Consider the following 144,179-nt stretch of genomic DNA (forward strand, 5'->3'; position numbering starts at 1 on the left):
TATAATCTTATGTAACCAGTATAAATCTTTCCTTTTCTTGTAATACATTCTTTAAAGGCATTATTGGGAATCACCTTTAACGTTTAGTTAATTCACATTGTAAATAACAAAAAGAAAAATTATTAAAAACTTACCCCCCACTATACATACCCTTAAAACTAATTGACATAAACCCTCTTTTCCCTCAAATGTAGTCAACCAGCACAGATGTTTTGTGTTTTTCACAAAGCAAGTAATGATAATGCTATTTTTTCCTACTGGAAGTATGAAGTCCTACTGCTGACTTCCCTTTTCTCTTTGTCGCTAGCATAAGGGCATGTTGTAAAATCCATGAGGGCATGAGTTTTTAATGATCAAACCTATTGTTCTGACAAAGATGCTTTTTCCTATTTTAATTAGTTTTCCGCTGCATATGAGGATGGTATATTTGCATGACACACGCTCTTTGTGACGTGTGCGCAGTCCATTGACCCCTTCTTATTCGGTCTTGCTCATGAAGAGTCATGCACTGATCTTTGTGTTCCTCCACTTCTGTACAGGCGCCTCGAGCTACTAACCAGCATTAAAACCCCAACCTGTTTTTTAGTCCAGTCCTTTCCCACCCAGTAGACTAATGACCAATTTTGTCAGCAGCAAGCACTGCCAACCGAGCCAAGCCAACAGGTAGCAGAGCTGAGACTCGAACTTGGAGACTTCAGAATCCCAGCACTGGTATGCCAGCAAAATATCCCGCTGCACCTGCTTGATTAGTTTTCTTGGTTCCAGTTTGTTTATCCTTGTGTGGATTTAATATGACTATGTGCACTGAAGCTAAAATAAATAAGACACATACAACAGTGATGATGCTGCTTTAGTTGCAATGTGCTGAATGACTGATTGAACTTACTTCTAGAACTCACAATGTGTTTACTGCAAACATTTTAGACTACTGTACCCTGGTCTTGGTCCCTTGTCTAACAATTGTAATAATTTCCAATACAGGTTATGTTTATTGTCATAATTCTAATAGTTTCCATTACATGTTATGTTTATTGTCAACCAATAAAAATAAAAATATCTTTGGAGTCTGTCTGTGGTTGTTTTTATGTATTTTTTATGTCAATTTCCAATAGAACCAAGAAAAAAACACCAAGAAAACCAATAAAAAAGCTGTGGCTGTCTAAGGTCATACTATTTCACTATAGTTATGGTCAAAAATAGGATCAATATTGTAATTAAAATATTGTAGGAATCAGTGGAACATATAGTTGTGATTATTGACAAGATGTGATAATCCAGAGTTATCTATTAAACTACATTAGTTTGGGATAACATGCATGCATGTACAGTAGGGTTAGAAAAAGTTCAGTGCTGTGCTCCTCACCCAATTTTCCCTACTTTCACTAATTTTGCACGTTTAACTGTTTCAGGTATTCCAACCAATTTTTACATAATATAAAGACAAGCAAATACAAAATGCAGCTTTTATATGATCATTCCATTTATTAAAGATTAATATTTACTTAAAACCTCTATCACCCTAATAACTGGTTATGCCGGCCTTGGCAGTAACAACTGCAATCAAACGTCTTTTACAGTCTTTAACATCGCTTGTGCAAGAAGGAATTCTGGCCCACTTTTTATTGCATAATTGTTTTCATTCGGCTACACTGAAAAGCCTTCAAGCATAAACTGCTTGTATAAGGTCTTCTCACAGCAACTCAATGGGAGTCAAGTCGGGACAACTCGGCTGCTCCAAAAACCGGAATTTTCTTTGTTAAGTCATTTAGAGGTGGACCTGCTCGAGTGCTTTTCTGCTTAATCATGGTCCTTCTATCTAATCCAACTTTGATTGAGTTTTAGATCACTAACTGACAGGCAGACAGGATTTTCTGAATCAGAATTTATGGTTTCACTATTAATGACAAGTCATCCAGGTCCTGTGGAAGCAAAGCAGCCCTAGACCATCACACCACCACCACCATGTTTGACTGTTTGTACGATGTTCTAATGGTGGATTGTGGTGTTAGCTTTAAGCCAGATGTAATGACTCATCAGTTAGAACATTATCCCAAAAGTCTTGGGGGTCATGTAGATGCTTTTTGACAAATGCGAGATGAGAATTATTTTTGATCAGCAGTGGTTTGCCTCTTGCATCACTTCAATGGATGACATTTTTGCTCAGTGTCTTTCTTATGGTGGATTCATGTACATTGACCTTAACTGAGGCAAATGTGGCCTGATGTTCTTTAAATGTTACAGACAAAGTAAAACAAAGCCATTGAAATCTACCAGTGTGGAAAGGGTTACACAGCCATTGCCAAGACTTTAGGACTTCACTGAACCACAGCTAGAGCCACTATCTACAAATGGAAAAAACTAGGAACAGTGTGGTAAACCTTCCCCAGAGGGGCCAGTCTATTAAAATATTACCAAGAACATATTGACAACTCTACCGTTAGGTCGCATTAGAAACCAGATGAACATTTAAAAAACCGCCGGCTTCACATTCCACAATAAAGGTACAGGGTTCAACAATAAGAAAGACACTAAGCAAAAGTGGCATCCATTGAAGAGTTGCAAGGCACAAACCCATTGATACAGTGAATATCGTAATACACATTTGTGTTTGTATACTTTCACATCATAACATCATCAGCTCTGTGATAGTTAAAAAATGTCCCTGTGTGATTTGGATATTGTGTGATATTTGGAGCTATTGATTCATATCATCTTCACACTCGCCAATAGTTTGAGGGGGTAAAAGCTTTCAATCTTATTATTACTGCACATAGTGAAGATTCCCCCAGAACACCATTAGCAAACTAGCACAACTGTGAGCCAGAACTCTCACACAATAACCATCTAAAATAACTTAAATAATACATATGTTTGTAAAATGTAACAACTGCAGTAACAGCTGCTCTTAGAACTGCATTAAAATGAGTTTTGACTATACAGGTTTATCATTATTTTCTCAGTATTTGAGTAAATGAATAAAAGTTGGTACTATTACCGTGTGCTTGCTGTCATTTGGCTTCAGTGGATCAGTAAATAGTGTATTACTCAGTAGGAATTGCTGCCTAATTTCTGTATAATCAAGAAGTAAACTGTTGATTATAACTGTTACTTGTGCCAATTCTGACACGAATGCTGACAGTAATGTTATAGCTTAATAAATAAATAAAAGTTATTGTCTATTGTATACTTAAATCTATACCCAGATAGCGTGTGTGTATAAGAAAGAAGTACACCTAACTTGTAGAGGCAGGTAAGACAGTGACAGTAAAAGCAAAGTCTGCATTCCAGTGGCCTTAATCTTTTAATGTCACCAAATTCCCAGGGTCACTGCAGCGGAATTAGTTTATAACGTGGAGTGAAGTTTTTGGCTGAGTTTTTGGATGAGTGCAGAAAGTTCCTCTGTGGCATGGGATTTGTCTTCCAACAGCTCATAGCGCAGACTAGAAATGTCCTGCTTTATCTCCTTTAATTCACCTGTTGAAACAAAACACACATAAACACATTATCACTCACTCAAGGGTCGCGGGGGCAGGTGCTGGAGCCTATCCCAGCTTTTCAATGGGCGCAATGCACACAGTAACACCCTGGACTGGGCGCCAGTCCATCGCAGGGCAGACACACACACACACACACACATACACACACCCATTCACCTATAGGGCAATTCAGTGTCTCAAATTAACCTAACTGCATGTTTTTGGACTGTGGAAGGAAACCCACACAGACACGGGGAGAACATGCAAACTCCGCACAGAAAGGACCCGGACTGCCCCAGCTGGGGATCAAACCCAGGATCTTCTTGCTGTGAGGCGACAGTGCTACCCACTTAGCCACTGTGCTGCCCTATAGAAGTGTGTAAACTTTCACATTTACTGTGTTAAGTAGATGCTTTTCACTGAAGTGACTTACAATTACAATGCAAGCAATTGAGCGTTAAGGGCCTTGGCAACTTGATGGTGGTGGGGTTTGAACCAGCAACCTATCCTTAGTCTGGTGCTTTTAGTACTGATCCACCACTGCCTAGATGACTCAAATACAAATCTAAGACAGAGATTTGAACCTCTTTGTCAAGGCCCACCAATTAATTCATACATGCATAAGAGTCCGTATGCAAAAAAAGCAAGCAAATATTGTACAGCATAGTCCCTACTTGGGAAATATGGTCTAAACAATAGCAAAAGCCTTGTTTAAAAAAAACAACAGACAATTTATAACATTTTAAAGAGATTTGCTGACATGAGAATAGTCTTTGATAGAGAATAGAACACACATATTTCATTAGTACAATATTTTAATGACAAAAAATTGATAATTTATGCCAAGTTCACACTACACGACTTTCAAGTTGTTCAAATCCCTGTACAGTTCACACTACACAACTTCATCTCTCGTAATCTGGAGTCTTTTAAGTCGTTGTGGTTTTCACACTACACGACTGATTAGCGATAGATGGTTATACACAACATGATCCATCACCATGAGAAATCTCATACGAGTCTGTCTGGTCCCCCAAAACTATGTTTTGTCACGAAAGCACACAAGAGAAGTGACAATGGGTGTAACGATACCATGTCCAAAAATGCACGTCAGAATAAAGATAGCAATCAAAGTTGTTTATGCGCTGATGTGTAGCGTAAAGTCAAGTAGGAAAAATAAATTAATCAGAGTGGATTTGGCTATGTGGCCAGCAGGAATCATCTGTTCTGCAGAGAGTTGGACATCAAATAAAATTTTTTGCAATGCAGTGTTGGTATTATGCTTTGGCGTGGACGCTAAGTCACAAAAGCTTGTATGTGTGCCGACGTATTCTTTAAAAAAAATTTTTTTATGCATTTTCTCCCAATTTTGCTCCCGATTTAGCACACTCAATTTTGTCTTCCGCTGCTACCAGAGATACCAGATTGCATCCGAGGAGAGCACGTCGCTGTACACACCTCTTCCCGACATGTACACAGCCCTCCTCTTCTCACCCAGGCATTCTGCACAGGCGTCGCACACGCTGCGCCCGTGCTGACATATTCTGAAAGAAACTATGTTATGCCCCTGCCCCACACAATTACACTCCTCCCCCAGGTTTTACATCACTGTGTATCTTGTGTTCGCAACAATTACAACCTGGTCACAACACCTTTTACATTACATGAATTTGAGTCGCCAACATGTTAGATATCTGTGTCCTGTCGGCGAACAAGAATCAGGGCAAAAATCGTGTAGTTTGAACTAGGCATAAGCCCAGTTGGGCTATTAATTTCTGTTTAGTATGGATTTGAACCACTAGAGGACGCTACTAGACTGAGCTTTCCTATCAGATCAGCAGTTAAGAAACTCTGATGTAATTTGTTGCAGGGCCCAGCAACAGCAGCCTGGCAGTGGTGGGGCTCAAACCATAAACCTTTTAATTACTAGTCTAGTACCTTAATAACTAGGCTTTAATGTCCCTAAAGGCATAAATTAATAATATGTGTCGTTATTTGTTATGAATGTTGAATGGAGGTACAGTGTAACCAATGTTTAAATGTGACATGACAAGGAGCAGGGCAAGGTTCACAGTGATCAATACCCAATATAAAGTGGATAATAATTTATGCCCTTTAATAACCTTCTTGTCTGGTGTCAGAATTGAATGAAGGGGTGAAATATTTACTAAATGAAGCATACCTTTGTTCTGCTGTTATAAAAGCATTTGTTGTTTGTTAGAAAAGAGCTTTTAAAAGAGGTATTTTACCTTCATTGACTTCATCATTCTCTTTGTCCACTTGTGCTTTCAGAACATAGCGCTTAATTAGCCGCTTCATAATTTGCTGTGGAAAGATGAACCATGTTTAATCAAATATAAACAAGAAAATCTGATAATGATGTAAATCGTTTAAAAATGACATGCAAAGATTTGTTGGGAAAGAGTAAAGGAGGAAACTGAAGATTAAAGTGGTCCAGGTAGAAAAGTAGATTGAGGAAGGGGTTGAATGAAAAGTAAAAGAGAAATATTGAAATATTAAATACAAAACACGTTTTTTTTTTGCATTGTCTTCCAATTTTAAGCGTAGTCAATTTGTTTTCCGATCCCTGATTGCAGTCGAGGTGGGTATATTGCTGCTCACGCCTCCTCCGACCCGTGCACAGCCCTTAGCGAAACTCTTTTTCACCCATGCATTCTGCACAGGCGTCTCTCTATCTGCTAATCAGGGTCCTTACACAGTTTTTGAAGACCCCACCCACATAGTCCGGGCATCCCACCCTGCAGGCACTGGCAATTATGCCCGCTAGATGGCGCCCAGCTGACCGGTGGCAACGCCGAGTTTCAAACCAAAGAGTTCAGGATCTCGGCGCTGGTGTGCTAGCAGAATATCCTGCTGCGCAACCTGTGTGCCAACTACAAAATATGTTTAAGCTCATAAACATATAATGTCATATAATTAAAGCAATAAAAGTCTACCTGAAGATTTACCTATCAAACTGTACATCTCATTCGTGATTCTACAGGCAACCATTTATCTTAAGGCTTAGACAGCTATTGCTAAATGGCATTGCATTAATTTGTATTTCTTGATAATAACAAAATAATAATAATAAAATAAGAAAAATAATAGTTGTGCTAGTAGCAGCTCTTGCAATAGTGTCAGCTTTATGTAACATTTGTAATTAATAAAAAGGCACCTTAATATTAAATGTATCTTTTGAGTAGCTGACTTATTTGTGTTATGTTGATTGTAGTGGAACTAACCACAGTGATCACAAAATAGCTTTGGTATAGCTGAGCAAAATGTTTCATTGGTGTAACTTGGAATAAATATGCATGCACCTGTCAACACAAATTCCTAATGAGATGATATAAAGACATTATCAGCTATTGTGGTCTGTAAAGTTAAACATTTAAAGTGCGTCTCAAATGTAAAAGACACCCATATAAAATGAAAACGGTTTGGCAGACTGTGACCCAATTTTGGACACAAGCTGTCAGGGAAAGGGGAAAGGCTATGTCACCAATATGGTGGCCATCTTAAATGCCACCATATTGAATTCAAACACCATTATTTTTCTGGTGAAATTCTCTACCAGTATGCTACCAGTCACATCTGCCTTCCTACTTGAAAATCTGAAGTTGATGTTTTGGTCCTGCTCCAAATTGTCGTTCTTTTGGACTAAAAATTTCAAAACACTTAGCCGGGCCCTAGATTCTACCTTGGACCCATGTCCTGTTGTTGCGTGGTTCATGGTTTCTCTGGATTCTCAGATCCCAGCTACAAAACAGCTGGTAATAGCCTTCAGTACTCTACTGGCCAGATGGAAATTTCCCTCTCTGCCTACCCATAACTGGTGGCTCCAGGAGCACTTAGGCAATATTAAACTCAAAAAGCTACGCGCTTACAGATTGGGGTCTCTACATACATTCTATAAAACTTGGTCACCTGTCCTTAACACCATTAAGGAGGGAGATAAATAGGAGAGAAAGGTTTGGTTGTCCCTTGTTAATCAGTATAACTCCTTGGATGCCAATCTCAATAAAGAAAATGGATTTTTTTAAAAAGAAAGAAGAAAATCTGTTAAATCCAAGTTGGCAGAGTTCAGGATGGCTGCCACATTGGTAACATGGCCTTTATGCTTCCCCACACAGCTTGTGTCTAAAATTAGCTCACTGTCTAGCAAACCATTTTATTTTATATGGGTGTTTCCTTACTGTTAAGAAGACCTGTAGAATTGAAGTAAACACAATGAAAGTATTAAGCATGCTGGATGAGCAAACAGTAAGTGAGCATGTGTCTTGCCTGGTAGCGTGTAGGCTGGCTGAGGATGCTGTTGAAGCTGTGGGACTCGGCCATGCGCATGTTGGACTGTGTGAACAGGTTTAGCTGCAAGCAATGAAACAATGAAACAATAAAAGTGAGTCGACTCTTCCTCCGCTGAGATTCTCTCTAATGTGAGAGAGCGTTAAGTGGAACCATGACCATGGTTAGTCAACTAGCTACTCAGTACACCAATCAACTGACACATGGCCAAAGCTCCAATGATTCTCCAAGTAAAAACTAACGAAATAGGGAGGAAAGCATGTTATAGAGGAAAACGATTAGAAGTTTGAAGAATTAAAACCACTGGACATTCAAATACGAGAAAATGGAATACGGAAGAGGATGCAAAGGTAAACAAATAGCCAAGCAGGCAAATTTGAAAGAGATCTCTTTTTTCCTCTAGGGAAAAGCAAGGAAGACCACACACATTGGGAGAGAACCTTATCTACAGAGTGAAGATAATGATCTCCAGGCTTCCTTAAATACCCCCAGAATTAAGTGCTGTGAATTAGCACTTACAAGAGCTACAGCTCCTGGGTTGTCTAGTCCGTTTACGTTAACAACGGGTCATTTTACATTTACATTTTCAGCATTTAGCAGACGCTTTTATCCAAAGCGACTTACAGCACTGTGACAGTATACAGTCTGAGCAACTGAGGGTTAAGGGCCCAGCAGTGACAACCTGGCAGTGGTCTGCCTTGGACCAGCGACCTTTTGATTACTAGTCCAGTACCTTAACCACTAGGCTACAACTGCCCTGTTTACTCTTCCCGTTGCAAGATGGAACAGACAAAGGTAATCGACCCATTACAAGAACGATTAGTGTATAAATTTTTTTTTTAGTCGTAATATACTAGGACCTATTTATGGTCAAGAACATAACAATCTAAACTGACTGACCAAAACTGCTATAGAATAAGGCACCTGGTAATTGGTAAATATATCGGCACATTTGCTTGTATGCTACTTTTTTGTTACTTTTAAATTTGAATATGAGCTATAATTTAATAAAGTGTTATTTACAAAGGGTGATATGAACAAATTTGCTTACGGTGCTTGATCAACCCTGTCTAGTACCTTGTAACTTGACGTCCTCTAAACTCGAAATCTTTGAAACTCGATGCCTTGTCGAGAAATTTGTAGCCTTAAACTCGACATTTCCCTAACATGTGTGCGACTGCTGATTTGTTCAGTGCTTGGCTTGAGTGGTGTGGTAAAACATCATTAAAGTCCAGGTTTTATTGTATTTAACTGTTATACAATTGTATTTCAGTGTTTTATATCATATGTGTGTTATTTTCAGTGTATAGGTGTCATTATAATTGTTATTTTATTGTCATTATCATGTTTACATTATCCTAAAATATATGAAGTTCCACAGGAACATGGAACTCATTAACAGGTTTCCCCATACATCCTTATGGAAAAAAATACCTTGAAAGTCAACGTCTTTAAAACCAATTGGCTAATTGACAGAACCAACTGATGTCGAGTTTTAATGTACCACTGTATTGTAACCACATCCAGTCTAAGGCTACATTCCTGAACAAGCATTTCAACGTTTAACCACTAGATGGGACACTAGACTGCTGAATGTATAGTGACCACACGTATAATCCATCACTTTTCTGCCTAGATGGATTCTAACCTCAGCTGTCCAAAGACTCACATAAAACATATAAACTGACATTTTACAACTTTTATTGTTTTACTTTAATTACTTGTAAAATAGACATTGTGCTACTATTTCATTTTGGGGTCTGTTAAAGGCAAAGTTGATAAGGTAAAACATTACATATATCTTTTTGACCTGTTTTTAATTAAGTACAGTCCAAAAAAGACAGTTCACAGATCACTGATTTCTAAATTATTAGTAGTAGAACAATGTTTTCAAATAGATTACTGGCTGTTTTCTAACAAAGGGTCCAAACAGACTTGTGTTTGGAACAAAACACCCTTGGTGTAACAAGTCGACCTGCAGTGGAGATCGGTGAGCATGAATGCGCTCCAGGTGGGAGTGTTTCTATTTATCTGGAACACTTATTTTTTTCCTGGTGTGGGACATGATCACACTTTTGCATTTTTTAGGGTTTTGCGTTGTGGCAGGACCCAGCTGGGCACAGACTTCGCTTCGATAGTGTGGTGGTCCCCGGCTTGTTTTAAGGTTCATCTTTTTCCATGAACTGTCAGAGACAGTTGGAGTAAGTTGTCATATTGTGACAATTAGTTCTCAGTTCTTTACCTTTTCTATACACTTTCTGTTAGGAACTGCAGATGTTTCGTGTCTTTCATTTGTTACTTTGGCCACTGCTTTTATTTTCCCTTTACCCTTCCTTTTTTTGTGCATTTTAATCACAATGTTGTTCTACCTTGCTCAAGCATCCTGCAATTGAGTGTATGCTCAATTGTTGCAAGTGTGTTACATTTAATGTAAATTCAGATCAGGAATGGACGCTGCATAAACAGACAAAAAAGAACATAAAGTGTGCACGCAGTATTTAATTGTACATACTCTGGACTTGGAGTTGTCCATCCCGAGCTCGACGTTTTTGTTGAGGTGGCGCCGGCGACAGCGCAGCAGGCTGATTATTCTGCTGATACAGTGGATGAAGGACTTTGGGCTGGGCACAATGCTAAAGGGTGGTGGCAGGGTTTTGCCATTATCAAAATATGACAACCAGAGTTTGGACCTGGCAAACTTCCATTCAACATCTGCATCATCCTGAAACAAACAAACAAATGAACAAATAAAGAAAACCAGTACACCACAGAATTTGTGAGACACATAAAACTAGCCACTGCATCTTTCCAAAACACAGGATTTGAAATTATCTGGGCAGATCAGTGTGCTTAGATTAGGCTCCTAAATGCCTCCTTTTATACACATGAGCTGTGCAGATGTGCTCAGGTTCTGTATTTCTATAATTTTTACTCGACCCATGTATTTGTTTAGTCATATTACTCTGCATTTCTTGACATCTAACTTTGGGGGTAAAAGTCACTCCCCCTTCAGCCCTGTGTGAGATTATGCACTGAATATATTAAAAATAGCAAATAGTATGTTCTTGGACTTATATTACTTACCTCAATCTCCTGATAAGAGCTGTTAATCATGGCTATGAGCATGTTGAGCAAGACCACCACCATTGTCACGTTATAGATCCCATACAGAACATAACCGATGTTCTCTATGAACTTATGGTCATACTTTAGCACCACAGAGGAGACCTCAGACAGACCAAATATGGACCAAAAGAGGGTCTTAAAACTCTCTTCCACTCTGCAGACACACAGAAAAATAAAGAGATTATTTTATTTTGTTCAACTTCAACGTCCTTGGTCCCATAATGTTATGATAGAGTTCACAATGGGACATAGGTGATGTAACCGGACACAGTGAAAACTACAGCTTTCAAACCGAGACAACATGGTATCTCGATTATTTAATCAATACAGGTAAACCACACATACAGTATATAGCACACGTGTCAAACTCAAGGTCAAATCCGGCCCACCACGTCATTTTATGTGGTCCGCGAGAGCTTAAAAGCGTATGATTGTTGTGATGGTTCGAGTAGTTACACAGACGCACTTATAATTTAATGGGACACCTGCGCCTTTATGCAGCAACCGTTGACACCATAGTCATGGCAACTAACTTTGACTTTGCTAAGAAGCCATGTCCCTTTTACGTTTTAGCGGCAAAAGAACGCGGGGAATCATCGCCTGTAAGTTGTAGACGTTTGAATTCTCAGTTGTTTGTAAATGTTTAGTGAGTATGTTACAACGTTTCAGTTACGAATTTACCGTAATTCCATAATTAAATACGGTTGTTACCGTTACTATAGCAATGAGTATTTTTACACAAAATGCTAACTTGTTAGCGCTATTTACGTTTGGTTAAATCTCATATTGTACTAGACACATAACTACAGCTATGTGCATGTACTGTATTTAGTTGTTGTATTATTGTTTTTATTGTTTGTATTTTGTAGTTTTACTCCATTCTGATGCACACAGTGTACAGTTGGGAAGCAATTAAAACTGACCTAACTGTATTTTGGAGGGAGTTGCCTCAGTCTAGCTGAGAAAGTGGGAAAAACTCTTAGCGAGGGCAGAACAAGAAAATACACTGTCAGATACATAAACTGCATCTCACACAATGCACGCTGATTTTGTTACCTGCAAAGTGACCGCATCCCGCCACTAGATGATGTTGAGAAATATTTACAAATAATCCCAAAGTGTACAAGAAGAGAAAATTGAAGCAGAAGGAAGAGAATTTAATGAAATATAGTAAAGTGAATACAAGTTTGTGCTTCAAGAAGAAAAACCGGTACATCTCATGTGTTATGAGGCCATGTCTGTGGTAAAGGAGTACAATATAAATGTAGATATATACAGTATCAATTTGGCATTTTGACAGCAAACACAGAATTTAGCCTCCAAGAGAAACAACAAATTGTACAAGAATTAAAAGGCAGACTGCAATCACAGCAGGATATGTTACAACTGGCTCTTTGAGGGCCACCATAAAGCAGATGTGGCCCTTGGTGAAAATGAGTTTGACACCCCTGGTATATAATATTTTGTATATAGTATTTTTGCACAAATTCCAAATCATATGATGTCCTATTTTACAGAATGTACCATAAATGTGAGTGCACTTAGCTATACTTTGCTATACTCATTTAATAATTAAGCAATAGAACACGAGAGGGAGTGTGTTATCGCGAATAACATCACGGCTGTGATTTGGTCGCAGGCACGAACCGAAGGCGAGTTTGATTTTATTCGTGATAACACATGACCTCGAGTGTTCTATTGCTTTTATACAACAGTTTTTTACAAAATAAAGAAAGAAAATAAATCAAAAAAGCCCTGAATTTCATATTAAATATGCTTTAATATTGACAATACCTTCCGCCAAAAAGTAGTTCCACAACGAATATAAAGTTTAACACTACAAAGCAGACATCCCAAGTTGCAAAAACTCATTTCAGGGAGGTAAGAACAAGAAGAAGAAGAAGAAGGCAAGAACCTCCGAAGGGAAAAAAAGAAATAAAAAAACCTCTTGCACACACCAAAGGATATGGGTGATAACAGAACTACTAGGAGCTGCTAACTGGCTTAACTAACTGTTCGCGTTACAAACACATTAATGTTCCCTAAATAGTGCACTAGATTGTGTATCAGATCATGGATATATGTTCCCTACATAGTGCACTAGATAGTGAATTAGACAATTGGTTATGTTCCCTACACAGTGCACTAGATTGTATATCAGATAACGGATTTAAAACGCGACCGGGAAAAAAAGGCTGTGTTGCCTGCGTGCGCGTTTGTGTGCATGAAGCTTGTCGTTAATGGCAACGCGTCAGTGGAGTAATACCATTGTGGTGTGAAAAGACCATGCTGTTATCACGAATATCAGCACGTTTAGAACGCTTCTCAACCAATCAGATTGTAAGGTCGGAACTACCTGTTGTATAAAGTAAAATAAATTGCAATTAAATTATTAATTCAGGAAATTAAAAGTAACCCAGATACAGGATTGAGTAACTAGTAGAGAGGAAAATGAGGGGGAAGCTAATCCGCTTGGTGACCTCTGCTGATAAAATTACCAGAGCTGAGGCTGATTTAGCGCAGCCACATTCACTGATTCACACATGCACAGTCCTGCTAGAGAAAGTCATTCATTCCTTCCTGCATCTGTAGCCAAAGCGTGCAGCTGCCAGGGATGAGCTAAAGCATGAAATGAGCTTTTTAGTCAAGGCAACTTCATGCTTTTTTACCTCTCTCTACCCGAAACTGGTTAGAAGGGAAAGCCTGGAGTCCAGTTTACACATCCTGTGCTATGCCCAAGCAAACTGGCCTAAAACTGTCCCAAACCTTTCAGGTTACCTAATTGCTTTTACACATCATGCTTCACAATTTCCCATCCCTATCCTATATTCAATTACTCTTGCACACTCAGGGCCAGATGCATTAGGTCTTTTGTGCCTGATTTAAGTACAATTTGGTTGCATATAGATCATGTTTGAAACTTGTGTACAAGTCTAAAGTTTGTGTCTTTTCTCTTTGTGCATTTGCACATCAGGAGAAATTGTAGAAAAAAAATCATGCTGAAAAACAGTGTAAAGATGTGTTGGATGGTACATAAATACTTAGATGTTCTATGGTTGGGACAAGCAGTAGTAAACAGTTTTACTGTACACTAAATTATTCACAACATTAAACACAATGAATAATATGCAGCCTTTTGGTAGAAGCAGTTGCAGTGATGTATACACTGATCAGCCATAACCTTGTTTCTACACTCACTGTCCATTTTATCAGCTCCACTCACCATATAGAAGCACTTTGTAGTTCTACAATTACTGACTGTAGTCCATCTGTTTCTCTACATACCTTTTAGCCTGCTTCACCCTGTTCTTCAATGGTCAGGACCCCACAGGACCACCACAGAGCAGGTATTTTTTAGGTGGTGGATCATTCTCAGCACTGCAGTGACAATGACATGGTGGTGGTGTGTTATTGTGTGGTGTGCTGGTGTGAATGGATTAGACACAGCAGTGCTGCTGGAGTTTTTAAATACCGTGTCCACTCACTGTCCACTCTATTAGACTCATCTATCACTGCTGTTTGAGTTGCTCATCTTCTAGACCTTCATCAGTGGTCACAAGACGCTGCCCAGGGGGCGCTGTTGGCTGGATATATTTTTGGTTGGTGGACTATTCTCAGTCCAGCAGTGACAGTGAGGTGTTTAAAAACTCCAGCAGCGCTGCTGTGTCTTATCCACTCATACCAGCACAACACACACTAACACACCACCACCATGTGCTTCTATATGGTAAGTGGAGCTGATAAAATGAACAGTGAGTGTAGAAACAAGGAGGTGGTTTTTAATGTTATGGTTGATCAGTGTATTGTCTAAGCAAGTGAGGGTTAATAGGCCAACAGTGGCAACCTGGCACTGGTGGGGCTTAAACCAGCGACCTTTCCATAACTAGCCCAGTACCTTAACCACTAGGCTACAACTGCCTTAAACTCAAAAGTTTGACTTTTTGTAAAAAAAACAGGAGTCACTATAGCATAGGTTTAGTAAAGTTAAATTACAGACACTTTATATCGTATAAGGACTTAAATATGTATTGTCTGCTAACTGTATTGTACTTGTAAGATATAAGGTGTTTTCTCCAGGTACTTTTACAACCAAAATGTACAGAAGTGAGCAATGTGCAATAAGTGTGCAATAAGTGTGCAGTTATCAGTGATGAATAGGTTCCCTGTCAAGATTGTATTCTGTCTTATGCAATAGTGTCATCGGACATACCCAACCCAGACAAGGATAAAGCTGTTATTAAAAATAAATGAATAAATATTTGTTATAGTACCATATTTAGACAGAGTTAGGGAACATTATATTTTTATACTGCTTGTCTACATAAGCTTATGTAAGTGATATTCGGTAACCCTGATCATAACAGCATTTAATCTGCAAATGTTCCTGCAGAAAGCAGTTAGAAAAGCTATTCCAGACACTGTTAGCTTTAATACACTGTATTCTACACTACATGCAAAGTGAGCTCAGCATGCAGTGGCATATTGTGCAGATTTGCACTGAGCATCATCACAGTTGTACATCCAGCCCTCAGTTTTTAATCAAGTCAGTAAATAGGTGAGAATGATGGATTGCGACTCACGTGGTGAAGGCGGGGTTAACCTTGGCTCCCAGATAGTACGAGTAGAGGATAAACATGCCAATCATGAAGGCCAGGAAGACCATGATGAAAAGCACCATAAACTTAAAGATGTCTTTTACGGTGCGCCCGAGGGAGATCTGAAGTGGCCCGAAGCTCTCGTTGGCAGGTAGGATGTAGGCTATGCGAGAGAAGCTCAGAACCACAGCGATGGCATACAGTCCTTCTGAAATCAACTGAGGGTCTGAGGGAAGCCATTTATCTCTTGCTGGAGGAACACAGACACACTGGATTTACACACTGATATAACATTGTCTCTGTGGTGATATTTACAACAACAATAAAATTCTCATCTTGGTTCAGACAATTTCACCTTAGGTCCAAGACATACAGAATTACAGTATACCATATGCCCACTTGCAGCTGTTTAAAGTCAAATACAATTTAACCACCAAGTTTTATATAGATAGATAGATAGATACTTTATTGATCCCGAATGAAATTAAAGGAAAAAGGCCTTTAGCTTAGCCCCAGTCCAGCACCCTCTGTATTTTCGCCTTAGTGCCTCCACTCTCCTGCATAAAAAGGCTCCATATCCATAGAATACACAAAATACATATTAAACATGCAATGGAGTCAGAAAAAAGAAATACAATTGCAGTAATAGACTTGCAGTAATAGACACGGCAAACACATACACATATTCACATTTTGTGAATATGTGTATGATACTCTGTGATAGATCAGTGATCAATAAACTAAACTACTAAACTAAGTTTACAAAACTAATATAACCACCTAGTTTTCAACCACAGATTTGAATGATGTCTGTTGTTACTGGAGAGATTATGGGGGAAGGTATAAATCTAGAACAATTGGATTACTTCTTATATTTCTGACGTAGAGTGTCATAAAGTGCAAAATGTGCTGGTGAAGTGAAGAATTGTGGTCACATTGACAAGAATATGGGAAACAAGTCAATTAGCACAAAGCTATGATTGATAAAAGCTTTAGTCTGGCCGGTAGCCACATATGGATGTGAAGCCTTGACAATGAAGGAACAAAAAGAAAGACACATTCAAATGCATCAAAAAATCGCTGAAAATCTCCTGGAGAAAGATAATGAGCACTGAGTAAGTTTACAAGGAGGCCAGAACAGAAAAGGAGCTACTTAACCACATTATGTCCTGCAAGTTATGTTACTTTGGTCATGTGATGAGCCACATGACAACACTGATGGCATATATAACAGGACTTGTGGAAGGTCTAAGAAGACGAGTAAGACCAAGAATAATAATAAGCTGGATTTACAACATCACAATATGGATTGCATTATCAAGTAGTGATATAGTGATGTGACATGACAGTGTTGTGGTCTGTTAGTTTGTAAAAATCAATGTATTTATTATTTTGACAATAAATAATATTATTAATAATTATAAGTTGCATTTATGTAGTGCCTTTCTCATACCCAAGGTCACTTAGAAGCAAAACAGCTACAGTAATAGCAAAATGTAACTACAGACATAACCTAAGCATTTAGGCTCTTTGTCTAAGTTGCATTCGAACTACAAAATGTATTTAGAAATGTATTTTATGGCCATTGTATAATTTACATATATTACTGTCAAATTAATTTTCATAGAAACACCCTAAAACAAACTAACAGTAATATCATAAAAACACCTTCCAGTGACAAGCAGCGAAAGTGCAAATAGTCATTTTCTTACAACACTCCGACCACATCATGCCTGCAGTTAAAGGAAAAAAATAAAACTGTCTGAAACATTGAGAGTTGATGTGATAAATTAAATAATGCACTTTTTTGGTTCACTGCTTTAGTCGATCTGTCTCCCTTTTGTGTCTTATTATTTTATTCTCAGTGGAGTTGATATGAAAACAGAAAATCAATTAAGCTTTTTATTTGTCACACTTTGTGGTGTTTGAGGCTGTTTCAGGTTTTTAAATCTTCAAATCAGACACGAGTTGGTGTTACAAATACAACCTGAGTAACACAAAATACAGTATTTAAATAATTATAATTACATTTTTCTATTTTATTTCTGCATTTTCTCCTGTTTTCTCCCCAGTTTAGTGTAGTCAATTTGTCTTCCACTGCTGGGGTATCCCTGATTGCAGTCGAGGTGGGTATATTGCTGCTCACGCCTCCTCCGACCCATGCGTAGCCCTTAGAGGAACCCTTTTTCACCCATGCACTCTGCACAGGTGCCTCTTTATCTGCCAATCAGGGTCCTTACACAGCGTTTGAAGACCCCACCCACACAGTCTGGTCATGCTGCCCTAGCAGAGACGTGTCTGCTGCAGGCACTGCCAATTATGCCCACTAGACGGAGCTCAGCCGACCTGTGGCAACGTCGAGTTTCAGCCGAGGAGTTCAGAATCTCGGTGCTGGTGTGCTAACGAAATATTTTTTAAAACCACTTTTAGAAAAGAAAAAAAAAAGAATGTATTATGTAGCTGCACCTAATAAAGTGCTCAAAGAATATATAAATATATAGTATATTGAACATCAATTATATATTATATATCAATCATATACATTCTGGTTGCTTTGTTTTTGAGATAAACTTTATAGAATAATACTTTATAATACTTTATAGAACATAAAGACAAACTTTATAGAATAACACTAAATAGACAATTACTTGCTCAAAGCCGTTTCGTAGAATAAGCTGTGAAGTGTGTTTCGTCTCTTGACTCACCGTATGTGAAGTACTTGATGTCAGGTGGTAGGGTGACCAGAGACAGGTCAGTGGCGTGGATCTTCTCATCCACGTAGTCCTGGGCCTTCATGGCCTGCAGGAAGGCAAAGAATCTGGCAGTGAAAGCTGCAATAAAAATGGACAACATCCCAAAATCCAGAACATTCCACAGCTGCAAGATGTACTCCCTTGGCCCTTCTGTCCATAACTCCTTACACTCCGACCACATCATTCCTGCAAAGGAAGATAAAAATAAAACTGTCTGAAACACTGAGAGTTGCTATGTAAAATTAAATAATGTACTTTTGGTTCACTGCTTCAGCCGATCTGTCTTCCTCGTGTCTTATTATTTTATTCTCAGTGGAGTTGGTGCGAAAACAGAAAATCAATACGGCTTTTTATTTACTGTTTAAAAGTATTACATAGAATGTAACGTTCGGAGTGTGCATGTTTTACTTCATTCCAGTATGCAAGAGAATATTTATTTGAAAATAATGAGACATACACCGATCAGGCATAACATTATGACCACCTTCCTAATATTGTGTTGGTTCCCCTTTTGCTACCAAAACATCCTGGTGCCATGTGTTCCCCTGGTAAGCGACGCACACATACCCGGCCATCCACGTGAAGAAAACATGATTCATTAGACCAGGCCACCTTCTTCCATTGCTTTGTGGTTCAGTTCCGATGCTCACGTGCCCATTGTTGGCGCTTTCGGTGGTGGACAGGGGTCAGCATGGGCACCCTGACTGGTCTACGGCTATGCAGCCCCATACGCAACAACGTGTGATGCACTGTGTATTCTGAAACCTTTCTATCAGAACCAGCATTAACTTCTTCAGCAATTTGAGCTACAGTAGCTCGTCTGTTGGATCTGACCACACGGGCCAGCCTTCACTCCCCACATGCATCAATGAGCCCTGGCCACCCATGAACTGTCGCCGGTTTACCACTCTTCCTTTCTTGGACCACTTTTGACAGATACTGACAATACAGACCGGGAACACCCCACAAGAGCTGCAGTTTTGGAGATTGTCTGACCCAGTCGTCTAGCCATCACCATTTGGCCCTTGTCAAACTCGCTTAAATCCTTACGCTTCTAACACATCAACTTTGAGGATAAAATGTAAAATGTTCACTTGCTGCCTAATATATCCCACCTACTAACAGGTGCCGTGATGAAGAGATAATCAGTGTTATTCACTTCACCTGTGTATCTAAATATTTTAAACAGTACCCATACACTAGTATATTCAAGTAGATACAGTGGTTTTAAAAAGTCTACACACCCCTGTTAAAATAGCATTTTTTTTGTATGTAAAAAAAGTAAATCATAAATTCAGATTTATTTCCACCTTTAACAAGACCTAATCTGTGCACTTCATTTAGAGTGGGAAAAACTAAAAAAACTGGTTGCATAAGTGTTCACAGCCTTAGAATTAACCAATCATATTTAAACTCATTTTAAAAAGTAGCCAGAGACACCTCTTATTAATTAAAGTAATTGTGATAAAGCCCATATAAACTTCTAGTAGCTTTTCTAGTATGATTTTCCTGACATTTACTTAGTTGCATTTTACAGCAAAAGTCTTGGTCCACAAAGAGCTTACAAGAATTACAAGCTTACAAAGGGATATCATTGTTGAAAGGTATCAGGAGAAGATCACAAAAATGTCCAAAGCATTACATATAGCATGGAACACAGTGAAGATAATCATCAACAAGTGAGTAAAATATGGACAACAGTGGCATTACCAAGAACTAGGCGGGCAGCACGGTGGCTAAGTGGGTAGCACTGTCGCCTCACAGCAAGAAGGTCCTGGGTTCGATCCCCAGGTGGGGTGGTTCGGGTCCTTTCTGTGTGGAGTTTGCATGTTTTCCCTGTGTTTGCGTGGGTTTCCTCCGGGTGTTCCGATTTCCTCCCACAGTCCAAAGACATGCAAGTGAGGTGAATTGGAGGCACTAAATTGTCCAAGACTGTGTTTGATATAACCTTGTGTGACCTGAAGAACCTTGTGTAACGAGTAACTACCATTTCTATCATGAATGTAACCTAAGTGTAAAACATGACGTTAAAATCCTAATACACAATAATAAACAAACAACCAAGAACTAGTCATCTGTCCAAAACTGCTGAAAAGGCAAGAAGATTGGTCCAGAAGGTTGCCAGGAGGCCTACAGCAATGTTAAAGGAGATGTAGGAATTTCTGGCAAGTACTGGCTGTGCACTACATGTGACAACAATCATCCATATTCCTACATCAGGTCTGCCACATGCATGTGGGAAAATGGGTCATGGTCTGAAAAGTACGTTTGGTGCAAAAACAGCATCAGTCAAAATAAGAGTGCAATGTTTATAGAAGATTCAAGTTATTTAGTCTTGAAACATTCCACAATAAGCAGGTGAATTGGTAATCAATAAGGGGATCATGAGCACATAAAATAAGGATTCACCAGAGACTCAGTTTTTGCAAGCAAAGGCTGGATCATGACATAATAAATGCCCATATACACCGATCAGCCATAACATTAAAACCACCTCCTTGTTTCTACACTCACTGTCCATTTTATCAGCTCCACTTACCATATAGAAGCACTTTGTAGTTCTACAATTACTGACTGTAGTCCATCTGTTTCTCTACATGCTTTGTTAACCCCCTTTCATGCTGTTCTTCAATAGTCAGGACCCCCACACAGGACCACTACAGAGTAGGTATTATTTAGGTGGTGGGTCATTCTCAGCACTGCAGTGGCACTGACATGGTTAGTGTGTGTTGTGCTGGTATGAGTGGATCAGACACAGCAGCGCTGTGGGGGTCCTGACCATTGAGGAACAGGGTGTAAGCAGGCTAAAAAGATATGTAGAGAAACAGATGGACTACAGTCAGTAATTGTAGAACTTCAAAGTCCTTCTATATGGTAAGTAGAGCTGATAAAATAGACAGTGAGTGTAGAAACAAGAAGGTGGATTTAATGTTATGGCTGATCACTGTATATATTGTGACCGTGTAGCTAAAACCAACTACCATAACTCAGAACATCAACTATCTTTAAATGTATACAAAATGTTTGGGTAAGAGCTCTGAGCTATGCGTTGCACTCAAATCCCTTTTTTTGCACATTTTATTTATTGATTTACTGACCTGATACATTCTTAAAGCACACAAATACACTTTGTCTCTGCAATGAGCTATATAAATAAACTGTTGTCCTAAACTCAATCGACCGTTCACTATATTTCAGGCTTGCACCTGCATTATTTCTAGCTTAATGTTGTACAACATCGCTGAAGCCAAATAAATGACTGCTGAGCCAGTGTTTTTGGAGCCGGGAATCACTCAGCTTCAAGGCTACTACATGCCATACATAACAGTAACAGACCCATTCATTCCCACAGCACTCAGGGACAAGCCAACTTCAGCACTTTGAGAAATGGAATGAATCGGGACTGTGCTGTATTGGGGCAACACAGCCTGAAGGCTCCGGTAATGGATGATCATTACCATGCTGGAGTGAACCTGCTAGATATCATGAACACACCTGCCACAATACAATGAACACTGCAATGTGAAGTGAAACACTGGGATGTGATTAGCTTTATGTTTAAACTGAATTGGGTAGCAGTAGTATGGACAGGCAACAAGGATTTGTGTTATAAACACTCCAATGTTACACTAATCACTTTTTTTTTTCTTATTTAATATACACTGATCAGCCATAACATTAAAACCACCTCCTTGTTTCTACACTCACTGTCCATTTTATCAGCTCCACTTACCACATAGAAGCACTTTGTACTTTTACAGTTACTGACTGTAGTCCATCTATTTCTCTACATATCTTTTTAGCCTGCTTTCACCCTGTTCTTCAATGGTCAGGACCCCCACAGAGTAGGTATTATTTAGGTGGTGGATCATTCTCAGCACTGCAGTGACACTGACATGGTGGTGGTGTGTTAGTGTGTGTTGTGCTGGTATGAGTGGATCAGACACAGCAGCGCTGCTGGAGTTTTTTAATACTGTGTCCACTCACTGTCCACTCTATTAGACACTCCTACCTAGTTGGTCCACTTTGTAGATGTAAAGTCAGAGACGATCGCTCATCTATTGCTGCTGTTTGAGTTGGTCATGCTCTAGACCTTCATCAGTGGTCACAGGACGCTGCCCACGGGGAGCTGTTGGCTGGATATATTTTTGGTTAGTGGACTTTTCTCAGTCCAGCAGTGACAGTGAGGTGTTTAAAAACTTAATCAGCACTGCTGCGTCTTATCCACTCATACCAGCACAACACACACTAACACTGCAGTGTTGAGAATGATTCACCACCCAAATAATACTACCCAAATAATACTAATAACACTACTCTGTAGTGGTCCTGGGAGTCCTGACCATTGAAGAACAGGATGAAAGGGGGCTAACAAAGCATGCAGAGAAACAGATGGACTACAGTCAGTAATTGTAGAACTACAAAGTGCTTCTATATGGTAAGTGGAGCTGATAAAATGGACAGTGAGTGTAGAAACAAGGTGGTGGTTTTAATGTTATGGCTGATCGGTGTATATATCCACTATTCACAATTACACACAATGTCTTTTGATCATGTACTATTGAACAAAGTGTACAAAATCGAATGTAATGTCGTGGAAAAATAAGGTGAGATGATAAATGAAAACAAAGATTACAGTTGACTGGATTGGGGAATTTATTGACACTATTGTGGGTTCCCACAGCAGTGGAACAGCTTAAGAACCAGGAACAGATACTATGGCCTCATTATACTCTCATTATACTGCTCTGGTCACATGACATCAGGTGTTGGACTTTGGAACCTCCATTCTGTGCTAAGCATGGTTTCTTATCTAGTTGCAACAGCTTTACGACAGCTTAATCAAAGACATTACTTATCTCTGTACTTCAGCTATACACTGATCAGGCATAACATTATGACCACCTTCCTAATATTGTGTTGGTCCCCCTTTTGCTGCCAAAACAGCCCTCTGTCGAGGCATGGACTCCACTAGACCCCTGAAGGTGTGCTGTGGTATCTGGCACCAAGATGTTAGCAGCAGATCCTTTAACTCCTGTAAGTTGTGAGGTGGGGCCTCCATGGATTGGACTTGTTTGTCCAGCACATCCCACAGATGCTCAATTGGATTGAGATCTGGGGGATTTGGAGGCCAAGTCAACACCTCAAACTCGTTGTTGTGCTCCTCAAACCATTCCTGAAGCATTTTTGCTTTGTGTCAGGGCGCATTATCCTGCTGAAAGAGGCCACAGCCATCAGGGAATAGTGTTTCCATGAAAGGGTGTACATGGTCTGCAACAATGCTTAGGTAGGTGGTACGTGTCAAAGTAACGTCAACATGGATGGCAGGACCCAAGGTTTCCCAGCAGAACTTTGCTCAAAGCATCACACTGCCTCCGTCGGCTTGCCTTCTTCCCATAGTGCATCCTGGTGTCTTGTGTTCCCCAGGTAAGCAACGTACATGCACCCGGCCATCCACGTGATGTAAAAGAAAACGTGATTCATCAGACCAGGCCACCTTCTTCCATTGCTCCGTGGTCCAGTTCCGATGCTCATGTGCCCATTGTTGGTGCTTTCAACAGGACAGGGGTCAGCACACATCAACTTTGAGGATAAAATGTTCACTTGCTGTCTAATATATCCCACCCATTAACAGGTGCTGTGATGAAGAGATAATCAGTGTTATTCACTGCACCTGTCAGTGGTCATAATGTTATGCCTCGTCGGTGTAAGTATTTAATGCACAAGCAGCAAAACACTAATATTCAGGTGATATCAAACATAATATCAAATTTTTTCATAACAGCAACTACATGTAAAAATTAGGGCTGTCGAAGTTAACGCGATAATAACGCATTAACGCAATCTCAATTTAACGCGATTATAAAAATTAGTGCCGTTAACGCAAATTCTAGTTCATGTTGAGACTTGACTGGTAGAACAAACGTTTTAATGTCGGACTTGCCACCGTTTTTCATTTGCGGTTTGTTAACATAATGTTACCGAGCGTCGTAGTGTCGTAGTAATGCACTTGCATAATAAAGAAGCTGCCAGTCCTTCATTCACGTAACGCTAGGACGGACACTTAAAAATCCTCCTTTTGGAGTGAACTGGTTTCATTTTTGATCAATATTATTTACCATTGGCTCAGGTACATGTCAAAACAAATGCTTTGTATTTCATTGGTTTAACAGCCTAATTTCACTGCTTACAGCGCTACCACTGGCCAATCGGAGAAGGTCCGCCCTCTAAATGCTAGTCTGTGATTGGGTGGTTGAATTTCGCCCGCCCTCTCTGTTTTGTAAACACCGCTACCTGAGTCAATCACTCAGCTCTCATGATCAGGAACGCGGTGAAAATGCCAAAAAGTAAACTTTTGAGGCAGCGATGAACGGACCTAAATATGAAAAGACACAACATTTAGTGAGTAAAACAGTCATTTGTTATATAATTCTTGCTTAAATTGGTCAAAAACTCTGTTATATGGGTTCTGGATTCATTCTGTGTTGCAGTAGCATGTCCCCCTGTTCCTAATATGATGTCCGGCTTTTTGGGGTGTAATGTCCTCCTTTTTGTTACTATGAATCTGGCCACCCTAGTCTAAACACACTCAGTTCGTGTAGAAACGTCCATTAAACCACTGGATAGTATTACTGCCTAGTATGTGAGTGAATAAAACAGTTTTCTCTTGTCCCAGCAGTTTTTAACATCAGTACATTTAGCATAAAATGTGTTCACCATTTTAACTGTAACATTTCACTTAAAAATCCTTGTTTTCTATAACATTTACACAGATTTTTTTTAATGCGATTAATCGCGATTAACTATATGAAATTCTGAGATTAATCGCGATTAAAATTTTTAATCGTTTGACAGCCCTAGTAAAAATACATGGAATGTGGCTAAAGCCCTGTGAAGAACTGGCACCTTGCCCAGAAGATTCCTGCTTTGTGCCCAGCGTTTCCCAGGGGAACAAGACCTGCCGTAACCCTAACCTGGATAAAGCAGCTGATTAAAACAAAATGAATTAAACATCCCTGTCAGTAAAATTGGTTTTAAAGTCTGTGAAAAAAAACATTAATGTAACCACAGATTTTCCAGATGTTTTGTGGATTTGAAGGAGGCTCATGATTGGGTACCTTGGTATATGCTGTGGGGGGAAACTACAGAAATATGGGGTACAAGAGTCACTACTTTACTCAATCCAGTCTGTGTCCACATACTTGGTGTTAAGTCAAAGTAATTTAGGGTGGGTGTCGGACTCATGCAAAGGTGCGTCTTGTTTCTGCTCCTGTCTGTGGTATTTACTTACAGCACCACACAGAATTTCACAATGTGCTATTAGACTAATGATAAGGAATAGAGTTACAACTGGAAGAACAAGAAGTGAACCATGAAGCCCACAAACAGCATTCCATAGACACCTCACACAAAAAAAGAAGCACAGATATGTGTGTTACCTTGCCAATCTCTCAATTTGTTTATAGTCAAAACCGACTTTGTGGATATGCTGTATTTAATTAGACAAACATTTATTTTGATAACTAGTTCATCTCTTTGGGAGCTCAGTCAGTGTGACAGAGACATCACAAGGTACCTCAGGTATACCCAAGTAGACAATGGAAATGTCTGTTTATTCAGTCAGGTCAGTCACTGATGACATTCCAATTAAGCCACTTGAGCCCCTTCATACCAAACCATGTCTTTATATAGATGTCACTATGTATAACATGAAAGCAGACATTTAGAACTGCTCCACATTTGGAGTTGTGTCCCTCTGTGCAGTGCAGATAGACAAGCAATTGGGGACATGGAGACGCAGAAGCATGTTGATCGGTCAACCTTTCAGCTGACCTGTGACTGGTACCTCTTTGCACAGCCTAGTTTGGCTGGCATGTAGGATGCGAGACAGATGGTTTCATAAGCGTTAATTGGCATCATATGGAAGGTTTCCTATGTACGGCTTCTGACTCTCATTTTCGCCAGTACTTTGTTGGCAAACCAGTATTTTCTGAAGCCGTGGTGCCGGATCGCTCAATCCAATCAGGTTTCTGTATCTTTAGGAAGCTCAGCTGGGGTCGTGGCAGTTTGGGGGTGTCATGGTTGAAGCTGCCATGGATAAATGAGTGACCTTAAAGACGGTGTAACGACCTTTTTTCTGGTGTGGTCCACATGGATGGAGTCACGTTAGGTGCTGGCTACGACAATCGGTGGTCCCCGTCTTGTGTAAGAGTCAGAGATGGGGACTCAAGTCTGCGACTCGGATGTAAGTCGCACACACAGCGACTTCAGACTCGACAAGGACTTGTTTCAAATGAATCGGACTCGACTCATGACTCGCAAAAAAAATGACTCGTAAACAACAAGAGTCCCTAGCGTCAGCATGTGTTAACATTAGTTATGTGTGACAAATCGCACTTAATCTCACTTAATATGGTGGAATACCCTACGTAGTGCACTTCACAGGAACAACTGGGGTAAATGGAACGCTCCTACAGAATTGGCACTAATGGTTGAGACCATTGAACCAATCAAACCTTCTGATTAAAATTTTTAGTAAGAAATGCTTATTTATTTGCATGTTATTTGCCTTTTTTCAGTTTGCGTCACACAGATGACGTGTCAATGAAACGCTTGATTGGCTTTCTAACGAGTTCGTGTTTTACTTCACAACCGGGAAAAGTTTGGAAAAGTAATTAAAAAGTAATTAAAGTAATTATAAGCACATTCACAAAATGTTATACATAAACGGTTATAAATTTAATAGCATCTGGAAGAACAGAAGCTAAGGTAAGCAGTGGTTATAATTTTTTTGCTGTGTTTTGGATTTTGGCCGCTGTGCCGTGATTTATCGCGCTTTTGTTTTACAATGAAAACAAAACGTATCAGTTTAAGCTTTTAACTGGTACCTTCTTGTTATGGAAATTACATTAATTTGCACAATGACTAGGAAAGTAAAGGCACGAAGTAAAACGGCAAAATACAGTTGCTAATCTCTTGTTTTTTATCTCAATTTACAGATAATTTGTTTATTTTTACACTACATTTCCAATATATGTTTTGTGTATATTATATTGACTCGTGACTTGACTCAGACTCTAGCCTAAAGACTCATGACTTGACTCGGACTCAGTTTTCATTTCTGCACAATCCCCTTTCTGTCCCCTTTTTCAGTTGTGGGTTTGTGGACCCCCGTTTGTTAGCAGCTTTTAGTCACAGTTTATTCTATCTTGATAAAATATCTGCAAATGGGTTCTATTTCCTTCTCTACCAGGCATGCCCAGCCCCAATACACTATGTACAGAGACACAGCCATGCTCAAAGAGGAAAGGACCTTCCCCCAAACAGTTGGCTCATAGTTGGAAGCAAAACGTTTTATATTATTGATTTTTTACACCTGTTAGCAGTGACTTTTTTAGCAATGGGTGTGGCTGAAACATGTGAAGTCAATAATTTAGAGGGGTGTCTACATACTGTTGCTAAATGAAGCCTAAATTATAAAACAGACACTGATTTGATTGCGTACCTGCCACCCAAATCATGATGAGGATCTCGGTCCATGAGAATTGAGTGGTCTTGACTCTGAAGATCTGAAGCGGGTGGTCTGTGACCGTGACGTTAGGGAGAGTGCTGATGCCCTCAAAGCGGTCTGAAGCATTAAAGATCAGCAGGCAGAGAAAGATGATGAAGGATGCAGCATGTGCCACGAATTTCATGAAGGGGCTGCGCAAGACTTTACCCAGCTGAAAACACAACACACAACAAAGTAAGATAGTTACACAAACACACACACACACAACAGAGGCTTTCACAGTTCACGATGATCACAACATTCATTTATTTTTACTAACCACTGCATCCTGTTTAGGATCACGGTAGATCCAGAGATACCTGTAAAAACTGGGCACAGGCTAGGTGCCCTGGACAAAGCGCCAAACTAGAGCAAGGAAAAATATATTTACTCACTTACCTAATTACACATAGAGGCAATCTAGAGCAGCTAATTCACCTTATTTTTTTAATGCATTTTTCCCCTTTTCTTCCGATCTTTTAGCGCATCCAATTTCTACCCGATTGCATTATGCTTCCTCTCTACTGTTGCTGACCCCTGCCCCGATTGAGAAGAGCGAACTGACACATGCCCCCTCTGACACGTGTGCAGTAGCTGACTGCATCTTTTCATTTGCATGAGGCAAGTTCATATGCAGATCAGCCTTGTGTACGGAGAGCCACACCCTGATCAGCATTATCCCCCAACTCTGGGCAGACGCCATCAATCAGCTAGCAGAGGTTGTAAATGCATCAGTTATGAGGTCTCTATCCGACTCCCTACCCTGTATGAACAACAGCCAATCATTGTTCATATAGCCGTCCAGCCCAGCCAGATATCAGAGCTGAGTTTTAAACCAACGAGTTTGAAATGTCAGCTCTGGTGTGCTAGCATGTTTTACCGCTGCACCATCTGAGTGGCCACCTTCTTTATGTTTTAAGAATGTGGGAGAACAATGAGGTACCTACATCCAAACAGTAAAATCATCTAAGATTCGATGGAGGAAGTAACCAATAAGTGGGTAGAGCTTTGGGCTGTCAATTAAGTGGTTGAGAGTTCAAATCTCAGCTCTGCCATTCAGCCACTGTTGGGCCCTTAAGCAAAGTCCTTAAACCTCTTTGCTCTAGGGGTGCCGTACAATGGCTGACCCTATGCTCTGACCCCAGTTTCCCAACAAGCTGGGATATGCAAAGAAAAAATTTTGTTGTAATGTGCATGTGTATATGTATATCTGACAAATAAAGGCATTCTGTTCTGTAGTTATTCTGAATTCTGGTCTCCTAATTTGTACTCATCCGAGTGTATCGCTGCCTGTTGTGTAGGCGGAACAGTGTGTCTGTGATTACCAACTTATAGTCAGTACAGAAATCCACCAGCATCTGTCCCCTATTGTTTCTCGTACCATGATCATATTTTCCAGGGACTTCACTTTCTTCTGCATCATTACCTCTCACATTAAAATCCCAGGTGATCACAAGTAAGTTTTGCTTTGGAGTCACTGCAAGTACATGATCAATCTCCTTGTAGAATTGTTTTGGTCATGTGGTACACCATTTTGGTTTGACTTTTTTTTTTTCATTTTTCTAATGAGAAATGGCTGTAGTTTAAGGCTGGAATGGTTTGGTGAGCTTCTTCACTATCTAGAACACACAGTTCTGCTGTTGCATTTCTTTGCATTTTCCTGCAGCTCACTGAATAATAAATCCAACTCAGCTTGATTCTCTCTTCTGAGCATCTTCTGTAAAAAATTCTTGTTGCCCACTCTCTCTCACAGTGGGTACCACAGACATTTTAATCCTGGATGACATCTGAGCCAGTATGTAACTGTTTCTTGGACTACTTATTTGTACTCTGTGGAATCAAATAGATAGACTGAGAATCCCAATCTCTTCTCAGCCCTGCAGCTGATTTAACATTGTACTAGGTTGACCCATGCACCTTGTCATGAAAAACTTACACCTGAAGTTTAAGAACTGAGCTGCAACCCACAGTTCTAGTTCCCCATGTGTGGGGTTGTGATCACTCTTTGTCTGGAACCTGCCAGGAGCACAGCTCTGAAAAATAATGCTATCAGGATTATAGGAAGACTCAAGCTACTTTACCATAGCAAGGTAACAGTTTAAGAATAATAATTATAACAATGTATGCAATGTTGGACATAACATTATTACATGTACTATAAACAAAAAAGCAAATATGATGTATTGTCTTTTTAAAGGGTGGCACGGTGGCTTAGTGGGTAGCACTGTCGCATCACAGCAAGAATGTCCTGGGTTCGATCCCCAGGCGGGGCGGTCTGGGTCCTTTCTGTGCGTAGTTTGCATGTTCTCCCCGTGTCTGCGTGGGTTTCCTCCAGGAGCTCCAGTTTCCTCCCACAGTCCAAAAACATGCAGTCGGGTTAATTGGAGACACTGAATTGCCCTATAAGTGTATGAGTGTGTATATGTGTGTGTGTATGTGTGTCTGCCCTGCGATGGCCAGGGTGTTACTGTGTGCCTTGCGCCCATTGAAAAGCTGGGATAGGCTCCAGCACCCCCCACCCCCACCCCAAATTGGATAAGCGGATAAGAAAATGAATGAATGAATGAATGTCTTTTTAAAGAGAGGTATACACATTAGCTACTTGTGGTATAAGTCAATTAAAGCAAGGTTTCTTTCAAGCAAACCAGATTTTGTCCATAATTTTTACTGTGATTAAGGCAACACAAACAACAGCATCCAAACAAAATTAAATATACTTAATTAATAAAATGGTTACAATCTTGTCCCACTGTGGTTTACCACAAGGGGTGTTCATGTACAAGTTTATTTCATGTTTATGTGTCTGTTAAAATTAGTTTCTTTTTTTTAATAATTTTTTTAAATAGTTTTTCACAACCCGGGGTTTGAAAAACACTGGAAAAACACTCTGCTTTAAGTACCTCCACATTTAATTTTTTTCTATAATTGTACCCATGTAACCATTTATTTAATATTATACCCCTTGCTTCTAACTTAATCAAAGCTTTTAGCCAATTAGAAATGAGAATTTAACAGCACTGTGGTATAATGACTAGAGATGGCTACATGAATCTATAAAATATATAACCTACATGTGTATATATAGCACATATAAATTAGAAGATCTGATCACTGACACATTCGAGTTACTTCTACATTCAGCACAACTCTACACTATATTGCCAAAAGTATTAACACTTCCATGGCCACAGGTGTATAAAACCAAGCACCTAAGCATGCAGACTGCTTCTAAAAACATTAGTGAAAGAATGGGTCGCTCTCAGGAGCTCAGTGAATTCCAGCGTGGTACAGTGATAGGATGCCACCTGTGCAACAAGTCCAGTCGTGAAATTTCCTCCCTACTAAATATTTCACAGTCGACTGTCAGTGGTATTATAACAAAGTGGAAGTGGATACTGAGGCGCATAGTGCACAGAAGTCGGCAACTTTCTGCAGAGTCAATTGCTACAGACCTCCAAACTTCATGTAGCCTTCAGATTAGCTCAAGAACAGTGTGTAGATGGACGAGTCTGGGTTTGGCGGTTGCCAGGCGAACGGTACTTGTCTGACTGCATTGTGCCGAGTGTAAAGTTTGGTGGAGGGGGGATTATGGTGTGGGGTTGTTTCTCAGGAGTTGGGCTCGGCCTCTTAGTTCCAGTGAAAGGAACTCTTAATGCTTCAGCATACCAAGAGATTTTGGGCAATTTTGTGGGAACAGTTTGGGGATGGCCCCTTCCTGTTCCAACATGAGCGCACAAAGCAAGGTCCATAAAGACGTGGATGAGCCAGTTTGGTGTGGAAGAACTTGACTGGCCTGCACAGTCCTGACATCAGCCTGATAGAACACCTTTGGGATGAATTAGAGCGGAGACTGTGAGCCAGACCTTCTCGTCCAACATCAGTGTCTGACCTCACAAATGCGCTTCTGGAAGAATGGTCAAAAATTCCCATAAACACACTCCTAAACCTTGTGGAAAGCCTTCTCAGAAGAGTTGAAGCTGTTATAGCTGCAAAGGGTGAGACGACATCATATTAAACCCTATGGATTAAGAATGGGATGTCACTCAAGTTCATATGTGTGTGAAGGGAGATGACAGACATCCCAAGTCTCCCGGAAGTTCCAGGAGTCTCCCGCATATACATAGCGGCTCCCGGATGCCCGCAAGTCCGATAAAATCTCCCGGAATCTAGAAGCGTCCAAATACACACACTTTTTTCCCGATCGCGTATTAAATCCGGTATCTGATATACAATCTAGCGCACTGTGTAGGGAACATGTTTAATATACTGTCTATTACACTAAGTAGGGAACATGAATTCATATCTAAAATACTATCTAGTATGCACTATGTAGGTAACATGAGTCCGTTATCTGATATACAACTTAGCGCACTATGTAGGGAACATAAATCCGTGAAATTAATGTGGTTGTGACGCGAACAGTTAGCTAAGTAGCTCAGTAAGCAGCTTCTAAAAGTTCTGTTTTCACCCATATCCTTTGATGTGTGCGAGAGCTTTTTTACCTTTAAAAAAAAAAAAAATTTAAAAAGGGGGCGTGGTCTGGGGTACCTCCCGGAAATGAGTTTTTGCAACTTGGGATGTCTGAGATGAGCGAATACTTTTGGCAATTTAAGTGTTTTTTACTTTTGCTCACTTCAGTTTCTTACCCATGTTCAGCTGACCTTTGATACATGACACAACACAAACCCTGTCTTGGCTGTTTAATTTAATGAATGAGTTTTAAATGAATGAGCATTATTAGATTATACTGATTTGTTCCTCCCTCAAGTAGGTTTTGTTTATTCAATTTGATATGTAGCACTTCCATCTGGTCATGTTGAGTAATTACATTCCTTTTACACACCATCTCGAGGCAAAATACTGCAAGATTGTGATTTCATTCCTCAGCTGTGCCATGTTGGCATTTTTTTCTCACGGTGATAAAACTGCCTACATGTCACCCTCTAAAGCTGTATTATAGAAAACATGAAGTCTTGTCTTTTTCCTGTTGTAAATTAAAAAATTTCATTAGGGTTTAAAATAGTGCTCACTCTCCTGCCATGGTAAATACAGAACAGAGTTTCCTCAAACTGGACTCTATGCACTGTGAGGATGTAAAACACAGATGGAATTAAAACAATATGGTAAATTCTATTGGGGCAAAATTTGTGTTTGCATATTTAAGAAGACTTTTACAGATCATAAAGTTGAATGATAAAGTTAAACACATAAATCAGAGGGTGTGGTCATGCCAACACTAAACTTGTTGACATTGACGTTACTGCCTTGCTGTGTGTGGGTATAATTAAATACACTGAGTTCAAAATTAACCAAATTAACTAACCAAATTAACCAGAGAGAGAGGTGTGTGTGTGTGTTTATGTAAGAGTCTGCGGTACCCTCAATACCAGACAGACAGGTCTCTGAGACCCCAAACAAAAGTCTATATGAGGGTGTTGGAAACAGAATATTAATATGAAAATATTGTTTATTGTTTAAATAATGTTTATTATTAAATATAGTGTCAAGCTGATTGAAAAAGGTTAAGGATATTATAGCCTAGCAGTTAAGGTACTGGACTAGCAATCAAAAGGTCGCTGGTTCAAGCCCCACCACTGCCAGGTTGCTCACTATAATGCATATACACTCACTCACACACACCAACATGACCCTTGATCTTGATCAATGGAATCATACAACTACTCAGTGACTGTATTACCTGCATCTTTGCACAATATTGCATCTTGCACAATGTTGCATTTTTGCACCTTACTCTTTTTTATGCTGCTATAAAAACCCTACATTGCTAACTGTATATCAGAATATATACATCAGTTTTCTTGCCTCACTTAGTACTCAGTACCATGTACTGGCCAACACTACACTTGCCTCTAGTCTTGTCTCCTTTAATTACTTTTAGATTAGAAATGTCTCTTGTATTTATTGTAGTACAATATACAGTATATATTGTACTGTTGTTTATCTGCACTGTGTATTGTATTGTTTTGCACTTGTGTTCTGTGTTGCACCCTGGTCCTGGAGGAACGTTGTTTCGTTTTAATATGTACTTGTATATAGCTGAAATGACAATAAAGCCTCTCCTGAACTTTTGAACTTGCTGTTGGACCCCCGAGCAAGGTCCTTAACCCTCAATTGCTCAGACTGTATACTGTCACTGTACTGTAAGTTGCTTTAGATTAAGGTGTCTGCTAAATGCTGAAAATGTAAATACAAACAGAACATGAAGGTAACAATTTGGGAATGACTTTTAAGCATTTTAGCTAAACCTAATGATGGCATTTAGGCATGGTGGCCTGGTTTGAAGAGTGGATGCCACAGAGCAAAATAGGTCCTTAGAACCTGGGTTCAATCCTTTCCTTTGGTTACTGTCTTGTGAGGATTAACCTGTTCTCCCAGGTCTGTGCTGAAGGTGAATTGACCACTTGTAATTGCTCTTAGGTGTAGGTTAGTAAATGTGAGGTGTATGTCACCTGATGTGTGCAATAGATTGGAGCCGTGTTCATGCTGTGTAAACTTTACTCCCAGTGTTTCAGGGAGTAGCTCGACCCAGCCTAACACCATAACAGTATGAAGTGGTTGTAAAGAGGATTTGGGATATTTGTACAATTAAGTATTCACACAATAAAATAGGTTGTGCAAAAAAACATTAACAATGTTGTCTTATATATAATTAGTTTAAAAAGCTGAAATTAATTAATATAAACAAATACTTTTTATGCCGTTATTTTTGTATTTTTATTCAAATCTTTGGTTTTCTAAATGTTCACACTGCTATTATCTATAATTAAGGCCCCACCTAGTCACATCACGGACCTTGAAATGAGCCTTTTCTCATGTAATATCTTTAGTGAAATACAAACTTTAAGGTTTCTCTTTCTTTTTCTCCGATTGTTTCCCCCAATTTTCTCCCCTAATTTAGTCGTATCCAATTACCCTGGTTGCGTTACACTTCATCTCTACTGATACAACCATCCACTGCTGACTGAAGAACTTCACAACTGACACATGCCTCCCCCGACACATGACAATACCGACTGCCTCTTTTCATCTACAAGAGGCGAGTTCATATGCAGACCAGCCTTGTGCATGGAGAGCCACACCCTGATCAGCATTATTCCCCAATCAATCAGCCATCAATCAGCCAGCAGAGGTCATAATTGCACCAGATATGAGGAACCTTGGTTCGGCTTTCCCATCCCTGAATAACAGCCAATTGTTGTCCATGTGGCCGCTCAGCCCAACCGGCTGGCAGAGCTGAGATTTAATACGATGTATTTGAGATCCCAGCTCTGGTGTTTAAGGTTCGTGTTTAGCTATTAAACATTTCTCGAAGATGTCGAAGTCTAAAGCAGCTAAAAAGACGACTCGGGTAACTGAGTTTGGACCAATTCTGTGGACACAGAGGCAGTGTGTTAAAACAGAGACCAGTATTTTCGTATATGAGACGGAGCCTGATGTCGCTGGATGTTCTAGGTTTAAGTAGCTGTGCTGTGTATTGTAGCTTCAGTTTATTCTGTCATTCAATTTATGAGTGTAATTTAATGACTGTCGTGAAATGTGGTACTTTTCTTTTTCAAAAAAATCAAATCTGTAATAAAATTAAGCACATTTTCCTGTGAATTTAGTAGGGCCCTATTTATAATTTATTATTAAATCTGCCTAGACAGGCAGGTAATTTCAGGTCAGCAGGAAAAAAAATGGGACTCTGTACCACTCAGCTGAGCAAACCATTAGCTCGACAGCCCTGTAGGTTATTGTATTACAGCTTCTGGTTCTACTATCAATCAGAGTTTTATAGGGAGCTGCTTGAGAACAATGATCATAATACAATTTTGCCATTTGAACATCTGACCACCGTTTCCTTGTTTGCTAATACTGTAATACTGTAAATATGTAAAGTTTGTTCTTATCTGGGCAAAATAGAATAAAGGTTTTTAAAAAATTGAGAATAAGCTTTATTGCCTGAAAAAGTAATAGAAACCTTACGTTAATTGTTCTTCTTATGATAGAACAACACATTTTAAAATACACTGATGAGGCATAACATTATGACCACCTTCCTAATATTGTGTTGCTGCCAAAACAGCTCTTACCCGTCAAGGCATGGATTCTACTAGACCCCTGAAGGTGTGCTGTGGTATCTGGCACCAAGATGTTAGCAGCAGGTCCTTTAACTCCTGTAAGTTGTGAGGTGGGGCCTCCACTTATTTGTCCAGCACATCCCACAGATGCTCAATTGGATTTGGAGGCCAAGTCAACACCTCAAACTCGTTGTTGTGCTCCTCAAACCATTCCTGAACCATTTTTGCTCTGTGGCAGGGCGCATTATCCTGCTGAAAGAGGCCACAGCCATCAGGGAATAGTGTTTCCATGAAAGGGTGTACATGGTCTGCAACAATGCTTAGGTAGGTGGTACGTGTCAAAGTAACATCCACATGGATGGCAGGACCCAAGGTTTCCCAGCAGAACATTGCCCAAAGCATCACACTGCCTCCGTCGGCTTGCCTTCTTCCCATAGTGCATCCCTGATTGGTCCGCGGCTATGCAGCCCCATACGCAACAAACTGTGATGCACTGTGTATTCTGACACCTTTCTATCAGAACCAGCATTAACTTCTTCAGCAATTTGAGCTACAGTAGCTACTTGGAGCTACTTGGATCGGACCACACGGGCCAGCCTTCGCTCCCCACGTGCATCAATGAGCCTTGGCCGCCCTTGACCCTGTCACCGGTTTACCACTGTTCCTTTCTTGGACCACTTTTGATAGATACTGACCACTGCAGACCGGGAACACCCCACAAGAGCTGCAGTTTTGAAGATGCTCTGACCCAGTCGTCTAGCCATCACAACTGGCTCAAATCCTTACGCTTGTCCATTTTTCCTGCTTCTAACACATCAACTTTGAAGATAAAATGTTCACTTGCTGCCTAATATATCCCACCCACTATCAGGTGCCGTGATGAAGAGATAATCAGTGTTATTCACTTCACCTGTCAGTGGTCATAATGTTATGCTTTGTTGATGTATGTTTAAGTTGGAAATTGAACCATGTCTATTTACATTCATGGCATTTAGCAGACGGTCATTACAGTCAAGCAATTGGCATCTTGGAAGTGGTGGGTCTTAAACCACCAACCTCTGGGTTACTAGTCCAGTACGTTAACCACTGAGCTACCACTGACATTTAACACCTAAATAAGATGTTACCAGATTCCAGCTATAGCATTGTAGCCACCCAACTTTTATGAGTGTGAGAGGTAAAAAACAACTTTTTGTTCATATTTAGAGCTACAAAGTCAAAAGACAGTATGTGTGTAATTTAAAGTGGATTTATGGTTCACAGTGGTTAATATACTGTAAGTGCATCACTTTAAACAGCACATCTTACCAGCAGTGAAAAACACAAGTGGGTTTAAGGGGCTATTGTTAGACAAATAACATAAGCTAAACCAGTTTACTGACTAATACAGGCATAATGCTTTGTTCCAGGGTTGCGGTGGAGGTCTAAAGGTTATATAAGTTGTACTCCAAAATGTTTTACGTAGAGACTTACCTTACTGCACGGAGCAAACCAATATCCCACAGCCAGCAGAGGAAGTCCAAGTGCCACCACCAGCACCACCAGACACTTCACTGCAATGGCCTGTTCTCGAAGACCTGACAGGTTCTCATACCAAATTGTTAAAAGCTGCTGCTGGCAGTTAGGATGTGCCACAAACTGTAAAAAAAGAAGTGATGTACAGTTAAGCGTAAACAGAATTGACTTCTTTGATAAGTAGGATGATTTTACTTGCACGGTAATGAGCTGGTTGTGTTGCCAAATCCACTTCATTTATTCATTTATTTTTTCCTACTTGCTTATCTACACATCAGCGCACAAACAACTTTGATCGCTTGCTTATTGTTGACGTGCATTTTTGGATACGGTATCATTAAACCCCTCGTCACTTCTCTCAAGTGTTTTCGTGACAAAACATAGTTTGGGAGACCAGACAGACTCGCCTGCGATTCCTCATGATGGTAGATCATGTAGTGTGAAACCCCCTATCGCCGATTAGTCGTGTAGTGTGAAAACCACAACGACTTTAAAGACTCCCGAGTGCAAGAGATCCAGTTGTGTAGTGTGAACTGTACAGCAGTCTGAACAACTTGAAAGTCATGTAGTTTGAACTTGGCATAAGGAATCTAAGAATTTGAACAGCCTTGTTCTTGGGAGCAAGTAGGATGACGTAAAATGCGTCTATGTAGAAAAATCACAAGGTTTCCGAACAGACCCAATGATTTATTTCAGCTTTTATTGCTTTTATCATTCCCAGTGGTTAATATTTGGTGGCATTGCCTATAAATTGTGTATCTTGAAATGTGAAATGTTTCAGGTAGCCTTGAACAAGCATCTCTCAATAAATTGCTAGAATCCTTGGCTCATTCGTACTGACAGAACTGGTATAACTAAGTCAGGTTTGTAATCCTCTGTTCAGCCGTCTCATTTAATTATTTCTTCTCTTTGGTGAAGTGCCTTCCTGCTAACCACTATTACTGTCAGTAATGATCCACAAAGCTCCAATCCACCTTCCAGGAATGTGGTCAGGTCTGTCTATTAGATTATTATGACAGTATTTATTGCAATTGTTTCTCTGACAATCTCACTTAATATGTAAATGAGCTAAAGACCCTTTCAGCCACTGCCTCACTAAGCCAAATAGACTCCACTCGCTCATAATTTACAAGAATAATCACCAGTGCTTTTGCGAGACTGAGAGTATATACTCAGCAAAATGTCATCACAAATCAAACATAAGCTAAATGACAAAATTTAAAATCATAAATATAGACATAGCTAATTCTCAATAATACATAAAACCTCCACCGCATTTACGAAACCCACCCAGAAGGCTAGCACATGCTTACTACCATAAATGAGCAACCGCTAAGAGAGAAAGCTTATACACGTACAAATGAGCATGCAATACTCTCTGTATTGGACAACAGATGGCATTTTTCAATTCACAGACCATTTTAACTCCAGTTATTTTTGTTCTATTATTATTTTATACTAAGCTAGTTATAAATTACAACCCCAAATCAGAAAAAGTTGGGACAGTATGGAAAAATGCTAATAAAATAAAAAAATCCAGTGTTCCTTACATTTATTTGACTTTTATTCGATTGCAGACAGTTTGAACCTGAGATATTTCATGTTTTGTTTGTTCAACTTCATTTCATTTATTAATAAACATCCATTCCTGCATTTTAGGCCTGCAACACATTCCAAAAAAAGTTGGGACAGAGGCAATTTAAGGGTAGTAATGAGAAGAAAAAACTAAATAATGATGTGATTCCAAACAGGTGATGTCAACAGGTGATTTTAATCATGGTTTGGTACAAAAGCAGCATCCAGGAAAGTCTTTGATGAGCAAAGATGATCAGAGGATCTCCATTTTGTCAAGAAATACATGGGAAATTTATTAAAATGTTTAAAAACAATGAACCTCAAAGAAAGATTGGAAGGGATTTGCAAGTGCATAATATCATTAAACGATTCAAGGAATCAGGAGGAATTTCAAGAACTGCCACTCAACAATAGCTGATATAACCACATGGGTGAGGGATTACTTTGGCAAACCTTTGTCAAGCACTACAATACAGAGTTACATGCACAAATGCCACTTAAAACTTTACTGTTCAAAAAAGAAGCCTTATGTTAACCATGTCCAGAGCAGGCATCTAGGATGGACCATCACACAGTGGAAACGTGTATTGTGGTCAGATGAATCAGCATTCCAGGTCTTTTTTGGAAAAAGTGGACGCTGTGTGCTCCAGACCAAAGACGAAAAGCCAAAAGCCAGGGTCTGTCATGGTATGTGGCTGTGTCAGTGCCCTTGGCAAAGGTCATTTACACTTCTGTGATGGCAGCATTAATGCATAAAAGTACATTGAGACCTTAGAGCAACATATGCTGCCTTCAAGACGTCACCTTGTCCAGGGACGTTCATGCATTTTAACAAGACAATGTAAAACCACATGCTGCACACATTACAAAGACATGGCTGTGGAAGAAGAGGGTACGGGTACTGTACTGGCCTGCCTGCAGTCCTGACCTGTCCCCAATAGAAAACGTGTGGAGAATTTTGAAACGAAAAATGTGACAACGACGACCCTGTACTGTTGTACATCTTAAGACGTGTTTGCAGGAAGAATGGGACAAAATAAAAGCTGAAACACTAAATCACTTGGTCTCCTCGGTGCCAAAACGACTTTTAAGTGTGGTGAAAAGGAATGGCAACATTACAAAGTGGTAAATGTTTTACTGTCCCAACTTCTTTGCAATATGTTGCAGGTTTGAAATGCAGGAATGGATGTTTATTAATAAATAAAATGAAGTTGAGCAGACAAAACATGAAATATATCAGGTTCATCCTGTCTGCAATCAAATAAAAGTCAAAGTAAATGTAAGAAACTGTGTAAATTGCCCCTTGTTGTTATTGAATAAATGTGTGTGTTGCCTTGCAATGAACTAGTGGGAGCAAGGACAACCAGCAGAGAGGTGTAATGCTGTGCCCTGAATCTGTGGAAGGTTATTTAAAGGAGGCTTGCTGAATATGCTAAATAAGAAATAAGATGGGGGGCAATCAGTGATGTGGGGATAGTCAGATTATTTTGTTAAAAATCACTGGGATGTTTATAAATTACTAGGCTTAATTAATATATTTTCTGGACCAGTTAGAAGGAGCAGGAATGAGTGACTGTGTGTGATGCTTTGTAATGTACTGGTCGCCTGTCTAAGGTCTGTCCCTGTACTCCAGGTAGCACCAGACACACTGCGACTAGATGAACCAGACCAGATAAAGCAGTTAGTAAAAATGAATAAATGAACTTATACAGCTCTGTTGCATGCAGTACATGCTGAACAGGTCATGTTGGGTTTTTGGGTCAGAGCTTAGCACACGCTGTCTGTAACAGCTCCATCCTCTGGTGTACATGTGCTTCTGATTAAAGTTAGTAGGTTAATTGAGTAAATCTGATGGGAATCACAGGTGTTAAATTCATGCCTGTCCTACATAACATAGATCCCACTGCTTGATATATCAGAAAAAATATATCAAAATATGTCCAGTGATACTGAAAATGAGACGGTGGGTGGGGGTAGCACAGTTATTAATAGCTGTCATTGTAGGAAGGAGGTGGTTTGAAGAGAGAAGGCGAAATCAGATTTTTTGTATTAAAGTGTCTCTGAACTGGTAATTGTAAACCATTCAAAGGTCTTTGTACAATAAAAGTGTGACATTTAATGTGGTGCATTTAAAAGACTATTAAATTAAACATTAAATACAACTTACTGTAGTTAGACTCAAAGTAAGCTTAATCAAATGGTTGAGAAGACCATTAAAGAGTTAAATCATGAACAAAAGCTACAGTAGAGCACCAGAAGCTCACAGGAAGACAGTAATGTAATGTTGAATGTGACAGGCACATTAGCAGATGCTGGACACAAAGGCAGTGACCTAGTTGAACCCTGAGCTGAAGTTCTATTGCTCAGAGAATCAAAGCATTAAAGATAATGCATGTAGTGCTATGCAACATAACTGAAGAGAGTTTTAGGCATTGACCTCTTTTAAATCTTTACACATACACTGATGAGGCATAACATTATGACCACCTTCCTAATATTGTGTTGGTCCCCCTTTTGCTGCACCATACGCAACAAACTGTGATGCACTGTGTATTCTGACACCTTTCTATCAGAACGAGCATTAACTTCTTCAGCAATTTGAGCTACAGTAGCTCGTCTGTTGGATCGGACCACACAGGCCAGCCTTCGCTCCCCACGTGCATCAATGAGCCTTGGCCGCACATGACCCTGTCGCCGGTTTACCACTGTTCCTTCCTTGGACCACTTTTGATAGATACTGACCACTGCAGACCGGGAACACCCCACAAGAGCTGCAGTTTTGGAGATGCTCTGACCCAGTTGTCTAGCCATCACAATTTGGTCCTTGTCAATCTCGCTCAAATACTTACGCTTGTTCATTTTTTCTGCTTCTAACACATAAACTTTGAGGATGAAATGTTCACTTGCAGCCTAATATATCCCACCCACTAACAGGTGTCATGATGAAGACATAATCAGTGTTATTCACTTCACCTGTCAGTGGACATAATGTTATGCCTAGTCAGTGTATTAAGTAGGACTGACCCTTATATGGACCATGAAATGAGTCATTTCTAGTGTAATATGCTATTTGCTGTGAAATTCAAACTTTAAGGTTTGTGTTTAGGGATTTAACATGTTTCATTAATGTAGCGTTTCATTTAAGTGTCTCACATTTACTGCTTAATTTGCACTATGAGGTGGTTCTGGCAATCCTACGGCAATTCAGTTAGCAATCGCTTAGTCAAAATGTTCAAGATGTTAAAGTCTAAAGCAGCTAAAAACACGGCTCGGGTAACTGATTTTGGACAACTCCCAACTGATTCTGTGGATGGGGGGGGGGGGGGGGGGGGGTTGTCAGAACACGGACGAAAATCATCGTATTTGAGTTGAGACGGAGCCTCGAACCGTCGCTGGATGTTCTAGGTTTACATTCAACCGTTCAGGTAGGCTGTGCTGTGTACTGTATCATCAATTTATTTTATCTTTTAATTTATGTTATTTAATGACTGCCGTGAAATGTGGCACTTTTGTTTAAAAATCTGTAAAATCTGTGATTTTTGAAAAACAAGGTCCGTAAAATTAAGCACATTTTCTAGTGAATTTAGTAGGGTCATGATTATATGTTATAATCAAACACTGTATACTTAAGAAAATAGCATGCATTGTGGCTTTACATTATTATTTTAGCAATGCTGTTGCAGTCTTAAAAGCAGGATGAATGAAAAGAATAAAAATAAGCAATGATAGTTTATCACAACCAACTTGAACATGTTTGAATAAGAGCAGAGAAAAAGCCAACGTCCACCTTAAAACGTTATTTATTGTGATCGAATGTGCCACATATATGGCAGATTTCCTATAATTGCTTAATGTTATAGGACTTGGCCAGAGTCATAGCAGGTGTAACATTTATTTACAATTTATATTTCCCCCACATCCAGATCCCAAGCTGCATTATTTCAACTTGGGAGTACATTTTATAGACAGTTAAATCTCACGCTGGCAGGTGGTAAGTAATAGATTCTAAATTAGTACTGGAGAATTTATTTCTTGTAATCTTTGTACACATAGCTCACTGCTAGCACAGGCCCTGATTGATGGATGCTGAAGTCACTGAGAGCCTGTTTGCATTAGAGTGAAGTAAATACTGTCTGAGACGTTTTAGTGTGTAATTTTAAAACCAGACCTGTTCAGTATGTTTGATTATATATATTTTTAAAGTTGGTATAGTGTAAGCCCATCTGTTTAGAATCCACAATACACATGTTTACAGAATCCACACGCCACATGTTTGAAGACCAAGATATAACCAGCACCCATGCTTAATGGATAAGGAAAAAGAAAAACCTAATAATTTTAATATTTAACACTATTAACAGTAAGACTGTCAGATTATTTTAACTACTGAATTTTACACCGATGAGGCATAACATTATGACCACCTTACTAATATTGTGTTGGTCCCCTTTTTGCTGCCAAAACAGCCCTGCAACTGCGACGCACTGTGTATTCTGACACCTTTCTATCAGAATCAGTATTAACGTCTTCAGCAATTTGAGCTACAGTAACTCGTTTGTTGGATCGGACCACACGGGCCAGCCTTCGCTCCCCATGTGCATCAATTAGCCCCGGACCCTGTCGCCGGTTTACCACTGTTCCTTCCTTGGACCACTTTTGATAGATACTTACCACTGCAGACCGGGAACACCCCACAAGAGTTGCAGTTTTGGAGATGCTCTGACCCAGTCGTCTAGCCATCACAATTTGGCCCTTATCAAACCCACTCAAATCCTTACACCTGTCAATTTTTTCTGCTTCTAACACATCAACTTTGAGGATAAAATGTTCACTTGGTGCCTAATATATCCCACCCACTAACAGGTGCAGCGATGAAGAGATAATCAGTGTTATTCACTTCACCTGTCAGTGGTCATAATGTTATGCCTTGTCGGTGTATGTCAGCAAGGCTTTAAGCTCTATTGAATAACATGTTAATGCAGTAAACATGGCAGTAATACATTCTATCTATATTTAGATAGATAGATAGATAGATAGATAGATGGATAGATGGATAGATAGATAGATATGATAGATAGATAGATAGATAGATAGATAGATAGATAGATAGATAGATAGATAGATAGATAGACAATATAAATGCATAACAGTTGTTTGTTCGAGTATGAACCTCAGCACACTCTTTGTAAATGTGTAAACAGGGAGAATGACTTATGTGACATCATTAACAAAATAATGACCTTTTTGTTTTTAAGTTAATTGTTAACATCCCTGGTTACAAGTGTCTTATATAGATTGGAAACAAAACCCAAACTGTCACCTTATTCTAACAGAACTTTGTCTAGATGGTGTTATTACTTTGCGCTGGTCTCAGCCCTGTTACCTTTTCCACCTGTATCCACTCTTTGGAATTGGTCTTGTCTTTTCCACCTGTTGTAAGTTGCACTAATTACACTGATCTGTTGCACCTGTTATGAGTTTGTTACCTATTTAAACCCTTCTGGGTTTGCAGACCAGTGTGAGGTATCAGAGCAGATCACAAGACTGCACTGAGTCTTTGTTAGAGAATATCATCTTGTAATTTTGACCATAGCATTTTGTATTCTGACTAATACTTTAAGCGGTGACTACCACAGCCTGTTCATAGCAGTGTTAATTTCGTTGACGAATGATTTTCGTCATAGTTTTCGTCAACGAACCTTTTTTTCATGACAAAAACGAGAAGATGACTAAATAAAAACTACAAAAAAGATAAAAACTATGACGAAATGAATCGACACTTTCGTCAACGAATAAGGTAGGTTGTGGAAGGTAGGGACAAGTTAGAAAGAGATCCAATCATAACTACTTTAGCGTATGTGGTGGGGCAGGACAAGCCGGGTAGCCATCCAATCAGTACTAATCTTTTGCAGTACCGCGGCAGAGCCGTAGATAGAGGTAGCTCTGTACCGTGGTAAGACCACACTCGCACAAGTTTGATCTAAACCCAGGAAGACCAGACTAGCCTGTGAACTGTCTTTACTCATGGAACCAGGTTAACTCCACCATGTCAACAGGGAGAAAGAGGAGAGCCGATATCTGGACACATTTCTCATTTGACGTCGTGAAAAACAAGACGATGTGTAAACCATGTGGGGTGACGATCTAGGGTAAAAACACAACAAATCTGAAACATCTGGCACTGCTGGCAGTATAATGGCAACATAATGTCACAGCTGCTTTTATGGTACCCAGTTTTATAAAGAATGTAATATACAATTTGTTATGAACAATGCATATATTTTTCAGGCAGAGCAGGCCTACTGGTCATTAATATTTTGTTATTGTTATGCTCAATAAGCAAGGTCAGGTAAATAAAGATGTTGTTTGAAATAAGTTAAATCTGTTTTTGTGTGTATTGCACATTCAAACATTAATAATATTCCATAACTGGTTAAAAATGTTCCATTTTGTGTAAGTGTATATAATGACTTAAATAATTTAAGGGAAGTGATAAAAAAGCATTTACATTTTACACCCTTTATATGTATTTTAGGGCGGCACGGTGGCTAAGTGGGTTGCGCTGTCACCTCACAGCAAGAAGGTCCTGGGTTCGAACCCCAGGTGGGGCGGTCCGGGTCCTTTCTGTGTGGAGTTTGCATGTTCTCCCCGTGTCTGCGTGAGTTTCCTCCGGGTGCTCCGGTTTCCTCCCACAGTCCAAAGACGTGCAAGTGAGGTGAATTGAAGATACTACATTTGTCCATGACTGTGTTCGATATAAACTTGTGTAATGAATAACTACCGTTCCTGTCATGAATGTAACCAATGTGTAAAAACATGACGTTAAAATCCTAATAAACAAACAAATATGTATTTTAGTCGACTGAATCGACTGTAGATTTAGTCGACTATATTCTAAAACTAAAATACATTTTAGTCAAAAGACTATGACTAGAACTAAATCAAAATTTGCTGTCAAAATTAACACTGGTTCACAGATCGATCAGCCCTGGCCTGTGTTCAGACTATTGGGCTGTGAACTTTGACTGTTCACCTGGTATTATAAAGAAAGCCTACACTTGCATACTAACCCGCTTGCAAGTCTTTGTTATAGATGGTTAGATTTTTATTAAAAAATAGTAGCAGAGGCATCTAACAGCATCTAACCCCATGAAATATTATGCCTGCTTGATTGTGGACAGTGTCTTCTGTGGTTTTATTTGTAGCATACTTGGTTTTTATGTTCTTTTTTCTTTTTTTCCCCCTGTTTTCTCCCACTTTAGCGCATCCAATTTCTGCCCGTCAATCATCCTCTCACTAATGCTGGTCCCTGCCCCTGATTGGGGAGGATGAGGCTGCTCCACGCCCCCACCGACACGTGCACAGCAATCGAACATCTTATCACCTACACTTGACGAGTGCAGTGCAGTACAGCGCTGTGTACGGAGAGCCACACCTTCTACCACACTTCTTTCCCATCTCCGTGCAGGCGCCGCCACCAACCAGCCAGCAGAGGTCGTAATCGCACTAGTCTGAGAGAGAGTCCCCATCCGCCTTAGTCCCGCTCCTAATAGGAACAACAGGCCAATTGTTGTTCATGTGGCAGCGCAGTCTCAGCCGGCAGGCAGAGCCGAGATTTGATACATTGTATTCGAGATCTCAGCTCTGGTGAACAGTGTGTGTTTTTACCGCTGCGTGTGTTTTTACTGGTCTGAGATTTTTAACCTTGTAAGTAAGCTGACTTTTGATCACTGTAACTGATAGCTTGGATATTTCAGGTGATTGTTAAAGTGTTGCTAAGCAGCTCTGACTATTCAGGTGGTTGAAAGGGCATTGTTAAGTGCTTGAAATAGTACTTGGGTTGGTCGTTAGGGTCTTACTAAGCAGTTTGCTATGTCTCCTAAGTGGTTGATAATGTATATGGTATACTTGCTAGTGTACAGTGTGCCATGTGATTGATTGGGAGTTGCCAGGTAGTTGCTATGGTATGCTAGGTAATTGCAAGGTTGGTGCTGGGTGGTTGCTGCAGTATCACAGCTCATTGCTAGAAGTTGTTAGAAGGTTGCCATGGCATTTCAGGTGCTGGTTTGGTAACAGGTGATTGGTAAATGGTTGCACCATTGTCATGTGATGCATGACGTCACATCGCCACAGTTATACCCATTTTAAAATTAGACAAAATTAATTCTGTCTTTCTTTACAAAGCTACTGATAACGTTATTCAGGGTTATACTTAATCATGGCAGCTCCAGTTGAATTATGGGATAGATTATTGGACTGCAGGGTGCTGTGTTTGCATACTTAAAAATGGCTGCCCATGCAGTAGGTCATCTGGGTACTTTTTCGCATAATGTTTAATGAATATTACGTATTTGGACACACTCTTTCGCACTTACTGCTTTTGCGTACTGTTCAGTACGGAAGTATGAGATTTCGGACGCAGCCAATGTTTGCTGTCAATACCTCAAAACTGTAGGACAAGTTAGCAGTTATAGTCTAGTTGAAATAAAAAAAAAAATGCAGAAAGGAATGAAAATTGGATAACAATAGTATTGTGCATCATACTGTAACCACTATTTTACAACCAACAGGTCTGGCCAGGTAAAATAAGTGGTTAAAAATGCAGTGTGTGTGTGTAGGTGAAAATGAAATAGTGCTGTTATGGATCCAGTCCATGTGTCATATGTTCGAGTGCGTAAAATTTGATTTACTAAACACCTTCCATCTGCTGTCTTCCCATATTTTGTCAACATGTGCTGCAGTGCTTCTGTCATTCATGCCAAATCCTTTACCCATTCCATCTGCTTTTATTTACCTTACACATTTATATTCCCATCCCTGGTGTCCCTCTGTATCCCAGTATAAATAAAAAATGCTGTTTTCTAGGCTAATACTATGAAAAACCTAATACATGCAAATCCTAGTAAAAAAGAACATTACCACTACTTCTTGATAATAATGTTAGGGGTGCAGATTGTAAAGAATAATTCATCACTTTTGAGAGTCATCTGAGCACCCCAAAATGTTTTTCTTCCAAATCCGCAATGTAAATACAGTGGTACCTTGAAACTCAATGTCAATTGGTTCTGGGAGTGGCGTTGAGTTTAAAAGGCATTAAGGTATTTTTTCCCCATAAGGATGTATGGGGAACCTTGTTAATGTGTTCCATGGTCCTGTGAAACTGCATACATTTAGGTCAATGTAAAATAATGTGGTTGTTTTTGACACTTTTGACACTCTGAAAATAACACAAATATAATATAAAAAACACTGGAATACAATTAAAACAGTTAAAAACTACAATTAAACCTGCACTTTATCTTTACTAATGATCCTTCTTATCTACATTGTTGTTGACTTTACACCAACTAGGCATAACATTATGACCACTGACGGGTGAAGTGAATAACACTGATTATAAAACGAATAGTTCCGGTCCTAAGATCTGATTGGCTGAGCCGTGTTCGAAGCCGTTGTAAAATCCCCGATATACGCACACCTATGACCACCTCACATCATTCCATATTAATATGCCACTGAAAAGAAAAAGTACAAACTCTGTTGAACACTATTTTAAGTCATGTACTATACATGGAAATGTCCAGATTAATATAAACAGTAATCCTGATCATTAAGCGGGTTTTTCGTCCAAGAAATAGTGTAATAGTGTTTGTGGAGGAATGTTTATTGCGAATGTTATGTTCGTCCTCATGTTGCCTAGCAACACTGTTAACGGACTACCTGATTTCGCGGAAGAATGCTTTTTGTAAGTGTTTTTGTAAATAAAAACATTTATAAACTGAACATTGTTGTAACGCACGGTCTCTCGTGGATTATTGCTTTATTATCTCTTCATCACGGCACCTGTTAGTAGGTGGAATATATTAGGCAGCAAGTGAACATTTTATCTTTAAAGTTGATGTGTTAGAAGCAGGAAAAATGGGCAAGTGTAAGGATTTGAGCGAGTTTGACTGGGTCAGGAACATACAAACTCCACATAGAAAAGACCCACACCACTCCATCTGGGAATCAAACCCAGGACCTTCTTGCTGTGAGGTGACCGTGAGGTGACAGCATTTGTCTAAGCTTGCTGCGCAGTGATCACGTACTGATGATGTAGAAATGCCTTAGTGCTGTGTAGCTGCACAGCCTTGAGGTAAACGAAGCGCAAACCGTTTATCATTTGAATGCATTCCAAGGCAGCTCTGGAAGCTCTATCAGCCTGTAGGATTAATACTATTAATTACACAAACCCACCACGGTCCTCATATAAATAAAACACTTACTGAAAATCAATACATAAAAATAGCAAGCACTTTATTAGTAGCTCGCTTAACTAGTAGCACAAACATGTGGACTTGATATGAGGTTGGCTTGTTTACGTCAGGAACCCCCCTCCCCCACAACCAATATTTTCAAACCCATTTTGCAATTGCACTTTATGTTCGGCTCACTTCACTTACCTGCTCAGGCTGTTATCCAGATTATCCCCCTCCTCCAGCTTTCATGCTGGTAACCTTGAACCTGGGTGAGCCCTACATTATATAATCAATTTCATTGTGTTGATTTGTGTGTATTATTATTCATGCCTACCAGAGTAAAAACCATAAACAATGTAAATGTAATGCACACCATATCTTAAAACAGCTCCCTATACACCATGTGGCCAAAGAATGAGGACAACCCTAAAATTAAATTAATTATTGAGGTGTTTTAGCCACACCCACTGCTAACCAGTCTATTCTACAAAATGATATGGTTTTAACTTATTGGCAACAGTTCCATAAATATAGTAGTTTGATGACACGTTGACTGACATGGTTAAAATACAGTCATAATCTAGTGGGTTCAGCTTTGGGCTATCAAACAAAGGGTTGTTTGTTTGATTATTAGGATTTTAACGTCATGTTTTACACTTTGGTTACATTCATGACAGGAACGGTAGTTACTCATTACACAAGGTTCATCAGTTCACAAGGTTAAATCAAACACAGTCATGGACAATTTAGTGTCTCCAATTCACCTCAATTGCATGTCTCTGGACTGTGGGAGGAAACCAGAGCCCCCGGAGGAAACCCACGTAGACATGGGGAGAACATGCAAACTCCACACAGAAAGGACCCGGACCACCCCACCTAAGGATCAAACCCAGGACCTTCTTGCTGTGAAGCGACAGTGCTACCCACCAAGCCGCCCACAAGCTGGGTATGTGTATACATAGCAAGTAAAAGCATTCCACTTGCCTAATTATTAATATTATTTTGTTAGCCCCAGCACAACACCTTTGTGATGAATGTAGGCATTAGCTGCCATGTGACAGTGCCTGACCTCACCAATGCTTTTTTAAACAGAATGAACATAAGCCGCTCAGGTGGCGCAGCGGTTAAACACACACTGGCACACCAGAGCTGGGATCTGAATACATTGTATCGAGTCTCAGCTTTGCCTGCCAGCTGGGCTGAGCAATCACATGAGCAACGATTGGCCTGTTGTTCATATAGGGGCGGGGCATTATGCCGGATAGGGTCTCTCTCATAACTGATGCAATTATGTGCTCTGCTGGCTTATTGATGGCACCTGCACAGAGATGGGGAAAGATTGCAGATCAGGGTGTGTCTCTCCGTACACAGAGCTGATCCGCAGCTGATCTCGTCTAGTGTAGGTGAAAAGATGCATACGGCTGCTGCCCACGTGTCAGAGGGGGCATGGGTTAGCATCGTTCTCCTCAAATCAGAGCCAGGGGCGGCATTAGTGGAGAGGAAGCATGACAATTGGACAATCCGGGCAATTGGATGCGCTAAAAGTCGGGAGAAAAAAGGGAGAAAATGCATAAACCAAATATATACGTATATATATATATATATATATGTATATATATATATATATATATATATACAGTATATATACACAGTGGGGCCAAAAAGTATTTAGTCAGCCACTGATTGTGCAAGTTCTCCTACTTAGAAAGATGAGAGAGGTCTGTAATTTTCATCATAGGTACACTTCAACTATGAGAGACAAAATGAGAAAAAAAAATCCAGGAAATCACATTTTTAAAGAATTTATTTGTAAATTATGGTAGAAAATAAGTATTTGGTCAATAACAAAAGTTCAACTCAATACTTTGTAACATAACCTTTGTTGGCAATGACAGAGGTCAAACGTTTCCTGTAAGTCTTCACCAGGTTTGCACACACTGTAGCTGGTATTTTGGCCCATTCCTCCATGCAGATCTCCTCTAGAGCAGTGATGTTTTGGGGCTGTTGCTGGGCAACACGGACTGCACAAATTTTCTATGGGGTTGAGGTCTGGAGACTGGCTAGGCCACTCCAGGACCTTGAAATGCTTTTTACGGAGCCACTCCTTCATTGCCCGAGCGGTGTGTTTGGGATCATTGTCATGCTGGAAGACCCAGCCACGTTCCATCTTCAATGCTCTCACTGATGGAAGGAGGTTTTGACTTAAAATCTCACGATACATGGCCCCGTTCATTCTTCCCTTAACACGGATCAATCGTCCTGTCCCCTTTGCAGAAAAACAGCCCCAAAGCATGATGTTTCCACCCCCATGCTTCACAGTAGGTATGGTGTTCTTGGGTTTTTCTTCTTCCTCCAAACACGACGAGTTGAGTTTTTACCAAAAAGTTCCATTTTGGTTTCATCTGACCACATGAAAATTCTCCCAATCCTTTTCTGGATAATCCATATGCTCTCTGGCAAACTTCAGACGGGCCTGGACATGTACTGGCTTAAGCAGGGGGACACGCCTGGCACTGCAGGATTTGAGTCCCTCTCGGCGTAGTGTGTTACTGATGGTAGCCTTTGTTACTTTGGTCCCAGCTCTCTGCAGGTCATTCATCAGGTCCCTCCGTGTAGTTCTGGGATTTTTGCTCACCGTTCTCATGATCATTTTGACCCAACGGGATGAGATCTTGACCCCAAGGGAGATTATCAATGGTCTTGTATGTCTTCCATTTTCTTACAATTGCTCCCACAGTTGATTTATTCACACCAACCTGCTTGCCTATTGTAGATTCACTCTTCCCAGCCTGGTGCAGGTCTACAATTTTCTTCCTGGTGTCCTTCGACAGCTCTTTGGTCTTGGCCATGGTTGAGTTTGGAGTCTGACTGTTTGAGGCTGTGGACAGGTGTCTTTTATACAGATAACGAGGTCAAACAGGTGCCATTAATACAGGTAACGAGTGGAGGACAGAAGAGCTTCTTAAAGAAGAAGTTACAGGTCTGTGAGAGCCAGAAATCTTGCTTGTTTGTTATTGACCAAATACTTATTTTCCACCATAATTTACGAATAAATTCTTTAAAAATCCTACAATGTGATTTCCTGGATTTTTTTTTCTCATTTTGTCACTCATAGTTGAAGTGTACCTATGATGAAAATTACAGACCTCTCTCATCTTTCTAAGTAGGAGAACTTGCACAATCAGTGGCTGACTAAATACTTTTTGACCCCACTGTATATATATATATATATTTATTTATATATTATATATATATATATATATATATATATATATATATATATATATATATATATATATATATATATATATATATATTTATAAAGAAACAAAAAACAGAATGAACATAAATTCCCCCAGACAAATCTTCAAACCCTTCCTAGAACCCTTCCAACTGGGGGCTGATATTAGTTGCAAAGGGGGGGGTCCAGCTCCATGGTTTTGAAATGGTAAGTCCAACAAGCTCAGGGTCAGCTTGTATGTTCAGGAAACCCAGACAAAAAGTGTAAAGTGAAGAAAAATGTATATGTTACAAGGATTCCAAGTAAAACTAAGGTCAGCTGATCATAAAATACGTTAAAACCCAGTGTGTATACTAAACTAAGAGAGTAAAGTCAGGAGGAATGTCTTTGTAAGTGTGTGTGTGTGTGTGTGTGTGTATGTGTGTGTGTGGAATAATATGGATATTGATTACTTACCTTCTTGACTTCATATTTGATGGCCAGTTTGACTCTGCTGAGCAGTGAGCGATGATGCTGGCCTTCCTTCAGCTCAGCCGATATATCTCCATTCAGTATGGCTTCCACCTCCTCAGTGTCCCTGCATAGATCCAGCACGCCCACCACAAAGTCCTTACACTGCATAGACAACTTCCTGTAGTCATTCTGAAGTAGGAAGATAGAAAGAATGAGAATTAGTGTTATTATCAGGACAAGTGTTCATATCTAATGGGGAGAAGGCAAGCCGGCGTAGGCAGTGTGATGCTTTGGGCAATGTTCTGCTGGGAAACCTTGGGTCCTGCCATCCATGTGGATGTTACTTTGACACGTACCACTGACCTAAGCATTGTTGCAGACCATGTACACCCTGTCATGGTAACAGTATTCTCTGATGGCTGTGGCCTCTTTCAGCAGGATAATGCGCCCTGCCACAAAGCAAAAATGGTTCAGGAATGGTTTGAGGAGTGCAACAACCAGTTTGACATGACCTCCAAATTCCCCAGATCTCAAATCAATCGCGCATCTGTGAAATGTGCTGGACAAACAAGTCTGATCCATGGAGGCCCCACCTCACAACTTACAGGAGTTAAAGGATCTGCTGCTAACATCTTGGTGCCAGGTACTACAGAACATCTTCAGGAGTCTAGTGGAGTCCATGCCTCATGGCAGCAAAAGTGGGACCAACACAATATTAGGAAAGTGGTCATAACGTTATGCCTGATCGGTGTATATTATACATATATACCCATACATATATTGTGTGTGTGTGTGTGTGTGTGTAGACCACATGTTCTCTTACACTGTATATTAAGAAAATGAGAGCTTTGAAAAAAAAAAAAATTGCAACCTCATTCAGTCCAGGGTGCCAGTATAGCAATTACACACTGAGCTGAGTGAGATAACAGTATCTGCAGAGGGGACTTGTATAGCTCTAATTAAATGTCATTCTTTGGGAAAATATTTCTATGGATGAATTAGTTAGGAAATGAAAACATCAAACTCTTTCTGTGTGTGTTTCTTTGTATTAAGAACACGCACTGTAGCACTGACAGGGTCTTTGAATATAATTAAAAACCTTGTCTTTTCATGTCCATACAGCTTATGTAAATACATTCAAATAGGGCACTGGTCTAAACGTCAGTCACAATAAGAATTACAAAAAAATATAAAAACAAAGAAGTTAGCACTACAGAAAAACAGGACACAAAATAAACCAGCTAGACACAGATTAGAATGATGGGGGAGTGAACTGAACTGAGGAAAAACAAGACCTACAGTGCTGTAAAAAAGTGAGTAATTAATGATTAATGATTAATAATTCTAAAAGCCTAATTGCTACATTTTTTCTTTACCTACTTTAGCTACTAAGAAATTGAGGCATAGTGTTACTATCGCACAGGGGTTTTCAACCTTTTTGGACATGCACCCCCCTTTGTCTGCCAACCGCGAACCCCCCCCCATATTGCGCCACGCCCCCTCCCCTTCGTCAACCACCGCACAGAAGTCATTGAGAAAGCTTCTGACAAGCTAAAATAACACAATTAACGTTGTGCACATCATACTTTGGTAAATCATAAGCGGTTCTTGCTGTTTGGTGTAGATGAGAGCAGAAAACGTTACTTCACAGAGCATAGACAACAGTTCATCAGTTACTAAGTTGGTTAGTTCAGGATCATCTGCTCTGACCGACAGAAAACGTTTAGCTCCACAGACAGAACGACTCTGGGTCGGCTCCCGCTCTGTGGTAATAACCAGTATAATTAAGCCTGAGCTTTTTAAGGTATTCGAGTCACACAGAATGTTCTGTAGTAGTTGGTGTTTATTTACAACTGCATCATTCATTATAACAGTAAACACGGAGAGATGACTGAGAAAAGAAACTTTTCTCTTAAAGACACACACACGTCGGTCGTTGCTTTTGTTACCGGTTATCTTCGCTGATAGCTCTATTTTTAAGTTTTTTTTCAGACGGAACTGAATAACGTTAAACGTGCGTGTGAGCGTGGTCAGTGTGACTAATGAGATATGTCTCCCGTGGGTGAAAAATGAATTGCTTTAGTTTTAGAAGTAAAAAAATCTCGTAATGCCCCCCCCCCCCCCCCCCCAGACAAGTTCTCCCGGGGGGCGCGCCCCACAGGTTGTAAAACCCCTGCTATAGAACACATGTGGCTCGTGAGATCTTAAAAGATGTATGATTGTCTTAAAATACAGTGTAAAATCGTACATAAACTGCATCTCCCACAATGCATGCCAATTTTGTGACCTGCAAAGTGACCACATCCCGCCACTAGATGGTAGTGTTTCCACATCAGCGTTTAACTGATGCAGTTTTCCAACAAGTGATGTTGAGAAATATTTACAAATAATCCCAAAATGTACAAGAACAGAAAATTGAAGCAGAATGAAGGTAATTTAATGAAAGATGGGACGGTACGTCTCTTGTGTTATGAGGCCGTGTCTGTGGTAAAGGAATACAATATAAATGTAGATATACATTATAAATATACAGTATACATTTTGCATTTTGACACCAAACACAGAATTTGGCTTCCAAGAAAAACAACAAATTGTCCAAGACTTATAAGGCAGACTGCAATCACAGCAGGATATGTTATAATCGGCCCTTTGAGGGCCACCATAATGCAGATGTGGCCTTCAGTGAAAATAAGTTTGACACCCCTGCTATTGAACATTTAAAGTGACTGCTTGACTTTGATGGGAAGGCTTAAAGTCAGGGAGGCTTATATTCTGCAAGGATGGCTAATTCCAGGCTGTGTTCAATACCTTACAAACCACATTTCTGTTATTTGTTCATTCTCTTGAATATTTAACTGACAAAAGTAGAAAGAATTTAGTAGAAAGATTTCCATTGTTTTTACTGATCAACTAAATTGTACTAAGTTAGAATTTGTTGCCTGCAACATACTCAGAACAGTTGGAACAGAGCCATTAACCACGGTTACATCACCTTTCCAGTTAATCACAACTTTAATAGATTGGGAACTGAAGATACTAATTGTTGCAGTTTTGCAAATGAATTTTCCCATTATTGCTTGACACATTCTTGCTTTAGTCACTCACATTTAACAGTGGTATCCTGCTGTGTCCCTGTGTCCTACATGGAGTGAGATTTCTCCACATTTACCTTAATCTTTATACAATATTATGTATGATTAATGTTAAACAACCTAAATTAAATTCAATACTCCATTAAGAAATGTTTCTTTTGAACTGACAATTCTCTCACAGGGTTTAGAATAAAGTGGTGAACCACGACCCATGATTGCTTTTACATGTTCAGCATTAAGCAGACGCTTATTACAGTACTGTGACAGTATATTGTCTAAGCATTTAAGGGTTTAAGGCCTTGCTCAAGGGCCCAATAGTGGCAACCTGGCAGTGGCGAGGCTTGAAACAGTGACCTATTCCCAGCACTAGTCCAGCACCCTAACCACTAGGCTACAACTGCCCTACAAATTCACCTGCTTAATTGTGGAATGTTTTAAAACTTGATCTATAAATGTTTCAGTATAATATATTAATCTACAAACTTTTCACTTTAATTTTGTTCCTGTCCCAACTTTTTAAAAATTGTGCTGGAGGTATCAAATTCAAAATTTGATTATATTTACAAATACAACCAAGTTTGTCAGTTCAATACAGATTCAACAGAATTTTAAAAAACATATTATTATCAAAAACATTATTAAGCCGCTCAGGTGGCGCAGCGGTAAAAACACACGCTGCAACGAGACTGGGATCTCAAATACATCGTATCAAATCTCAGCTCTGCCTTGCCGTTGAAGGCTGAGCGGCCACATGAACAACGATTGGCTGGTTGTTCAGGTGGGCGGGACTAAGCCGGATATGGGTCTCTCTCTGTCAGAATGGTGCAATTACGACCTCTGCTGGCTGATTAGAGGCGCCTGCACAGAGATGGGGAAGGAGTGCTCTTAGGGCGTGTCTCTCCGTACACAACGCTAGGTGGCACAACACTCGTCAATGTGTGGGTGATAAGATGCATACGGCTTGCTGCCCACGTGTCGGAGGGGGCGTGGGTTAGCTTTGATCTCCTCTGTCAGAGCAGGAATCGGCATAGGCAGAGAGGAAGCATGATGCAATTGGGCAATTTGACGAGCTAAAAGGAGGAGGGAAAAAAAATTTTATTAAATAATTTTGTGTAACACAGGTATCTACACAGACATGATTGGCTATGTCTGAGGAGCACGGTCAATGGCCTTTGCTGGATTGATACTCTGTCCAGTTATTCCTGCCTTAAGTCCAGTGTTTCCCGAACAAACCAGACCCAAAATAAAAAAAATAAAAAAAATGGTGTGGCCAATGCAAAAACAAAAGCTGTCAAAATGAGGGGTAATTTTAATTACAGAGCACTGTCAAATAAAAATCACTTTTTAATCTCATACAGTTCTTTCCAGGTTGTGTCTGCTGGCTTCTTACACACTTGATTACACGACAGACTAATCTCCCAGCATGCACTGCGGGTGAACATCTGCTTAAAGTTTATTGGTCTCAGCAAGGATCATATCACCCTCCAGATTGCACTGGAAAGCCAAAAATCATGTAAACTTTGATGGGATGAGCTGCAGAAAGGAGAGTAGACAAAAGAAGACCTGGCAGTCTGAGAGAAAAGGCCCTACTTTAAATATTCTTTATAAATATACACATCATAAAAGTATTTAAGACAACAGCCATAAAAATGTTTGAGTGGTACACAAGGATAGCTGAAATGCTCATGCCATGCTATTTACATTGCTGGCTAAAAATATATACACCGATCAGCCATAACATTAAAACCACCTCCGTGTTTTTACACTCACTGTCCATTTTATCAGCTCCACTAACCATATAGGAGCACTTTGAAGTTCTACAATTACTGACTGTAGTCCATCTGTTTCTCTGCATGCTTTGTTAGCCCCCTTTCATGCTGTTCTTTAATGGTCAGGACCACCACAGGAGTAGGTATTATTTGGGTGGTGGATCATTCTCAGCACTGCGGTGACACTGACATGGTGGTGGTGTGTTAGTGTGTGTTGTGCTGGTATGAGTGGATCAGACACAGCAGTGCTGCTGGAGTTTTTAAATAATACCTAAATAATACCTGCTCTGTGGTGGTCCTGACCATTGAGGAACAGGGTGAAAGCAGGCTTAAAAGGTATGTAGAGAAATACATTGACTACAGTCAATAATTGTAGAATTACAAAGTGCTCGTATATGGTAAGTGGAGCTGATAAAATGGATGGTTTTAATGTTATGACTGATCGGTGTATTTATTTATATTATTTTGTCTTTGAATTCCTGAAAATCTTAAATTTTGGTTATCCACATTCACAATCTATAATTATTTCCATTAAAACCAGCCTACCTTAAACTCCTTTTCAATGTTGGCCAGTTTGGCAAGTTCATTGCTGAGCTCCAGGGCAGTGAGCACCGGATCTTCGCTGGAGAGAGACAGGTACGCTGGACTCGCCAGACCACGGTAGGCATTGATCCTGGACCGAGAGTGGCTAAATGAGTCCTTCCTGTGTTTCTCTGTGCAGTCGGAGCACTTGCAGAAGTAATCGTGTGGCCGCTCGATGCGAGCACCCTTAATCAGCAGCATGTGTACCACCTCGTACTTGTGGCAGTGGGCAGCCAGAATGATAGGGGTGATGTCAGGCGAGAAGCGCGTCCCGTCTTCGTCGTAGGAATAGAAGTCGTCGTCCTGAAGCTCGTGAGGGCTGCGGGTTAGCTTCTCTCCACCTGCGAATGACGGGTGGGCCAGCAGTGCCTCCACGATCCGAACGTAGCCTTTTGAAATGGCCAGCAGGAGGGCGTCGCCTACTTTTGCCAGGTTATCTCGTTGTAATAGCAGCTCGGTGACTTCCAGGTGCTCGTTACCTACAGCCAACTGCAAGCCATTCTGCCCCATATAGTCCACGCAGTTCACGTTAAGAGTTACCGACTCTTCCAGCATCTTGCGCACCACTGGGATGTTCCCGTATTCAGCTGCATCCAGAAAGCGCTCCTCCTCAGCTGTCAGGCTACTGCCACGTGAATTAAACATGAACGCCGGGCCACGGATTGCCTGTCGACGACCCTTCTCCCGCTGTAGGGTCATCCTCCGGGCAGGATATGCTTCCTGGGTCTTCCTGGAAAAGAAGATTCGAAGTTAAATAAAAGGCTTTCTTTATAACAGTTAGTAAATCACACAATTCAGGACCAGGTTATCAGCTAAAATGTGTCCTGAAAGCTTATCTGAGCGTAAACAGAGCTCTCTTTATAATAGCCCAGGTCACCAATACCCCTGCCATGCGGCAGATGAAGGACATTTGGTCTAGACTATGAACGCACAGGAGAGGTGTCTCAGATGACCCCCCTGTAGATGGTGCTAATTAAGTCCTGGTTTAATAGCTTTTTAATAAAACACTTCGGACACAACAGGTTGTTCCCTCTTTACACCTGTTTCTGTGCCAATATAAGTCACCGTTAACAAACACAAAAGCTGTAACACAATCAATATCAACTCTATAGACTGCTTTAACAATGTTATTACTTATAATGCACAGACTATTGCTGTATAAAAGGTGTACATTAACATTTCTTTATTAAATCTAGAACTGTTTGGTTTACTTTTATACCAAACTAAACTAAACTTTATATAATAATATAATTATATATAAGAATATCATGCAATAAATATTTAATTATATAATGTGAATTGTACACATTAAACCTTTGGCCCTCCCTTGTACAGCCATAAATGTATCCCTGTGCACAAAAGTCCATAAAGACATAGCTGGACAAGTTTGATGTGAAGAAGCTCAAGTGGCCTGCATAGAACCCTAACTCCAACCCTACTGAACTATCTTCACCACATCAGTGACATCACAACACAGCACATCTTGACTGAACAGGCAGAAATATCCACACACACTTCAAAATCTTCCTAAAGTCATGGCCTCAAGTTGTTTAAAAATGGTGACACTACAGAAAAGTCAAATTTGTGCCAAACAAAAACAAATTTGGTTGAGTGAGTCTAGAGGAAAATGAAACATGATGTAGATTATATGGTCAGAAATATGCGGACACCTGAACCACACCAAATTTGTCAGACTATGTTTTTATGGACCTCGCTTTAAAAAACAAAAAAAGGTTTTTTTTAAAAATCCGGATTAAAATCCTTGTTTTAACCAGAGCAGAAACCTTCAAGTATAGTCACTGGAATTAAGGCTTGGCCTAGGGACTTCAGGAAATGTGTTGCAATGTGGCATCCATTCTTCCATGTAGTTAAATGTACTACGAGGGTTCTTCAAAAAGTTTCCTCACTTTTAAAACTCTATTTATTAAGAATTTCAAAAACAAATTACATGACTTTTCTACATAGTCACCTTCTGATGTATTTTTTTCCCAGCGTGGTACCAACTTTTTTTTTGCGTAGCCACTGATGCACCATTGTTTTCACATCATCATCACATAAAAATCTTCTTCCCTTTAAAGCTTTTTTAAGCGTCCAAAAAGGTGGAAATAACTACTCCTCCCACCCTCAAAACGACCAATTACTACTCCTCCCACCCTCACCGTTTCCAACCAAAATATAAAAGTGAGGAAACTTTTTGAAGATCCCTTGTATTTATTTATTATTTGTGAGAATTTTATCATATCAAGATTTTGAACACACAACTTAAAATGTATTGATGATCCTCCTCCTCCTTCTCCTAATAATTGTAATATTAATAAAGTGGTATGTTATTAATTGTAAAAGGACTACATAATAAATAAATTATGTGAAATCAACAAATAATAGAAAAAATTAAAAGTTAAAAGAAATTAAAATTAAAAGTTAAAATTAATCAAGTGAATCGTGTATACCAATAATAATACAAATAATAATAACAATAATAAAAATAACAACAACAACAACAACAATAATAATAACAACAATAATAGTAATAATAATAATACAAATAATAATAACAATAATAATAAAGTAATAATAATAATACAAATAATAATAACAATAATAATAAAGTAATAATAATAATGATAATAATAAAAATAATAACAACAACAACAATAATAATAATACAAATAATAATAACAATAATAATTAAGTAATAATAATAAAAAAATTATTTATTTATTATTTATTTATTATTTGTGGGAATTTTATCATATCAAGATTTTGAACACACAACTTAAAATGTATTGATGATCCTCCTCCTCCTTCTCCTAATAATTGAAATATTAATAAAGTGGTATGTTATTAATTGTAAAAGGACTACATAATAAATAAATTATGTGAAATCAACAAATAATAGAAAAAATAAAAATGTTAAAATAAATTAAAATTAAAAGTTAAAATTAATCAAGTGAATCGTGTATACCAATAATAATAATAATAATAATAATAATAATAACAATAACAACAATAATACAAATAATAATAACAATAATAAAAATAACAACAACAACAACAATAATAATAACAATAATAGTAATAATAATACAAATAATAATAACAATAATAATAAAGTAATAACAATAATAATAATAATAAAAATAATAAAATAATAATAACAATAATAAGAATAACCATCATCATCATCATTCAAGGCCATTCTAGGTATGTTTGCACTCTCTGTCTCTCTCTCTCTCTTTCTCTCTTATTCACACACACACACACACACACACACACACACACACACACACACACACACACACACACACTCAAACCCCTGATAATACAAAATGGACACAGCAGAGACACTAGCAACATCTTTACAGGATTTGTACAAATCAGGCATTTCCTGATTAAATCAATAATTTTGTTAAAAAGCTTTCCCTTTATTGTGGCCAGAGATCCAACTAGAGCTGAATCTAAGATATGGAACATAAAACCAAGTTGCACTGTTTGTATATTTTTGTCCCATACATAAATTAAATCCGCTGCATCTTGATCCTTTGCTTTGACATAACAAATTGTGGTCAGGTGCATCCTAATTGCTTTAATTCCCCTTCAAATGTAGCTACAAATTAATTACAGTGTACCTTTTGAGTTATTTGGACATACACCAACTAGGCATAACATTATGACCACTAACAGGTAAAGTGAATAACACTGATTATCTCTTCATCACGGCACCTGTTAGTGGGTGGGATATATTAGGCAACTAGTGAACATTTTATCCTCAAAGTTTATGTGTTAAAAGCAGGAAAAATGGGCAAGCTATTTGAGCGAGTTTGACAAGGACCAAATTAGCTAGACGACTGGGTCAGAGAATCTCCAAAACTGCAGCTCTTGTGGGGTGTTCCCGGTCTGCAGTGGTCAGTATCTATCAAAAGTGGTCCAAGGAAGGAACAGTGGTAAACCGGCGACAGGGTCATGGGTGGCCAAGGCTCATTGATGCACGTGGGGAACGAAGGCGCCAACAATGGGCACGTGAGCATCAGAACTGGACCAGGAGCAATGGAAGAAGGTGGCCTGGTCTGATGAATCACGTTTTCTTTTACATCACGTGGATGGCCGGGTGCGTGTGCGTTGCTTGCCTGGGGAACACATGGCACCAGGATGCACTATGGGAAGAAGGCAAGCCGGCGGAGGCAGTGTGATGCTTTAGGCAATGTTCTGCTGGGAAACCTTGGGTCCTGCCATCCATGTGGACGTTACTTTGACACGTACCACCTACCTAAGCACTGTTGCAGATCATGTACACCCTTTCATGGAAACACTATTCCCTGATGGCTGTGGCCTCTTTCAGCAGGATAATGCGCCCTGCCACAAAGCAAAAATGCTTCAGGAATGGTTTGAGGAGCACAACAACGAGTTTGAGGTGTTGACTTGGCCTCCAAATTCCCCAGATCTCAATCCAATCGAGATTCTGTGGGATGTGCTGAACAAACAAGTCCGATTTATGGAGGCCCCACCTCGCAACTTACAGGAGTTAAAGGATCTGCTGCTAACATCTTGGTGCCAGATACCACAGCACACCTTCAGGGGTCTAGTGGAGTCCATGCCTCGACGGGTCAGGGCTGTTTTGGCAGCAAAAGGGGGAACAACACAATATTAGGAAGGTGGTCATAATGTTATGCCTGATCAATGTAGTTTGCAATGGTACACAGCTGGGTCTGTAGGGACTCCTGACAGTTTACACTGCATTGTCAGGGGGGCCTGTGTGTGGATCTTTTTAATCAAATTGTGGTAAGACATACAGCATGGCAGGAATATAAAACTATATCTATGGCCTTGAGTGTTCCCAGCTGCCTCAATATTTTTAAAATAGATGAAGCTTGATACAACCTTGAACCTTCCTGGAGTTGGCCGTACCACTAAATATACATTTCTGTACATTTATTGGTAGAGTTCAGCGGGTAGGCAATGACAATAAACCTAATGTATTCTACGTACATGCCATAAGCATGAGTGCATCTTCCGCTAGACCCGCTGGTTCATTTTATAAATGACCAACATTTTAGCAAGATTGCTTTGCAAAGCAAATATAGAAAACGATGGCACTTTTAATCAGTTCACAGCTTATGAGAGCAGTGATTTAAAGTGTTTTCTGGTAAGCATTATAATACATGACTCAGAAATATCTCTCCTATAGATGTCCTGGTTACAAGTAGCAGTGATGGAAATAATAGGTTAAAGTAAAACTGTGCAATTGCAAACACAAATCCACATCAGAATAAAATTACATATTTACAGAAGGTTGTGTTATGAATATTAATAAATAGGTAGATGCTGACAGTCACTAAAAGTGCGAGTGGGTACATGCATTTATACATGTACATGTCATATGATCAGCCATAACATTAAAACCACCTCCTTGTTTCTACACTCACTGTCCATTTTATCAGCTCCACTTACCATATAGAAGCACTTTGTAGTTCTACAGTTACTGACTGTAGTCCATCTGTTTTTCTGCATGCTTTGTTAGCCCCCTTTCATGCTGTTCTTCAATGGTCAGGACTCTCCCAGGACCACTACAGAGCAGGTATTTTTTGGGTGATGGATCATTCTCAGCACTGCAGTGTCACTGACATGGTGGTGGTGTGTTAGTGTGTGTTGTGCTGGTATGAGTGGGTAAGACACAGCAGCACTACTGGAGTTTTTGAAGTTTTTAAATACCGTGCCCACTCACTGTCCACTCTATTAGACACGCCTACCTAGTTGGTCCACCTTGTAGATGTAAAGTCAGAGACGATCGCTCATCTATTGCTACTGTTTGAGTTGGTCATCTTCTAGACCTTCATCAGTGGTCACAGGACGCTGCCCATGGGGTGCTGTTGGCTGGATATTTTTGGTTGGTGGACTATTCTCAGTCCAGCAGAGACAGTGAGGTGTTTAAAAACTTCATCAGCGCTGCTGTGTCTTATCCACTTATACCAGCACAACACACACTAACACACCACCACCATGTCAGTGTCACTGCAGTGCTGAAAATGATCCACCACCCAAATAATACCTGCTCTGTAGTGGTCCTGGGAGAGTCCTGACCATCAAAGAACAGCATGAAAGGGGGCTAACAAAGCATGCAGAGAAACAGATGGACTACAGTCAGTAATTGTAGAACTACAAAGTGCTTCTATATGGTAAATGGAGCTAATAAAATGGACAGTGAGTGTAGAAACAAGGAGGTGGTTTCAATGTTATGGCTGATCGGTGTATGTGTGTTTTTCTTCAGCTCTTTAGTTGAGCAGAAATGTGCATGATAGAGGCCATGACTCTATCTGTTCCTCAGTCTATTGGTACGAGATTGTAATGTCCTTCTGAGTCGGCTAACGTAACATGCCATAAATAAATGACACTATTTCTGTAAGTATTAGATAGCATAAATAAATAGAAGGGTTTCTGGATTCACTCAAAAAGAAATACAGTGAGTATCGGGTTGTTTCCATCCTTAACATTTTAAAAATGGCAGCAGACATTAGGGACAACAAAACAACAGACTAGCAGAAGGCGACAATGATTCTAATGGGCAGAATGACAGCAAACGTAATTAAATGTCGACTAATAACCTTAGGGTGACATCAAATGACACGAAAGAATGGCAAACGGCAGTGGGGGTAAAGTTCAAGGCTCAGATGGTTCAAAACAGGCAAAAGCAGGGTTAATCATAGAAAGCTATAGAAAAGCCTGTCATCAATGAGATGCAAAGAAGAGCCAGGCTAAGGTTCACCAAAGATCATAAGGACTGGATCATATAGCCTAACTGTTAATAGACGAATACCTGGAAAGCCATACAAGCCATAGTATACCATACCTTTTTTGAAATTTGGTAAAGGATTAGTGATGAGATGGAGGTGTTTCAACCAAGCTGGATTTGGGCAGTTTTGACTTTGTGAAAGACAATAAATCAAGTCACGTGCAAGATTATCCTGAAAGAAAACATGCTTCTCTTTGCCCTGACAATGTTTCTTCCCAAAGTCAGAGGACCAGGTCAATCAAGGTGTGGATGGAGGACCACCAAATTAAGACCAGGTCTTAGCCAGCCAATCTCCAGATCTTTACCCCATTGTAAACCTATTTAATGTGTTCACGAAGATGGTCACATCAAACAAAGCAAAGCTGCTTGAAGTCCTCAAACAGCCATGTAAAAGACTGACACAAAGCAAGGTCTATATGAGGAATAGCTTATTTTAAGGAAACTCCAGTGACCTATTTTGACTAAATGGGCACACATTCCCACAGACATAGTGGGAATAGAGAAGCTTTCTCACAAAAGTGGCTGTTATAGCTGATTCTATTTTCATTCTATTTTATTAAGATTTTCTTGAAATGGGAAATTCAACAAGTTGGCCATATAGTGATATATATGTAATGTACAGTACACTGATCAGCCATAACATTAAAACCACCTCCTTGTTTGTACACTCACTGTCCATTTTATCAGCTCCACTTACCATATAAAAGCACTTTGTAGTTCTACAATTACTGACTGTAGTCCATCTGTTTCTCTACATACTTTGTTAGCCCCATTTCACCCTGTTCTTCAATGGTCAGGACTCTCCCAGGACCACCACAGAGTAGGTATTATTTGGGTAGTGGATCATTCTCAGCACTGCAGTGACACTGACATGGTGGTGGTGTGTTAGTGTGTGTTGTGCTGGTATGAGTGGATAAGACACAGCAGTGCTGATGGAGTTTTTAAACTCACTGTCACTGCTGGACTGAGAATAGTCCACCAACCAAAAATATCCAGCCAACAGCACCCCGTGGGCAGCGTCCTGTGACCACTGATGAAGGTCTAGAAGATGACCAATTCAAACAGCAGCAATAGATGAGCGATCGTCTCTGACTTTACATCTATAAGGTGGACCAACTAGGTAGGAGTGTCTAATAGAGTGGGCAGTGAGTGTATTTTAAAACTCCAGCAGCGCTGCTGTGTCTGATCCACTCATACCAGCACAAAACACACTAACACACCACCACTATGATCCACCACCTAAATAATACCTACTCTGTAGTGGTCCTGTGGGGGTCCCGACCATTGAAAAACAGGGTGAAAGCAGGCTACAAAAAGTATGTAGAGAAATTGATGGACTACAGTCAGTGATTGTAGAACTACAAAGTGCTCCTATATGGTAAGTGGAGCTGATAAAATGGACAGCGTGTGTAGAAACAAGTATATATTGTATGTTTAAATTTATATGGGTTTAATGTTGAAACACAGCACATCCACTCTTGCTCCTCTGCTCCTTCAAATGATAATATGTGTAGAAAATCAGGGCAAGCCTGTTCAATTTGGTTCCAGAACAGAATGACCCGCTCAAATTATGAATGCAATGATCATGAATGCATTACTATTAAATAACATGCCAATCAGAAACATGAGTCTCATGAAACATGAGGATTATTATAATTAAATTCATATGCATCATTGCTGGTTCTAAACTGCTTCAATAGTTAGAGCCAGACTGATGGCAGTTATTTAGTTAAAGGGCCAGTTAGACCTTTTCTCCAAATACTAAGGCATCTTACACAATGTGGGTAAGACAAATGTAGGCAAGACAATAAAAAGAAAAGAAAAGACTTTTTAAATCATGTAATTTATTCAGGCTTTTTTAGATACGTCATATAGCCAAAAATATTTGGAAACATGAGCTTGTTGGGCATTCCATTCCAAAACCCTGTCCATTAATATAGATTTGCCAACTTCCAAGTAGGTCTGGGCGGTATATCGCAAATATCAATATATTCGATATTACTTTTTACACAATGTTAAAAATGGCCATATTCGATATACCGAGTACGTCTACGAATTCGGAAGCTCTGATTGGTTTATATAGCTGTTTATTAAGGCCTTGACCACGACTGATTCTCTTTAACAAATGAACCGATTCATGGAGTTACGCACGACGACACCATAATGAAATAGAGTAAGCATAATGAATGAATCTCTACCATAGATAAGATAAGATTTCATGGAGTACATGATGCCACGTACCTTAAAAAGGTTTCCATGGCAAGGCTTTAAAATACAACAGAATCTCCACCATACTTAACAATGGGCATCATGTTCTGTTCAGTGTAGTTTTTACTTTTTACTCCAAACTCACCCTGAACATTTTTACCATCTCAACTAATTTGTCCAGTCAGAGTCCCAGTAAAATGTAGCAAACTCCAGACACATGCTTATGTTTATGGTCTAATGACAGAAAAGGCTGTTTCCAGGCAAGGCTAATAATCTTATAATCAAATAATAATCAAATAATCTTTTGATATAGGGCGTCACGGTGGCTCAGTGGTTAGCACTGTCGCCTCACAGCAAGAAGGTGTGGGTTTCCTCCGGGAGCTCCGGTTTCCTCCCACAGTCCAAAAACATGCAGTCAAGTTAATTGGAGACACTGAATTGCCCTATAGGTGAATGGGTGTGTGTGTCTGCCCTGCGATGGACTGGCGCCCAATCCAGGGTGTTACTGTGTGCCTTGCGCCCATTGAAAAGCTTGGATAGGCTCCCCGCGACCCTAATTGGATAAGCGGTTAAGACAGTGAGCGAGTCTAATAGAGTGGACAGTGAGTGAACACGTTGTTTAAAAACTCCATCAGCGCTGCTGTGTCTGATCCACTTATACCAGCACAACACACATTAACACACCACCACCATATCAGTGTCACTGCAGTGCTGAGAATCATCCACCACATAAATAATACCTGCTCTGTGGTGGTCCTGACCATTGAAGAAGGGGGCTAACAAAGCATGCTGAAAAAACAGATGGACTACAGCCAGTAATTGTAGAACTACAAAGTGCTTCTATACGGTAAGTGAAGCTGATAAAATGGACAGTGAGTGTAGAAACAAGGAGGTGGTTTTAATGTTATGGCTAATCGGTGTATATACCCATTATGATTTCTGTATGCATACAAACAGGGCCGGCGCTAGGGGGGGGGCTGAGGGGGGCATTGCCCCCCCAAATTGGGTCTTTGCCCCCCCAAGCAAAGCAGTCCAGAACCGGGGCTAGGGGGGGCTGAGGGGGGCATTGCCCCCCCAAATTGTGTCTTTGCCCCCCCAAGCAAAGCAGTCCAGAACCGGGGCTGCATACAAAGCATTCCTAATTATCTTTGTTGTGCCTTTTTCTATGTCTTGTTACTGTTCATTTGTTTATTTACTTTATGATGCATTACTCATGCCTATTTATTGGATTCTGATTATGGATTTGCCTACAAGACATCACACATGAATAGTTCATTATAAGGATGCACTTATTTGTTACTGGCTCAGAATACTAAAGAAGTGAGTAAGTACTGGATCAGATTCAGTGACACGTAGTATATTATGTCAAGGACACCGACACAAACCCCATGATCAAGCATTGCAATGGGTCAGAGATTGATATGGAGATGATTTTCTGCTGCTGGAACTTGCAATCTTGAGTGTATAAATGGCATCATGGATTCACAGAAATATTAAAGCATTTTAGGAAGGAATATTATGCCTTCTGTGGTGAAACTGAACCTTGGTGATAATTGGACTTTCTTGCAAGACACTGATCCCAAGCACACTTCCAAGTCAACCAAAGCTTGGTTAAGGAATCAGAGCTGGAATGTTCTGGAGTGGCCTATTTGAGTCTTCAGATATAAATACCACAGAAAATCTTTGAGGCAACCTGTAGCCTAGTGGTTAAGGTACTGGACTAGTAATCAGAAGGTCACTGGTTCAAGGCCCACCACTGGCAGGTTGATGCTGTTGGGCCCTTGAGCAAGGCCCTTAACCCTCAATTGCTCAGACTGTATACTGTAACTGCACTGTAAGTTACTTTGGATAAAGACATCTGCTAAATGCTGAAAATGTAAATGTGGGATTTAAAGAAACCAGTTGTAGCCCAAAATCAATCAAACCTCAATGAACTAGATGCTTTTGCATGAGAAGAACGGGTAAGGATTCCACAAGAGATGTGTCATAAGCTTGTTAGCACTTAGGAAAAGCACACATTGGTGGTTATCATGGCAAAGGATCTTCCACCAAGTACTAGAGATAGGGGTTGAATAATAATGCACAATTAAACATAAAATGATCGCAGCTTTATTTATTTACTGTCTGTTTTACCACCACCACACAAAAAGGACCCGGACCACTCCACGTGGGAATCGTCACTATGAGACCTACCCACCGAGCCCCTGTGCTTTCCGTGATGTCAGCTTATGTTAACAAAATTACTGAGAAACTTGTATATATAGTATATGTTCAGTTCTATACACTATTTATTTATTAGGATTTTAACTTCATGTTTTACACTCTTTGTTTACATTAATGATAGAAACGGTAATTACTCGTTACACAAGATTCATCTGTTCACAAGTTTAATGTCAAACACAGTCATGGACAATTTTGTGTCTCCAATTAACCTCACTTGCATCTCTTTGGACTGTGGGAGGAAACCGGAGCTCCCGAAGCAAACCCACAGAGAACATGCAAACTCCACACAGAAAGATCCCTAACAGCCCGTACACATTAACATTATAAGGTAATTAAGTTAAGGAGATTGAATAGTTCTGCAGGTGACAATCAAGTAATGATCTTATAGGAGCGCATAAAGTCACAGTGTAAGCATGGCTTAAGTAAAGAAGGCAGCATACATCCACTTTAGCACTCCCTTTCTGCAGTGCACAGAATGCAGTGGTACAGATCAACGTCAACAATACAATATTTTCTTTGAGATGCATTTGCTTTGTTAATAATACTTGTCACGATAGTTTTTATTATGAGCACAATTATTACAAAAACAATACTTTTACTTTGTTTGCCTAACGTCACATAGTAATAATCACACGCCAGAAATTAATAATCACACGTCACAAATTAATAATCAAATGTCACAAATTAATAATAAAATGTCACAAATTAATAATCACACATCACAAATTAATACTCACACTTCACTAATTAATACTCACAGGTCACGAATTAATAATCAAACGTCACAAATTAATAATCACACATCACAAATTAATAATAACACATCACAAATTAATAATCAAACGTCACAAATTAATAATCACAGGTTACAAATTCATAATCAAACGTCACAAATTAATAATCACATGGCACAAATTAATAATCAAACATCACAAATTAATAATCACATGGCAGAAATTAATAATCACATCTGAAATTAATAATAACACTTCACATATTAATACTCACACATCACAAATTAATAATCAAACATCACAAATTAATAATCAAACGTCACAAATTAATAATCAAATGTCACAAATTAGTAATCACACGTCACAAATTAATAATCAAACGTCAGAAATTAATAATCACACGCCACATATTAATAAAATGTCACAAATTAATAATCAAACGTTACAAATAATAATCACACGTCAGAAATTAATAATAACACGTCAGAAATTAATATTAACACTTCAAAAATTAATACTCACACGTCACAAATTAATAATTAAACATCACAAATTAATAATCAAACGTCACAAATTAATAATCAAACGTCACAAATTAGTAATCACCTGTCACAAATTAATAATCAAACATCACAAATTAATAATCTTGTCACATATTAATAATCAAACGTCACAAATGAATAATTACACATCATAAATTAATACTCACATGTCACAAATGAATACTCACACGTTGGAAATTAATAATCAATTGTCACAAATTAATACTCACACGTCACAAATTAATACTCACACGTCAAAAATTAATAATCACTTGTTACAAATGAATAATCAAACGTCACCAATGGATAATCAAATGTCACAAATTAATAATCAAATGTCACAAATTCGAACATTAGAAATTAATAATCAAATGTCACAAATAAATAATCAAACATCAGAAATTAATAATCAAACGTCACAAATTAGTAATCAAACGCCACAAATTAATAATCAAACATCACAAATTAATAATCGAACATTAGAAATTAACAATCAAATGTCACAAATAAATAATACAACGTCAGAAATTAGTAATCAAACGTCACAAATTAGTAATCAAACACCACAAATTAATACTCACACGTCACGAATTAATAATCACACGTCACATATTAATAATCACACATCAGGATTAATAATCACACGTCACAAATAATAATCACACGTCACATATTAATAATCACATGTCACATATTAATAATCACACGTCACATATTTTTAATTCAAATAATGTTAAGCTTAAGAAGGAGATAGTTTTGGGATGTATATGACGTTTAACCCTTTGATGCACAAGCTAAGCAAACCCCTTCTAATGCACAACATGGGTGGAAACTGACCCATATTCATCCATTCAAGAATATTTTCATATGCACATTATTCAGTTATTCATGCATTTACTGTCTTAGCTAATAAAAGCTATCTATACTAGAATATGTAAACAGCTAGCAAGCAAATAGTATTGGACATATTCAAGATTCAAGAGCCTAATCTTTGGTTGTCTTTCAAAAGATCAGTAAATATGTTTTTGACTACAAACACTTACAAATGTCAGTAGTTCCTGTCAAATTCCATAGTAAATACATAAGGGTCATTTTTGACCCATGTTGTGCATTAGAAGGGTAGTGATACAAAAATGATTTTTATTAAAAAAGCAAAAAATATAAAACTGAAATAAGGATTTGTGATGATCAAAAACAAGTTGATTGAGGAATTCATGGAAGCTTGAATGACAAAATTAATTTATTGCAAATATATAGAAAATAAAAACTCAGTTGGGTCACTTTTGACCCAGGTTGTGCATCAAAGGGTTAAGGTGGTTTTAATGTTATGGCTAATCAGTGTACGTTAGCTAAGTAAGTAATAAAAGATATGCTAGCTAATTAGGTGAGTAGGAACGCCCACACTACAATATTCTCTTTTAGATCAGTTTGTTTTGTTAAAAAATACTTGTGACCATAGTTTTTATTATGAGCACAATTATTACAAAAATATATATACTTTTTATGTTTGCCAAACGTCAAATTAATAATCAAAGGTCAGAAATTAATAATCACACGTCACATTAATAATCACACGTCACATATTAATAATCACACGTCACAAATTAATAATCACACGTCACGTATCAAAACGGATATTAAGGTTTTAATTTAAATTCATGTTACACTTAAGAATAGATTGTTTTGGGATGTTAACGTTTAAAACAACGTTGTTACAACCACTATAAGTGTTTCTACTTTTTAACTATATACATAAGGTTGCAAAAGTCAAAATTAGCGGTGTATGTGTAATTTGTATGTAATTCTACAACTTTTATCTCAAAATCACGCATGTCATTCCATAATAATAATAATAACAACCATAATAATAACACTAATAATGAATAGCAGTCACTTATACAGGTGTACGTTTTATATTTGTGGTTCATAATAAATCACCTAATTCCACTAAAACCCCGCATAATCAGTCATGCACCGGTTCACTGGAAGCAGCAGCATTACTCGAGTATAGCTGGAGTAATTATTATTAGTACTCACATGTTATATTGGTGGTAGCGCGAAGGCTCTCTGCTTCCCTTCACTGACTTCAGGTAACGTGCATCCACACCGCCGTTCTCCTCTTTCGAGCACTGCTCATCTTCCTCCTCCGATACTGAAAGCCGCTTCTCGTACCTGGACAGTTTGCTTTTGGAGGACATGCAGGCGGAGAGTGTGTGGTGAGAGCAGCGCTGCTTCTCCTCACATCAGCGGATGGAGATGCACTGATCACATCACTGAGCTGAGCTGAGCTGTAGCTCAACTGCAGTGGTACCGAGAACCCAGATCTGTTCTTCAAACTACAGCAGTGATGAATTCATAAATGTATTCGTTTATTTTACACACCCCTATGTCTTTCTAACCTGCACCGATCAGCCATAACAATAAAACCACCTCCTTGTTTCTACACTCACTGTCCATTTTATCAGCTCCACTTACCATATAGAAGCACTATGTAGTTCTACAATTACTGACTGTAGTCCATCCGTTTCTCTGCATGCTTTGTTAGCCTCCTTTCATGCTGTTCTTCAATGGTCAGGACCCCCACAGGACCACCACAGAGCAGGTATTATTTAGGTGGTGGATGATTCTCAGCACTGCAGTGACACTGACATGGTGGTGGTGTGTTAGTGTGTGTTGTGCTGGTATGAGTGGATCAGACACAGTAGCGCGTGTCCACTCAGTGTCCACTCACTGTCCACTCTATTAGACACTCCTACGGTCCACCTTGTAGATGTAAAGGCAGAGACAATCACTCATCTATTGCTGCTGTTTGAGTTGGTCATTTTCTAGACCTTCATCAGTGGTCACAGGACGCTGCCCACGGGGCGCTGTTTGCTGGATATATTTGGTTGGTGGACTATTGTCAGTCCAGCAGTGACAGTGAGGTGTTTAAAAACTCCAGCAGTGCTGCTGTGTCTGATCTACTCATACCAGCACAACACACACTAACACACCACCACCATGTCAGTGTGACTGCAGTGCTGAGAATGATCCACCACCTACAGCGGGGAAAATAAGTATTGAACACATCAACATTTTTCTCAGTAAATATATTTCTGATGGGACTATTGACATGAAATTTTCACCAGATGTTGGTAACAACCCAAGTAATCCACACATATAAAGCAGTCAAAACAAATAAGTCCAAAAATTAAGTCATGTGTAATAAAGGTAAATGACACAGGGAAAAAGTATTGAACACGCTTACTGAAATTTATTTAATATTTAGTAGAAAAGCCTTTGTTGGTAATGACAGCTTTAAGACGCCTTCTGTATGGAGAAACTAGTCGCATGCATTGTTCAGGTGTGATTTTGGCCCATTCTTCCACACAAACTGTCTTCAGATCATGAAGGTCCCGGGGGCCTCTTCTATGAACTCCGATTTTCAGTTCTTTCCATAGATTTTCAATTGGATTGAAGTCGGGTGATTGACTGGGCCATTCTAGCAGCTTTATTTTCTTTCTCTGAAACCACTTGAGAGTTTCCTTGGCTGTATGTTTGGGATCATTGTCTTGCTGAAATGTCCACCCTCGTTTCATCTTCAGCATCCTGGTAGATGGCAGCAGATTCTTATCAAGAATGTCTCGGTACATTTCTCCATTCATCCTTTCTTCAATTACATGAAGTCAACCAGTACCATATGCTGAGAAACAGCCCCACACCATGATGTTCCCACCTCCAAACTTCACTGTTGGTATGGTGTTTTTGGGGTGATGTGCAGTGCCTTTTCTCCTCCAAACATGGTGTGTGCTATGACATCCAAAGAGTTCAATTTTGGTCTCATCTGACCAGACTATATTCTCCCAGTATTTTATAGGCTTGTCCAAATGTTGTGCAGCAAACTTTAAACGAGCTTCAACATGCTTTTTCTTCAGAAATGGAGTCTTGCACGGTGAGCGTGCATAAAGGCCATGGCGGTTGAGTGCATTACTTATACTTTTCTTTGAAACAACTGTACCTGCTAATTCCAGGTCTTTCTGAAGCTCTCCGCGAGTGGTCCTTGGCTCTTGGACAACTCTTCTGATTATTCTTTGGACTCCTCTGTCAGAAATCTTGTGAGGAGCACCTGGTCGTGGCCGGTTTATGGTGAAATGATGTTCTTTCCACTTTCGGATAATGACCCCAACGGTGCTCACTGGAACATTCAGAAGTTTAGAAATACGTCTGTAACCAATACCATCAGTATGTTTTGCAACAATAAGGTTGCGAAGGTCTTGAGAGAGCTCTTTGCTTTTACCCATCACGAGATGCTTCTTGTGTGACACCTTGGTAATAAGAAACCTTTTTGTAGGCCATCAATTAGGACTAAACCAGCTGATATTAATTTGCACTGATAGGGGCAGGATTGCTTTCTAAATACTGACAGATTTCAGCTGGTGTTTTAGCTTTCCATGCCTTTTTGCACCTCCTTTTCTTCATGTGTTCAATACTTTTTCCCTGTGTCATTTCACTTTATTACACATAACTTAATTTTTGGACTTATTTGTCTTGACTGCTTTATATGTGTGGATTACTTGGGTTGTTACCAACATCTGGTGAAAATTTCATGTCAATAGTCCCATTAGAAATACATTTACTGAGAAAAATGTTGATGTGTTCAATACTTATTTTCCCCGCTGTAAATAATACCTACTCATGTAAAAACATTTATTGTTTGTTGTTGGTATAGTCCCAAGAAACTAAGAAATATTTTTTTAACATTATTTTCTTTGTAAGACCATTAAAGGGTTAAACAATGCACAATATATAGAATTTCAGTTGCACACAAATTGTCCACAGGTGTATTACAGATTTGCAACAGTTTTGGGAAGACCCATTATTTTTCCAGCATCAGCAACTGATCTTATTAATGCTCTTTTAAATTAGTGGTGGTAAATTTGGTTCATTTTATGGACTGATCTGAATGTTAATCTGAATGTGATCCGGTTCACTTAAGTCAACTGAGTCACTTGTACTGACATTTTGATTGCAATTGATTTACTGCATGAAAAGGGATCCAAATATCACTTGTCTTCCGTGCACTCAACTTCTGTAAATAAATCCTCTCTTAATTCTCTTGGCACCTCACACTTCTCTTGTCAGTGACAAGTTGACAATCAGATGAGTATATTAATGGGTCAAGGGTTCAAGGGGGATGGTCAACAACAAATTGCCATAGTAACTTCACCCAGTCAGGCAGCCACAGTGGCACCAAAACAAACAGTCAATAAATTACCATGGGGGGAGGACTATGCTACTCTTTAAGTGGTACAGTCCTAAAGTAGCCTGTAAGCATTTGCATTTTAATAATATTAGAACTATATTTTGTTGTTGTTTTGCTTACAAGAAAATATGCTGCATTACTAATCTATACCTTGACTACTGATAATAATAATAATAATAATAATAATAATAATAATAATAATAATAATAATAATAATAATAGCATGTGCATTAAATCAGCCACATAACGAACACCAGTGTGTTTAACCGCTTGTTTATTGGAATATTGAACTTATTACTTGGATTCACAGACTGGAGTGAAGCCGGTTCAGCCAAATCATGTGAGTCAGCGGTGTTTCCTGTGAGCCTGCTCACTCTCCTTGTGTACTTAGCAGTAGCCAGTCAGAGGACTCATAGGATCCGGGTTAATTGAGATTTCTGACTCGTGATTCCTGATTCAGTACAAAGAATTGAATCATTAACACGAGTGATTTAGGAACCGCCCAGCTCTATTTTAAATGAACTGCCTTTATCGTGGTCAGGGTTGCAGCAAGTCCGGTTTGACTCTGGACAGGGTGCCAATCCATTTCAGAGCTTCAGTTGTTCCCCTTTCTCAGACATGGCCAATCATGTGGACATAGGGACATTGTAGCCTAGTGGTTAAGGTACTGGACTAGTAATCAAAAGATGTTCAAGCCCCACCACTGCCAGGTTGCTGCTGTTGGGCCCTTGAGCAAAGCCCTTAACCCTCAATTGCTTAGACTGTATACTGTCATAGTACTGTAAGTCGCTTTGGATAAAAGCATCCGCTAAATGCCAAAAATGTAAATGTAGATGCCTGGCTGACTGATAACACTGCTAAGATTTGAACCTGAATATCAGCAGTGGTGGGCTAGAGTAACAGACCACTACACCACAGAAGTGCCAACTTAACACGGACACTGGTTAAAATGATTTGAAAAGCTATTTAGAAAGAGTAAAAGCATATTTGACAGTGTCATCCATTTACCCTGTGCGAGGAACTAAAGATTTTGATTCATCTGTCCATAACAACATTTTTCATGTTGCCTGAAAGTTACTGAAGTGTATAGCTAAAAATAAATAGCTAAACATTTTTATCCCATTAATATCCACAAATTATGGCACCAGAATCCAGGGACTGTGGTTAAAACCTGGCTTTAGATTATTGTCTATAAAAAGCTTGGCATGTTATACCAGTTTGTGGTGGTGGTGGTGGTGGGAGGGTCCTTCAGATACTCTGGTTACCTTTCAAAAAGTAAAAACTGTACTGAAAAATGTATTAGATACACCAACAGTCTCTGGTAACTGATGTTGGGGGGCTTGGGTGGTGCAGCAACAGGGCACGGTAGTCCACTGCCACTGAGATGTGTGGACCAGATCCCTAATAGAGGAGCAGCTGAAAAAAGGTAACTCATTAATTTTTTTATATGCTTTACCTTTCATAAACATGAACTTCAAGGTCATACACCTACTAAGAGTAGCCCAACTGTTGCTCTGTACCTGGTGTCATTTCGCAATTAAAACCCATTTAGCAATTAAAAGGGACCTACTGACCAGATCATGTAAAGGTGGTGGACCATTCTCCACACTGCAATAACATTAACATGATTATTAATTACTTAAGTGTCTTATAGTTCAGTGTGTTATTCTGAGAATAAACAGTCAAGTCAGTTCAGAACCAAGCACTGTGTGCTTTAACCAAGAATAGATGTTTTTTAGGAGCTTCACGCTTGTGAGCCTGTATAGACTACAATTTAATGAGCTCTGTGTTATGAATTATTCTGCAGCCATTGTTTGTTTATGAGATCTGTATGGCTGGATATTTGTGGTGCACCTGTTTACAATAATGGGACTAAAATGACCGAACCCACTTATTAGATGAGTTCAGTTGTTTCTTCCCCATTCTACGTGCAAAGGCATGTATTATTATTATTATAGTTTGTGTGTATATATGCTGCCATCTTACTGTTTTTTTTTTTTTTTGCTGCTGAGACTTTTACTGCAGTGTGTGGTTCAGCAAGAAGTACTGGGGTTCAGCAGGAAAGACTGGAGCATGGGTGGAGGCAGACCCCTGGTATAAAGAGGAAGCAGAAGACGACGCTGAATCTAGCAATTTAGCGACCTAGCATGTTGGGCTAGTTTGTTTGGTGTGAATGGCTGGTGTTTGGCTCAGTGGCATGTGTTTTGAATTCTGAGACTTGTCTCTTTGTGTATAGTCTTTGTGACCAATTGTTACAGCTTGTTTGTTGGGGTCTGGACAGGTAAGAAAGGGCACGCTCATACATTTCCACCACGTAGCCATCCTATGTATAGACACACTAGGTGAGAAGTGTGTGCCATCCACTGTATTTATGTTTGGCAGGAAAGTTTAGTGAAGTTAGTTCTTTTGTTTATCATTTTGTTTGTAGTTCATAGAATTGTGTGCATTTGAGAATAGGAACTATGGGTTTTGTTTTATTCTTTCCTTTAGCACCACTTTTGTCCAGGCACTTATGTCTTCCATTGATGTAAATATTTTTTGTATACTGTAAATGACCCACTGTATGTGTACCAGCCAAAGTAAACTCTGGCTTCAATTACTGCATCTAGTTTGTGTTGTTTTCATATGTCCCCAGTCTACAGTTTTATTTCCTATTGCAGAACCTTTTTAACCACTACTGTTACTGACTCTACCTCCCCTAGTATCCATATAGGGTATGTAACAAGTGGGGGCTCGTCCGGGATGTATATTTATGTCTATAGGGGATTTATTAATACATAGGTAGATCTGTTGAGAGTGATTAACCTATAAACTAGTGGTATATGTGGTGTAAAGATTGTAAGATTGTCGGTGGGAAAATATTATGTGCTTTCGTTGAATTGGATTGTGGGTTGTTATAATTATGGCTTCATTTGATGTCCAGTTTCCTTCATTGGAAAGTTTGGATAGTTGTAAGAAGGACAAGTTGCTAGAAATTGCTGAGAACCTTGGTTTGTCCCTGTCACGACACTTGTTAAAAAAGGTTATTAAGCATAGTGTGGCTGAAAAACTTAGACCCTCTAGGTATTCTACAGTAGAGTGCTGCTGTGGGGGTGAGTACTGAGGCTGAAGGTGAAAAGGGAGATATTTTTAGTGTGAAAGCTACACTACCTAGGTTTGATAATCCTCTGATAATCCACTAGCAGTATATGTATATGCAGTAGGATTTAGACTCTAATCCAAAGAGTTCCTAAGGTATGTAATTAATTACTACATTTAATTAACCAGTGACCAGTACCACTGCTGACTTAGCAGACAACAAGTATGTCGACTCTTTAAATGTATAGATGAGCCAGAGAATAATCAATGGCTTTAGCCTCAAGGGATGTGGAAATTGGACAATTGCTTACTCAGTATAACTAGCTTTTAAAATAAATTAAGTAATAATAATAAAAAAAACACTCTCTAAATGTTAACATAAAGCTTCAATATGAAATTCTTAAAAGGTGCCATACTGCAATTTCTTTATTTGCATACTGTGTTTTTCATAAATCTCTGAATGTTATGATATCACCAGTATGGTGCACTGAAAGAAATGCTAACAAGTGATGTTAACATCATGTAATGTGTTCTTCAGACCCCAGGGTTTTTTAGGTCATAATACCCACAGTGTTTAATCACCTATTGACCCAGACTTCAATGCTACAAGTTAATTTACCTTTACATTGGAATTATGTTTTTTTATAAGAAGCCATTAGTAATTGCACCATTAGTGGCCATATAATAACTTAGGTGATTATTTTTTAAAGACATCAAGAGACTCAGCTGTTCGAACAGAGAGGGATAGTTCACTATCTGGGTACTAGTACAGGAAATTACCTTTAAAAAGTCAAGAGCTACAATTTGCTTGGTGTGCACATTGTAGAGGAGGACAGATGGCTGTAAAACCACCTGAAAATATCCAGCAGTATTTCAGTTTTAGTTATCCACATAGCACTCTACATGGCGACTATAAAGAGTTTCCTGAGAAGCTGTATAATCGCCTGGTCTAGGAAATGAGAATACAATGTGCACAGATGTTTAACTGTGTAAGAGGCACAACTTCTAGATCCTGGAGCAAAAAACAGACAAAAAAAAATGAAATGTAGAGATGTGAAGTTTATGACAAAAGGTATGTGGACCCCTGACCATGACATCTCATTGCTCTGACTGCCACACTTCTAAGAGGGCTTTGCAGAACATTTTGTAGTTATTCATTTGTGCAGTCGTGTTTCAATAGTTGAGCTACAATTTCACACTTTGAATGGTCACATAACAGTTAACAAATATAATGCAGTTTTTAGGACCTGATACACTAATTATTTTTGATGTAAAGTGCCCTCATTTCATATCCAAAGCAACGATGCAGTTGGATGGATTGTGTGGTCCTCTTTGAACTATACATCGACTAGGCATAACATTATGACCACTGACAGGTGAAGTGAATAACACTGATCATCTCTTTATCATGGCACTTGTTAGTGGGTGGAATATATTAGGCAGCAAGCGAACATTTTATCCTCAAAGTTGATGTGTTAGAAGCAGGAAAAATGCGTAAGGATTTGAGTGAGTTTTACAAGGGCCAAATTGTGATGGCTAGACGACTGGGTCAGAGCATCTCCAAAACTGCAGCTCTGCAATGGTTAGTATCAGTATCTATCAAAAGTGGTCCAAGGAGGGAACAGTGGTAAACCGGCTACAGGGTAATGGGCGTCCAAGGCTCATTGATGCACGTGGGGAGCAAAGGCTAGCCCGTATGGTCCGATCCAACAGATGAGCTACTGTAGTTCAAATTGCTGAAGAGGTTAATGCTGGTTCTGATAGAAACGTGTCAGAATACACAGTGCATCAAAGTTTGTTGCCAACACAATATTAGGAAGGTGGTCACAATGTCATGCCTGATCGGTGTATAAGCATACCTGTTACTCAGTTCTTGTCTAGGTCCTAGTTTGTTTGATAGTCTGCTTATTTGTCTCCCCAAGTGGTTGGCTGACTACCTTCTTATTTTCTCCTGCTAGCTCTCTTGCTACCAAGTTTTTTAAACACAGTCTGTAAACTTTGTTGGGATCTTTGTGCTGTAACTGCCACATTAGCCCTTCCAGTCAATATGTTAAGGTTATATGTGGGGTTATACACCTGGCATATTTCTGTTACCTGGCACTCACCACCCAATGACTCCTAATGTTTTCATATTTCAGGATGATAATGCCAGAAAAATAACATTTTGGTTTATCCCCTGTAAATGTATCCACTAAAAGTGACAATATGTAGGCAGGGCAGTCAAGTCAAAGTCAAAGTTGCTTTATTGTCAATACTGCAATATGTACAGGACATACAGAGGATTGAAATTACGTTACTCTCTGACCCATGGTGCAACACTAAACATTAATTAACAAAGTTGATCTGTTAGAAGCAGGAAAAATGGGCAAGCGTAAAAATTTGAGCGAGTTTGACAAAGGCCAATTTGTGATGGCTAGACGACTGGGTCAGAGCATCTCCAAAACTGCAGCTCTTGTGGGGTGTTCCCGGTCTGCAGTGGTCAGTATCTATCAAAAGTGGTCCAAAGAAGAAACAGTGGTAAACCGGCGACAGGGTCATGGGCGGCCAAGGCTCATTGATGCATGTGGGGAGCGAAGGCTGGCCCGTGTGGTCCGATCCAACAGACGAGCTACTGTAGCTCAAACTGCTGAAGAAGTTAATGCTGGTTCTGATAGAAAGGTGTCAGAATACACAGTGCATCACAGTTGCAGGGCTGTTTTGGCTGCAAAAGGGGGACCAACACAATATTAGGAAGGTGGTCATAATGTTATTCCTAATCAGTGTATATATTACGGCCCTGAATAAACTGTTCTACAGTGACATTTTTAGTCTTAAATTGAGTTGTTAAACTGTTTTACAAATGTACCTATGCCAACAGCTCTCAAGGCCATTCAGATATTAGCTTTTGTTTTCCAGCAATGTGCTACTAAGGTTTGTAAACTTTCTTGGTGATTATGAACTTAGCTTTATCCTGTCATTTTTCTTTGTCTCACTCAACTGGTTCTCTCTCAGGCTTCATGAAAAAAGTGAGCGAGTAAACAGATGCAGATAGATGCAGATGCTTACAATGCTTACAATGCATTTTCTCCCATTTTCTCCCAATTTTTAGATTGTCTAATTTTTACCCAATTGCGTTATGCTTTCTCTCCACTGATGCTGACCCTCGTCCCGATTGAGGTGAGCGAGACTGTCACGCGCCCCCTCCGACACGTGCGCAGTAGCCGACTTCATCTTTTCGACTGCACGAGGCGAGTTCATATGCAGATCAGCTTTGTGCGCGGAGAGCCACACCCTGATCAACATTATTCCCCAACTCTGTGCAGATGCCATCAACCAGTCAGCATTTACATTTACATTTTCAGCATTTAGCAGACGCTTTTATCCAAAGCGACTTACACAATGAGCTGAACATGATGAGCAATTGAGGGTTATGGGCCTTGCTCAGGGACCCAACAGTGGCAACTTGGTGGTGGCGGGGCTTGAACCGGCAACCTTCTGTTTACTAGTCCAGTACCTTAACCACTGAGCTATCACAGCAGAGGTCATAATTCACTCAGTTATGAGGAGTCCCTATCTGGCTTATCCTACCCTATGATGAACAACAAGCCGAATGTTGTTCATGTAGCCGCCCAGCCCAGCCGGATGGCAGAGCTGAGTTTCTTACTGATGAGTTAGAAATGTCAGTTCTGGTGTGCTAGCGTGTTTTACCGATGCGCCACCTAAGCAGCCTATGAGTACAGTTTTTAAATCAACTAATTACAATGATGGAACACTCATTTGATGGATGTAGTTTTTCTAAGGATGAACAAATCACATACAAAAGAAATCAGAATGCCAATAAATATGCTTGTTATTTCAGTGAATTGTGTCCATTTTACAGACCCTTAGCTTCAGCATTTAGCAGACACCCTTATCCAGAGCAACTTACAAAAGTGTATTCACAGTAAACAATTCTCTAGTTCAAGTACACAGCAGTCTAAGAATACACATCTGCTGAAACCCTGTTAAAACAACCATATGGTTAAAGTGTTTTTGATGTTCAAACAGACAGGGGAAGTTATTTCCACAACTTGGGTGCAAGTACAGAGAATAGCCTTAATGCTTCCTTGTGTTCCGAGTGGTGGGTCAAGACAAATGAGACTTATAGCTTAAAGGAGACAGAAAATGTGGGGTGATGTGCCATTGTTTGGGTTGGTTGAAAGGCAGGCAGACAGCTGCATTTTGAATCAGGGGTTTAATAGTGGACACAGGAGCACCTGCCAGGAAGTAGCTGCAGTAGTCCAGCCTTCAAAATGATAAAGAATTGGACAATAATTTAAGTGGCATTTATCAAAAGAAATGGTTGAATCTTTTTGATGTTGTGAAGGAGGAACTGGAATGATCTTGTCATGTTGGCTAGATGGTTGGATCTGAGAGTTATTAAAAGAAATGACTACATCTTGGGATGGAGACTGATCACCAGGAATATATATCAGCTCAGTCTTACTGGGTTAGATGAGCTCACATTCATAATGAGATAACTGCCAGACATGCTGAGATGTGGGCTGAGAAGCCTTGGGTTCTCAGCCCACATCTTGTGACCTTACCAAGATAGTGGGTGTAGATGGAGAACAGACAAGGACCAAGCACAAAGCCCTGTGGGACACCAGTTAAAAGATATAGATCCCTGCCATGACACCTGGTAGGAATGACCTTTCAGGTAGGAGCCCATCCACTGCCATGCTGAACCAGTTATTTCAAGGTTGGAAAGGGTGGACAACTGAATGCAGTGATTTACTGCGTTGAATGCTGCAGATTAATAAAGGAGGATCAGGACTGAAGACAGATTGGCTCAGGGACAGCAGCAAGAGCTGTTTCTGTAGAGTGTTCTGCCCTGAAGCCAGACTGATACTAATTGTGGAGGTCATTCTTCATGAGAAAAAGGGACAACTGGTGGACAGTGGTCAGCATGGGCCCCCTGACTGGTCTGTGGCTATGCAGCTCCATACTCAGAAAACTGTGATGCACTGTGTATTCTGACACCTTTCTATCAGAACCAGCATTAACTTCTTCAGCAATTTGAGCTACAGTAGCTCATCTGTTGGATCGGACCACACGGACCAGCCTTCGCTCCCCATGTGCATCAATGAGCTTATTAAGGTAGTTAACAGCATTTACGCTGATGTCCCATGCAGAGGAGCTTTAAAGGATCAATGTTCATTACTGTGATTGATTCAAACTCCCTGATGGGAAGCTCATTAATAGTCCAAGCTGTAAGTAAATACGGTCCTTCTAAAGTCTCCTGTACAGGGGAACAGCGAGGTTCTCTCATTGTTTCTGAATCGAACAGAACATCAGTGAACAAGCTCAAAACCGTCAATGTGAATCACTGTGTGTGGCTTGTTTGCCACAGCCATGAGCGGAGATGACCACACTGCGAAGAACACAAAAGCATGGCAGGGTGCGGTGACTTTATTGATTTTCAGACAGAAAGAAAACTCTCCTGCTGCTTTTCAGGAAACTGAAGTATATTTAAAAAAAAAAAACACATGTAAAATGACTGTAGGAGTTGGCAACAGAAGTAAACCTGCTCAGGTTATGGTGGGTTACCAAAAACAAGAAGAAGCACAGGTGCTAACACTGTTTGCTGCCATCGCTCTAGTTGACTCTAATAATAAACCATGGCAACTGACAATCACCTCAATCTCGTTTGCCCACAGTGACTGCAGAACCTAGCTTCATTCATTTGTAAGGTCATTCAAAGGTCATTCACTTGACTTATAATATGCAGTTCATTTTCAGGTGAAAATCACCCTTATTTATTTATTTGTGAAGCTTTCTGTAATTAATTTATTTTAAATGCTCATTTCATTTTGAAAATTACCTGCCTTTAAGCCTAAAATCAAGCAACATTATAAATTAATATAAATTGATATGAAAAATTAATCAGAAAAGTAGAAAAGTTGCATTTGATTTAATTAAGCATGAACATCATTATAAAAACTAGCTCCATACGCAGGAAGTGGAAATAGACAATTATTAATATTTTTATATTTATAAAGTTTTTATTGAATTGACACGCTGCAACCAGAGCTGGATTCTGAGTACCTCGTATCGAATCCAGCTCTGCCTTACCGGTTCGAGGCTGAGTGGCTGTATGAGCAACGATTGGCCAGTTGCTCAGTTGGGGGGCGGGACAAAGAACCGAATTTGGGTTTCTCTGTCAGAATTACGACCTCTGCTGGCTGATTAGAGGCGCCTGCACAGAGATGAGGAAGAGTGCCCTTAGGGTGTGTCTCTTCGCATGCAACGCTAGGTGGCACAACACTCATCAATGTGTGGGTGGCAAAAATGCATCCGGCTGCTGCCCATGTTTCGGAGGGGATATGGGTTAGCTTCAATCTCCTCGGTCAGGGCAGGGTTCGGCATAGACAGAGAGGAAGCACGATGCAAATTGAACAATTGGATGCGCTAAAGGGGGAGAAAAAGGGGGAAAAAAATACACTGTAAAATTGTACATAATTTGCATCTCCCACAATGCATGCCGATTTTGTGACCCGCAAAGTGACCGCATCCCAGCGTTTAACTGAGGCGGTTTTCCAACAAGTAATGTTGAGAAATATTTACAAATAATCCCAAAATGTACAAGAAGAGAAAATTTAAGCAGAAGGAAGATAATTTATTGAAAGATGGGAAAGTGAATACAAGTTTGTGTTTCAAGAAGAAGAACCGGTACATCTCTTGTGTTATGAGGCCGTGTCTGTGGTAAAGGAATACAATATAAATGTAGATATACATTATAAATATACAGTATACATTTGGCATTTTTTACATCAAACACTGAAACTAGCCTCCAAGAAAAATTGTCCAAGACTTAAAAGGCAGACTGCAATCACAGCAGGATACATTACAATCGGTCCTTTGAGGGCCACCACAATGCAGATATGGCCCTCAGTGAAAATGAGTTTGACACCCCTGACCTAGAACAACAATTAATATGTGAATAAAGGTGGGGGAGCTGGATTTAAACATGGTTTCTAGACATCAGTCCTGGATGTCATTAATACAGAAATGTATATAGTCTATAAGACACTGCAGCATTAAGTACATCCTGCCTGTGAAAAATGTCCCAGTCTGTTGCCATAAAATATAAATAGGATCTTGGTTTCAAATTATGTACTATTATCTTCACATGAGATTTACAACTTTTGAAAGATAATCCATCTTTTACTGTACTGCAGTGCTTGACAAAGGTTTGCCAAAGTAATCCCTTGCCCATGTGGTTATATCAGCTATTGATGAATCATGTTCTTGATGCAGTGTCGTTGAAAGGAATCGGAGATCACAGGCGTTCAGCTTAAGCTTGCGCCCTTGACCTTTATGCACTTAAATTCCTCCTGATTCCTTGAATCGTTCAATGATATTATGCACTGTAAGTATATTCCTTCCAATCTTTCTTTAAGGAACAATAATTTTCTCATGCATTTATTGACGAACTGGCCATCCCATGTCCATCTTTTCTCCTTAAAAAGCTCCTTAAAAAATTCCAAAATCAGCAACTTAAGAATTAATTTTCAGTGCTGATCACAAGGACACAGAAGACCACTGGCAAGAGACTACTGTTATTAGTAAAGTATTTTTTTTTTTTTTAACAAAACATTTTGTACAGGAAAAAAACTACATGCAGTTAACACTTTTAAGGTTGTCAGATTTTTCTTGTTTAGCACTCTCTGTAAATGGGTTTCTTTATATTTGCATTGGCTCTTTTTGAAGGCAAGCACTTTCACATGGCAATATTTCAGAAAATATAGTGGTGTTATCAATGGGGGGATAGGATACCACATATTATGAGACATAAAAGGGAAGCTCCAGTTCTCAGCACATTTGTTGCATTTTTTTTCTTTTATGCTTTCCCATTTCTGTCTGAAAGCATTGCCATTTACACATATGAAGGTAGCATATGTGACATTGCTTAACAGGGATATTCAACCTTGTATTGTTTTATGCAAAAGTTGGGACACTGAAATAAAAGGGAGAAATAAAAACATAAAATAATAAAACATAAATAAAACAAAATAATACAAATAAAACATACAATGTGGCATGTGCAAAAATCATGGCATATAATAACTATGTTTTTTCTACATTATTTTAAATTCATAACAATAATACATATTGTACATTTAAATTGTAAGAAAACAGCCATACAACGTTTGTGTTCTAAAAAGGAGAGTTGACTTATTTTACTTAGAAAATGAACAGTGTGGTGCTCAGGTGGCACAGCGGGATATTCCGATAGCACACCAGCACTGAGATTCTGAACTCCTCGGTTCAAAACTCGGCATTGCCACCGATCGGCTGGGCGCCATCTAGTGGGCATAATTGGCAGTGCCTGCAGCAGACACATCTCTGCTTGGGTGACATGACCGGACTTTGTGGGTGGGGTCTTCAAACGTTGTGTAAGGATCCTGATTAGCAGATAGAGAGGCGCCTGTGAAAAAGGGTTCCGCTAATGGCTGTCGGAGGAGGCGTGAGCAGCAATATACCCACCTCGACTAAAATCGGGGATCCCCCAGCAGCAAAAAACAATTGACTACATTAAATTGGGAGAAAATGGAAGAAAATGGGAGAAAATGCATAAATAAAATAGAAAATTTACAGTGTGACATTTGACCAGAGGTGTCTATACATACTGTACAGTATTTCACATAAGATTGTACATATATAACAACCATTTTAAGATTAAGTGTTGGATCAAAATGTATGCAATTCAATATATGCGTGTGAATGATGTAAATACGGGCAAATGACAGTCTCGCGCTCCTCAATTAAGGTCGGGGTCAGCTCCAGTAGAGAGGAAGCATAACGCAATTGGGTAAAAATTGGACACACTAAAATTGGGGGGAAAAGGGACAAAATGCATAACAAAAAATGTAAATACAAAAAATGAAACAAGCTAAAGAAATTGCCCACACGGTGACGTATGTCAGTAAAGTCATAGTACCAGATACCACAGGAATCCAGATGATTGGTAGAATTCATGTCATGTCAAACTCTGTTTGCATTTCTTTTGGAGTTGTTTTGTCTTATAGTACAGTACACCATTTTTATTGAAAAACAAAACTGAAACCAGAAGAAGACGAGCAAGATGCTGAGAGATTTATTAGTAATTCAATCACTGAAGATCATGAACGTGGTAAATAAAATATGTTGGCCACAGTTTTTACAAGAGCCAGTGCCTTTGCAGTCCCAACCATGTTGGTGTTCAAAAGCTTCTGGCCACATGGTGGATAAGACAAAATGACAAACACCAGTTTAAAAGAACACTATATATTTATCCTGACATGTACTCAAAGTAATGCTGAAAGTAATTACAGCTATTGATTGGTGACCTGAGTGAGATGTAGTCTGACCAGTCACAGGTCTACCAGTATAGAAATATTGACTACCAGAGAAAGCAAGTGCAACAGCCATTACACTGAAAAGCCCACTCAGTAAATGAATAGTTTCAGGCTGTTACATATAACATTTCCACATGGCTAATGATGGTTGACATCTGTCTCCCTGTGGCTCTGCTGTAATGGTGTTAAACCAATATCTTGTTTTTCTTAGCAAGAATACATACCAGAAAACATACTGTACAAGCCAATAACACCAGTACTGTGTAATTACCAATCAGAAAAAGAAGTGACAAAAAGTTTAACCTGTGAAGTGTTGCATCCATAAGTTTTCATTCTGTAAATGAAAATGTGGTGTGCTGATTAGTAGTATTGGTTTCAAGCTATTCCTCTTCCATTCAACCTTCATTACAGCCATTACAGCATTTAGAAAGATTCTGTAATGTAGGTACATCTGGAAAAAGAAACGATTACTTATTTTTACCCTGGGGTTTACAAGTTTTACCTGCTCCGCTATTTGATGAAGAAGCTGTTTATTAGCAAACATGTCACTATAGACACATGTGCTAGCTAGGATAAGTAAATCAACCTACAAGTTAACAAGTTTCTGTTAGGCTCTGTGGCATCAGGGGAATGTACCATCTCTCCCTGATGCCACAGGCCTTACAGAGCAGAAACGAGCTGTGCCTTTAAGTACCTGGCCAGCTCGTTAGGGCGAAGTGGCTACACCTGTGCCTTCCCTTATTTAAGGGATAGGTGCAGAGCTGTAGCCGTCGCACCTTCTGCTCATAGTGGCCGATTCTTTTTTCTTTCTTTGAGTTTGTTTGACACTGCGGTGTCCTTTTATGTTTATTGTTTTTTTTTATCTTCAGGTTGTGCTGCCGCACTGTGCCGCCGCCGCCGTGCCGCTGCCGCCGGGCCACCGCTAGTGGGCGCCACCACGCCGCCGCCGCCGCCAAGCTGCCGCCATAGTGCCGCAGCTGTCGTGCCGCCGCCGCCGCCTGGTTGCCGCTCTCAGGTCGCCGTCGGGCCGCTGCCGCCGAGCCGTCGAGCCGCCGTGCCGCCGCCACCTAGAGACCCCATGACTGCGCCCAGAGGAACCTGACCCCCTCCCAGCTACCGCTGGTGACAGCGTCACGTTCCGCCCTCTGGAGCGCAGGAGCAAATGGCCACTTCCCAGCCACCCTGGCTGGTGACAGCGCCTTTGCTTTTAACTTTTGAAATCCGCAAGTAAATCACACCCGGTGGATGGCATGGCGCTGACCAGCATTAACTGCTGGTGAGCGCCGTGCCATTTATCTACCGGCGGTGTTATCCCCCCTTCTTCGGCCAACAGCGCGAGGTTTCCCACCTCGCGAACCCGGTCGCTTCGCCTCTTTAGTGCTGGGAGCGGTTTTGCTTTCAGCGTTGCTGTGGCAGCGTGCTTAAGCTCCCAGCCTGGAGGTGAGCGACCAGGGTTCGCGCCTCGCGCTTTCCCTTTTTCCCCTTTATGTTTTTTCCCTTGTTTCTTTCAGTCTGGCGTCACCGGCTGCCTTCGGGATTCCCCGAAGTGTTTTTTGTTACTGTTATTCCTTTTATTTTATGTATATTATGTTTATGATTTTGTAAATAAAACCTTTTTTAGTTAAACCTCCGCATCCTTGGGTCCTTCCTCCCACATCATAACAGCAAGGTGCGACCATTACTGGACCCAGCGGAGGACCCCGTCCTCTCCCAAAGATTTTTTTCCCCCAGTGGCTTTTAGCCACTGGTGGGGACGGGACCGCCGGCTGGAGACCTCAGGAGAGGTCTCCTTAAGAAGGGGGTACTGTTAGGCTCTGTGGCATCAGGGGAATGTACCATCTCTCCCTGATGCCACAGGCCTTACAGAGCAGAAACGAGCTGTGCCTTTAAGTACCTGGCCAGCTCGTTAGGGCGAAGTGGCTACACCTGTGCCTTCCCTTATTTAAGGGATAGGTGCAGAGCTGTAGCCGTCGCACCTTCTGCTCATAGTGGCCGATTCTTTTTTCTTTCTTTGAGTTTGTTTGACACTGCGGTATTCCTTTATTTTATTGTATATTACGTTTATGATTTTGTAAATAAAACCTTTTTTAGTTAAACCTCCGCATCCTTGGGTCCTTCCTCCCACATCATAACAGCAAGGTGCGACCATTACTGGACCCAGCGGAGGACCCCGTCCTCTCCCAAAGATTTTTTTGGGGGGGCACTCCCCCAGTGGCTTTTAGCCACTGGTGGGGACGGGACCGCCGGCTGGAGACCTCAGGAGAGGTCTCCTTAAGAAGGGGGTACTGTTAGGCTCTGTGGCATCAGGGGAATGTACCATCTCTCCCTGATGCCACAGGCCTTACAGAGCAGAAACGAGCTGTGCCTTTAAGTACCTGGCCAGCTCGTTAGGGCGAAGTGGCTACACCTGTGCCTTCCCTTATTTAAGGGATAGGTGCAGAGCTGTAGCCGTCGCACCTTCTGCTCATAGTGGCCGATTCTTTTTTCTTTCTTTGAGTTTGTTTGACACTGCGGTGTCCTTTTATGTTTATTGTTTTTTTTTATCTTCAGGTTGTGCCGCCGCACTGTGCCGCCGCCGCCGTGCCGCTGCCGCCGGGCCACCGCTAGTGGGCGCCACCACGCCGCCGCCGCCGCCAAGCTGCCGCCATAGTGCCGCAGCTGTCGTGCCGCCGCCGCCGCCTGGTTGCCGCTCTCAGGTCGCCGTCGGGCCGCTGCCGCCGAGCCGTCGAGCCGCCGTGCCGCCGCCACCTAGAGACCCCATGACTGCGCCCAGAGGAACCTGACCCCCTCCCAGCTACCGCTGGTGACAGCGTCACGTTCCGCCCTCTGGAGCGCAGGAGCAAATGGCCACTTCCCAGCCACCCTGGCTGGTGACAGCGCCTTTGCTTTTAACTTTTGAAATCCGCAAGTAAATCACACCCGGTGGATGGCATGGCGCTGACCAGCATTAACTGCTGGTGAGCGCCGTGCCATTTATCTACCGGCGGTGTTATCCCCCCTTCTTCGGCCAACAGCGCGAGGTTTCCCACCTCGCGAACCCGGTCGCTTCGCCTCTTTAGTGCTGGGAGCGGTTTTGCTTTCAGCGTTGCTGTGGCAGCATGCTTAAGCTCCCAGCCTGGAGGTGAGCGACCAGGGTTCGCGCCTCGCGCTTTCCCTTTTTCCCCTTTATGTTTTTTCCCTTGTTTCTTTCAGTCTGGCGTCACCGGCTGCCTTCGGGATTCCCCGAAGTGTTTTTTGTTACTGTTATTCCTTTTATTTTATGTATATTATGTTTATGATTTTGTAAATAAAACCTTTTTTAGTTAAACCTCCGCATCCTTGGGTCCTTCCTCCCACATCATAACAGTTTCAAGTTTTTTATATTTTGTTTATGCATTTTCTCCCTTTTTTCTCCCGACTATAGCGTGTCCAATTGCCTGATTGCTTTATGCTTTCTCTCCACTGGTGCTGATCCCCGCTCTGACTGAGGAAAACGAAACTAACACACACCCCCTCCGACACATGTGCAGTAGCTGACTGAATCTTTTTACCTGCACAAGGCGAGTTCATATGTGGATCAGCTTTGTGTACAGAGGGCCACACCCTGATCAATGCATTATTCCTCGACTCTGTGCAGGCGCCATCAATCAGCCAGCAGAGGTCATAACTGCATTAGTTATGAGAGAGTCCCTATCCGGCTTCCCACCATGTATGAACAACAAGCCAATCGTTGTTCATGTAGGCACCCAGCTAAGCCGGATGGCAGAGATGAGTTTCGAACCGATGAGTTTAAAATGTCAGCTCTGGTGTGCTAGTGTGTTTTATCGCTGCGCCACTTGAGCGCTGTTAAAAAGTTTCTCAACCAACAATTTTTAACTAACTAAATTCACCAATTAAGCAAATTAAACACACAAGTACATATTATAAATAAATACTTTTACATTCATAGCATTTAGCAGACACTTTTAGTGAGCTACAGATGAATACCATGCAAGCAATTGAATGTTAAGAGTCTTGCTCTTGGGCCCAACAGTGGCAACTTGGCAGTAGTGGAAACTGAACCAGCAACCTTCTGATTACTAGTCCAATACCTCAACCACTAAACCACTAATACTCTTTATGGTGTATATGGTATGAACTACTGAACCACAAACCACGGACGCTGTACATGGTGCAACTCTTAGTGTGAATCATTTTTGCAGCCATGGATTAAAATGATGTGTGTAGCACAAACCGACATGTGTAGATGGCACCAGGTGGCTTCTTAACATGATATAGTGTACTCACCAACACAAAAGCACTGCAGATGGCATCATATAATCAAATACACTAGCCTTGAGTTTGTGTGATAAATGGGTTTGAAGGAAACAAGGTTATTAATCCATTTATGTAGGCTGATATGTGGTAATATTAATAGCTCCAATTTTACATGTCAGGTTTAAATAGATGAATATGTGGGAAAAATATTGGTATAATATAAAATGACTATATAATGTTTGTGATTCAACGTCAGATACTGTCTTTTTACTGTCTCATCTGTGTAGGTTGTTTATGCTCAGGTCTCAGGGCTAGAAGATTGTTCACAAAATAAATGTTGTATAGGGGAAAACTACAAATGATAGTTTAGAATTCATATTAATCTTCTTAAAGTAAAACTGATCTGCACTGAAATATATACAATAACTGTGACAAGGATTAGTATGTATGCAAAATATATGCAGTGGTACCTTGCAGTGGTAACTCAACGTAAATTGGTTCTGGGAGTGGCGTCGAGTTAAAAAGGCGTTGAGTTTCAAGGTTATTTTTTCCCATAAGGATGTATGGGAAACCTGTTAATGTGTTCCATGGTCCTGTGGAACTGTATATATTTTAGGCTAATGTAAAATAATGGGGTTGTTTTTTACCCTTATACACAAAAATTAACACAATTATAAAATAAAAACACTGAAATACAAATGAAAACAGTTGAATGAAAACTGCACTTTGCCTTTACTTCTTTATTGTTTCCTTATGCTTCTTAATTGTGGAGATGCTTGATCTTAGAATACCTTGTTCCTAAGCGAGTTCAGTAAAGGCGCATTCACGTGAGAAGTGGCAAAATAGCTTAGCAGCTGAGCTGTTGTTTCCTATAGAGTGTGACAGTGCACTAAGCTTAACATGACCTATCGTACTAAAACAACGAGCGAGGAATTTCATTAGTGGAGAGAACTTATGAGCAGTAATAATTAAAAGAAGTTTAGTGTTTCTATGTCATTTTTTTTACTACACTAAGTCACATTAAGCTTTTTTTTTTTTAACAATAAGCATTCCACACTCTCAAAAAAAGCTGATTCGAACTATTTCTTATCACCCCGAGCTATAACAAAGGTTTAAAGGTGAAACGGGAGGAAAATCCAGCTAAACACAGATACATGTGGAGGTTTCAGAGTGAATTTGATGGTAAATCCACACAAATGCAGATTCGTCTCATATTCGCATTTTGATGACGTTTTACTGCACCACTCAAGCCAAGCACTGAACAAAGCTTTTCACCTGCATGAGGCAAGTCCATATGCAGATCAGCCCTGTGCATGGTGAGCCACACCCTGATCAGCATTATTCCTTGACTCTGTGCAGGCACCATCAATCAGCCAGCAGAGATCGTAATTGCACCAGTTATGAGGAACCCTGGCTCATCCCACCCTGAACAACAGCCAATCATTGTTTATGTAACCGCCCAGCCCAGCTGGATGGCAGAGCTGAGATTCGATATGTATTCGAAATCCCAGCTCTGGTGTGCTAGCGTATTTTACCGCTGTGCCACCTGAGCAGCAGTCCTCAGCAATCTTATCAGGACAACAAAAGAAAATCTCTGTGTTAATGCCAAAGACTTACATGATGACCTGATGAAGACTGGGACAAATGTGTCAGTGGGAACCATAAGAAGATCTCTTAACAGCCAAGGACTTCATGGCCGGACTTCTATTTCTTTTATAGGACTTTTATTCTAATTATCTAATTATTTCTGCCCTTTTCTCTCAATCTTGTTGTATCCAATGACCCAGTTGTATCCCCTCTACCTTTTTCTGGAATTGTTACCATGCTGTGGTAGAGAAGTTTGAGTGTACCTGTAAACCTGAGAGCATTACCGTGTAAAGCTGTGCTCTTAGCAGGGTCACCCTTGATGACAAGGTCAAAGAGTAGGTTCCAGACAAAGAGTGGTCACAATCGCTGGTGATCACAACCACTCACTGTAGGAGTTTTTCATAACAAGGCGCATGCAGAGTCAACATGGCACAGTGCTGATTGGGATGCTCAGTCTATCTGTTTGATCCTCCAAAGAACAATGAATCCACCCTCAGACATCAGTCAGACATCAAGCAATCAAGTCTGTGTTATGCTTCTGTAGACTTTTCAGCAAGGCAGTGATTCCAGGTACATTTCCAATTCCACTTCCAACAGCCTGGATTAGCCTGTAGTGGCCTTTTTAATCTCCAGCTTTAAATCCTATAGAAAATCTGTGGTGGGCTTTGAAGAAGGCAGTTGCAGCACAAACACTATCAATCATTTATGATCTGGAAGCTTTTGCACGAGAAAAAAGGGTGAATCTAGGAGAAGTCATAAACTGACACAAACACTTAATTCTTATAGTCAGTGATTACTATGAAAAAAACCAGAGCATACCGCAATGATATGCATCAAATGATAGTTAAGCTCCACAAATCAGAAATCGACTTCAAGAAAACCATCCAGGACATCTGACATCCATTCACACAGGGTCATTTTGGAGCACGTTCTTCCTGCATATTTTGGACAAAGACCCTGGAGTTGTGCAGAGTAGGATAATACAGTTAAAAATAAGATATGCTAATACTGGGTTGAGCCTCCTTTTGCTTTCAGTACAGCCTCAGTATTTTGTGACATAATTCCAAAACATTTCTTTACGATCACACAATTGCTGCAGATTTGTCAGCTACACATTTATGCTGTGACTCTTCCCTTCTACCACATCCCAAATAGGCTTAATTAGACTCAGATCTGTTGACTAGGGAGGCCGTTGAAGTACACTGAAACTATTGTGATGTTCATGGAACCAGTTTAACCATTATACAGTAAGATACAGGATAAAAATAAATTTTTGCCATGAAGGGGTACACGGTCAACAACAACTCTTAGATATGCTGAGGAATCTTAATAATCTAACAGACTGCAATTTCCAACAGTCAAATTTGCTTGCTATGCCTTTGGTTGATCGACCATAATTACCTAAATTCTAGCCCTCCACTCCTGCAATTCTAATGTTATTTAGAATAGTAGTATCTTAGTAGTATCAGCCGTATGTATTTTTTAAGCTGTGTTGGATTTTTGTCGGGATGACCGGACTATGTGGGTGGGGTCTTCAAACGCTGTGTAAGGACCCTGATTAGCAGATAGAGAGGCGCCTGTGCAGAGTGCATAGGTGAAAAAGGGTTCTGCTAAGGGCTGCGTGCAGGTCGGAGGAGGCATGAACAGCAATATACCCACCTCGACTGCAATCAGGGATCCCCCATCAGCAGAAGACAAATTGACTACACTGAATTGGGAGAAAATGGGAGAAAATGCATAAATATAATAGAAAAAAAGAATATTACTCAGGTTAGCATCACAAAGTGTAATAAACCACTGCGACACCAGACTGCCAGTTTGATTTATTTGAAAATCAGATCTTATTTAAACTGAACACCTACCTATTAAAGAGTTTTTCACCATCATCATCTTTAAAATACCAATGAAGAAACTATCTACTGAAATTAAAATCTAAATGAAATCCTTTCAGAAGTAAGCTCATCATTAATGTTTCGGATCAATTTAAAGATTTGAATACTCTATCACACAGGAAATATTGAATGTCAAATGTGAACATACAATGCACTGATCTATCAAGGAAAGTACTAAGCTTTAAACCATTTATGCATAGTCACTGTCTCTGCTACACTAAGATTGGAAATCACAATTGCTTTGAAGTCACAGTCGCCTCAATTATTTGCTGCCCACTCACATTGTGTCTATGAGAACCACAATCAAGCAATCAATATCAGTATGAATAGCTGCTTCCTTCTGCACATCCCCTAAAATACAACACCATTTTTTTATGCCAATGTTTACAGCCTTGAGGTAATACATTTTTATAGAGTATTTTAAAATACTACATATTAACTTGGTCTCTTCAAGTAATATGGTGATAGCACAGCAGGTAGTGTAAAACACAGTTTAACAGTCCTGAAAACAGTCCCTCGTGCTCTGTGATTGGCTGTCCAAGGTGTATTTGGAATTGCTCAAGGACTTACTGCAACCCTGGTAAGGACAAACCAATTACTGATGATAAATGAAAATAAAAGCTGGGAATAAAGAATATGGTCACTGGTTAGACATGGAAGTCAATGTTGCCTTTCCTTTAACATCATAATTTGATCTGGCTGCCAACAAAAATAGATCTTTTTTTCTCCTGGTCAGTGATAGTGCCACAAACCAGATGACTGAAGAGGACAGTAACTAGACAAATATTAAGCAAACTGGATCAGGGTAAGGGTTGATATTTATCTGTCTGCCACCAGTAGGCAGCACTAGTTATAAGAGTGGCAAACAAGAATGTTGGTAAAGCCTGTAGAAAACTGCATATTTTTTATAAGCAAAATACACCACAATATATGACCAAAAATATTTGGACACCTGACCATGAGCTTGTTCGCATCCCATTTTAAAAACAAATGATATTAAAACAGCATGATCTCTATATGGTCTTTCTACCTAAAACAACAGTCACTCTTCTGAGAAGGCTTCTGCCAAGACATTAAGGGCACAGATTTTCAACCATGTTATGGTCTGGGCTTCGACTTGACCAATTTTTACTTATTGAGGTTTAAGGTTTAAACCACTCCACTGTAGCTTTGGCATTACGCTAGGAGACTATTTACAGCAATATTTATAACTGAATGTGATCTACATAACAGTGGAGATGATAGAATAACAGATAGAATTCTTCCTAATAATAACACGTAGAGTGTTAACAATAGAGGTCCCAATACTGAACCCTGTGGAACACAAAACTTTTTTTTGTGTATGCCAGTGGTAGCTCAGTGGTTAAATCAAAAGGTAGCTGGTGTAACTCTCAATGGCCTTTAACTCTCAATTGCTTAAATAAAGTTCAGTCATAATTTAGGTAAAAGCATCTGCTAAATGCTGTAAATTTATTTTTCAAGCATTTATTATTTAAACGAACTAACTGGTTGTGGTCAGTCAGATGAGATTTGAACCAAGAGAGTGCATGTTCCAGTCTTCTGTGAATGAGTTCCACCATGATATGCTGCAAGGTATGTATTGGTCTACATAAACATCATCTTGGTACATTTCCACAACCTGGAGGACCATGTAGGTACAGTAAATGTAAGTGTTAAAGCAGTTACTGCCTACCTAAGCATTGTTGCAGACCATGTACACCCTTTGGTATTCAGTATTCCCTGATGGCTGTGGCCTCTTTCAGCAGGATGATGCACCCTGCCACAAAGCAAAAATGCTTCAGGAACGGTTTGAGGAGCACAACGAGTTTGAGGTGTTGACTTGGCCTTCAAATTCCACAGAATTCCACAAACAAATCCGATCCATGGAGGCCCCAACTTGCAACTTACAGGAGTTAAAGGATCTGCTGCTAACATCTTGGTGCCAGATACCACCGCACATTTTCAGGGGTCTAGTGGAGTCCATGTCTCAACAGGACAGAACTGTTTTGGCAGCAAAAGGGGGACCAACACAATATTAGGAAGGTGGTCATAATGTTATGCCTGATCCGTGTATTCTCGTAGATCTGTCTTCATGACAAGAAGGCTTCACTGTCTTTGTAGACAGTAGGAAGACCTGATAGAGGGATCAGATAACAGCTGATCTATCATTACCACTATGATAGTGAAAATAAAACCTTCTGTTTTATGGGGGTCTGTGATTAAGTCACTGAGAGGTGTGTCCAGTGTTCCCTCTAAAATACCACCACCCAACTTCTGGGTAGACAGACCTGTCTTCATAGTATGGGTACCATAATCTCTTAATTTATTTCCAATTAGATTTCCAAATATTTCCTTGTTGTAGTTTGGTGCTATGCCTATAGTTTCCTTTGTTCTGCTATCATTAATATCTATCTGTCACTCCCAAACCTGGGTGTTATTGTTAGCATTTAGCACATACAGTGTATAATGTTTGATAACTTGTTCCAGTCTCAGCCCTAACACATGGCATCTGTCAATAATAGAAGTCTACTGCCCTGCAGAGTTTCAAGTTTTCTCTCATTTCAACTAATCTGACTAATCTGATCGGTTTATAAGATATTAGTCCAGTCTTTTATGAGCCGGATCAGTTGTGATGGAAACAGGGAAAGCTTAAAACTCTGTAGAGCAGTGGGCCTCCAGGACTGGGGCTGTAATACCCTACTAAGAACAGTGTATAAGTAAGCTCACTGCTAAATGAGACTATTTATACCTGCATGATAGAGAAAATATTAGGCTGATAATAGGTTTAATACATATACACTATATGGTCAAAAGTATGTTAACAGTATATATTATCATGAGCTTGGGTATTATTATGCTGTTGTGGCCAGAATATCAGTGGTCAGGGAAACAGGTGGCTTTAATAATAAAATACAGTGCTTGGAACAGATGAGACTGATAAATGTACACACACTATCAGATCAGATCAGTGAGCTGCAGACGTTTAATGCCGGTGCTAATGCCATTGCTATATTGCCTTGGTACTTTACATGGAAACCGGGAGCCTCTACTTCCAGGAGCCGCTATTACTACCTCATATGCACATACTCGCATTTGCACACTTATGCATATGCCTGTCTATATATTAAAAAAAAAGTATTGCACCTTGCACACTTCTCCACTGGGCTGACTGTATATACTGCTTTATTCCACTTCCTAAACTAGTTGTATATGTATATAGTGTATATATTTTTTATAATGTATTTCCTAAGTAGAGCACACTAAATCTAATGTACTTGTACAATGACAATGAAGGTATTCGTATTTGTATTTGTATTCACCAATGCCACATTATTATTATACAAATTATAAAAGAAAATACCTGGTCGCAAGCTGAATTTTCATTAATAGCTATAGGTAGTGGACTAAGCTGCTGTCTGTAAAAATTAGGCTTTTTTCTGGTAGCTGGTTTAGCTGTCATTGTATAAGTCTTTTTTAGTATGAAGACTATGCTAACAAAAATCTACAGCCTACAAAGTACCTTAAATGTACATTACTCCTAAATAACATGCTAAATAATATGCAGTATATTAAATGAATAAAATTCCAGAAGCCTATATTCTATCTTTGCTTTGCTAATAGATGTTAGTGCTGGCTCACTGTGTGCTTTGAAGTGAGCATGTGCGCTATTTTTGAAGACCTCACAGACATGAATGTGCTTCTGTTCCGCCTAGGCGCCTTTGATTTTCAGACCAAACAATGGTACAGGACAAAAAGCAACACTGATGGGCACTCAGAGAGGCAGGCGGAGCAGGCACTGTGATCTCAAGAGCATTCTGCCTTAAACAAAAACCTGACATCTGTCTGCTTAATCAGATCCAGCATTATTAAAGAGAGCCATTAAAAGACATTCAAGAACCGTTCATTTAAATACACAAACAGCATTGAAGACTGACTCAGTGTGGTGAAGTGGTTCAACTGCAGTACAACAGGTTGTAATGTTATAAGGACATTTAATAACAATGTAATATATATATATATATATATATATATATATATATATATATATATATAAACAGAAAAATAATTTTAAATCATTTCAATAATCTATGAAGAATAAAATATTTTGTATGGTCTTAAATTGAAATAAATAAATAATATGGGTTCAATTCCCAGGTGCCCTGTGATGGACTGGCAACCTGTTTGGGTTGTTTCCTACCTTTTGCCCAATTAATTGTACCCACTGCAACACTGAATAGGATAAAGCGGTAATAAAACAGAGAATGAATGAATTAATAAATAAATGAAGTTTAAATTTTCATAATGGCGGCACGGTGGCTCGGTGGGTAGTACTGTCGCCTCACAGCAAGAAGGTCCTGGGTTCGATCTCCAGGCTGGGCGGTCCGGGTCCTTTCTGTGCTGAGTTTGCATGTTCTCCCCGTGTCTGTGTGGGTTTCCTCTGGGAGCTCCGGTTTTCTCCCACAGTCCAAAAACATGCAGTCAGGTTAATTGGAGACACTGAATTGCCCTATAGAGCTGAGATTCAATATGATGTATTCAAAATCCCAGCTCTGGTGTACTAATGTATTTTACCGCTGCGCCACCTGAGTGGCTTTGTAATACATTTTTGACCATCTAAATTTAGAAACGCTTTGATGGCGTAAATCTTAACAATGACAGTGATTCTATAGTGGCATAAATTTACTCCAACTTTTCATCACACACTTTTTAAATCATCTCTGCTTAATGCTGGAGGTGTTTCGGGCTGTTGTCCTGCTGAAACACATCATTTTGCCCCAAATTAAAGAATTTAGAGCCTTTTTCATTATTTTGTCGACTTTCTGAGTAGGACCAGACTACAGATTATAATACTACCAATATGATGCTTGAATGGAAGTATAATGTTCTTGCTCTTTACTCTTAAAGGCATTTGTCCAGCAGCATATTTGAACCCTGCATTAGGGTGCTAATCATGGTCCTTTTTTGTGTGGTCTATACACATTATTATAATTTTAAGCTCTCATGACTGTGGACACTGACAACTTTGATCTAAAAGCTTTAAATCACAGGTAGACATGTTTCTGGTGTCCATCTAGATGTAATTAATTTAACATAATGTAAAATTTTGGGTTTCTTCGAGACTTATCTGCCAGTATTTTGTAAAAAGTTTGATCTAAAACTCAGAAATACCAACTAATGACCTATTAAAAATAAAAAATTTGCTTAATGAGATGTACAAGGCTTTTTAGTGACTTTCCTATTGTACTGCTGATGGCTTAGTCTAACGGGTGCAGTCAAACTAACCCAATTTGTGGAGACATTCTACACAAATTGGGGTCATTCTCTTGGCACTATTCTGCTGGGAAGCTTTGGATCCCGGAATTCATGTAAATGTAACTTTTTTTACTGGTACCAGCTATCTAAACATTTGGTACATAACAACCTCACCCCAGCAAGTCTTCCCTGATGGAAGTGACTTTAAGCTGGATAACATGGCCTGTTACACTGCATGTTCATGGATGCTTTAAGGAACATGACAAAAAGTTAGGCTATAAAAAGGGTGTAAACTTGGCCTCAGATCCCCCAGAGGTCTATCTGATTGAGCATCTGTGAGATGTGCTAGACAAATAAGATCAATAATTGGAGACCTCAGCTCACAACTTACAGGATAAATGTACTGCACAGGACTTTTCTTTTAAACAGAATACAGTAAATATACCATAGGAGTTCTATTTAGATTTTATGTTCTTACACATAAGTTGTGTTGTCCACAAAGTTGTTCTCTAAAGTTGTTTAAAGAACAATAATCCCCTAAATTTGGGAGATCAAACATGTGTTTTTGCAAATGTCTGATCATAACTAATAAATCTCTAGGTTAGTACTCATAACCTATGACTCATGAACCTAGATATATCTGTAGTTCTTAATTGTTTTTGACATCCTTTGTAACTTTCTGATTAAGATGTTGCTGACCACTTGGAGAGGTTTCACCAGGCTGTTCCTGTCACGAATGTAACCAAAGTGTAAAACATGACGTTAAAATCCTAATAAACAAACAAACACTTTTATATCTCCAATTTACCTAACTTACAATTCTTTGAACTGTAAATAAAAAACCAGAGCTCCCAAAGAAAACCCATGAGGACACAGGGAGAACATGCTCCACACACAAAGGACCTAGACTGTTCCACCAAAGGCTTTTTGTTTTAGACCATTCAAATGAACTAAAAACATAGAACACAGTAGTGATTGTTGCGAACATTTTATTTATGTCATATATTACTTCAATATGCATAATGGAGGCATCATTTTTTTAGGCTTGTGTGGCTTACTGCTTTGGAACTGAGCTGCTATTGCTTCTAACAGCACACACAGTTAACAGGGAAGTTCTAATAGGCAAGGAAATCACAAACCAACTTGTTTGAAAGACATCTGTATTCTTGACTTTATGCAATTTCTACACTCTTAAGTAGATTACTTTAGATCACAGCTTCCTCATCCCAGAGCACATCTTGTATACAATCTTTTATTCATCATGACTTTAAATGAGATGTGCTTCTAGCTCCTGCGTTGTTGTGGTAAAGTCATCCCAATATCTTCTATGTGATCTATCTGCATATATGTAAAGTTCTGAAGTGTGGAAGTGGGATAAAGTTATGAATAGGTCTTTCTAAATGGATGTAATGATGTAGGGCCAGTGATAGCTCACGTAGGGCCAGTGATAGCTCAGTGGTTAAGGTACTGGACTAGTAAACAGAAGGTTGCCGGTTCAAGCCTCGCCACCACCAAGTTGCCACTGTTGGGTCCCTGAGCAAGGCCCTTAACCCTCAATTGCTCATTGTGTAAGTCGCTTTGGATAAATGTGTGCCTCTGACTGTTGGGACCTGGCTGAAAAAAACAAAAACCAGACACGTATAATTACTGTTATGTTTTAAATAATTTAAGTGGAACCTATCTTTAATGCTGAGCTACTGTAAAAATTGCTGGGGTGCACTCTTTAGAATTTAGGCAAATGCACAAACCTTAAATGACTATCAGTATTTTTTGACAAGCTTAAGTAAAAAAAAACAATAGTTATAAGGTTGTGCATGCCTTACTTTTCTCATATCCAGTAAACCCTCTGTATCCACTGTGATTGGTTCCAGGACTCCCCACGAATAACAGAATCTGCAGATGCTGATAACATGAGTTAACACAACATGAGTTAACATTAGTCACGAGTGACAATTATATATATATATATATATATATATATACAGTGTATCACAAAAGTGAGTACACCCCTCACATTTCTGCAGATATTTAAGTATATCTTTTCATGGGACAACACTGACAAAATGACACTTTGACACAATGAAAAGTAGTCTGTGTGCAGCTTATATAACAGTGTAAATTTATTCTTCCCTCAAAATAACTCAATATACAGCCATTAATGTCTAAACCACCGGCAACAAAAGTGAGTACACCCCTAAGTGAAAGTTCCTGAAGTGTCAATATTTTGTGTGGCCACCATTATTTCCCAGAACTGCCTTAACTCTCCTGGGCATGGAGTTTACCAGAGCTTCACAGGTTGCCACTGGAATGCTTTTCCACTCCTTCATGACGACATCACGGAGCTGGCGGATATTCGAGACTTTGCGCTCCTCCACCTTCCGCTTGAGGATGCCCCAAAGATGTTCTATTGGGTTTAGGTTTGGAGACATGCTTGGCCAGTCCATCACCTTTACCCTCAGCCTCTTCAATAAAGCAGTGGTCGTCTTAGAGGTGTGTTTGGGGTCATTATCATGCTGGAACACTGCCCTGCGACCCAGTTTCCGGAGGGAGGGGATCATGCTCTGCTTCAGTATTTCACAGTACATATTGGAGTTCATGTGTCCCTCAATGAAATGTAACTCCCCAACACCTGCTGCACTCATGCAGCCCCAGACCATGGCATTCCCACCACCATGCTTGACTGTAGGCATGACACACTTATCTTTGTACTTCTCACCTGATTGCCGCCACACATGCTTGAGACCATCTGAACCAAACAAATTAATCTTGGTCTCGTCAGACCATAGGACATGGTTCCAGTAATCCATGTCCTTTGTTGACATGTCTTCAGCAAACTGTTTGCGGGCTTTCTTGTGTAGAGACTTCAGAAGAGGCTTCCTTCTGGGGTGACAGCCATGCAGACCAATTTGATGTAGTGTGCGGCGTATGGTCTGAGCACTGACAGGCTGACCCCCCACCTTTTCAATCTCTGCAGCAATGCTGACAGCACTCCTGCGCCTATCTTTCAAAGACAGCAGTTGGATGTGACGCTGAGCACGTGCACTCAGCTTCTTTGGACGACCAACTCGAGGTCTGTTCTGAGTGGACCCGGCTCTTTTAAAACGCTGGATGATCTTGGCCACTGTGCTGCAGCCCAGTTTCAGGGTGTTGGCAATCTTCTTGTAGCCTTGGCCATCTTCATGTAGCGCAACAATTCGTCTTTTAGGATCCTCAGAGAGTTCTTTGCCATGAGGTGCCATGTTGGAACTTTCAGTGACCAGTATGAGAGAGTGTGAGAGCTGTACTACTAAATTAAACACACCTGCTCCCTATGCACACCTGAGACCTAGTAACACTAACAAATCACATGACATTTTGGAGGGAAAATGACAAGCAGTGCTCAATTTGGACATTTAGGGGTGTAGTCTCTTAGGGGTGTACTCACTTTTGTTGCCGGTGGTTTAGACATTAATGGCTGTATATTGAGTTATTTTGAGGGAAGAATAAATTTACACTGTTATATAAGCTGCACACAGACTACTTTTCATTGTGTCAAAGTGTCATTTTGTCAGTGTTGTCCCATGAAAAGATATACTTAAATATCTGCAGAAATGTGAGGGGTGTACTCACTTTTGTGATACACTGTATATATATATATATATATATATATGTACAGTATATATATATATACAGTATATACTATATATATATATATATATATATATATATATAATTATTATTATTATAAATATTCTGCTCTCTAATAACGCTCCGGTCGTCTTAACCGCAACGCACGCAATAGGTAAATGTTACAGCCAGCTTCCGGCGTAGTGATGAAGCGTCACTCCCCACACAGTTTAAAGTTCACTTCATTTGAACATTTTCATTACCTTTGGATTGGAATCTCACTTAAAATGTTGGAATACCCTACGTAGTGCACTTCACAGGAACAACTGTGGTGAATGTAACGCTCCTACAGAATTGGCGCTAATGGTTGAAAGACCGCTTTCTGAACCAATCAGACCTTCTGATTCACATTTTTTAGTAAGAAATGCTGTTATTTGCATTTATTCAGTTTGCGTCACACAGATGATGTGTCAATGAAACGCTTGATTGGCTTTCTAACGAGATAGTGTTTTACTTCACAACTGGGAAAAGTTTGGAGGTTTTTAATTATAATTAATTTACAAAATAACGGATTCTATTCCTAATGGGACACACGGTTATGAATTTAATAGCATCTGGAAGAACATAAGCTAAGGTAAGCAGTGGTTATGATTTTTTTGCTGTGTTTTGGATTTTTGCTTTTGTTTTGTAATGAAAACATAATGTATCAGTTTAAGCTTCTACCTGGTACCTTTTTCTTACGGAAATTACATTCATTTGCACAATGACTAGGAAAGTAGAGGCACTAAGTAAAATGGCAAAATAGAGTTGGTAATCTGTTGTTTTTTATCTGAACTTACATATTAGTTGTTTATTTCTACACTACATTTCCAATATATGTTTTGTGTATATTATATTGACTCGTGACTTGACGTGGACTCTAGCCTAAAGACTTGTGACTTGACGTGGACTCTAGCCTAAAGACTTGTGACTTGACGTGGACTCTAGCCTAAAAACTTGTGACTTGACTCGGACTCGTATTTTGTGACTTGTGAACATCTCTGCTTATAATACCTAATACAGTGTAAATGCTGTGTTGTTGTACTGTATTGTTTAGAGAATAATGACAAAAATGACTGGCACTGTAAGACAGTAGTTAGACATAACCCTGACTTGAACCATCTAACAGAATGAAGAGAGGATGCACTTTAAGCTCTTAGCATTTAATGGATTGCTTCAACCACTTAATTGCTTTTTAAAAGCCATTTTTACAGAAATAAAGGGTGCACACATGCACACAACACAAGTAGCAATTAAACAAGAAGCAAGGCAAACAATGCTTAAACGAGTGCTGGACAGAGACTGAGGGTCTGTAAAATGGTGGGAGGCTATGACAAGGCCATGTACCTTTATTGATGTAAAGTCAGCATATTGTTTGATACATGATACATGACAAGTTCACGTTTTGCGTTTTGGAACTAATTGGAATATTTCTAGTCTGGGGTTGGTTGAATACAGAGGATATGCAGATGTGGAAGACCCTCTGTATACAGTAGGTATGAATGCTTATGCAAATACTGGTGTGGATCATACTACAATTTCTGGTAAATATTTAATGTTGAGATAAAGAAATTGGGCAATCAGACATGCAACACTATTGGATTGATCCTTAGAGGGCACCATACAGCTTGTTATTTGTACAACATTAGACAGTATATTATAGTGTTCAGTGGCATAAAATTGATTTCCTGGTAAGTACGAGCCCACTGAAGCATAGATTAAGATGACCAAGACCTGGACTTATGCGCACTATCATAGTTAAGACTGTCTTAGTGACCGCTCAGGTGGTGCAGCGGTAAAGTACGCTAGCACACCAGAGCTCTGCCTTCCGACTGGGCTGGGTGGTTGCATGAACAACGATTGGCTGTTGTTCAGGGTTATGGGTAAAAAGTGGGATCATAGGTCCTCATAACTGGTGCAACTGCGGCCCCTTGCTGGCTAACTGATGGCGCCTGCACAGGGCTGAGGAATAATGCTGATGGGGGTGTGGCCCTCCGTACACAGTGCCCGTCAGTGTATGAACTCGACTCTTGCAGGTGAAAAATGCAGTCTGTACTGACTGTACGTGCCGGAGTATGTCAGTTGAGAGGTGTATTCAGTCAGCGGTGAAGGGTTGAATCAGTATAGACGCAATCAGGATGATTGAACACGACTAGATTAGGGGAGAAAAATGGGGGAACAAAGTGGGAAAAATTATTAAAAAAAAGAAAAAGAAAAAAGTCTTAGTTAAATTTAGAGCAAGACCAAAACCCTTGGTGGTACAACTTTTGGACTGTTATTTAATTTCTGGACTATGATTTGGAACTGTTGTTTTCTAATAAACTTACACACATGGAACCACAACCTTCTGTCCCTTCTTTTTTATCACAGATGATCAAATGTTCTCAAAATAAGGTAGCAATAGAGGTTCAGGAACTATAGACTGTATTTTTTCAAAAGGCAGAAACGCTTAGGTCCCACTCACAACAACTGCAGCAAATTGTAAGCGCTCTAGAAGAACTACTCTTAGTAAATCTAACAAAATAACCAGCTGTTATTTTATACCAGAGTACATGGCTGTTCCTGAAAAACGTAATGGCTCCTGAGAAATGTAAGAGTTTTCTAATGCAATGTGCTATCTATTTTCCTGCTTATTACTCAAACAGTGAGAAAATTGGTTTTATACTTTCCTTACTATCCAGTAAAGTGTCACACTGAGCTGCCGCTACCTTTCACAGACATTCAGCTAACCAACTGAGAAACTCCCAGTTTAAGACAGAGTTTAGAGAGGTGTTTGATCATCTGGTAATAGGTAAGGACCCAGGGAAACAGTTGACACCCTTTATACAAGGTCACCTATCCACAGCCGAATATTTCTTAACATTTTGCATGCTTGCAGTTGAGAGCGGATGGAATGAACCAGCACTGAAAACAGCTTTCAGGTGTGGACTCAGGCAGCAACTACAAGCAGAACTAGGTGCAAAGATGACCACTTCAGCCTCTCTGGATGTATTAAACTGGTTATTGATATAGACAATTTGCTTACTATTCTTAACAGTATGGAATTGGGAAGAATACAAACTTCTGAGAAAGAAAAACAAAGGAGAAGGAACAGTGGTCTCTGTTGGTACTGCAGGCAGAAGGGGAATTATCCAGACAACTGCAGCCAACATACTGTCACAGAGCTGGTAAATAAAAAACCCTTCGATCCTTTTTCTGAATAATAGATGTGTCGCACCAATCAGATTAGAATTAGGGACTAAAGAGATTTGTCTTTTAGCTCTAATCGACTCTGAAGCAGGTGGATTTTTTCTTGATAAGACTAGCCTCACAGTTAAACATTCCCCTCACAGCATGATCACGCAAAATTAATATCAGTCCCCTCAACTGAGGACCTCTAGGGGATGGTAAAATTCACAAACCAACCATTTAGCTTATAGTACAGACAGAAAATTGCCTTTTTTACTACTCAATCACCCCAAAAAAAATCCAGTCGTATCATTGGTTGGAATTACACAACCCCATTACTTCATGGGAATTAGGGGAGATCACCAGAATATGTCAAAACTCATGTGGAAAACACTGTAATGAACATCATCTGGGAAATCCCTGAAGAGTACAAAGACTTGATCATTGCATTCAGTAAAACTCAGTAGAGCTTGTTTATTAAGGTCCCCCACCCACTCATAATTGGGACTGCACCATAAACCGTTTTCCAGATTCCACCCCTCTTTACAGCAATCCATCCCCTATCACACCCTAATAGTAAAGCCATGGATTATTATATAACCAACACACTAACAATGGGCTATATCAGACTCTCCCACAAGCTTGTATATAATATAGCCACCACTGTAAATAGATTTTTCAGTATATTTAGAGTATGTATGTCTCACCTTAGCATTATAAAACAGCTTTTTATCATTTAAACTTTATTATACTTCATGTTACAAGTCTTGCGGCATTGCTGTGTAATTATACGACTTATATAATGGGTTTTGTGGCATTTGAAAAATATAGTCTGTCAGCCAGTTAGGGCGTTTAGCAGCCAAAGCCAAGTCTCTACAAAACTACATAAACCAACAAACACTTCATAAAATAATGCTGAAATAAAAACCCGGACAATTTTATTTATTTAGCACAAAATGCTAAATAAGAAATACAACTGAGCATCTTTATATACAGATATATGGTTTACAATTAATAGTATTAATTGTACTTGTCATTTGTTTATGATCTACCTTGTTGGCAAATGCCTTTCTTAGAATGTTGTTCTGCTAGCACCTATCTATTCCTATCATGCCCCGAGAGTAAAACCATAGATTAATATATAACAGAAGCACTAATGTTGGGCTATATCAGACCCTCCATTTCCCTGGCAGCAGCAGTGTTTTTTTTTAAATAGAAAAGACCGATTGGGGCTTGAAACCTTGTATAGAAAACTAAATGCTATAACTATCAAGAACTGGTACCATTACTGTTAGTTCTATTAGCAACAAATAAGGAAAGCCATCATATTTTCTAAGCTGGACCTGAGTGCTTATAACATCACTTGGATCAGGGAAGGCATTGAGTGGAAAACTGCTTTTGTCATAGCCAACGATCACTTTGAATATTTAGTGATGCCTTACGGCTTGGTCAATGCCCCCTTTGTTTAATGAGTTACTGACAGATTTGCTGCATAAGTGGGTGATTTGAAAGTATTCTTCTAACCTGCAGGAACATCTGCCATAATCATAAAGTACTCAACCACTTAATGGAGAATAATCTCTTTGTAAAACTAGAAAAATGTAAGTTTTACCATGAGTTCATATTATTCTTGGGATACCTAATTACAGCACAAGTATTAGGGATGGGCAATAGAAAGGTTGAGACAGTTACCCAATGACCTACACAACTGCCAATTTCACAAGGAACTTTAGTACTGTAAATGCTCCACTCACATCCTTGCTCAAAGGAAATACTAAACACGTAAACTGGGCTCGAAAAATTCTGTCAAGTTTTGAAGATTCTAATAATCTCTTTACCTTCATGCTAATACAAAAGAAACAGATCAACAGACCATTTGTGGTGGAAGTTGATGCTTCCAAAACTTGGATCAGAGATGTACTTTCCCAGCACCATGGTTAATCAAGTAAGAGTTATCCAGCAGAAAGAACTACAATGTTGGCAACCATGAACTTTTTGTTGGTAAGGAGCCATATAAGAATGGAAATGCTGGTTAGAAGGTTGGAACAACAAAAACCTAGTATATGTCAAGTCTGCCAAACATCTCAATCCCAGACAGACAAGACAGGTGCTGTTCTTTACATATTCCAATGTTATCCTCACGTACCATCCTGCTTCTAAAAACACTAAGGGGGATTTCAGGCCTTTTTCAGGCTATATGAAGGTGACAAGCACAGGTATGTACCTAAAACCATCCTAAACATATGTGTAGTTGCTCCCATAATTCGGCTTATCATGTCAGAGATCTAAGAAGCCCTAGTCCATGAACCCATGCCTTTCAAATGTCCACTTGGTTATAATTTTTGTATCTAGTACTCTTAGGAAATTGGTGATAGAATGGGTACACAATTCCCTTAATTAAGGTCCCCCAGGAATTTAGAGAACAATAAAATTAATATGCAACACATTTGGTGGCCATCTCAATTTCTAGACAGACAAGTCAGGTGCTGTTCTTTACATGTTTCAATTGTAATCTCACATTCCATCCTGCTTCTAAAACACTAAGCCAGATGGCCTTTCTAGGGTATATGAAACTGGGATAGGAGCCGAACTTTCCCAGCCCCGTGGTCAACCAAGTAAGCTTTATCCAGCAGAAAGAACTACAGTGTTGGCAACCATGAACTTCTAGTGGTTAAGGAGACACAAGAAGAATGGAGCCGCTGGTTAGAGGGTTAGAACAACAAAAAACTACAATATGTCAAGCCTGCCAAACATCTTAATCCCAGACAGGCAAGACTGGTCCTGTTCTTTTACATGTTTTAATTTTATTCTCACATTCCTTTCTGTTTCTAAAACACTAAGGTGAATGCCCTTTCTAGGGTAAATGAAGGTGACTAGCACAGGTATGTACCTGAAACCATCCTAACCCCATAGAACAGTTGCTCCCATAATTTGGGATATCATGTCAGAGATCTGAGAAGCCCTAGTCCATGAACCTACACCCTCGGAATGTCCTTTTGGTCATAATTTTTGTATCTAGGTCCCCCAGGAATTAAGAGAACTGTACAATTAATATGCAACAAGTTTGGTGGCCATCACTACACCATTATGTGGAAAAAACTGTTCTAGACTGCTTCTTGCTGGACTTATATGTCCCTACCGATCCCCAGGGGAATATGGTCACATATTATAGATTTTATAATGGACTTACCTAATTCACAAGACCATACGACAATCCTGGTTATTGTAGACTGATTTTCTTACATACAGAGATTGTGTTTCCACAAATCTCATCTTTATAGTAGGTGTAGCTAATAAAATAATCATTAAATGTATGCACAATATAGGTGTGCCTAATAACGTGCTCAGTTAGTATATATATTTATTGTAACGTTAAGCTAATTAACTACAAATCGATTTTTCATGGGCTTTTTACCCATTATACTACAGGTTTGAATAATTCTGGAGCTGTCTAGCAAATACAACAAATATAACACAAAAAAATCTTGTAGAAAAAGTAAGCCGGCACCCAGGTGGCACAGCGGGATATTCCACTAGCACACCAGTGCCAAGATTCTGAACTCCTCGGGTTCGAAACTCGGCCTTGCCACCGGTCGGCTGGGCGTCATCTGCAGCAGGCACAGTTCTGCTAGGGTGGGATGACCGGATATGTGGGTGGGGTCTTCAAACACTGTGTAAGGCCCCTGATTAGTAGATAGAGAGACGCCTGTGCAGAATGCATAGGTGAATAAGGGTTCCGCTAAGGTCTGCGCATGAGTCGGAGGAGGCAAGAGCAGCAATATACCCACCTCAACTGCAATTAAGGATCCCCCAGCAGCGAAAGACAAATTGACTACACTAAATTGGGAGAAAATGGGAGAAAATGCATGAATAAGTAAGCCTTTTAAATAACCCAATTTTACTATTATTGCAATATTATTCAAGATTGTTCAACAATAATAGCACATGCATTCACCCCACTATCCTTATGCAAGCAATCCCATGCCTGTAAATAGATTTTTCACTGTATTTACAGAATGAATGTTTCACCCTAGCATATAAAACAGCTTTATATAATTAAACTTTATTGGACTTTATGTTATGAGTCTTGTGGCACTGCAGTGTATTTTATGACTTACATAATGAGTTTTGTGGCATTTGAAAAAAAAATAGTCTGTCAGTAAATTAGGGTGTTTAGCAGCCAAAACCAAGTCTCTAAAATCAACACACAAACCACAAAACACTCCATAAAATAATGCTGAAATAAAAACCTTTTTTTTTTTAATTACCACGACTTGCTGAATGAGAAATACATCTAATTTGTTCTCTGTTTATAATCTACCTTATTGCTACCTTATTATGCTCACACCTATCATTGTATGTTAATTCAACAGACACCAGTGATGTACTTGTTTGTTTACAAGTTTACAAATGTAAAATGCAATAATATTTGACTTTTATTGTATTGCAGACAGCTTGAACCCAAGATATTTAATGTGTTGTATGGTTCATTTGTTAATATACCTCCATTCCTGCATTAAAGACCTGCAACACATTCAAAAAAGTTGGGACTGAGGCAATCTAGGGCTGATAATCAAAAACAAAATAATGGTGTGATTTCAAACAAGTGATGTCAACAGGTGATTGTAATTTTGTGAGAGAAATGTCAATCCAGTTGTATGGGCAGTCGTAGCCTAGCAGGTAAGCGGGTACTACTGGACTAGTATTTGAAAGGTTGCTGGTTCAAGCCCCACCACTGCCAGGTTGCCACTGTTGGGCCCTTGAGCAAGGCCCCTAACCCTCAATTGCTCAGACAGTATACTGTCACAGCACTGTAAGTCGCTTTGGATAAAAGTGTCTGCTAAATGCTGAACATGTGAATGTCAATACATTCAAAAATAAAATTCTTTAATGCAGGATTAATAATAATTTAGGTATTTTATCATCTGTCTAACTGTACGTTAAGACAAAATGCATGAGAAACTGTTGTGCTAATATGATACATTTGGCTTTAGAAGCCAGGCATAGAAAACTGTTGTCACTTAACACTGTCTGCTGCAGCATTGAGAAATAGAACCTAAAACTCGTATTGTGCAAAGAAAAAGCCTAATTTATTATTTATAATGTGTAGATTCTTTGTAGAAATGCTGGCAAGTTTTCTGGGCCCAAGCTCATCCCAGATAAAAGTCAGTGAAAATACACTATATGGCCGAAAGTATTTGGACACCTGGCATGTGGCTGGACAACACATTAATTAAAACAAATGATATTAAAATACAGTGACCTCTGTGTAATCTTTTTAGCTATAACAACAACCACTCTGTGAAGGCTTCTCACAAGACTTAAAAGTATGTCTGTGGAAATCTGCCCATTCAGTCAAAAGAGCATTTATAACACTGGGCACTGATGTTGTTCATGAAAGCTTTAATTGATGTTCCAGTTCATTCCAAAGGTGTTTATTGGGGAAACTGTTGCTGCAAAGTTAAAAGCATATAATTTCCATTGTATAATTGATTCATTACACCTGTTAGAAATTATGTCTGAAACAAATGAATTAAAATTTATAAGGGGTGTCCCAATAATTTTGTCCATATACTATATATGGTGTAATCAAAAAAGTCCACATTTCAGCTTGTTTTCTGTTCATACGAATACGTTTTTGCCCCAAAGATGAGAAGGACCATCCAGACGTTTAGCAGTAAAAAGGTGCAACATCTGTCATGGTATTAAAGTCCATCAGAGACCTGCATATTTGTAGAGGTACCTCTGATGCAGAGATGTAAGAGGGAAAAAAATAGAAAAGTATATTTTATATGTGGAAACGGTGAGGGTGGGAGGAATAGTAACAGGTCCTGTCTGAGAGACTGAGAGAGAGCTTATAGTCTGGATTTAGCGCCATCTGATTTCCACCTTTTTGGGCGCCCGAAGAAGCTTTAAGGGAAAGAAGACTTTTATGTGATGATGTGAAAGCAGCGGTGCATCAGTGGCTACATGCTCAACCAAAAACACTGTTTGCTGGGAAAATGCACCGGAAAGTGACTGTGTAGAAAAGTGATGAAATTTGTTTTTGAGATTCTTAATAAATAGAATTTTAAAAAGTGTGGAAACTTTTTGAATGCAGATTTAAAACTTAATTAATTTAAGAATTTCTAGAGACACATGCTGCCATCAGTGCGATGTCCTTACCTGCGAAGTTATTTTAGCAACACATTACAACATAGCTTTGTAAACAAAGTATGTGTGTTTTTTTTTTTTTTGCATGTTTCCCATTTTCTAGTCTACTCCTATCCAGTTACCCAGTTGTATCTCCTCTACTGCTGCAGATCCCTACCCTAAACAAAGACACAAACCAGGTTAACACAAGGATCAGTATTGCTTACAGAGAACCATTCTATTATTTACCATCAGAATTTGAGAGCTTCAAATCTCAGCAGTGGTGGGCTAGTATGTTTTACCACTGCACCACCTGAGTACCCTAAAGTGTGTGTGCTTGAACTCTGTGTCCTATTGACAATGTATAGTACATCATATCATGCAAAAATGCACAGATTAGTGTTCTTAGTTCCAAAATGAAGTGTAAGACCCAAATAGTTCAATGAATAGAAAAAGAGATGTAACAGTGATGAACACGCATCTGTCCTGTTTTTTTGAGTGTGTTAGAAAAGAATAGAATAGAAAAGAATTGAATAGAATAGAATTGAATAGAATAGAATAGAATTGAATGACTTTATTGTAATTGCACAGTGTACCACAAAATGTTTGTTACTGACCTCACTGGTTACCAGCATCACTGCTCACTGGCATTATTTTTATTTATACGTTTGTCTGTAAAATGACGTTTCATAAGAATAAACAAATTACAGATTCTCCTTTTTATTACATTTTACAAAATGCCCCAACTTTTCCTAAAATAAGGTTTATAATAAATCCAGTCTCAAGGTAAGTTTACTATTTGTAAGATACACTGATCAGCCATAACATAACACTTACTGTCCATTTTATCAGCTCCACTTACTGTATACAGAAGCACTTTAGCCTGCTTTCATCCCCATTCTTTAATGGTCAGGACCCCCACAGGACCACCACAGAGTAGGTATTATTTAGGTGGTGGATCATTCTCAGCACTGCAGTGACACTGACATGGTGGTGGTGTGTTAGTGTGTGTTGTGCTGGTGTGATTGGATCAGACACAGCAACGTTGCTGGAGTTTTTAAACACCTCACTGTCACTGCTGGACTGAGAATAGTCCACCAACCAAAAATATCCAGCTAAAAGCGCCCCTGGGGCAGCGTCCTGTGACCACTGATAAAGGTCTAGGAGATGACCAACTCAAACAGCAGCAACAGATGAGCGATCGTCTCTGACTTTATATCTATGAGGTGGACCAACTTGGTAGGAGTGTTTTTAAAAACTCCAGTAGTGCTGCTGTGTCTTATCTACTCACACCAGCACAACACACACTAACACACCACCACCATGTCTGTGTTACTGCAGTGCTGAGAATGATCCACCACCCAAATAATACCTGCTCTGTGGTGGTCCTGTGGGGGTCCTGACCATTGAAGAACAGCATGAAAGGGGGCTAACAAAGCATGCAGAAAAACAGATAGACTACAGTCAGTAATTGTAGAACTACAAAGTGCTCCTATATGGTAAGTGGAGCTGATAAAATGAACAGTGAGTGTAGAAACAAGGAGGTGGTTTTAATGTTATGGCTGATCAGTGTATATCAGACATTCTGTAACGATATGTGGGCTAGACGGACAGGAGGGGCGGACACAAACGCAGAGATGTGTAAACAACAGATTTAATATAACAAAAGACAGGACATACCACGCTAAGAGGACTAACAAAGCTAACAAGGCTAAACAAAGACTAAACAGGACTAAACAGACTAACAGGACTAAACAGATTAACAGGACTAAACAGACTAACAGGCTAAACAGACCAACAGGATTAAACAGACTAACAGGACTAAACAGACTGGACAGGACTAAACAGACTAACAGGCTAAACAGACTAACAGGATTAAACAGACTAACAGGACTAAACAGATTAACAGGACTAAACAGACTAACAGGCTAAACAGACTAACAGGATTAAGGACTAAACAGACTAAACAGAACTAAACAGACTAAACAGGCTAACGGACAGGCTAATACACACAGGCTAACAAACAAGGACTAAGCTAACAGACAGGGGCTGAACAGTGACTAAACTAAACAGGCTAACAAAGCTACACAGGCTAAACAGACTAAACAGGTTAAACAGACTAAACAGACAGGACAGGACTAAACAGACAGAACAGGACTAAACAGACTAAACAGGACTAAACAGACTAACTGGCTAAACAGACTAAACAGGTTAACGGACAGGCTAAACAGACCGGATGAAACGGCAAGGAGCAAGGAGCAAGGAGCAAGGAGCAAGGAGCAAGGAGCAAGGAGCAAGGAGCAAGGAGCAAGGAGCAAGGAGCAAGGAGCAAGGAGCCAACAGTCACCAGAGCAAACAGACAGAGTTACCCTCAATAATCTCCAACCAGCCTTTCCCTGAGCCTCTCCTAAATAGTAGCAGCTGGGGCTAATTAGCCCCAGCTAACCAATCAGGAGAGGGAGGCTGGCTGGAGACTGGGGAGAGAAGGGCGTGGCACACTGGAGCACAGGATCACCCTGAGGCTCCAAGCGTGACACATTCAAACAGATATCATAATAAGACGACAAATGTGTACACAGTCAAATAAATACTACAGAAAGTCTTTGAGTTTTGAGATCCACAGTTTGATTGTCATAATGCATTCATGGATGTAAGAATGAAATCTTGATAAGAGAAATAAGCTTCCATCATGAGACATGGGGCTCAAACAACAACATTATACAGTAATTGACATCGATGAATACAATTCTTTAAAAATGTGTTAATTAAATTAGCTTATTTCTCCATTTAGATTCGAATGTACAGTATATAGTTGTTGGTTTTTAGTGGCTGTGCAATAAAATGTCTAGTGCACAAAACAACATCTGTGAATTGATGACTGGGACAAGCACTTGCAAAAATACTAATGGCTACAGATACTCAGACAACTCAGATGAGGAAAACGTCTCCTATACCACAGCCCCAACATGACATAAAAAAAAACAGTAAGGGAGGGGCGCTCAACAGTTTAGTTGCATTTATTTATTGACAGGGATGATATGCAGTAAGGCTTTTTGTCATTTTCTCTATTTTGTTCCTCACACGTAGACGAATAACCTGTAATTTGATGTGAACGTAATTTACTCCTGTGTTTTATTACACTTATGTGATTTTCGAAATGTTCTGACTGGGAACAACAGGACGCTTCTGAGTGACTCATACATGTAATGGCCCCTGAAATCTCATATGGAGCTGTTTTCCATGCAGTCTGTTTACTTTCAGCTGTAGGATATGTACATACTTGTCCATGTTTTGTAATGCCATTCAAAGACCTGCTTGCTTTTCTTGTTATTGCTTTACCAAGAACAGTAGTTACACTTAATATCTACCTGACAACCCTCAACCCTGAGCTGTTCTATTAATGCCAGTCTAGAGGGATGAAAAAAATGCAGAAGGTCACTGTGTCTGCACATTTTTACTGCAACGAGGAGGGAGCTATACCTGTTTCTGTTTTTTAATGCGAAGCACATTATGGACTTGGTAACTCAGACACGCAGGCAAAACTTTTATCACTGTGGAAGGTGCTGTATCCATGACCTTCCAGACGGAGGGGGCACGGTGGTTGTGTGCTTCTTACTTACAGGCAAAATCTTGTCCTCAACTTTTTTTATCGAACAAAAACATTTTTAATAAGCAGGTATTTAGGTAAGTAAATGATTATTAGTAATTATTATTCATATTAATTATTACTAATAATTTAAATGTTAAAATATATAGTTCAAAAATGTGGGAGCTTTGGTGGCGCAACGTTCTGTTTGCTAGCCCACCACTGCTTAGATCTCAAGCTCAAATCTCAGCTTTGCTATAGGCTAACTGGGTGCCTACACTGACACGATTTGCTGTCTGTGGGTGGGAGGGTAGAAAGAATTCCTCATTATTGCTGTAATTGCGACCTCTGCTGGCTGGTCAAAGGTGCCTGCCCAGAGATGGTGAATAATGGAGAGCAGTGCTTGACTCTCTAATTGCTGTGTAAACTAGAATAGAATAGAATAGAATGCCTTTATTTGTCATATACACATATACAGATATACAGCAATGAAATTCTTTCTTCACATATCCCAGCTTGTTTGGAGGCTAGGGTCAGAGCACAGGGTGAGCCATCGTACGGCAGCCCTTTGGGCAACACTGCTCCAAACAGTAGCAGAAGGCGAGGTGGCCTTTTAGTGGCAAGATGCAATCTGCCTCTTTACAAAGACAGTGCAACCAGTTATTATTAATGCAGTTATTATTTTTTACACTGGTGCCCCAAGTGTTAGAAAAATAAATACATGTAATGTTATTTAACAAATGGGGTTTCGGGATTTTACTTAAGTTTAATTTGTGTGATTGGATATTTAATAATCTGAATTAATATTGTGTGATTCTAATGCTGCAACAGGCAATCAAAAACGGCGACAATTACTGCACACATTTGAAATCCTTTAAAGGATTGGCAGTGGCCGGAGTGCCTGGGCACATTTTGAGCTGGAACATAATGCTGTTTTTATATACACTGATCAGCCATTACATCAAAACCACCTCCTTGTTTCTACACACACTGTCCATTTTATCAGCTCCACTTACCATATAGAAGCACTTTGTAGTTCTACAATTAGTAGTTCATCTGTTTCTCTACATACTGTTTTAGCCTGCTTTCACCCTGTTCTTCAATGGTCAGGACCCCCACAGGACCACTACAGAGCAGGTATAATTTAGGTGGTGGATCATTCTCAGCACTGCAGTGACACTGAGATAGATGGTGGTGGTGTCTTAGTGTGTGTTGTACTGGTATGAGTGGATCAGACACAGCAGCACTGCTGGAGTTTTTAAATACGGTGTCAACTCACTGTCCACTCTATTAGACACTCCTACCTAGTTGGTCCACCTTGTAGATGTAAAGTCAGAGACAACCACTTATCTATTGCTGCTGTTTGAGTTGGTCATCTTCTAGACCTTCATCAGTGGTCACAGGACGCTGGCCACGAGGAGCTGTTGGTTGGATATATTTGGTTGGTGGACTATTCTTAGTCCAGCAATGACAGTGAGTTGTTTAAAAACTCCAGCAGCGCTGCTGTGTCTGATCCACTCGTACCAGCACAACACACACTAACACACCACCACCATGTCAGTGTCACTGCAGTGCTGAGAATGATCCACCATCTAAATAATACCTGCTCTGTAGTGGTCCTGTGGGGGTCCTGACCATTGAAGAACAGCATGAAAGCAGGCTAAAAAAGCATGCAGAGAAACAGATGTACTACAGTCAGTAAATGTGCTTCTATATGGTAAGTGGAGCTGATAAAATGGACAGTGAGTGTAGAAACAAGGAGGTGGTTTTAATGTTATGGCTGATCAGTATATATTGAATAATTTTAGTTGTATATTGTATATACAGTATATTAGATGCTGTTACAGCAACTCTGACTCCTGGTGAGCACCGTCTGGATAATGTTTAATTACTTTTTGCTCCCACATTAATCACTGTAGCCTGAACTAGGCAGCAGCTGTTACAGTTTGATTTGACCTCCCTAGAAAAACTGCACCTTCATAGAGATAAACATTATTTGTGACATCAATTTATTTCCTTGAGCTCGGCAGTCTCTGTTGTTAATCATACAGCTTGTGTTAGTTTGAATTTCAGGCACAGTGGCTCACTGTATAATTATATGTAGAAATAAGAAATCATATGTATAATCGAGACCAAATGTTATTTACATTTACGGCATTTAGCAGACGCTTATATCCAAAGCGACTTACAGTACACTGTCTAAGCAATTAAGGGTTAAGGGCCTTGCTCAAGGGCCCAACTGTGGCAACCTGGCAGTGGTGGGGCTTGAACCAGTGACCTTTCGATTACTAGTCCAGTATCTTAACCGTTAGGCTACAACTGCCCTGTATTTAATGTACACCTGCATTGAATTTGCATTTCTAATTAACTGCATTTAATTGATTGATTAAAATATTTGTTCTTATTGGTATTGGTATATTTCACTATTTAAGTACTGTTAACACAATGGTTATACATCTTATATAGGTATTCAAAAGGGTTGAAATCAGGTACAATAATTTCCTCCATTTTTGCATATTTGTCACACTAAATTCTAAAATGGCTATGCAACACTAACTTTACCTACATTCACATTTTCAGCATTTAGCAGATGCTTTTATTCAAAGCGACTTACAATTATGACTACACTGAATACAATTTGAGCAATTGAGGGTTTAGGACCTTGCTCAGGGGCCCAACAGTGGTGGTGGTGAGGCTTGGACCGGCAACCTTATGACTGCTTGTCCAGCATTTTGACCACTGAGCTACCACTGCCCAAGTTATACAGCCCAAATTACATACACTATATTGCCAAAAGTATTCACTCGTCTGCCTTCACACACATATGAACTTGAGTGACTTCTTAATCCATAGGGTTTAATATGATGTCGGCCCACCCTTTGCAGCTATAACAGCTTCAACTCTTCTGGGAATGCTTTTCACAAGGTTTAGGAGTGTGTTTATTGGAATTTTTGACCATTCTTCCAGAAGCACATTTGTGAGGTCAGACACTGATGTTGGACGAGAAGGCCTGGCTCACAGTCACCGCTCTAATTCATCCCAAAGGTGTTCTATCGGGTTGGGGTCAGGACTCATCCATGTCTTTATGGACCTTGCTTTGTGCACTGGTGCGCAGTCATGTTAGAACAGGAAGGGGCCATCCCCAAACTGTTCCCACAAAGTTGGGAGCATAAAATTGTCCAAAATCTCTTGGTATGCTGAAGCATTAAGAGTTCCTTTCACTGAAACTAAGGGGTCGAGCCCAACTCCTGAAAAACATCCACACCATAATCCCCCCTCCACCAAACTTTACACTTGGCACAATGCAGTCAGACGAGTACCGTTCTCCTGGCAACCGCCAAACCCAGACTCATCCATCGGATTGCCAGACAGAGAAGCGTGATTCATCACTCTAGAGAACACGTCTCCACTGCTCTAGAGTCCAGTGGTGGCGTGCTTTACACCACTGCATCCGACGCTTTGCATTGAACTGGTGATGTAAGGCTTGGATGCAGCTGCTCGGCCATGGAAACCCATTCCATGAAGCTCTCTACACACTGTTCTAGAGCTAATCTGAAGGTCACATGAAGTTTGGAGGTCTGTTGCAATTGACTCTGAAGAAAGTTGGCGACCTCTGTGCACAATGCGCCTCAGCATCCGCTGACCCCGCTCTGTCATTTTACGTGGCTACCACTTTGTGGCTGAGTTGCTGTCGTTCCCAATCGCTTCCACTTTGTTATAATACCACTGACGGTCGACTGTGGAATATTTAGTAGCAAGGAAATTTCACGACTGGACTTGTTGCACAGGTGGCATCCTATCACGGTACCACGCTGGAATTCACTGAGCTCCTGAGAGCGACCCATTCTTTCACTAATGTTTGTAGAAGCAGTCTGCATGCCTAGGTGCTTGGTTTTATACACCTGTGGCCATGGAAGTGATTAGAACACCTGAATTCAATGATTTGGATGGGTGAGTGAATACTTTTGGCAATATAGTGTATATCCAAATATCATCTCTTTAAACTTAATAGCTGGTTGTGCCACCTTGAGCAGCATTAATTGCAAATGAATGCTTCTGTTAAATGGAAAACAGTCTTTTACATTATTTTGGAGAAACTTTATTTTACTTTCCTTTGCAGAATGGTTTTAAAAAAAGCTCTGAAGCAGCATATCCTTTAATTACTGTGCTTGACAATTGCATCTGTAATGAAATAATCAATGTTTTTCACTTCACCTGTCAGTTATTTGAATGTATTATGATTATTAAGAGCTGTCAACTTGATTAACTCACTGCGATTTACCTGCAAATTATACTGAATTGCAATAGAGGATGTGCTCAGTAAACAAGTTTAAATTCCACTCTTTTATGACACTCACTCTACTGACTGTGCCACAATGCTCTGCTGACTATAATTAATTCCTTCAAAATGGTTAAACAGGGTTTGTAGTCAGGCTGGATTCATAGGCTGGATATACATTGTATATATTTAGAACTATATCTTTTTTTCTATATTTATTCGTAGATATCTGTATATATTGTTTATAAGAATAGATACACTACTGCTTCTATTACATGGACCAGATGCACAATTTGCACATACTGTTTTTATCTATCTATCTATCTATCTATCTATCTATCTATCTGTCTGTCTGTCTGTCTGTCTGTCCGTCCGTCCGTCCGTCCGTCCGTCCGTCCGTCCGTCTATCTATCTATTGACGAATGGCTCCGAAAGTGGTGCAGCGATAAATTACACTAGCCCACTATCACTGGAATGCGAGGTTCGAGTTCCCAGTGGTGCTATCTGCCAGTCAAGCATCTACATACAGACATGATTGCCAATGTCTGACCTACCGTGACCCTGACCAGGATAAAGTAGTAATAAAACATGAAAATAAAATAAAATGAAAATGGAATCAGTGGAATCTGGCACCAAGACGTTGCCAGCAGATCCTTCAAATCCTGTCCTTGACAAATGCCTCTGTAATGAAATAATCAATGTTATTTATTTCACCTGTCAGTTATTTGAATGTATTATGATTATTAAGAGCTGTCAACTTGATTAACTCACTGCGATTTACCTGCGAATTGTGATTGTTACCTGTTGTGATGATAATAAGGGGAAATTACAATTATAGTGAATTGCAATAGAGGATGTGCTCAGTAAACAAGTTTAAACCCCACTCTTTAGGCTGCAGGCACTGTATGGTACTCACTCTATTGACTGTGCCACAATGCTATGCTGACTATAATTCCTTTAAAATGGTTCTACAGGGTTTGTAGTCACTTCATCGGCTGGATTAGATGGTGTAAAAGTTTGTGCTTTTTAATATTGACGAATGGCTCTTGAGTGGTACAGTGGTAAATTACCCTGGAATCCGGGGTTCAAGTTCCTGGTGGTGCTATCGGACGGTCGAGCATCTACATACAGACATGATTGGCAATGTCTGACCTACCGTGACCCTGACCAGGATGACATGAAAATGACATCAAATGAAAATGGAATCAGTTAGCAGCAGATCCTTCAAATCCTGTCCTTGACAAGTACCTCTGTAATGAGATAATCGATGTTATTTATTTCACCTGTCAGTTATTTAAATGTATTATGAATAATAAGAACTGTCAACTTCATTAGCTCACTGCGATTTACCTGTTGTAATGATAATAGGGGGAAATTAGAATTATACTGAATTACAATAGAGGATGTGTTCAATATTGTCTCTGCTCAGCAACCTTGTGCCAAGTAGGTAGCTGACAAAAATGATAATTGTTTGTATTCAGCTGTGCCATAGCATCAAATTAGTGTGATTTGTAGAAAGTTACAAAAACCAGAAATGAAATAGCATAACTCTTGGATTTGTTAATGAGGTTAATGAGCATTTTTTTCAGGGCCCACCAGCACCAAAGCCATGACTGAACCATGTGGACAAAGCATAACAAAAGAAATAATTGTGTGCAAACATTGCTGAACAGTTTGCCTCCAAGCTGGTGATAAGCTCACATCTATTGCCCCCACTGAAACAGACTGTTAATGACTCTATGTGCCTACTAATGTTTTAATATGTTAGCCTACAGCACAGTAAACTGTAGTGCATCTGTCACATGCAGTTGAGAACCTCTGGCTAAGCCATTCACCAGTGAGACTCCCAAAAAGGAAAACTTTTGATTTACCACAAACAAACCAAAACACGCATAAAAACATGCCCACTAGCAGCAAACAAATGAAAGTTGTGTGGTTTTTTCAGTCTTTCAGGAACTGTAGCACTTTTCATCCTGTAGAGAAACTTTCTCATATCTGTTTGGCCATAGATCCAGGATAAAAAAGTGCTAACTGTAACAGTGTACCAGCTGTCAGCTGTCTTTTACACATTATATCCCAAACCGTCTAATGAAATTACTACCCCAAATCAGAAAAAGCAAAAAGGAAAATGCAAATGATATAAAAAACACAGAGTTTCTTACATTTACTTTGACTTTTATTTTATCGCAGACAGAATAAACCTGAGATATTCCATGTTTTATCTGCTCAACTTCATTTCATTTATTAATAAACATCCATTCCTACATTTCAGACCTGCAACACATTCCAAAGAAAGTTGGGACAGTAAAGCATTTACCACTTTGTAATGTTGCCATCCCTTTTCACCACACTTAAAAGACATTTTGGCACCGAGAAGACCAAGTGATTTAGTGTTTCAGCTTTTATTTTGTCCCATTCTTCCTGCAAACACATTTTAAAATATGCAACAGTACAGGGTCATCATTGTCGCATTTTTCACTGTAGAGGGAGAAATTTGCAAATCCCTTTCAATCTTTCTTTGAGGTACATTGTTTTTAAACATTTCAATAATTTTCTCACACATTTGTTGACAAACTGAAGATCCTCTGGCCATTTTTGCTTATCATGCTGGATGCTGTTTTTGTACCAAACCATGATTACAATCACTTGTTGACATCACCTGTTTGGAATCACATCATTATTGAGGTTTTTTTTTAACCTCATTACTAGCCCTAAATTGCCTCCGTCCCAACTTTTTTTGGAATGTGTTGCAGGCCTGAAATGCAGGAATGGATGTTTATTAATAAATGAAATGAAGTTTCAAAAAACACTAAATATCTCAGGTTCAAACTGTCTGCAATTAAATAAAAGTCAAAGTAAATGTAAGGAACACTGCATTTTTATTTTATTTGCATTTTCCATACTGTCCCAACTTTTTCTGATTTGGGGTTCCAGCCCTCCATCCATCCATCCATCCATATCAATACACATAGTCACACTATGAGTTGCCGTGATGAAATTCATTTTGAATCCAGGCCTTAATGGGTTGATGATTGTGGTTTCCTTTGGTCATTTTGTTCATTATAAACATTCTCCTGAAAAAAAACCTGCTAAAATGAATTCAGTATGTGGGTGTGGGTAGAAAAACACCTAAATGAGCCAACTATCCTGGAAAAACCATTCAAGTGATTTTGTTTGACATTAGTTATTACATTAATTATTAATGTCAAACAAAATTCACTTGAATGGTTTTTCCAGGATAGTTGGCTCATTTAGGTGTTTTTCTACCCACACCACATACTGAACCCATATACAGACCTTATACTAAACCTGAATAATCAATCACTTTGAAACCTCAAAAAGACCCAAAGAAAAGAGATCAAATGCTGCCACCCAATGGATACAAGTTAAACTAGCATCCAATGCAAATTTACAGAACAGCAAATATTAGTCAGACAACGATTTCCGTAGTCCAACACAAATTAGCCCAGTATGGCCCAATAAATGGGTGTAGGACCATTTCTGAAAGAGGATAGGACACAGAAGCACAAATTCCATGTCAATCAGACAGTCTTTGTTAGCATTATGTTATCTAGCACCACCTAGCACTCCAGTTACACTATATTTTTTTGCCACAGCCTACGAACCTCCTATGCTACATGCATCTGAGGTATGGTAATAATCAGTGCAATGCTTTTTGAGTTAGAGCAGTATATGTGTGCTATATGCTTGGCTTGCTCCACCCATGATTTTGATTGGCATTTGGCAATGCAACTGTAAACAAATTCCCTAATTGTTTTTAAGTTCCAGTACTCAGGTTTATTTTGATAACACATGTGTGGGGTGAGAATTCAGAGACTATTATGTGCAAAATCAACAGGGTTCTAGTGCTGGGATAGTAGTAGTAATAATGATAATAATAATGAAGAAGAAGAAAGAAGACTGCACTCAGTCACTTTTTGTAAGAGGTATGTTCTCCTCATGTTTCGGTGGAATCCTCTTCTTTGTATTCTGTATTCTGACCCTTTATGCAGACCTGAACTGTAACACCTCCTGTAGAGAAACTTTCTTATACCTCCAATATAAAAAAGTGCTAACTATAACATTGTACCAGCTGTCAGCTGTTTTTTTACACATTATAGACTTAGCTGAAAATATCATAACAATATTTTTGTTTATGCATTTCTTCCCTTTTTCTCCCGACTTTTAGTGTATCTAATTACCCAATTGCATTCTCCTTCCTCTCTACTGATGCCAATCACTGCGCTCATTGAGGAGAGCGAGACTGACACATGCCCCCTCCGACAACGTTTGCAATAGCCGACTGCATCTTTTCACCTGCATGAGACGAGTTCATATGCTGATCAGCTTTGTGTACGGACACCTGATCCCATTATCCCTTGTCTTGGTGCAGATGCCATCAATCAGCCAGCAGAGGATGTAATTGCCTCAGTTATGAGAAGTCTTTTGATGGAGGCGTCCAGCCCAGCCTAATGGCAGAGCTGAGTTTCAAAGTGACGAGTTCGAAATGTCAGCTCTGGTGTGGTAGTGTGTTTTACCGCTGCACCACCTGAGCGCCCTACATCATGTCTTAGCAAACAAGATTTAACATAACCTTTATTTAGAAGAATGTCCTTCAGGATAATCTATCTATCTATCTATCTATCTATCTATCTATCTATCTATCTATCTATCTATCCATCTATCCATCTATCCATCTATCCATCCATCCATCCATCCATCCATCCATCCATCCATCCATCTATCTATGAATGAATGAACTGGCTGCTGTAAATTGTTCCTATCTGTCTAAGACACTGTCACAGTACTCAAAAGCATTTTAAAGCAGTGATCAGATGTAACAAAGCTCTTTTTAATTGCACAAAACAGTGAGAGGAAACAATTGTTCAACCACTGTTGTGTTTACTATGTAATATCCAGAGCATATATCACATTCAAACACACACACACAATGTTTTTTTTACTAGGTCATACAAAATATAAGCATAGAAGTACAACCACAAATCAGAAACAGGACAGTATTGTTGTTTCTTATATTTACTTTGACATTTATTTAATTGCAGACAGTATGAAACTGCCCTTTATCTGATTTGAAAAAAGGACTTTTTAGTATTTTTTTTTTTTCATTTGAGGTTACATATGTTTGTAAGCATGAGCACAGATATAACATTAAATATATATATTTACATGTTACTTAAAATTAATAAGGTAAAATTATATGCCCAGTACTGCTTCACAACATGGGGCTGCTTCTATGCAAAAATGGATAGACACATTACGTTTTCTGCATTTAGCATTTTCTGCATTTAGTGCTTCCATAGTAAACTTTACCTTACTCTAGTTTAAGTAAAACAACAGTCCAAGAATACAAATCTACTGAAACCCAGGTCAAGTAAGTACATGTTATTTTAAGTGTTTAGTAAAGAGGTGATGAAGGTTTTTAATCATCTTTTGAAGACAGTGAGAGCCTTGATGCTTGTCTTCCTTGAGTCCTGGGTGGAGAATCAAGTTGAGCGAGACTAGTGGCTCGGAGGTTGATCTCCAGGAATAAGTAAGAGCTCTGTCTTGCTGGGATTCAATTTTAGATAATGAGCTGACATCTATTGTAATTAGAAGTGAACCACATTAGAGGTGAATTTAATCTCATTGAAACTAAATCTGCTAAGAAGTTCAACAACAAGACAACAATCACAAACATACATCATCAATGTTTTTTTTTAAAGAAGGTGAAGGTGCTTGCCAACCTGACTTGAATCTTGTTGACTAATTATAAAGTGCTTGTTTTAAAGTTTAAAGTTTTCTCAGACATGAACTGCACACGGTAAATTTGATCACTTGTTCAGGCCATCCAAGAAGTTAAGTGCCAGAGGAGTGCTGTTGCAAAACTGAAAACCTAGTGAGCTGCCTTGCTGGCCACTGCTTACTTAGGCAGCTGCCTCAGTAGAGAGGATTCTAATAATTTTTCTCATAAGGCAGATTATTTAGATGCAATTATGTCACTGCAGTTTTTGCTTACTAGGCTAACACATTTAGCCTCAGGCCATTAAAACTAATAGGCCGAGGCGGCACAACCTGCTAGCATGTCAGCTAACATCAGCCTCCGTGTACTGAAAATGGTTAAATTGTAACTGACAAGTCTGAATTTGCAAATAAATGACACTTGTACACCTTTATTACCACCTTAATTAAAAATTTGAGATAATTTTTTACATTTGAAAAAGACTCCATTCGTTGCATTCGTCCTCCACTTTTTGTGAGAATTTGTGAGAATTACTGAATGCTGGGATTGCCTTCACTTCTAAGGAATCATTCGATGCACCCTGGTTATTCAGTCAGGTTATCACTCCAAAATAATGCACCTCAGTAGGCAGCATTTTAAGGTATCTAATAATTTAGACAGCCTTCTTCTTGGTAGCGCGTGTAGGATGACATGGAAAACCCGTATTATAATTTAGGACAGCTCAACAAGTTTGTAGTTCTGGAGAAATGTGACTAAGTTTAAGATAAAAGGTGGTTCCTCCTGTACAACATCAAGAATATTTGACCATTTCATTCCATGGAAGCTACTCAGATTCTTGTCCAGTCACTTGTAATCTCACGGTTGGACTACTGCAAATCCCTCCTGGCAGGTGCTTCTATGTCCAGTATTGTAGCTGCACGCATTCAGTTTAGAACATTGATACTCGCCTACAAAGCCAAAAATGGACCAGCCCCAAGTTACCTTCAAGGTCTCATAAAACCTCGCTCTGTACCACGTAACCTCCAAGCCACAAGTCTTGCTCGACTTGATCCTTCACCCAGAACTTGAGGAAGACCAGCATCAAGGCTCTTCTATGTACTTGCACACAAGTGGTGGAACGAACTTCCTCTGTCTCTCTAAACATCTGAGTCTCTTGCTGTCTTTAAAAGACAATTAAAAACCCACCTCTTTACTAAACACTTAAGCTGACATGCTCTTATTTATTTCTTGCTTAAAAAAAACAAAAAACCTTGGTTCTAACAGGGTTTCAGCAGATTTGACTGATTTGATTGTTGTCTACTCAAACTACAGTAAGGTAATGTTCACTATGGAAGCACTTCTGTAAGTCGCTCTGGATAAAAGCGTCTGCTAAATGTCGAAAATCTACATGTAAATATACTGTATATTCCTGCCTTTAAAACAGCTTAAACAGTTTAAGAGATAAGTTGCTGGTCTAAACTGGTTTGGGCTGGAATAGCTGATCTCTGAGACTGAAAAAAATTGCTGTTTTACTCTAACTGGATGTTTTCATGATTTTTCAAACTTATCAGCTAGAATCATTTATATTTACGGCATTTAGAAGTTGCACTTATCTAAAGTGACTTACAGAAGTGCTTCCACAGTAGACATTTTCCTACTCTAGTTTAAGTAGTTAACAGTCCAAGGATACAAATCTGCTGAAAGGATGCTTTAGAAGCTTAGTAAGTGCATGTTGTTGCTCAGCCTAAATGCTTAGTAAAGATGTGAATCTTTCATGGTCTTGGAAGACATTGACTCAGATGTTCGAATGGACAGGACTGTTCATTCCACCATCCTGATAATCATTTATACATAACTGTCATCAAATTAATAATATGCACTCCACTGTAGTGTAAAACATTTACACCCACTTGTCCAGTAGTGCCCCAGGAAGCTCATTTTGACTGATTATAATTAAGGTTCCTTTTACAATGTCCATGTGGTGACAGCAGTAAAAACAGACCTGCATCTGGATCTAATGCATCTGGATCTAACAGCAAAATAGCTACTGAAATAATTGCCTGTTTGAAATTATACAACCTCAACAAGCAGCAAAATCCAGCATGACCACACATGCAGATTTTCTGGAAGGAAATAGTTTAGACCCAAACAACATGGTACTGCAGAGTTTGTAAAATGTTTAAAAAGAGTGACATGAGACAGGTGTTTACTTCTAATTATAATTATTACTGTAACAAAAATGCATTGTTTTATGTTTATTTTGTCTTCTGTTCAATATGTTTCTTTAAATTATAGCCTTGAATTTATATTGCATGCAAAGTGCATATTGGTTGCAAAGTGGAGCAAAATGGCCATATCATTATAAACAGACAACTTTAAGGTATCTTCAAAAAGTTTCCACACTTTTATATTATGGTTGGAGACAGTGAGGATGGGAGAAGTAGTGATTGGTCGTGTCTGAGAGAATGAGAGAGCTTATAGTCCGGATTTAGCACCGTCTGGACGAAAAAGATTTGGGGAAGAAGATTTTCATGTGGTGATGATGTGAAACCAGTGGTGCATCAGTGTCTTCATGCTTAACCAAAACATTTTTTGCTGATGGCATTAAAAAGTTGGTATGATGCTGGGAAAAATGCATCAGAAGGTGACTATGTAGAAAAGAGATGTAATTTGTTTTTGAAATTCTTAATAAATAGAGTTTAAAAAGTGCAGAAACACTTTAAAGAATCTCTGAAACAACAATTGGTCTTGTTTGCAGAATTTTTGAACATTGGAAATATGTGTACATCTGCTACATTGAGAGTTTTTTAAGCATGACCTGCTTGTTTACGGTCTTACCACAGCCTCTCAAAAGGATTCAAGTTCAAACTTTGACTCTTCCACTCCAAAACCTTCTCCTTTAGGATTTTTTGGTAGAGAGCAGAATTTATGGTTCCATCAGTTATGACAAGTTATCCACTCTACCACTCTGTTTAACGGTTGGTATGATGTTCTTATAGTGGAACGTGGTGTTAGTTTACGCCATATGTAAAGGAAGCCATGTCTTCCAAAAAAATCCACTTTCGACTTATCAGTCTATGGAATGATTATTATAAAGTCTTGGGGTCATGTGGATGTTTTTTGGACAAATGCAAGGTGAGCCTTCAGGTTTCTTTATTTGGTCAGCAGATGACAACTTTTTCATGGTTGCCCAGAGTCTTTCTTATTGTATTGCAAGTGAGCCTAGCAATTCTTTAGATGTTTGTCTGGGTTCTTTTAAGACCTCCTAAATGAGTCAATGATGCATTCTTGGGGATATTTTTTGTAGGCCGGCCACTCCTGGGGAGATTCATTGTGTTCCACATGTTCCAAGTTTTTTTGTATTTGTGTATAATGGCTCCTTGCTGGAGTGCCATGACTTTATAGCAATGGCTTTTAAACCTTGTAGTTTTGCAATAACTTTGTTTCACATCTGTATTTAAATCTCTGTATCCTGTGGTGCTTTAGATTTGTTTTAGATTTAACTTGTAACATCCTTCCCGATCTTTCTGCTCGGTTGTTCATGGATGGTAGTGCATATGTAATACCGCAATCTGTACACTTGGGAGTAGGGGGCAGCAGCTGGAGAAACGTTGCAATCGGGAGAAAATGGTTACGACTAGATTGGGGGAGTACAAGCTGTACAAGCTGGGATATGCTGAAAATATCATTTCATTGTTCATTCTTCAAGTAGAACAACACAATGTTTAAGAGAGCAAAAACTAATTAAGTTGCTTTCCTTGTCACCACTATGTATCCTCCTCGTTCCTAATGTACTTTGTCACACTTACTTTTAGATGCTCTAACACAACTCTGGCTTTCTACTGGTTGGTCAAAGACATTGAGAATTTTTTTTTAGCTTCTTGAAAAAAGACCCGAAGATGGCGGCTGTTGAGAAAGACGCTTGTCGCCTCCATGACCAAACAAAAAAGTTTTTATCTATTAATGTGCACATACAACCAAAGTGTGAAAGTTTTTGTAATGATTGGTAACAATATAAGCAATGAATATCTATTTCCGCATACTTAAATTCTGAGCAAATGTTTTATGTCCAGCTAGCTGGACATTTGGATTTAATGTATTGAATGTTGTTTAGTTTGTCATGCTAACTATGAATTAGAAGACGTGCATCAGTATTACTTTTTGCATTTTTCATGCTGTACATGTCTTTTTTGTGTATGTTTAGGGCTGACAGTAGATGAGGTGCTTAAATTACTAGATGATAGTGACTGCAGTGTTGAAAGTAGCGAGAATGAATATCAACAGGATAGTGATAGGGAGTCAAGTGATTCTGAGCCAAGATGTTAGATGCAGTGGGGCAGAGCAATTGCCAGTGGTGGGTAGTGATAGCACCAGCTTTCAGAGGTGCAGAAACCCTGGCTGCACCAAAAAATCAAGCATGAAATGTTCAAAATGTTATGCATTTCTTTGCATTCAAGTTAAATGAAACTGCTTTTATAAGTTTCACACAAGGTCCCGCTAAAAAAAGAAAAGACGAACTTAAAGCTGAAATACAAAAGGTTTTGATTTGAATAATTTAGATATAATTTATTTTCAAAATATTTATATTGAAAGAAAGGTATATGGATAATTTAAAACCAATATTGACAAACTGAATATTCTGTTTTATGTTTTAATAATGTTCCTTGTTTTTAAAATATATCAAGGAAAGTAAAGTTTGTTTATAAGAAATGGGGAAATGAACAAAGCTAAATGTTTTAATTAAAAAGTTTGAGTTTTTATTTTTAAGGTTTGACTTTTAAAAAATAAAAGTTTTAAATTAAATATTTAAAATATGTATATAAATAATCAAAATGTAAATTTTAACTTCTGTATAAACTAGGATATGCTTTTTAATATTATAAACATGTATTATGCCATAAATGTACAATACTTGATATGTCATATGTCACAATGGTAATAATAATATGTAAATGTTTTCAGAATCTTGCACATTTCATACTCTTAATTCCAAATGACCCAGTGGCGGGTTGTTGTCGCTGAACCACTGGATGTCTAAATGGTGCTCAGAAAACTGCATTGATTTTGTAGATAACTGGTCCACTTTTGAGGGTAGGCCTGGTCTTTTAAAGCGGGATGGGAGGGTGCTGCTCGCATTTCTTGCAGCATAGGTGACAGGCTTTACCACCACGTTAGTGTAGCGGCAGATAGTGTTAAATGACTATACAGAGCCAAGACCAGGCAGCAGACAAACAGGCCTAACCGACTGTCTGCGAGTCGCCATCGGACGTCACCCGGAATCCTTAGGTCACAAACCATTGAGACTGTGTCTGTTTACCATGGCAGGTGTAAGCCAAAACAATATCAAAAAGTATGTCATAATAACTTAATTAAAATTAATCTAAATGAGCATCATGAAAACCATAGTAAGGCTAAACTAAAGTTAGGACTTCTAAACATCAGGTCACTTGCATGTAAAACAGTAATTGTAAATGAAATAATTACAGATAATAGTCTTAGTGCACTTTGTTTAACCGAGACCTGGGCTAGACCTGATGAGTATCTAAGTTTAAATGAAGCATCTCCTCCGGGTTACAGTTATGAACATAAGCCACGTCTTAGCGGTCGTGGTGGAGGAATAGCCACAATTTATGATAAAGACATACAGTAGGTCTTACTGTAAAATCATCTCCCCTAACAAACTCGTTTGAAGTTCTTATCTCTGACATAACCAATAAATGTTCATCTGATAAAACTAGTATGTTTAAGCTGGTTACTGTTTATCGACCCCCTGGTCCTTACTCAGAATTTCTTAACGAATTTGCCGATTTTCTTTCTAAATTAATCGTATCAACTAAAAAAGCTTTAATTGTTGGTGACTTTAATATTCATTATGAGGATAAGTGTAATCCACTCAAAACTGCATTTGATTCTATTTTAGAATCCTTAGGCATCACCCAAAATGTAACAGGACCCACTCACCGCTGTAAACTTAGATTTAATACTTACTTATGGTATAAACATAGACAACCTGGTAATCGTACCACAGAATGACTTAATTTCTGATCACTCCCTACTAATATATGAAGTGTCCCTGTCCAATAATATACAGCAACCACATCGTTTTAAATGTAAGCGCACTATTACATCTGCAACTGCAGCAGCGTTCATAAACTGCCTACCAGAATTACCAAATATATCAGCATCAGAACCTAAAGAACTAGATAAGGCAACTCAAAACCTGGAGACCGTACTGCGCACAACATTACGTAACGTAGCCCCACTCAAAACTAAACAGATTATGGAGAAAAAACTTGCTCCTTGGTACAATGACCACACATGCGCACTTAAACAAGCAGCACGGAAATTAGAACGCAAGTGGTGTCACACTACATTGGAAGTGTATAAGATTGCTTGGAAAGATGCTCTAACTGAGTATAAACATGCACTTATAAAAGCTAAATCTTTATATTATTCGTCCCTAATAGAGAAAAATAAAAACAATCCTAGATTCCTTTTCGAGACAGTGTCCAAATTAACTAAAAACATCAATGAAACTGAATCTAATATACCGCCTGACTGTACCAGCGATGATTTTTTAAAATTCTTTAATGACAAGATAGAAAAAATATGACTTCAGAGTCAAAGTGTGTCACTTGCCAATGTTAAGTATGGACTCACTCTGAGCAGCATTGGTGATAATAGTAACGAGTTAATACAACTAAATTCCTTTAATCCAATCTCCCAAAATGAACTAACTGTGTTGATTAAATCATCGAAGCCATCATCGTGTATACTCGATCCTGTTCCAACTCGTTTACTTAAAGATTTACTCCCAGCTATTGTAGAGCCCCTGCTTACATTAATCAATGCATCCCTTAGCCTTGGGTATGTACCTAAATTGTTTAAAAGTGCCGTTATTAAACCCCTGATTAAAAAACCTAATCTTGATCCACATGTTTTATCTAATTATAGGCCAATTTCAAACCTTCCTTTTGTCTCTAAGATATTAGAAAAAGTCGTTTCCAAACAATTATGTTCTTATTTGAATGACAATTGTATTCATGAAAAATTTCAATCAGGATTTAGACCCAATCATAGTACCGAAACTGCATTAATTAGAGTAGTTAACGAGTTGTTAATGTCTTCTGATAATGGATGTGTCTCTTTTCTTGTTCTATTAGATCTTAGAGTGCAGCGTTTGATACGGTCGATCATAACATTTTACTGGAGAGGCTAGAAAATACAGTAGGTGTTAAAGGACTCGCACTCTCTTGGTTTAAATCATATCTGACTGACCGCTCGCAATTTGTTTATGTAAATAATAAATGCTCGGAAACTACAAAAGTAAAGTGTGGTGTTCCACAGGGGTCGGTACTGGGACCTCTATTATTTACATTCTATATGCTTCCACTAGGTGAAATTATTCATAAACATGGCATAAAATTTCACTGCTATGCAGATGACACACAGCTGTATATATCAGCCAAACCAAATGATACTGACACAATCAGTAAGATAGAAGATTGTGTAAACGACATAAAAAACTGGATGTCGTGTAATTTTCTTTTACTTAATTCAGGTAAAACTGGGGTTTTACTTGTTGGCTCTAAAGCTGCAAGAGACAAGTTGTCTAACCTGGTGCTAAACCTAAACACTTTCTCTGTTACTCCCAGCCCAGATGTAAAAAACTTGGGTGTCACAATAGATTCAGATCTTTCATTTGATACACACGTTAATAATATTACTAGAGTTGTTTTCTATCATTTGCGTAATATTTCTAAAATAAGAAATATACTATCTGTTAATGACGCCGAAAAACTGATCCATGCGTTTATAACTTCTCGGTTAGATTATTGTAATGCTCTTCTCACTGGATGCTCTGGTAGATCCATAAACAAACTCCAGTTAGTTCAAAATGCAGCAGCTCGAGTGCTAACTAGAACTAAAAAATTTGATCATATTAGTCCTGTTCTATCATCTCTACACTGGATGCCAGTTAAATTCCGCATTGATTACAAAATACTTTTACTAACCTATAAAGCGCTACATGGTCTGGCTCCACAGTATCTGAGCGAGCTTATTAATCACTACAACCCAGCGCGTTCACTTCATTCACAAGATGCAGGATTACTTATAGTTCCTAAAATTAAAAAGATCACGGCTGGTGGAAGAGCGTTTTCTTACAAAGCTCCACAACTTTGGAATAATCTTCCTGCCTCTGTTCGGGATTCGGACACAGTCTCAATGTTTAAGTCTAGACTGAAAACATATTTATTTTCTCAGGCTTTTGATTAGTATAGACAAAAGCGCAGAGCTTGGGGGTTCTTGGTCATAGAAACTTGTGGTGATCAGGGATGTTGGGTTGCTGTCGTTCTGCCTCTCTTGTCCGATCACTCCGGTTTGGGTAGGAGAGGTGGGCGCTGATGTCCTGTGAAAGCCTTCATGACCTTGTTACCTGCTCGCTCTCCCTTTTAGTTATGCTGTAATAATTAGGGCTGCCGGAGTCTAAAACTCTCTGTAAAACTGTTTTACTCAACTAGCATTGTACATTATTAACTACATTCTTTGTTGTTTTACTCCAAAGGCATTCTGATGGAAACCTGTTTACCCGCTGAGGTTAAGGATTAAAATCAAGACTGCAGTGACAACGATGCTGCTCCTGCCGGATGTGACGGATCTGGAGTAATTGCACCAAGAATGACAAGAAATCACTACAGACTTTATTGAAGACTAGAGTGAATAACAACTCTATTATTATTTATCTATTTATCTATTTATTACCAGTAATAACTTTTAGGTCATTTAATTCTGTGTTTGTATGCTTTGTGTAAATCGTGTATTTATTTAAAGTATCCTCCAGACCACCCAAGAAGGATGGGCCCTGCTGAGTCTGGTTCCTCTCAAGGTTTCTTCATGTAATTTTCAGGGAGTTTTTTGTTGCCACAGTCGCCCTCGGCTTGCTCAACAGGGGTCTGTATCTGTTGGTCCTGGATTTTGTAAAGTTGCTTTGAGACAATGTCTATTGTAAAAAGCGCTATATAAATAAAGTTGACTTGACAAATGTATCTGTACACTGTATCTGTACAATGTACACTGAATAACTCACAATCCCCATGCAAAATTTCTTATTTTGTTGTATAATGTCATTTAAAAGGCTGAAATGAACAAGTGTTGTTACAGGATATTGTTTGTTTTGTTGAGTGAGGAGGGTATATCATATTACAGTTGCCCAACCTGTTATTACTGCTGTTTGTGGTTAGCAGATATATTTGTCTGATTAAACATACCAATTTGCTTCTTGGCTTAGATAAGTTTCAAGCATGCAAGGTGCTACTGCTGTATTTTGCATGGAGTTAAAGGATAAAATGAAAACATGCCTCTACTAAGAGCCATATTACAGTCAGTTACATTTTACTCCTCTTACTAGATTACATTCATTGATCTGAGGTTTATGATCCTTGTACTAAGGTCCAGCAACTGATCTCTGTTCATTCTAAGTCTGACTCATGTAATGTTTTAGCCTTTAGCATTGAACTACCACAACCATTCATTTCCTTGTATTAACAGATCTTATTCTTATGTACTAATAAAACTTTCAGCAGGTGTTAATATAACACCCACACTTACAGCAAACATGCACAGGTATGATAGTAATGATAGTGTAATGTGTAACAGTCACATTGAAATATGATTATATAAGTATTTTGTCTTTCCCTGTAAATCCCTGTGAATCATTTTGACTATTAAATTAATATTTATTCAAAATAAAACATAATAATGTAAATATCTCAAACATTTACACCGATTAGGCATAACATTATGACCACCTTCCTAATATTGTGTTGGTCCCACTTTTGCTGCCAAAACAGCCCTGACCCATTGAGGCATGGACTCCACTAGACCAGTGTTTCTCAACAAGTCTTAATCACTTCACCTGTCAGTGGTCATAATGTTATGCCTTGTCCGTGTATGTTCTTCTATATATTCTGGTGGATTTGTCTGCTAGTCTAAAGAATCCAATAAAAAGCATTGATACACTTCATTTCTGGGACAAAATGGTGGAACTTATCTTTTCTAGTAAAAATGTCCTTCTTTTAGCAACCTAAAGGAACATAAACACATTATTTGGTTAAAAGAGAGAAAGTGTATGAGATATACAGTGTATCACAAAAGTGAGTACACCCCTCACATTTCTGCAGATATTTAAGTATATCTTTTCATGGGACAACACTGACAAAATGACACTTTGACACAATGAAAAGTAGTCTGTGTGCAGCTTATATAACAGTGTATATTTATTCTTCCCTCAAAATAACTCAATATACAGCCATTAATGTCTAAACCACCGGCAACAAAAGTGAGTACACCCCTTAGTGAAAGTTCCTGAAGTGTCAATATTTTGTGTGGCCACCATTATTTCCCAGAACTGCCTTAACTCTCCTGGGCATGGAGTTTACCAGAGCTTCACAGGTTGCCACTGGAATGCTTTTCCACTCCTCCATGACGACATCACGGAGCTGGCGGATATTCGAGACTTTGCGCTCCTCCACCTTCCGCTTGAGGATGCCCCAAAGATGTTCTATTGGGTTTAGGTCTGGAGACATGCTTGGCCAGTCCATCACCTTTACCCTCAGCCTCTTCAATAAAGCAGTGGTCGTCTTAGAGGTGTGTTTGGGGTCATTATCATGCTGGAACACTGCCCTGCGACCCAGTTTCCGGAGGGAGGGGATCATGCTCTGCTTCAGTATTTCACAGTACATATTGGAGTTCATGTGTCCCTCAATGAAATGTAACTCCCCAACACCTGCTGCACTCATGCAGCCCCAGACCATGGCATTCCCACCACCATGCTTGACTGTAGGCATGACACACTTATCTTTGTACTCATCACCTGATTGCCGCCACACATGCTTGAGACCATCTGAACCAAACAAATTAATCTTGGTCTCATCAGACCATAGGACATGGTTCCAGTAATCCATGTCCTTTGTTGACATGTCTTCAGCAAACTGTTTGTGGGCTTTCTTGTGTAGAGACTTCAGAAGAGGCTTCCTTCTGGGGTGACGGCCATGCAGACCAATTTGATGTAGTGTGCGGCGTATGGTCTGAGCACTGACAGGCTGACCCCCCACCTTTTCAATCTCTGCAGCAATGCTGACAGCACTCCTGCGCCTATCTTTCAAAGACAGCAGTTGGATGTGACGCTGAGCACGTGCACTCAGCTTCTTTGGACGACCAACGCGAGGTCTGTTCTGAGTGGACCCTGCTCTTTTAAAACGCTGGATGATCTTGGCCACTGTGCTGCAGCTCAGTTTCAGGGTGTTGGCAATCTTCTTGTAGCCTTGGCCATCTTCATGTAGCGCAACAATTCGTCTTTTAAGATCCTCAGAGAGTTCTTTGCCATGAGGTGCCATGTTGGAACTTTCAGTGACCAGTATGAGAGAGTGTGAGAGCTGTACTACTAAATTGAACACACCTGCTCCCTATGCACACCTGAGACCTAGTAACACTAACAAGTCGCATGACATTTTGGAGGGAAAATGAAAAGCAGTGCTCAATTTGGACATTTAGGGGTGTAGTCTCTTAGGGGTGTACTCACTTTTGTTGCCGGTGGTTTAGACATTAATGGCTGTATATTGAGTTATTTTGAGGGAAGAATAAATTTACACTGTTATATAAGCTGCACACAGACTACTTTTCATTGTGTCAAAGTGTCATTTTGTCAGTGTTGTCCCATGAAAAGATATACTTAAATATCTGCAGAAATGTGAGGGGTGTACTCACTTTTGTGATACACTGTACATGTGGTTAATTATCTCAATCCTACACTGAAACCTTATGAGAAAATAAAAACCCTCATAAAATACTTGTAAAACATACTTGTCTGACTATTCAGCACTCCTACATTTAGTACCTTGTGCTTTTCTAACAGCTTGGAGTCTTGTATGTGTGTATGCAATGAATTTGTCTTTTCTTCTTAAAGTCACTAAATAATATGATTGTATATTTTAAATGAGTACAATAAAATAAGATTTTATACTAGAATATGCAGGATTTTTATTGTACAACTCAAATCAGAAAAAGTTGGGGCAGTAATGAAAATGCAAATAAAATAAAAACGCAGTGTTCCTTACATTTACTTTGACATTTATTTGACTGCAGAAAGTTTGAAACCTGAGATATTTCATATTAACTTCATTGCATTTGTTAATAGACGTGTTTGCAGGAAGAATGACACAAAATAAAAGCTGAAACACTAAATCACTTGGTATCCTCGGTGCCAAAACATCTTTTAAGTGTGGTAAAAAGGAATGGCAACATTACAAAGTGGTAAATGCTTTACGGTCACAACATTTTTTTGGAATGTGTTGCAGGTCTAAAATGCAGGAATAGATGTTTATCAATAAATAAAATGATAAATGTTTATCAATAAATGAAATGTTCACCAGACAAAACATAAAAATGTGCATTTTCTATGCTGTCCCAACTTGTTCTGATTTGGGGTTGTATTATTTTGTCTTTAGACCTACTGTTATTGTTCTTAGTCAATAAACTAGAAGTTCCAGAGAATCAAGTAGCATTTACATGGAAATTGTTGAATCATTTTACAATGCTTTGTGTCCTCAATAAGAAAACTTGACACCAGTGAGAAAATGTCAGTCACTGAAGTAGCTCTATTTGTGTGCTGTTTTAGGTATTTTTTGCTATTTTAAAGATTATAAATGTAGCATTCTTAATATATATACTGTATATATATATATAAAATATATACAGAGGCGATTTAACCTGTCTGTGGGCCCAGGGGCTACGGCTGGTTGTGGGCCCCCACATATAGTTTTCATAAAATCAGTACACAACGCAAGACTACAGAGTTCAGTGGCGTAACTAGGAGCTCATGGGCCCCAGTGCAAAAAATAATTTTGGGTCTTTCTCATGACAGGGTAGAGTCACTTTAACTGTTTAGTCAGGACTTCAATGAGCGTTACAACACTTTAGACTGCCGAGCTCCCGAACTTCAATGCTTGGACCATAAGGCGAGTCTCATTTACAAAACTAACTTCAGAATGTCCGAACGCACATGTATAAACCTGGTGCTGCATTCTGATTGGCTGAGCTGAATGTCACTCACATACTAGCGCTAACGTTCACGTTGCTTAACTGAAACCACCAGTCAGAATTACAGCAGCTCGTTAGAGTTTATCTGGCCAATCAACAGTCAGAAACATGAATAACGTGTAAATGATTTACAAAATCATTGGTTTGTAAAGCTTCCCCGTTCTTATTAACCAAAATAACTAACAAAATAAATAAAAAATAAAACAGCCAATCCGGGGCCCTCAATTATTCGGGGCCCCTGGGCTGAAGCCCAGGTAAGCCCGTGCATTAAATCGCCCCTGTATATATATATATATATATATACTGTGTATATATACAGTGTATCACAAAAGTGAGTACACCCCTCACATTTCTGCAAATATTTTATTATATCTTTTCATGGGACAACACTATAGACATGAAACTTGGATATAACTTAGAGTAGTCAGTGTACAACTTGTATAGCAGTGTAGATTTACTGTCTTCTGAAAATAACTCAACACACAGCCATTAATGTCTAAATGGCTGGCAACATAAGTGAGTACACCCCACAGTGAACATGTCCAAATTGTGCCCAAAGTGTCAATATTTTGTGTGACCACCATTATTATCCAGCACTGCCTTAACCCTCCTGGGCATGGAATTCACCAGAGCTGCACAGGTTGCTACTGGAATCCTCTTCCACTCCTCCATGATGACATCACGGAGCTGGTGGATGTTAGACACCTTGAACTCCTCCACCTTCCACTTGAGGATGCGCCACAGGTGCTCAATTGGGTTTAGTCCATCACCTTTACCTTCAGCTTCCTCAGCAAGGCAGTTGTCATCTTGGAGGTTGTGTTTGGGGTCGTTATCCTGTTGGAAAACTGCCATGAGGCCCAGTTTTCGAAGGGAGGGGATCATGCTCTGTTTCAGAATGTCACAGTACATGTTGGAATTCATGTTTCCCTCAATGAACTGCAGCTCCCCAGTGCCAGCAACACTCATGCAGCCCAAGACCATGATGCTACCACCACCATGCTTGACTGTAGGCAAGATACAGTTGTCTTGGTACTTCTCACCAGGGCGCCGCCACACATGCTGGACACCATCTGAGCCAAACAAGTTTATCTTGGTCTCGTCAGACCACAGGGCATTCCAGTAATCCATGTTCTTGGACTGCTTGTCTTCAGCAAACTGTTTGCGGGCTTTCTTGTGCGTCAGCTTCCTTCTGGGATGACGACCATGCAGACCGAGTTGATGCAGTGTGCGGCGTATGGTCTGAGCACTGACAGGCTGACCTCCCACGTCTTCAACCTCTGCAGCAATGCTGGCAGCACTCATGTGTCTATTTTTTAAAGCCAACCTCTGGATATGACGCCGAACACGTGGACTCAACTTCTTTGGTCGACCCTGGCGAAGCCTGTTCCGAGTGGAACCTGTCCTGGAAAACCGCTGTATGACCTTGGCCACCATGCTGTAGCTCAGTTTCAGGGTGTTAGCAATCTTCTTATAGCCCAGGCCATCTTTGTGGAGAGCAACAATTCTATTTCTCACATCCTCAGAGAGTTCTTTGCCATGAGGTGCCATGTTGAATATCCAGTGGCCAGTATGAGAGAATTGTACCCAAAACACCAAATTTAAAAGCCCTGCTCCCCATTTACACCTGGGACCTTGACACATGACACCAGGGAGGGACAACGACACATTTGGGCACAATTTGGACATGTTCACTGTGGGGTGTACTCACTTATGTTGCCAGCTATTTAGACATTAATGGCTGTGTGTTGAGTTATTTTCAGAAGACAGTAAATCTACACTGCTATACAAGTTGTACACTGACTACTCTAAGTTATATCCAAGTTTCATGTCTATAGTGTTGTCCCATGAAAAGATATAATAAAATATTTGCAGAAATTTGAGGGGTGTACTCACTTTTGTGATACACTGTATATATGAATTTAAATAATTACTAGGAATATACTGTTTTAGTATGGTCATATAGCCACAAATCACAATGGGCCAGCAGAATCAATTACAGCTAACTGATGTCATTTATAGAATTTCTTATTAAAATGTGGACATGCGAAAAACACTGACTAAAGCATGGCTCAACATGAATCTTAGCAACCACATTTCTATGTGACATTTTGTTATATCATCTTTCTCTTTAAAACACCAGTTTTGACATCTAGTTTTGAAAGTGGATTTTCTTTTCTTGTTACGCAAGTCTGACACTGAAGGGCTTCAGATTTAAAGGCGTTGGGGCTTTGTGAGGGCTACAGGGCTTCAAGTTTGTTTTTGGAGTTTTATAATTCACTATATATTTAATGGGAAACAGATCTGGACTGCAGGCAGGCCAATACAGCACATGTCCTTATATAGCATATTTTAACATTTAGCAGATTTTATGCATTTTCTCTCATATTCTACCTAATTTAGTGTAGTCAATTTGTCTTCTGCTGCTGGGGGATCCCCAATTGCAGTTGAGGTGAGTATATTGCTGCTCATGCCTCCGACGACCCGCGTGCAGCCCTTAACGGAAGCCTTTTCACCTATGCATGCTGCATAGGTGCCTCTCTACCTACCAATCAGGGTCCTTACACAGCATTTGAAGACCCCATCCACATAGTCCGGGCATCCCACCCTAGCAGAACCATGTCTGCTGCAGGCACTGCCAATTATGCCCGTTAGATGGCGCCCAATCATCTGGTGGCAATGCAGAGTTTGTAACCGAGGAGAATCTCAGCGCTAGTGTGCTAGTGGAATATCCCACTATGCCACCTGGGTGCCTTTAGCAGATGTTTTTATCCAGTCTAAGCAATTTTATCAGTATATTTCAGGTAAGCCTGCACCTTGAAATGTTGAATCTCAACAGTGCTATCAGCTGACCATTTACCTACACCGACATGATTGGCTAAGTCTGAGGGGGGGTAGCCGAAACCCTGCAATGGATTGGCACTGTTTGTCCAGGGTGTGTGGTTCTTGTGGTATCTGTCTTGCCCTATGCCCAGCATTTCTGGGGAACCAGACCTCCCACACCCATGACTATGATAAGGCAGTGGTAAAAATGAAATTATTTTTTTTAAATAAATTAAA

General features: G+C 39.5%; 2 protein-coding genes across 2 annotated transcripts in view; one reads left to right on the plus strand and one right to left on the minus strand.

The window, feature by feature from the left end:
* Positions 1-3,315: 3,315 nt before the first annotated feature.
* trpc3 (transient receptor potential cation channel, subfamily C, member 3) lies at positions 3,316-73,046 on the minus strand. The gene is made up of 12 exons (XM_063000549.1): positions 72,886-73,046; positions 58,319-59,084; positions 52,915-53,100; positions 37,363-37,527; positions 27,764-27,980; positions 18,211-18,444; positions 15,491-15,755; positions 10,869-11,064; positions 10,297-10,506; positions 7,764-7,847; positions 5,726-5,801; positions 3,316-3,474 (listed from the first exon to the last, which is right to left on the minus strand). The coding sequence occupies exons 1-12, from the start codon at positions 73,044-73,046 to the stop codon at positions 3,344-3,346; spliced, it is 2,691 nt and encodes an 896-aa protein (XP_062856619.1). The 3' UTR covers positions 3,316-3,343.
* A 62,358-nt stretch (positions 73,047-135,404) lies between these two features.
* The window catches only part of LOC134311857 (uncharacterized), a gene marked incomplete at its 5' end in the record, with an annotated part of 13,719 nt that continues 4,944 nt past the window's right edge, over positions 135,405-144,179 (plus strand). Inside the window, one exon of the mRNA XM_062993531.1 lies at positions 135,405-136,289. Coding sequence (XP_062849601.1) covers positions 135,405-136,289 — 885 coding nt within the window. The remainder of the gene's footprint in view (positions 136,290-144,179) is intronic.

The sequence above is a fragment of the Trichomycterus rosablanca genome, chromosome 1 (assembly GCF_030014385.1).
Source record: "Trichomycterus rosablanca isolate fTriRos1 chromosome 1, fTriRos1.hap1, whole genome shotgun sequence".
Taxonomy (NCBI): Eukaryota; Metazoa; Chordata; class Actinopteri; order Siluriformes; family Trichomycteridae; genus Trichomycterus; species Trichomycterus rosablanca.

Excerpts from the sequence above, each read along its gene's own strand:
- trpc3 (XM_063000549.1), bottom strand. The coding sequence starts at position 73,046 with ATGTCCTCCAAAAGCAAACTGTCCAGGTACGAGAAGCGGCTTTCAGTA. Across the intron at positions 27,981-37,362 it reads GGTTTGCTCCGTGCAGTAAG|CTGGGTAAAGTCTTGCGCAG; the intron begins GTAAGTCTCTAC and ends TTGTGTTTTCAG. Across the intron at positions 10,507-10,868 it reads GCTCTTATCAGGAGATTGAG|GATGATGCAGATGTTGAATG; the intron begins GTAAGTAATATA and ends TGTTTGTTTCAG.